Here is a 144,179-nt window from a genome sequence, read left to right as displayed (position 1 = left end):
CTCAGCCGAAGTCTACACGATGGATCACGACAGATTACGATGATGGCGCGATGGCCATACGATGTCTAAAATAGTTCTTAGTTTATTATCCCCTCGCCTACTACATGTAAGTTGCGTGTAGATAAAATTGTTATGGACACTCTAGAACCAAAAATGCTCAAAACTTGGTATGGTGTTTCTCGTTAAAAATATCTTAAGCGCTATTGACTTTAAAGTTCAAAGGTCAAGGTCACAGTGGCAGTTGTAATACAAGGCAATATCACCCTTGTGGACACTCTAAACCCAATATGCTTCAAAAGATTTTAACCACATTTGGTATAGTGTTCCTCTGTGGAGGTTAAAAGTAGGATATTTTCGCTAATATAAACAAATACGTCTGTTCAGCCATAACTTTTAATAACAACTCAAAGAGCCCACGGCGACGTCACTGAAGTCGCCAACGTCGCCAATGGTAATGTACAAAAGATCTACAAACTTAGGAACGTCGTAATCCCGCGGTAATCTCGACATACTGGGGGCCGCAAAAAGTGCAAATTATCTTATATTTCACATTAACTGTCCATATTTGTAAATAAATCAAATTAAAAAAGTCTCTATCTCCATGAATGAACTAAATTGAATTAACTGAGTTCTTGTTCACATAAATGAAAAATTTGAATTAACTTTGAAAGTCCTTTTGAAAATTGTTAATCTTCTTCATCATTTTCGTCTACATTGGTTGTCCACTTTCGTATCCTCTCCCAGGCCTTGATGCTCGCATTTCGTTTCGGTCTAGTACTTCTTTGCGTTGTGTCTTGATGTTGCTCGTCAGTGTGATCGCTTGTAACATCCGAATGTGTCCCCGATACTTCCAACGGAAATAGTTTAACGATCGGTCGGGAAGTCAAAACGCCATTGAATTGTCAAAACTATTACAAAAGTATAAACAAATACGTCTGTTCAGCCATAACTTTTAATAACAACTCAAAGAGCCCACGGCGACGTCAATGAAGTCGCCAACGTCGCCAATGGTAATGTACAAAAGATCTACAAACTTAGGAACGTCGTAATCCCGCGGTAATCTCGACATCCTCCTTGTAATGACATATTTTACATTCAAGGCTAAAGGTCAAGGTCATGCAAATGGACTCGTTTTTTCTCCTTGAAATAGTATAAAACACTGGAAATTGGTTGCTTATTTTTTTACCTGCTGGTTCTAAAGACAATATTAAAGGTGTTTCCAGTTACTGAATGTTTTGATTGATTTCTAAAAAAATAATGTATGTATGCCCATGTTTATTGATCTATCTTAAAGGTAAGGTAATGGGTTCGTTGATCCCATTTGTTCAAAAAAGCTCTTCACCGGAGATTATCATAATAATATAGACAAATGAAAGGATGTGGGGAAAGCAACAAATGCGGCAAAATATGACATATAGAAAACAAAATAGTTATGGAGTAAACATTCGTGTGACAACAACTCAGACGATACATAAAAGATCAGAATAATGAAGAAAAAGTTGGTTTCCCTATATACGTGTACCTGCAGTGTTGGTGTAAGAGCCGCGTTTAAGATTTTCATTATGTTACTTGATATGAAAAATTGACAAAAAATATTATTTAACTTGTAAAAGTAAATCCTGAGCCTGTAATAGCTGCTCTTTTTGTTCCATTTGAATTAATAGAAACAACGCTGTCGCCTTTCTTGTTCTCATAGAATCATATGATATGAGCTCCATGTTTTGTGAACGTCTTTCGAATTCTCAACTGTCGTACTAGACTGACCAGTGCATATCGCGCATGATATGGCACTTTAAATGTATTTTAGCGCGAAAATTAACTTACATTCAGCTGGATTTTTTGCCGCCGTAGTTCCATCTTGTCGCCTTCGTACTTTAATTCGATGGCAACACGCCGGGATTACGAGGTCTTCACGAAGTCGTGTTGCCATCGTAAGTCTTCTGGCTAGCTTCGTGATGCATTCGTGTAGACATCGTAATGTCAAAACTGCCCGATGGAAACGATGGAAACACGAATGCAATACGATGTTCAAAGATGCATTACCGGTGACATTATGATGGTGAACATGGTGATAGGAACTCAATACGAACCCTCAACATCGGACGCTCCTACGTTTTTTTTTAACATGTTAAAAAATTTACAACCCTTCCCGAAGTTGTCCCCGAAGGCTAGAAAAAGTGGCCGATGGTTCTACGATGGTTAAAGATGACACTAAGAATAGCCCGATATGGATACGATCAGTCCCGATTTTGAAAATTTCCATAATTGTGTTGCCATCGGCGTAAAAATCGGGACAGTGTGACGCGGGCATAAATAACGTCAGTTATCAAATATTTTAATAAAATTTAGGACAATAACAGAAAGTGAAAAGTGCAAAGCACTATATGAACGCCAGACAATTAACGCAATAAATGTTCTAAGTCTAATGAAATGTCAAACAGACGCCCTGTAATTTTTCTTTTGTAAGAAGTATAAATCTGACACAAAATCATGATGAGAAATAGAATAAGAATCTGAATCATTATGCAAATTGTAGTAAAGTTGGAAGATAATTCGAAATTTGACCTAGTGCTAAGATGTTTGATTTCAGTCGAGTAACGAGTATCGAGTTGTAATCAATGCACTGACATACTACTACTTCGGATGACGACAAGATCATATGAATGTCAAATTGATAGTACATATTTTCATCTCTGTGTAGAATTACAGAAATAACTTGTAGTTGTTGCATAGCGTTCATTGTCAAATATTTGATAAAAATTCAGAAAATAACAGAAAGTGAAAAGTGTAAGGCACTATATGAACGTCGGACACTTACTTCAATAAATGTTCTCCTTTCGATAAAGTGTCAAACAGATGCCCTACCGTGAATATTATTAGTTACATAGTGTGTTAGTGATCTAATATGATATATACAGGGTCGGTAAATTACATATGGGGTGAGAGCGACGCCTCCCTACTAACCTAATATTGAATATACACGGTCTCCACGAGGTCGCTTTTAACCTATCATATTCCTGGAAATGTATAGGAGGTAAGATAAATGTCTTTCCATTCTTATTCAAACATGTACATATGTACATAAAAGATAGACTTTGACTTTCGAAATGATAGTGAAAGGGTCTGTTCCCCCTGAATCGATTTCACAATTACCGTGAGCGATACATTTCTTAAAAACTGTTCTTAAATAGACAGTATCAGAGCTCCAGAAGTGCACTTACAGGTTCCCAAGATCACATGGCTGATTATAAATCAGATAATTGGACCTAAATGAAGATTGCAATCTGTCAGAATTCGGATTAAATCAAATACGTATCCCCAAAATTTTTAAGTTGGATATTTTCATTGAAGATAAAGAAACATTGCTGTTAAAAGTTAAATTATGTAGCACTAGTAACCCGAATTTAGCTTGAACGGACAAAAACGTGTTAACGCTATTTAAATGAGATTAATTGTTATTTGATAAAGATTGACAAAAATTAAAAAATATTTTCAATTCATTTCAATTCATTTCAATTCATTTTAACGCCAGTCAAATAGATTTCTTTGCGGTGAATCAATTGAAATCAAATTGCTGGTAATGTACGTCAAACTATTAGGCCACGCCCCCGTTAAACTATTTCAAACTGGCATCAATTCGTTTTAAACATCGTTGAGACCCGAGCTTTGTACAGGTAAATCACTCAAGCAAGACAAACTTTATTTATTTATCGTTTTTTTTTTCATCAAATTTTATCGAATTCAGTTAAATGTGTGTATTCTTAGTAAAGTCGCATGCTTCACAATTGTTAACAAATGAATGAACAATAGATGTGACATTTAAGAAATTTAAATAAAAACATTAAAATATTGATGCACGGTTTAAGAAATGTGAATCTGTTGAAAATAAAATAGTAAACTTGCAAACTTTCAATCCATTTGTTCTCATCGAGGTCCGCGTTCATGTTTCAATGCGATACGTAACATGAAAGTCCAATATGTTACAAATGCATAGACTCTACGATGTCCGAGTTCTGTCCGAAATAAATAATTGATAGCACTTATAAGACATAATGTTGGAATATTTGTCTTTTTTTGAAGTCGACACGTCTCCCTTTAGATGGCTTTCGGTTATTTCCGTAGTTCGGTTGCTGTCTCATTACCTCGATAGCACTGCCTGTCACGTTTCTTTTGCATCAAATAGAGCGGTTTGATTTGGATTTGAATGGGTTTTACTAAACGTCTAGTGGCAAATATTGCACCCATAATACAGCCATTATGTCAGTGGCACATCTGACGAAAATTCAAACCACAGATTACAAATGGTGCTGCCTTATACTCTAATATCAGTTACTCATTCGTGAACGTAATGGACGTATGATGAATGAAGTTCCATGTTTTATCTTTTATATAAAATTTAAAAGGTTAAACCGGGTTGAATTATTACATTTACAAAAAACACATTTTATTTTTTAAATAAATTCAACAACAATACAAGTATATTTTAAAAATTTAATTGACAGTTTATATTGACCATTATATACATATAAAGACCGATGTCGATAACTCCATTGATCTTTTTTATCGTTTTATTTTTAGTACGAAATAAATACAGGAGTTAATCATATCATAGAAAAAATATCAAACAACGTTAGTTAAGACACGATTGATAAAATCTAATGGTTTATATTTCAGTTTCGAGTCAGATTTTTTTAGGCACCAGTGTTACTACTCATTTTGATAAACAGTGAGACGCTTACTTGCAATTCGGAATTGACGAAATAACGTAGCGAAATGACCGTACTTATAGATTATACTTTTGTTTTCCATCTTAATTGTATTGTCATTGTAGGGACCGTTATAGCTTGCTGTTCAATGAGGACCAAAGCTCCGTGTTGAGGCCGTACTTTTGACCTCTAATTATACCATGTGACTTGACGGAGAGTTGTTTCATTGGCACACATACCACATCTTCTTATTTATATTAAACGGGAGCAGTTTATTACATTTTCATTTAGATAAAAAAAAATATAAAAATTCAGTGAATCAAATGAATTTGTAGCATATTGTTACATTCAAAAGTATTTAGTTTTGATTGATAGTATACATTATTTTAATTGCATTGGTCCACAAATAATGCCCAGTGTCAAATATTACACATCGATGACCACTTAGATTAGTTACTTTAATTAAACTCATTTCCTTGACTGGTAGTACACGCTTGTATTTTGTCCTTTAAAGTTAGTCTGTCGGTTTATTCATGGAAGTAATATTAAATATTAATAATTACATTAGATGTAAGTTTCATTATAATACGTTATTCTGATTGGCTAACATGTTATTCCGTAAACAATTGCATCAGACAATAACATTTATCATGCATGCTGACACGAGGTCCCACAAAAAAGTGCACAGGTGAATCAAATAAAACTGGATAAAAATCGTGTTTTCATGATTTTAGCTAAAAAAATGTAATTATAAGTATTGAATACTTCTTTTTGAAACTTTATAGGGTTGTAAAAGCGTTGACCGTGCGTACATTTTTAGAATGAAGCGCTTCCGCGCTTCATACAAAATGTACTTCGGTCAACGCTTTTACCACCCAATAAATTTACAAAAAGAAGCATTCAATTCTTAAATGAATCACAATTTAGGGAGAATTCTTCGTCATTTGCAAATAGATAAAAAAAAAGTATGAAAATTTGCTTACGACTGAATTCAGGCCGAGAGAAATATGTTTTGTTTTATTTCAGATTACGATTGAATTCAGGCCGAGAGAAATATGTTTTGTTTTATTTCAGATTATTTAGTACATATACAAAAATATTCTTAATCTTTTACAATTTACAAATAAAATTTGATAGTGCTTTTTATGCACATGGTAGATGAAACCTGTATGATCTATTTTTTTTCAGAGGTCTGTGAAATATTGAAAATAGTACATTCCGGAAAACACAATTCGCTTTATAAAATGCTTGTAAAATTCCGTTACATGTGGTACGCTCATATTTAAATACCTTCCTATAAGAAAGTGAAAAAAACAGTTTTTGAAATTCACCTAAAAAGATTAAACCAATAGTTTAACTTATTTTTCATTTATCGAATACACAAATAAATCTCTAATTTATCCACGCTTGAAATTTGTTTTTACTGACAGGTGTCTGCTGGTATTCGATTGGACATCAGTATCAATGTAGGCGTAACAGCCTATCATATTTATCCAATCAGCTGTCTTGTATGCGATGACATACGGTCCACTTAGTTTAGTTTTCCTTGTAATGAATTATAAATTAATTGCAATAAAAATTATTCAATTCACTATAAAGCAAACAATGTCTAGCCCAAAAATGACTTACACGACGCTACACTATATATATATATACATATTATACTTAATATTTATTTACAAATTAAGACAGCGTAAAAAATAGAATAATAACATTAATAATAATTACTATTTAACGGTAGAGCTGTAGATTTAACGGGGTCTATTGTGCTATTAGTATGATAGTCCCAGCAATTTAAAAAAAAAATGATCATAAAAAAAACGGTTGTGCTATTGTGGGCAAGGGACTTGCCGGTACGTCTAAAACCCACCAGGCCGCTTTGGTGCACTAAGCCCTAAGACATTTATGGAACACTACAGCGAACTTTCTAGACAAATTGGAAATTGTCAGATAAAAAATAGCCAACGCTTATATTGAAGAATAAACAAGTCATGAAAAGAAATATTACTATACATTGTACGGACATTTTGACTAATTCACTAGCTTTGATACAGCGGAAGCAAAAACATCGAGCGTAGCCAAGATAAAAAAAAATAATAATGCTAAAATTATGTATTTTCAAATCAAAGGACAAAGCGTACGCAATGTCACCCGGAATCCGAATCTGACTGACTAGCAAATTACTACAAAATTAAACCAAAAAAAAGGAACAACGTATGTTAGAATCACGAAAAAATTGGATTTAGATTAGATTTGTGATCATTCGAATTTATTAAGACTTTTTAAAATATCTATTTCATATATAAGTATGTGGTACAGCTCACACCGATAAATATATTACGGCATATTCATATAGAATTGCAAATAAACCTTTCAATAATGAATTCTTATAAGCTGATTTTAAAGCTCATAATATAAGAGATATGGGATATAATTCAATTTGACGGCAACCAAACGACAAAAACACTATAGGTAAATCAAGACCGCATGTTTAGTCTTCAACAAGAAACATGTGTCTACACGAAATGCCAAGCTCTAAATCGTCATGAGTTTGTAGATACAATATTCAAAAAACAACAATATTAAAGTCTAAATAATATAAATATTCATTATTCACACATATTCTAGATTTTCTAAATCGTTTGAGACACGTATGCAAAGCTCATGTATTTTCCGTTCACATAATGTTTTGACGGTTTTCCTTTTTTATTTATAACGTCCTACAAACATAACTCAGACTAGACAGCATGAAAGACTAAAACACTTTTATAAGTCAGCGTATAGGTTTATTCCTAGAAATGCCAACATCCTTTGGTCTACCGACAATTTACCTATAAATAATGTTGGCTTTCGAGGAAAAGGTGCGAAAAGTTATCACAACACAAGAGCATGCTTATCAAAAATGGACATTTAGAGGTATAGGGGGAGGGTTGAGATCTCACAAACATGTTAAACCCCGCCGCATTTTTTCGCCTGTCCCAAGTCAGGAGCCTCTGGCTTTTTTAGTCTTGTATTATTTTAATTTTAGTTTCTTGTGTACAATTTGGAAATTAGTATGGCGTTCATTATCACTGAACTAGTATATATTTGTTTAGGAGCCAGCTGAAGGACGCCTCCGGGTGCGGGAATTTCTCGCTACATTGAAGACCTGTTGGTGACCTTTTGCTGTTGTTTTTTTATTTGGTCGGGTTGTTGTCTCTTTGACACATTCCCCATTTCCATTCTCATTTTATTTAATTCGAATTGAATTCGAATCGAATGCGAACCGAATTCGCTAATCGCGTACACACACTCTTCTTTTTTAATTCGAATTAAATGTCCGTGTGAACGAGGCATAATTAAACAGATAGTTAACATCTAATTCATGTTTGTTACGTTGTTGAAATTTTTTTCTGATGATACTACTTGAACGAATATGGATTCTCTTAAAATGAAACTTTGAAAAGTGTTGCATCACATGTGCATATTGTGAGAAATTACAGTTTACACAAATGTGAAGCCTCTTTGGACTTTGAAGGTTTTTTTCAATATTTCTATAGTTGTGTGTCCTGTAACATCCTACCATATTACTTGATTAAATTTCTTGAAACTTTGTATCACGTGTTAGAATACTATTGATGTATTATGTTCAGTTTGTTCAGGATATTTTTCTTGGTAATAATAGTACACACTTTTTTCAAGTGATTCATGAAATGATACTGGTAAGGGGTTTATCGTGTTCGCAAATCATCGGTGTTCTTATAAAACAAAGTAATGTAGTTTGATTGGAATTGAGACAAATTTCCAGAAGAGACCAAATGACACAGAAATTCACAAGTATAGGCCACCGTACAGTCTTCAACTATGAGCAAAGCCCATACCACATAGTGGAACTAACTATACAAATCAGATGAAACCGGTTAAACTCATCAGATGTAAATAAATAAAAATACTTCACAGAATAGACGTGGTCAGGTTCTTGTATATCCAAACAAACAAAAAACACTTGTAAAGTACATCCTCTGAGAAAACTTGCAGTTTACTGACAGCTAAGCCACAAACAACTAAAAAAATCAATCCGCTATAGACTAAATTATTGTTACCCTATTTTATGGTTAATTGTTTAATTAAAATATTCATATAATTCATGTATATATACTTAACAAATAAATATTTATAATAATATGGAACAAAATAAATCTCTAATATCCTCTTTTAGTTTGAAATAATTATATTTAACTAAATATAAATGTTATATTTATATATATGTCTTATGTTAATAAAACTTGTTCATTCCCAAATTTATTTATTTTTTAATAAATAGTAACAAAAATCATTTTCTTTCTATCTTTATATTCATAATTATTTAACCCTTAAATTTTGCTACTTTTCTTATCAAAATGGGATAAAATGTTACAATTTCATCAAGTTCACTAATTATTTTTTAAAGTTAAAAGCGTAAACACGGTGGTTTTTTTTAACAAATCGATAATTTCTTTGCCCAGGGATATGAATTTGACATTAAAAGTCCCTCAAACCTTTACAATACCCGGCCGTGTCATTTCCGTTTTAGCAGATCGAGAACACGACCTTTTAGGATATACATGAATTACCATACATATGTCCGAGCATTTGTTATAATGTATTAACGTGTGACGTAATTTATTTTGAACTCTTTTTTGGGGCGCTTTTTTTACCAATCCACTTAACAAGAAACAATACAACATGTTTACAATCAAACGAAAAGAAGTGTTATTTACTGAAATACAACACATTTATTCATGCTTTGCGGTATTATCAATTTCGCTTAGATTTTTTTTTGTATCCATATTTATAGCTTGTGATATGAAGTATTCTTTCAATGCTCAGATTAACGAAGAATTATTTCTATGCAAAGAACAGAGTATTAAATAACCCGATATAAAGTCATTTCTGTATGATTGCTGCTTGATGACACAGAGATTTCGGGTATTCGTCCGCAAGACAGCAACGTAACGACAGTTTTAACACAAAGCCAATTATCTTTAAGACAAACTTACTAGTGTAAAGGTAACAGTCGGTGCTAACTTTCATAAAGACAGTTAAAAAAATTAGGGATCCTTGAATTTTGTGCTCGTAAACACAGGAAAGATTAAGAGGGGTTCAAATTTATATTGGGGTCACTTAATTTTCATCGCTTTTCACAAAATTGATTTTATGATATTATACCCTTTTTTATGAAGTAAAAAATAATTTAAATCAATAATTTATTTCTCTATAGGAAACAACAACGTATAATCATCAAGCGGGACAATTTAAAGCCGATTATACGTTATGTTTTCTTCTCATTATTGAAGGCATTGCGGTTGCCTATCATTACTTACATCCATGCACTTCATTTGAAACTTTAAAAAAATTATTCACACAGAAATCACAGCTTATTAGTGTGGGTGTAAGGGCAGGGAAGTTATATAAAATACAAAACTATTGAACCGTTGTTTTTCCCGTTTGAATGGGTTTACACTAGTAATTATGGGGCCCTTTATAGCTTGTTGTTCGTTGCGAGCCAAGGCTCCGTGTTGAAGGCTGTACATAAGCCTACAATGGTTTACTTTCATTAATTGTAATTTGGATGGAAAATTGTCTCATTGGCACTCACACCACATCTTCCTATATCTATATTCTATACACCTTAAGGGTGTAAGCCTGAATGTGTGCGTCTTTCTTACGCCAAAATAATGCAGAACGACAAATTGAATTATTAAGGACAGGGATTGATTGAATGATTGCTTGATTGTTTGTTGCTTAACGCCCAGTGGCAAATATTTCATGCATATTCAGGACGAGAACATTGTCAAGTTCACAATATATACACTAGGTATGTTGATACGATAGAGGCCATCTGGGATGATGGTCAGGGAAATTTGGACTGCCACTGGAAGATGAGGATACCTTGTATAGGGACAGAAATTTTGCCTTGCAACAGGCCACCTACGGACCCCTCAAAAGAATTGTTGCAAGGATTCTTAACGTGCAAAGAGCAAAAAGCGTTGCAGTCTCTTTACACGAGGCATCAAATTTCACGTCCCCCTTCTGACCGGACGTGACTGCGAACTTGATACATCCCGCACAGCTAAACGGACGCCCCATTTCGGCAAGCGTTTTACTGCCGGTCGGGAGAAGACTGGCCAAGTGACCATATTTCTATACCCCATTCACCTAAAGGACAGGGGGTTTCAATACTAACAGATTCCCTGTTAAGAAAATGTAGGTGATCTTTCAGCAATTTGATAATATGCTATTGAAATGCATATCCAATTTATTTATCGACAACTTTATGTCAAAAAAGGTAAATCATTTTGACAGAAAACAAAGACACTTTTCCTTGCATAATTTAATCTTAAATATTTGAAAATTGTTATAATAAATGGGTATTTCTTTTTAACTTTCTGATCACAGCCAAATTTTGTACAGTGTGTAGAAATACCACAAAGGACTTATTAGTGCACTGAAGGACTATACAAATCATTGGTGCATTAAGAACAAAGTTTTTGCACTAAGGACATTAAAACGATGTTATTAGACCACAAACATGGATACGAGAAGATATAAGTATATAACTCATAAATATAAATTTGGGTATCAATATATATCATAATTTTGAGATTGACTTTCTTTTTTATCAGCGCATGCCATGTGACCGAAGGTTTATTGCAAATTCCCAAACATCAATGTTCAGTCAACCTTATCCAATAAACAATTGTCATTTGATCGTTTCTAATTGATAAGTTTATGATAGTTGTAGAATAAACTTAATGATTTAGCGTTGTTTATTTTCAACTTGATGAAAGAATAATTTTATTTTATGTCCTTCTTAACAACACAGGAGTTTACATTTGTACATACTTTCATAAAAGATTGATAGACATTAAGATGGGAAAATGTGGCATTCGTGGGGATCTTAAAAACCGATTACATCATTATTATATTGTGTGGGAACGGACCTGTACGGTTTCTACATTTTCGACATTCGAAAATATAACAAGTTGCAACATGGAAAGTTTTCCAATAGTGAAACAAATGATACAATATAACGTTTCTTCTAGACATTCAAAACATTCTATATGTATATATGAACCATTCAAATAATAAACGACGTATGCATACAAACGTTTTTCGTCGAATGGAGGAGCTTTTAATATATCGATCAGAACTGTCACATAACAGCGATAAAAATGTCAATAATCATTGAAATACACATCGTTGAGTCCAGAAATTTTAAAAGTACTATTTTAGATGTATGGTCTTACCTGTCTGAAAGTTTCAAAGCCATTGCATCAGTAGAGATTCACAAATTATAATGTTTTCAATATCGGATAAATTAATTGACTGTACAATCGCTTACGAGTTTACTGTACTATCACTTTGGCCTTTCCTGTACAATCGCTTGTCCAACTTATCAAAGCTTATTTTCAATAATGATGTGATATGATTTGCAATTATACAACTATCCAGCAAATTAATTGGATGTACACATGTAAGCTATATTAGGCGACCATACCTTATAATCGGCTATATATATATAAAAGGTCCAAACAGAAAACAAATTTTGAACAATTAAATTCGAAAACTAACGGCATTATCTAGAAAAAACAACAATTTACAAAAACAAAAATAAAATAATATGCCAGACATTTTTTTCAAAAGACATGTTTTAAATTGTGACTATCTTTAGTTCCGAATCTTTCTATCATTCTAATTAATTTAGTTTGAATGAAAATAAAGAACTTGGAATTAATACACTGTTAAGGAAAAACTACATTTTCGGGTTATATTCACCTTAGTTCGTTTATTCAAGTTTGACATCTAACATCTTAATCCGTAATCCACATTTACCTGACAACCCTGTTTATTGTATTTTATCAATCGAATATCCTCACTCACGAGACTGAGACAAATATGTTATATGTAACAGTATTTATCAAAACTAAATGATTGAAAATATCTTTGTAGAATATGAATATGCCTAATAAGCGAATAATTATAATACATAGATTTCAACATTGGAGAGATTACTGATAAGATGTCCAAAATATATTTTTTTTATGTACATGTATATTGCGATTAGTGCTTTATAATATATCAATGATATTGAATGCCCGCTGACACTGCTGGTTTGAATTTTCTGACGTAAGTATAGATTTAAGAAAAGTTTATAGTTTCTGAATATTTTTAGATTCAATATTGTATTATTATTAACATTTTAAAGTCTCACCACTTACAAACATAAAATGAGAATCACAGAACTAAACAAAACATATTAACATTTGTATTGTATGCATCAATCTTTAAAAGATAAATGAGAGCCGTATAAGACGCAATATATACATATACATTTTTTTTTACTCATTTACATTCAAAATTTACAGTGTCCGTATACTAAATGAAATGAAACATCTTTTTTTCTTTAAGAACAAGTGAAATAAAATGCCGTTTCTTTTCAATTAAATATTGTTGATGTTTTTTGGCACCTATTGCAGCAACATTGTCGTTATTGAATAAGTATAAAAATAAACGCTATTTGACATTTATAAGATATAAATGTAAAGCTTAATGTATCATGATATGTCTATAATGGGCATTTTAAAGGACAAGAATATAAAAGAGAAGATGAGGTATGATTTCCAATTCGACAACAGTGCACAAGAGACCAAAATGACAGAGACATTAACAAAATTTAATATAGGTCACCGTACGGCCTTCAACAATGAGCAAAGCCCAAACCGCATGGTCAGCTATAAAAGGCCCCGATATGACAATGTAAAACAATTCAAACAAGAAAACTAACCGCCTTATTTATATAACAAAAAACAAAATGAACGAAAAATAAATATGTAACACATAAACTAAGGACAACTACTGAATTACAGACTCCTGACTTGGGACAGACACATAAATAATGTGGCGGGGTTAAAATTGTTAGCGGGATTCCTATTCTCTCCCTAGCTAATCTCGGTCAGTGGTATAACAGTACAACATAATAACGAACTATAAAAATCACTTTAAATATGTTTAAGGTTGTACTTAGTTGAGGTTTTGGAATTTGTGTCGAATGTTCGGACTCCTTGGTGTTTTTCCATACAATACAATGTAAAATATTTTGCCCAATAACACCCATTTATTTTTCCATACAAGACTTAATAGCTCATGAAAGGTCATTTACCAAAATTTTAGAAGATTCTTAATTTTCTTTCTTTTGTTTTGAGACCTAATAATAATAATGCAAATATAAAGTAAAAGTCCGAGTTATCCTTTTTCCCGCCATATTTTAAATCTCAAATACCTCGAAAAAGAAGTCCATGACCTATCAATATTTTTAGCTTATTTGTATGATGCTCTACCGGCTTAAAGTATCAATTTTAACTTCTTCATTTATTTATTTTTACCTAACCTCACCTAAGTACATCCTCAACTCTTCAGATGTACAAAAAGATGGAGGGGTAGAGTGTAATATTTGTAACTGGGCGTTAAGCAACCATGAATCATTTAATCTATTCTTTGTATTTTCATCTCTTTATTCTGTAATGTAAAGTGCTTATCCCATTATCGCCTTAATTTCTGTAAATTCTCTTTATTTACTTTCATAACATCATATACATGTATGTACATGTACATGGTATTTGAAACAGGAACTGTTACAATACATCGTCGTATATTACAAAAAATGCGAATGGAAAGGGAAAATGTGCCAAAGAGACAAAAACCCGACTATAGAGCAGACAAAAGAGGAAGGCCTATTTGACGGGTTTTCAATGTAGCGAGAAAATCGTGCGTTATTGTATGCACATGCTTGGACTTATAGATGCATATAATTGTACAAGTCCAAGATTGTGTTATAAAGTATTTCTTTTAAAAATACAGGAACATTTTATTGAAAATTGTGTTCTAGACAATGCCAATCCAATCTTTCTTTCTATTTTGTTGAAGAGGGGGAGAGGGAGAGTGTTGGTTTCTTTTCAACATAAGAGCAAAATGCAACATTCAGTTTTAAAAACATATCTTGTAAGAAAAAATAAGTTTGTTGTTGAATAAAATCACAAAAGGGACAGCTGCGAAATATAAAAAAATGCAAGAAATTGTAATACGATAATTGTATTATGAAGACATGCATATCTGTACTACTTGCCACTTAACATTTATTTTGTACGTATTCATTTAAACAAATAGAGATTTTAATTTGTAATTTATTTCCTGATAAGAAGATTCTATCTGTTACATGTAATCTATACATGCTAATCCAAACACACAGATGTCAATATCTGCAAATCTACCGGTAATTATAAGTTGTCATCAATATAACTTCTGACGAACCATATTACATATTTCAAAAGTTTAAATTGAAAACAACGTCATTTATTCATTTAGGCTTGATGAAGATCTTCATCCAATAACGAATGAATATTAGATGATGTGGTATGCTTGTCAATAATTTAATTCACCGTACATGTGGAATACCGTATGGTAGTTTTTTGGTCTAAAAAATAATACATGTACTAAATGTCTTTGATTTAACAAATGAGAAAAGATCTAGCATAAAAACGTGATTCTCAATATAATTTAAAAATTGAGGAGAAAGCTAGAATAAGACAGTTATACAATTTAAAGAATACCAGTCTTAAAGTCTTAATTAAAGTTTTATTACTTAGAGGTATACTGTTCCCCTTCTCTTAACCTACAAAAAAACTTCACGAGAGCCGTATATATATTAAATGACTGAAGCAGTTAGAATTCTTAAGGATATTCAATTTGTTTCAATATTACCGAAAACTGAGACTACTATAACTGTTATACATGTAGTAGTCTCATCCGAACGCAATACGTAATATTGTTAATATAAGCAAGTGTGACAAACCAATCAAAAATTTGTTGTTTGGGATTATTCATGGTTCACTAGTATTCCTTTCAAGGATTTGGCTATACTTTTTACACCTTTTGGATTATAGCTCTTCGTCTTTTAAATAGGCTTTTGATTTCATATATTTTGTCCTCGAGCATCACTGAAGAGACATGTATTGTCGAAATGCGCATCTGTGCAAGAAAATTGGTACCGTTAATTTTATTCTATATTAACCAGTGACACGTGTCCTATTTTTTAAGAAAAGGGACAGAAAAAGTATGAAACAAAAATAATCGGTTTTTCAAAACTATATTTTCAAAATGCATTGCATAATTTAAACCGCTTTAAAGTGTTTCATTCTATTTTATGTTTGTGTGTAAACAAAAAAATGATAGCAAGTTAAACTTCAATGTTCATGACTTACATGTATTATATTTCTTGTGAAATTGATAGATGAGCGGTTTTAATAAATACCGAACATAAGAATATAGCGTAAACGTCAATTAATGGACCTGCAACCCAACGAGAAAAATATAATTTCATAGTCATCTACATGTACATGTATAACTAGTTTTGAGTTAGAGAAATCATTCAACATATTCAAGGCCATATGATTCTATTCAGATTTGTGCGTTTTTCGATTTACGAATAAGTCAATAAGATAAAAAAAAAAAAAAGGAATTGACGCAAAAGAAAAAAGAGATACATGAAATTTCGAATTAACATAAGTTTACAAATGCATACCTCGGTGCATTAATAAAACAACATTTGAACTTATTAATACATTTTTTTCATATAATTATAAAATTTTATGTTTATGTACCGGATACAGAGTTCTTCTGAAATTAAAAATCTTCTGAATGGGTCTTGCTGGTGTATATACATGTATCACACGTGCTATCTACATGTACAATATACAAAAATGACACGGCTGGGTATTGTATAGTTACTGTAGGTAGATTACTGGCAGGTGTATAATACCGGGCGAAGAATAAAATGATTTGTGAAAACGGTTAGGTGTAATTTGTCATTTTTTAAAGGTTTGAATTGCGCTATCTCTTCTTTTTTATAATATGAATTGCGCCAATAAATGGAACTTGACACATTCCCCATTTCCATTCTCAACTTTATTAAGTGTGTCATATTCATATTTGCCTCGAAACGATTAACCTATTTACACGTACATGTTACATTAGAACACTGTTAAATAACTTTATAATTACTAAAATTCGAAATTATGTACTTCTCCTTCCGTATGCCATGTTTTTTGTGTCAATTATATCTTTCCATCAGGTCCCTAGTGAACTTTTTTGTCAGTCTATGCGTACTAAGGAGGCCTTTTCAGTCTGCAGTATCTGTACCTGCATATAAATACCGAAAAGGACCTCCTCAGTGCACTAATTAAGAAGAAACATTTAAAAACAAGTCTATTATATAATATTTGTGCAATTAAATGATTGTTTTATTGGCGCAAATGAATGCTGCAGTTTTTACAATAAAGTGATGCGAAAAAGAATTGGCGTAATTAACTTGGGCGCAAATTAATTCTATTTTAGCCAAACTGGATATCGGCCTTCAAAACATTGTGTATACACAAACAAAGCAATATTTATCTTTTACGCAGTCTAGCCGGAGAATAAAGGTTTTTGCAATTTGTGTAGGATTTTATTTTAGAATGTAATGAACAAGTAAGAAGATCGTTAGAAACCTTAAGTGAATCGGAAAATGAGCTATGCACGATGAAAGGGAAAAGTTCGGTGCGCCGATAAAAAAATTCATGGATGCATGTGATAATAGTAAAATTTCAAGTCTTTAAATAAAATCCATTTGTAGAACTGATTATTTTGGTCCTTTAATTATGTGTAGAATAATAATTAAAAAAACCAACATATTATAAAGTCTCTTTCATATTAATACTGTAGATTTGTATTTGATCATCGATTGCAAAGTTAACATAACGTTCAGTGAGAAATATTTCATGTATTCGTACAAAGAACAAATCAACTTTTTTCCGAATACAACTAATTGGTTATTTGGGTAAAAGATTTGCGACAGAATAAGTGAAACTTGGCCAGAAGCTTACTTTTAAGATAAAGAAATAAAGAAATATAAAAAAAGGTAGAGTTATTTTTTAAATCTGTATTTAACTCATAATATACTCACGCACTTTTTACAGTCAATATCGAAAATATGAAATACATCGATTTAAATTATGCACACAATAAATATTTTCTGTGTAGTTTTCTGTGTCTACGTTTAAATACGAGTACAATAGTTAACTGTATAATTTGTGTATGTATTTGATCCTATGAGCTCTATATTTTCCTACGGAATAAAGAATTATTACAGTAACAGTAAAACAAAAAAAAAAAGAGAAACGGTAAATATCCAGGAATACATTTATAAGTTTCGTAAATAGTTGCAAAGGACCACACGTTACTTCCATGCAACGAGTTTTCATAACATTTGGCAATTTGAAACGCATATATATATGTATGTGATAAAGATCTAGTGCCTCGTGTTAAGAGAGAGCCAAATCTCTTGCACGTTAAAGACACCCTTGTAGATTTCGAAAAAGAGTAGGCTAATGCCGCTACAAGGCAGCACTCGCAATCTAATTAAAAACCGATCTCTCACGCTCCCGTTTTCTGATATGTCGCCCGCGACATATCAGGACATATCAGAAAAACGGGAGCATGAGAGATCGGTTTTTAATTAGATTGCAGCAATCGCACCCTTAAAGTGGAAAGGGATTAATATAAGTTGCAAAACTTGTTTCCCAACCCACTATAAATAAATATGTTTAAACTAAAGATCAAGTGCATTTGAGCAAATTAATACCATGTTATACATCTAACTATTTTATTTTCAACAGATTCACAAGTTTTGCATTTTTAAACCGCGTGTGCATATATATTTTAATGTTTTTATTTAAATTCCTTATATATGCACATGCCACGTGTATTATTCATTCGTTTGTTTAAATTGTGGAGAATGTGACTTTACTAAGACTACGCATTTAAGTTTGAAACACAAAACGATAGATACATCGAGGTCGTTTTGCTTGAGTGATTTACCTGTAAAAAGCCCGGGTCTCATACATGTTTAAAATGAATTAATGCATGTTTGAAATAGCTTAACAGGGGCGTGGCCTATTAGTTTGACGCAACTAACCACCAACTTGATTTCAATTGATTTACCGCAGAGAAATCTATTTAACTGGCGTTAAAATGAATTGATTTAAATTGAAATGAATTAAATATAATTTTTAATTTTTGTCAATCTTTATCAAATAATGATCAATCTCATTTAAATAGCGTTAACACGTTTTTGTCCGTTCAAGCTAAATTCGGGTTACTAGTGTAGTGTATTCAAATACACATTATTTTGGTGAGTGACATCCGTACAATTTTTAAATCGATATCGCGATAAGGTGTGTTCTAAATATTATCGGCCATTACATATTTGTATCAATCTATTTTTTTGGTTAGATGTTTTTCTCATTATTTTATTTTCTTTTTTCGAAATTAAGTAGAATCTGCCAAAATTTGAATGTTTAGAAATAATACCATGAGAATCTAAATTAGCCCACGTAAAAAATGTCTTTATGTAACTTGTAGTAAAGGTTCGAAGATAATTCGAAATTGGACCTAGTGTGAAGAGGTTGGTTTTCAGTCGAGAAGCAAGTTTTAAATTGTAATCAAAGCACTGACGTAATACTTATTTTGATGACGCCAAGATCAATGTCAAACTAAAAGTCCATACTTCCATCTCTCTGTAGACTGTTAGAAATAACTTGCAGTTGTTTTATAACGATCATTAATTTATCGAATATTTGCATAAAATTTTAGAAAATAGTAGAAAGCGAAAATTGTAAGGCACAATTTGAACGCCAGTTAAATTATTCAATAAATGTTCTCAGTCCGATAAAATGTCAACCAAACGCCCTTTTGCAAATATATGTCTTACTATCCCCATGTTAACACGTATATGTGTACATGCATGTAAATGGTAGTTTTTATTTTAAAGTCAAATGAGTTTGACCAAATCCTCTCTGAATCTATTTTACGATAGAAAAATACTTTAAAACTTTAAGCATATTCACAGTATTAGAGCTCCATGAGTGTACATGTAGGTTTCTATAATAATTGTCTGATTCTAAAGCTGATATGCAGACCAAAGTTTTAAATGCCCGCAATTGTGTCAAAAATTTATATTTATTCCAAAAATGTAAAAGAGAGACATTATCATTGTTGTATTTTGATACACATTATTTTTGTAAGTGACGTCATTACAGTTTTGAATCAAAATGACTGCATTAGCAGCTTGTAGAGTTCACGTTTTCATGTATTATAAAAAATAATAATGTAAACGACAATGTATGTGCTTTTTTTTTTATTCTACATTGGTTAGAGATATAGGGGTGGTTGAGATCTCACACAACATGTTTAGACCCGCCGCATTTTTGCGCATGTCCCAAGTTAGGAGCCTAGGACCTTTGTTAGTCTGGTATGTGTTTTTAATTTTAGTCCATTTATATGCTTTGGGGTTAGTGTGACGTCCATTTTCACTGAACTAGTACAGAATTTTATTTAAGGTCCAGATGAGGACCACCTCCGGGAGCGGGATTTTCTAGCAGCGTTGAAGACCTATTGGAGGCCTTCGGCTGCTGTCTTCTTTTTGGTAGGGTCGTTGTCTTTTTGACTTAATTCCTATTTCCATTCTCAATTTCAATATAAAAGTTTAACTTTACTTCAGTAATGCTTATACCAAAGCACATGGTCATAAGTGGTATATATTTCGTCTAATCATATTTAACAAGCGAGGACTGGATATCCCTTTCTATCAACTCGTGTTATTTAATTACAATATAATAACAAATGAGCCTCTCCGAGTTTATTATTACTATTTGAATTGAATAGCGAGATTTCATATCAAGCGATATCCAATTATCAAGAGTTGTTTAACCTATTTCTCTTATGGTCAACGATCTTTTTGTATTAGATCAACACATCCGCGAATCGTTGATCTTTTCTTTTGTACATACCTGTAGTACGGTACGTTAAATGTCCTCTTCCGGAGTCAAGCTTAAACATCAGACATTTGATAATTTTTTTATACGATTCAGAATTTAATAAGATATTCAATAAGAAGATTTTCAGGTGAAAAGTGTATTTTTTTTCGTATTTAATTAAAATGTAGGCATCAAGTAACATACATTGAGAATCGAGTTCCTAGATCAAGAAACAAAATAGTGTGTTTCGAGGTGAAAAATATAAATATACGTTCATACTGAAACAATATTACTCATACGAGCATTCCGTACAACAAATATAGTTGACATATTGTTGAAGGCCATTCGGTGATCTATAGCTGATAAACTCGAAACTCACAAGAACTGATCGTGACCAATGAACCACGAAAATGAGAGCATTGCAAGGTCAGACGAATCTTGCCGAACATGCAGTCATATATATTTTACAATCATCCCATACCTAAAATATAGTGACCCTCTTGATTATAGTAGCTGAGAAATAGACCTAACCACAAACATAAAGTTGTCCAATGAACCTTGAATATGAGGCCAAGGACAAAAACTGCCAGTCGGACAACACCTTACAAGCATTCCATACATCAAGCACAGTGGAACAATTATTATTGGTTTTTGCGAACATGATCATTTCCAGATGACAAATAGACCAAACCACAAATACTATATATTGTCCAGTGAACGATGTACACCTATCAATCATTCCATACACCAATCAGAATGAACTAATGCTTATAATATTTGACATACAAACTTGAGTGAGTATTTTACATGACATAAACAGTCACCTTACCATAAAAATGAGGCCAAGAACAATGGACACATGACGGACGGAAACTGTGTAATATAAGAAATCTGCACAAAAAGTATGAAGTATCCAGGTCTTTTGATTCTGAAATATAAAGCGCGTTATTTCAACAGTTTATCCCGTAACCACTGGTTTGTAATTCCGATTTCTCGTAGACAATAAAATAAAAATAACGAAATAAGTCAAAATATATATAAAAAAAAATCCAGAAAAAAAAATATTGCCAGGAGGTGAAAAGTTATATAAAAAGTCTACAAATTTGAACTTCACATCAGGTTCACATCGATCCTAGAGAAGGGAGACTTGCGTAGAATGTGTAACCTGTTTTTTTTAATGTTATAGTGGTATATAGTTATTATCAAGAAGAGTAACAAGTCCAAAGCAGATAGAAAACTACATCCATCTTAGGTACAGTAATGACTGACGTGATTTAATATTACCAATTCGCAACTGTATCAGTTTTTGGCCTTTTTTCTTTGATACCATGTCGTGGCTCTGTACTTATACATTCCGTCATTATGTTATTGTGATATTGTAATTTTTTTGTCTTTTGTAATTGATAGTGGGCTTTATATATATGCCTTTTTGTGCTTTCTTTGTTACATATTTTTTTTGGTTTTATAGTTTTATAGATTATAACACAATGTTAGCTGATGTTCCCCTGTTTGACATGTTTACCTATTACGTCTTTTTGTTTTGTTCACACATCGTTGTCAATATAAAGGAATTCTGTGCGATTGTCATATAAGTGCGAGATTAAGCTAGCTATAAAACCAGGTTTAGTTAGCCGCTTTCTACATAAGAAATTGCCTTTACCAGGAATATGACATTTATTATCCATTCGTTTGATGTGTTTGAGCTTTTGATTTTGCCATTTGATTAGAGACTTTCCGTTTTAAATAGTTCAGTATGTTTTTGATTTTATTTGTTGTACTTGTTTCACTTTAAAATTTCTTATTTTTATCTATGTCGAAGTAAAACATATTTTATCAATGTGTGTCTGTTTGTTTTAAGGCAAAACGTATATCAGAATTAAAGTCAAAGAACGACTTATACTGCAAAAGACAAAAGTGAACATGTTTTAACGTTCTACATTGTTATAAAAAACACGATATTTTCTAGTTTTATTATGAATATTCAATGGAGTTGTATTTGTACTAAAATCGTGGTAGCCGATTTGACAGATATATTCGGTTTCTATTGTTTTGTAGAATTATTTTCCATTGAACTTGAAATAATCAAACTTTAAACGGAAATTAATCGTTAATTTTTGTCTATGTTCGTATATCAGAGTTGCCTTATATGTCAGAAAGACTAATCTGTAAAGTAATATCAGATGGTAAATAACGTCATTTCGCAAACAAACACAAATTAAAGAGTCACGGTTTCAAGTAAAATGAAACCACAAAATATTACGTTGCTATTGATGGAGCTATTATATCAATTATTAAATTAGGGTTATTTTTACGCATTAATTATACTTTACGATTCAGTACAATTTTCCTAGAGGTAATTGGTCTAGTAACCCGTAAACTGAATTAATCTTATTTCCTTACAGACGCCAATTAAATATTGCATAACTTCTCTATAAAGATTTATAAAAGAAGAAACAAAGCAAACACAATTTATCAGTCTTCTAGAAAACATAAGTATAATTATACAAATATTATAATTGTACATGTATCATAATAAACTTGTATGCCCATCCCAAAATAGCGATCTACAACGTTAACGGTCAAACCAAAAATTCATCCATTTTAATTTAACACATATAAAACAGGGGAAAATTACCAGAGGGACATTCAAACTCAAAGATCGAAAATAAACTGACGATGCCCTGACTAAAACAGAAAAAGACAAACAGAGAAGTAATAGTACACAAGACACAACATAGAAAACTAAAGACTAAGCAACACGAACCCCACCAAAAACTGGGGGTGATCTCATGTGTAAAAGTAGCCCTTCCCTGAAACAAATAATTGCTTTTAGTGAAATGGTTCACTTCAACAAACAAAAAAAGTTGCAGAAGTGAATATTTTGGTGGAAGAGACCATTTTGAGTCCAAATGTACGAATTTGAGATTTTGCATTAAAAATGGATGATGAATGCGCTCCATATTAAACTTATTTAAGATTTCGAGATATCAAGTAGCCTTGGGTCCTAAATGCTCAACAGTTGACGCTAAAAGATGGTTTGGTTAGGGTGAAAGGCCATATACACTACAAAAGTAAAAAAAAGTCTGAAAAGATCATTTTTTGTCTGAATTTGCTTAAACTTTTACTCGACATTCTTTCTACGTTTGTAATATTAAAAAAAAAAAAAGGTTGACAAAGTCTAATTTGTCTAATAAAGTTCTTGATTTTTTTCTAAACATAGGTCTTGCCACTATTAACATTTTCCAAGAATTTCTAGACACTTTCTTTGTCAACTAATAAGTGTCTTCATTTGACTCAACCAATTCTTGACTGTTTAATATTTGTCTCGATCAGTCTTGATATATTCTTTACATTCTTAATATTGTCTAATTATGTCTTGACTAATCTTGACATTCTTAGTATTGTCTGATTATATCTTTACGTTCATAATAATGTCTGAATATATCTTGACACATTTTTAAATGTCTTAACGCTGTCTGAATATATCTAGACACATTCTTGACGGTCTTAAAGATGATGTTTACACTATCTCAACAGTGAACCTTTCTCCTGAATTGTAAAGAGACACATTCCTAACAGTTTAAACACTTGTTTTGCTGTTTCAGACTCATTTCTGTTATTGCTCAACTAAACTTAGAAGATTTAGGATTCAATAATACATTGCTAATTATAAAAAGCCACATTTAGGCATATCGATTGTTTATTTACCTTATTAACATTTTATATATGTATGGAAAATGAAATACGTTTATAGTATGATTGGTTTCAATAACAGCAATTGTTTATAAGATTTATAAATCAACATCTACAAACCCATTTTTGAATTGGTTTTAATCAGCACACTCGCATTTGCTTTTGTTATTGGTTCAAAATTCATAGCCATAATCAATATTTATGAAAATATTTATATACCCACATTTTTAATTATCAAAATATGTATATGCCCAACTTTTGTTTTTGTTGTAATAAGTGTAACTTATAATAACAGTATATTCTATAAAGAGAAATAAAGATAAATATATATCCTGTACATTGTGCATGAGTTGTAAAACTCAGAATGTTCAAATAAATTCAAGCCATTATTCAAAATGTTAAGTATATGTCAACTGGAAGACATACTGAGAAAAAAAAACTAATGTCGAGAACCTATCGAGAAATTTTAAGACATTCAAATGTCGATAACTTGTCAATAAATGTTAAGACAAAATACATTGAACCGCAAACGCCAAATCATTCAATCGCGTAGTGGAATTAACTATTTGTGGATTCTTATAAATTCTATATAACTTTTGGACTATTTTAAATCTCGGTCTATTTCTGAAATTTATTCTTACATACTTTCGTTTTTTTTTAACCCTATGTGAAATTTTAAAATTGTCTGTATGTACATTGAACGACAAATATATGTGACGTATAAAATGATCTGACGTCAGACACGCTAATCAATGAATGTGTTTTTAGATAGATGTTTTGTGTGTTCTGTTAAATTGTTCCTTTTAAAATTGGTACACGATGATGACTGCTGTACCCATATTTTAACTATTTTATTTATTGTGTCTGTTTAGATAACGCATCATTGTAAATATAACGGAATTTGATGAGACTGTCACCAAAGTGAGCGGGTTAGCGCTACAAAACCAGGTTTAATCCACCATTTTCTACATTTGAAAATGCCTGTACCAAGTCAGGAATATGACAGTTCTTGACCATTTGTTTTATGTGTTTTGTTAGATGATTTTGCCATGTGATTATGGACTTCCCAAATTGATTTTCCTCGGAGTTCAGTATTTTTGTGATTTTACTTTTTTCATAATGTCAAGAATTGGTCTAGCAAATTTCATACAAATACAAATCAGAAACTGTCACGAAAATTAAGACACAAATCATTCTTTTAAAGAATATCTAGTAATTGTTCATGCAAAATTAATGCAACAGTAGAATACAGCTGCTCGAAACTCATTATTCGATAGAGAAAAAATCAAATTCGGGTTACAAACTAAAAATTAGGGAAACGCATCAGTAAAAGAGTGGAACAAAGACACTACAGAAACGAACTATAATATAACAATGGCCATTTTTCTGACTTGGTACAGGAAATTTAAAGAAAAAAAATGGTGGGTTGAATCTGGTTTTGTGGCATGCCAAACCTTCCGCTTTTATTGCAATGTTAAATATAACATTAAAATGACAATATTACATGACAGGACTATAATATAAATAAATGGGAGAACAATTAGATTTTTCTAGGTAAGTTAGATTTTATATTAAAGTTTAAATTCTTATGTTAATCCTCGTTTTTACCTGTTTACATACGAATGAGCTTTTATGGATAAAATCAGTCAATCAAAACATTAACTCTTATTTGATATAATTTTCCTTTTAATAAGTGAACACGCCTAATTCAGGCGTAACCAATCTTTAGCTATGGCAATGAGGTCAAGTTATTAACTTTCAAAACAATAATTCAACAATGTTTTTTTTACCTTACATTGACAAAATTGAACCAAACTTGGGGCTTAAATTCGAATTATTTTTTTCTCTATTTCACTTTTATAAATGATTGAATTTTTAAAAATCTTATTTTATTTTTTCTTATGTCTTTAATAAATCAATTACGTAGGTGTTAAAACTACATCGATTAGTTCAAAATCGTCACATGATCTCCGATCATTTAAACAATTATGGTTTACGATCTTTATTTTGATTCATTTATAGTCTATTGATGGGAGTGCATCGTTATTAATTGTTATTCCTCAAACATTTAAGTCACATTAAATCATAATAATTCCTGCTGAAATATAACACAAAAACTAAATGTAATTCTTAATGACAGTCAATGGGCAATATTTGCTTTTATAACTTCCGTTCACAGGTGCAAGTCTGTCAACATTATCATTTCATTTGTTTTAATGATTTAAAATGTTACATTAGGATGCAAAGAAGACATTGTATTTATTATGAATGGAAAGAAGAACTGGATTAATGTCAATGAAACAGCAACTGCTAAAACACACGCAAGGGTCATCATACGATCGATCATGTAACATCAATTTTACCAATAAACTTCCCTATCCTGTAAAACGGATTTCATAACTAATATTCAAGTACTATTCAGTCTTAATATCTAATACTGGAAATATGGGAATTTCTTGCTGTTGTTTTTTTATTTGGTCGGGTTGTTGTCTCTTTGACACATTCCCCATTTCCATTCTCAATTTTATATTTGGATCTAGTTGTGGTCCTTCATTTCTGATTATTCTGAAAACCGCATTCTACTTCGTCTTGTAATGGATCCGTCTTAATTTGAAATACAAATAATTCAACATGGTTGTAAACATGTGTTATAAACATCCATGTACATAGCGTTATCTCAAACATCGGTGAACATCAGTTGGTGTAACTAGCATCAATATAAATGAGTTTGTATATAAGGCATCACTGAGTGAGTTTGTGTACAAAACATCAGTGTAAATGAGTCTGTGAATAAGGCATCAGTGTAAATGAGTTTGTATATCAGGCATCAGTGTAAATGAGTTTGTGTATGAGGCATCAGTGTAAATGAGTTTGTGAAAGGCATCAGTGTAAATGAGTTTGTGTATAAGGCATCAGTTTTAATGATTTTGTGTATAAGGCATCAGTGTAAATGAGTTTGTATAGCAGGCATCAGTGTAAATGAGTTTGTGTATAAACATCAGTGTAAACGAGTTTGTATATCAGGCGTGTGTGTATCAGGCATTAGTGGAATAAGTTTGTGTATAAGTCATCAGTGTAAATGAGTTTGTGTATAAGGTATCAGTGTGAATGAGTTTGTGTAATCAGGCACTCGTGTAAGTGTAAATAAGTTTGTGTATCAAGCATCAGTGTGAATAAGTTTGTGTATCAAGCATCAGTGTGAATAAGATTGTGTATCAAGCATCAGTGTGAATGAGTTTGTGTATCAAGAATCAGTGTGAATGAGTTTGTGTATCAGGTATCAGTGAATATGAGTTTCTAAATTAGCGAAATGAGTTTGTGTATCAGGCATCAATGTTAATGAGTGTGTGCATCAGGCATCAGTGTGAATGAGTCTGTATCAGGCATCAGTGAAATGAGTTTCTGTATCAGGCATCAGTGTAAATTAGTTTGTGTATAAGGCGTCAGTGTAAATGAATTTGTGTATAAGGCATCACTGAGTGAGTTTGTGTATAAGGTATCAGTTGAAATGAGTGTGTATAGGGCATCGGTTGAAATGAGTTTGTGTATCCGGTATCAGTGAATATGAGTTTGTGTATCAGGTATCAGTGAATATGAGTTTGTGTATCAGGTATCAGTGGAAATAAATTTATGTATCAGGTATCAGTGAAAAAGAGTTTGTGTATCATGCATCAGTGTTAACAAGTATGTGTATCAGGCATTTGTGGAAATGAGTTTGTGTACTAAGCAACAGTGAAAATGAGTTTGTTTACCATGAGTTTGTGTATCAGGCAACGTAAATCTTTGTGAACTAAGCATCAGGGAAAATAAGTTTGTGTATCAGGCATCAGTCTTATGATATTTTTATTTCTTGTTATTGACTTCGAATTAGCTGTCAGTAAAAAGTAAAATCACAAAAATTCTAAATTCAAGAAGAAAAGTCTTTAATCAAATTGCAAAATCCAATGCTCAAACACATTAAACAAATGGAAAATTACTCATAATTTTGACTTGGTACATGCATTTTCTCATGTTGAAATGAAGGATTAAACCTGGTGTTATAGTTAGCCTAATGTCTCATGTGTATGATAGTTCCATGAAATTCCATTATATTGACGACGATGTGTGAGCAAAAGAAAGACATACTAGGTAAAATTGTCAAAAATAGGGGTACAGCAGTCAAACTTGTGTTTTAAGCTAAATCACTGTAATAACAAACATTGTGTATATATTAGACCGTTTGTTTTCCCGTTTGAATGGTTTTACACTAGTAATTTTGGGGCCCTTTATAGCTTGTTGTTCGGTGTGAGCCAAGGCTCCGTGTTGAAGACCGTACTTTAACCTATAATGGTTTACTTTTTAAATTGTTATTTGGATGGAGAGTTGTCTCATTGGCACTCACACCACATCTTCCTATATCTATTGACACAATTACACAATGACGGAATGTTTAAGTACAGAGCCACATCATATGTAAAAAAAAGAAACACAAATAAGAAAAAAGAAAAAAAAATATTAGCAAAAATGGAGGACAAGAATGAAACAATTATAACTGTGAGTACTGTTAGATTTGCACTCTGTTTTTTTTTGTCTCTCTTTGAAGTAATATCAGTTTAGAATTTTCTTTTCATATCTTTCTCCTCTGTTATAAATGCTGTTTTTATTGCGATTTTATTTAGTCTTATAAATTCTTTGAATCAAAAACTTTATTCATATAAGGAATATTTCACAAAATAAAAAAATTTGACAACCTGCAATTAACTGAACATTCAGATTGATATTAAACTATAGTATATATAAAAACCTGGAAAGAATTAATAGAGGGCTAACAAGGCTATTTCCATAAATTTGAAATTTTCAAGGGACATAACTCTTTTAAAAAAGTTGATTGCCCACAATTATAAAACTTATCTGAAATATTGTTGATACTAACCTATTGTATAAGTTTTATATGAATCAGGCAAGAATTGTACCTGTGAGAGTGCTAACAAGAATGGATGGAGGGACAATCACACAGAGGAACAGATGGAGGGATGCCCAGTGTTTCCATGTCCCCTGCAATGCCTTATGCAGGGGACAACAAATAATTTGTCATGTACAGATTAACAAAAAAACAAATTAACTAGTGCCTTCTAATCGTCATTACTTCATAAAAAGTACGCAGATATAAGCTATATGGTGACTTAAAGCTGCTGACATATCTATTGTATGGTCTATGGTAGATAGTTGTCTCATTATTTTTATAAAGGGATTTAAAATGTAATTTCATTCAAGAATTTGTCTTCCATGCAAACAATAGAAAATGATAGATATCTTGGTTACAAGGTTGCATATTTTTTTTTTACAAAACTTCCTAAGAAAATATAACTGACAAGAGTGTAACATGATTTCATCATTTTTATTATCAAATATAAATAAAAACAAAAGATTTTAATCCTTTTTTGGTGCATTAGATTTTCTAAGTCCTTTCTTCCTCGCGCCTTGTAAAATCTTCATACCCGAATTCAGCATGAGACTTTCTGGGATTAAATCAAATAACCATCCCTGAAAAATAAAACATATAAATGTAAGTCACAACCTTGGATTAAATTTGTTAAACTAAACCCTGTATCTTTACAGGATTTTATGTGAAACAATCTGGAACCTAAAATAATTCAGATAGACAGACTGATTGACAGCTAGGTGAATCACTATATACCCTGTCTTTGAGGGTAGGGATGTAAGCAAGGGGCGAATATGTCCATAGGACACAGATGATGCTCCCACATGCTTGTCATATAAAGTTATAAAGGGATCGACATAACTTAAGAACATTAAAAGTGAAGCTACCCAAATTTATACTTGATCTAGTTTTGTTGTAATAAGTATTGTGTACAAGTTTTATTTGGTTGAGGCAAACTTAGGTAAGAGAAGGGAAACAAAAATTCAGCAATTTTTCTTTTTGTAATGGTGATTAACTCGAAAACAGTAAAAATGAGGTAACCAAATATTCAAACTAGATCTCTGTGTTGTGGTTATAGGCTTGTGTATAAGTTTCATAACATTTGATTGAGGCAAACAAAAGATAGAGAACAGAAATCAACTTCGGCCAATTGGGGTGTACAAATGGAGAAAGGCAAAACTAAATGCTGCCTCCTCTATGGCGGGGGCATAAAAAGAAAGATTAGGCAAATGATCAACATCAATGCAATATATAGAACATTTTTACCTTTACTATAACAAGAAGATGTGGTATGATTGCCATGAGACAACTATCCACCAAATCTCCACACAAGAGACCAAATGACACAGAAATTAACATCTATAGGTCACTGTACAGCTTTAAACAATTAGACTAGTACTGGCTTGTATTAAAAGTTTATGTTCTTAAATGAAACTTTAAATATATTACTCTATTAATGAAGACTAAAAAGGGGGAAGATTGATATCTCAAACAACAGTGCACACGCTGAAATGTCTCGCCTTCACTAATAATTGATATTATGTTGGTAGTCCTAAATATAAAGCTTTATTACAACTATCACATAATCTTAACCAAGAAACTAAACATTGACCCATAAACGATGAAAATGAGGTCAAGGTCAAATGAAACATACAAGGCAGTCATGTACAGCTAATAATTCTTCCATACAACAAATATAGTTGACCTATTGCTTATAGTTTAAGAAAAACAGACCAACACGCAAAAACTTAGCATTGAGCAATGAACTGTGAAAATCTAATAAAATATGAGTGTCTGACATATAGATCATAAAATATTTCCATACACCAAATATAGTTGACCTATTGCAATTAGTATTAGAAAAAATAAATGAAAAAAGACCAAAAATCAAAAACTTAACTTTGACCACTGAACCATGAAAATGAGGTCAAGGTCAGATGACACCTGCCAGCTAGACATGTACACCTTTCAATCATTTCATACACCAAATAGAGTAGACCTATTGCAAACAGTACAAGAAAAACAGACCAAAACACAAACACTTAACTATAACCACTGAATGATGAAAATGAGGTCAAGGTCAGATGACACCTGCCAGTTGGACATATACACCTTACAGTCCTTCCATACATCGAATATATAAGACTTATTGCTTATAGCATCTGAGATATGGACTTGACCACTAAAACTTAACCTTTTTCACTGATCAATGAAATGAGGTCGAGGTCAAGTAAAAACTGTCTGACATACATGAGGACCTTGCAAGGTAGGCACATACCAAATATAGTTATCCTTTTACTTATAACAAGAGAGAATTTATCATTACAAAAAAACTTTACTTTTTTTTCAAGTAGTAAATGAACCATGAAAAATGAAGTCAAGGACATTGAACATGTGACTGACAGAAACTTTGAAACATGAGGCATCCATATACAAAGTATGAAGCATTCAGGTCTTCCACCTTCTTAATTATAAAGCTTTTAAGAAGTAAGCTAATGCCGCCGTCGCCTTAGGATCACTACCCCTCTGTCAAGCTCTCTGCAACAAAAGTTGCAAGCTGGACAAAAACTAGTTTAACATGCAACATGATCATGTGACTGTGGGAATTCAGGCCCCTTGTTAGTAGATGATGTATGTCATACCTAATGTTGTCCACTGTTATGAGATTTAAGTGTTGATGGCATATCATTGTTTGTTTCTGTTAAATGACAGACTCCAGATGATTAAGAGCTTTACATATTGTTTAGACTAATGTCTATCATTGAGGACTGTTTATTGCCCTCTTCATGTCTTATGGTTAGGATTGTCTTTGTGTTGTCCTCTCTGTGAACTTAACAATATATCTCCATTTAATTATATATATGATATCTGAGTTAAATTGAAGTAATCTTTTATGTCTTACTGATAAATCATTAGTCTATGCGTCCTTGAGATCGTACATTACCTTTATTTTTTTTTGTACTTCTGAAAACCTGCTTTAAAAGCTTTTTATCCTAAGGGACAGTCTGCAGTAAATAACCCTTATTTTCATTCACGCCTACAACTCACACCTATTCTTTAAAAACACTTAGTTAAAGCTAATAAATGGATGAATGTATATGTAATTAACTTTCAGTTATTCACCAAGGAATCTTTGATATAAAGGCTTTCATGATAGATCATGTTCTTCTTAATTAAAGGTATAAAAGGTCAATATCCCATATTTCAGATATCTTTTTATTTTATTTTAATTTGAAGTAGAATCTTTTACTGTTCGATAGAACCATATCTAAATGTCAACCTTCAGTTAATGAGGGCACTGTTATAAGGAATCTCTGATTTTTTTTTAGGCTAATTGACTTTATATAAAAGACATTTAAGATATAAGAAATGCATTTTTACAGTGAATATTCTGTGTCACGTTTGTATACAGATCATTAGTCATGTTTGAAACTAGACCAAGACACAACCTGATATGGCAAAGAGTAAAATCTATTGAAAGTACAATACCACAAATATTTATAAAATGTTGTATCAGTTTGCAAGAATAACATTTTGCATGAGAGATATGCAAAAGATATCAAAGGCATATTAACAATTTCATATCCAAAAAGTCAAATTTAACAGACAAAGTCATGGCAAAATATAGCTAGAGGCTCTTAAGAGCATCTGTCGCTCACCTTGGTCTATGTGCATATATGTATTTAACAAAGGACACAGATGGATTCATGACAAAATTGTGTTTCGATGATGGTGATGTGTTTGTAGATCTAACTTTACTGAACATTCTTGCTACTTACAATTTTCTCTATCTATAATAAACTTGGCCCTTAAGTTACATGGAGAAAAATATTTTGTAAAAATTTACAAATATTTACTAAATAAATGAAAATTGTTCAAAATTGACTATAAAGGGCAATAACTCCTTAAGGGGTCAACTGACCATTTGGTCATGTTGACTTATTTGTAGATCTTAATTTGCTGAACATTATTGCTGTTTACAGTTTATCTCTGTCTGTAATAATATTCAAGATAATAACCAAAAACAGCAAAATTTCTTTAAAAATTTCCAATTGGGTGGCAGCAACCCAACAACCCTTTGTCCATTTCATTTGAAAATTTCAGGGCAGATAGATCTTGACCTGATGAACAAGTTTTGCTCTAAATGCTTTGGTTTCAGAGTTATAAGCGAAAAACTACATTTTACCCCTATGTTCTATTCTTAGCCATGGCAGACATCTTGTTAGTTTGGCCAGGTCGCAGGACACATTTTAAAAACTAGAGGCTCTAAAGAGCCTGTGTCGCTCACCTTGGTATATGTGAATTAAACAAAGGAAGCAGACAGTTCATGACAAAATTGTGTTTATGTGATTGTGATGTGTTTGTACATCTTACTTTACTGAACATTCTTGCTGCTTACAATTATCTCTATCTATAATGAACTTGTCCGTGTAGTTTCAGTGGACAATGTTAGTAAAAATTTACAAATTTTATGAAAATTGTTAAAAATTGATTATAAAGGACAATAACTTCTTAGGGGGTCAATTGACCATTTTGGTCATTTTTACTTATTTTTGAGTCTTAAATTGCTGTTCATTATTGCTGTTTACAGTTTATCTCTATCTATAATAATATTCAAGATAATAACCCAAAACAGCAAAATATCCTTAAAATTACCAATTTAGGGGCAGAAACCTAACAACGAGTTGTCCGATTCATCTAAAAATTTCAGGGCAGATAGATCTTGACCAGATAAACAATATTACCTCATGTCAGATTTGCTCTAAATGCTTTGGTTTTTGAGTTATAAGCCAAAAACTGCATTTTACCCCTATGTTCTATTTTTAGCCGTAGCAGCCATCTTGGTTGGTTTGCCCGGTCACAAAACACAATTTTTAAACTAGATAGCCTAATAATGATTCTGGCTATGTTTGGTTAAATTTGGCCCAGTAGTGTCAGAGGAGAAGATTTTTGTAAAAGTTAACTAAGATTTACGAATGGTTAAAAATTGACTATAAAGGGCAATAACTCCTAAAGGGGTCAACTGACCATTTTGGTCCTGTTGACTTATTTGTAAATCTAACTATGCTGAACATTTTTGCTGTTTACAGTTTATCTCTATCCATAATAATATTCAAGATAATATCCAAATACAGCAAAATTTCTTTAAAATTGCCAATTCAGGGGCAGCAACCCAACAACGGGTTGTCCCATTTCATTTGAAAATTTCAGGGCAGATAGATCTTAACCTGATAAACAATTTTACTTAGTCAGATTTGCTCTAAATGCTTTGGTTTTTGAGTTAGAAGCCAACTGCATATAACCCCTATGTTCTATTTTTAGCCATGGCGGCCATCTTGGTTGGTTGGCCGGGTAAAAAAACAAAATTTTAAACTAGATACATCAATGATGATTGTGGCCAAGTTTAGTTTAATTTGGCCCAGTAGTTTCAGAGGAGAAGATTTTTGTAAAAGTTAACGACGATGCCCCAAAGGTCCAGGTGAGCTAAAAAAACAGACAAAAATTCACAAGGGTCCCGAGGAACCCAGTATCTTGCCTACTTTTGCTATTAGTTCTGGGTCAACAAAAATGGGAAAAAAATATCAAAATGTTCCTCTAGATACAATCTTTTAATTGTAAGAAGCTTCTGTCCAAGTTTGGTAAAACTCCAGGATGGTTTAAGAATCTAATAAATGTTTTAAAAACTTTAACTACAGACTGTAAGTAGATTAACTCGATGAAAACATTTAATAAGTATATATTATATGGAAAAAGAGTAAATAAAATTTTACAAAATTTACTTCTATATTCTAGCTTTTGATCATAAAAGTTATTTTCATGACCATCAAAATTCATTGGTTCAGGAAAATTTTATTTTAATGGGTACTTGATTTGGTTTTTGTTTAGCCAAAGTTTGCATATATAAACCTTTAAATAATTTGCATTTATATAGTTGAACAATTTGATTGAAATTTTTATATACACATTAAATCCTTGATAATTGGTATAATATTGAATATACAGTACTGAAAAAAAAAATCTGTTTAAATCTGTAAACCCTTTATGGTGAATTAGTATAGCCTAATAGATATACATTATGAGTACATGAGTAATACAAATAATATTTAGCAAACTAAATTGGGAGGAAAGCTCAACATTTTTTTTTATACCATTGTACATGTATCATTTAGTCTGTTTTGGAGCCATTCAATCTCTTTATCAAAGCTCCGTTTTTCTCCTCTAGCAATATTCTGACCAAAATGCTCATCTGTGTCTGCTTGGGTATAATATCCAAAATCCATCCCTTTAAACATTCATTTAAATTAAATGTCCCAAAGTAATGATTGAGTTTTGTTTCAACACAATTAGTTTTTCTCATTAGTATAAGTGTTCACAAGTAATCACGAAAATACAAAACTCGTGCTGAAATTCTCCCTTTGGATCAAATAACCTGCCTGCACTATTTACATTTGAAGACAATATTTGATGAGTGGGCATACATTAAAATTCCCTGAAAGACCATAAATACCATGTTTTTACAGACATTAACATTGTATTTGTACAAAGAGAAGACTTTTTAGCTGACTTATGTAAAATATTATGTATAGTTCTAAATATTATTAATCCACTTTTGTGATTTTTGAAGTACAAACAAAGACAAGTTAATTTTTATAATTAAATTAATGCACTTAAATATAAGCATGATAAGATAAGCAATAAATGCATTCATAAAATATTTGCACTCACAGTTATTATGTTGGACAACGTTCGATATATTGAAAATAGTATACATAAGCATGGAAAGAATTGTATATGATTAAGATAATTAAGAAAGTGAAATATGTAATTGGCTTATTTGGATTAACTTTAAACTTAAATGTGAAACTTTGGTTAAACATATCTATCTATATTAGTTTTTCCATTGGGGTAACACAAGATTGAATAAATTGCTTCACTGAGAGCAGCAGGATACGACCACAGAGGTCCAACCCTAAAAAATTTGGGCAAAAAATAACACATTATTCACACTTGATACAGGTCTGAATTTAAATTGTAATTAAATATTTGACACATAATAGGTTTCTGACACAGAAAAACTTTAGTTAAAGAACTTAAAATTGGTTATATGATTTGAATTTATATATTTTTTTTGCTTTTGTGCTTTATCAAATTGACCACCACCCCCAACCAACCCCTGAAAAAATGTTTAGCCCCTTTTTTGCTTTTGTGCAATACACTATGCTGTTGGATATTGACTCCCGACCCCCCAAAAAAACAAATCCATAAACCAGAAAAACATAGTTTTTCACCTTTTTTTGCCCCTTATTCTTTAATGGTTTGAGCCACAACCCCCAAAGTCAATCCTAATCATCCCTTTGTGGTATGGAAACTCATGGTATAATTTCAGAGAGATCAATACTTAAATTATCTGAGTTACCTTCCATAGATAAACTTACACCTTTGGGTATTTAACTGAATTTTCTGGTGACCCTAGCTATATGCTTCTTCAAATAATCTTTTAATGTCATACAACAATCAAATTCTAGTATGAGGTCAAAGGTTTTAAATTGTAATGCAAAATTTTCTGAGACCTTGTGTGAAATTTTAAATAACAGCAGACAATTTTACATTCAAATTAAATTCCTGACCAGACTAAAAATTTGCCAATTTCATTAAAAACGTAGACCCTAACTATTACTTCCTTAAATTTATACAAAATGTCACAATTAAGCATTACAATATCTAAATAACAGGTAAGGAGTGAAAACAAGGAATCTCCAGTAAATATACTTACAGTAATGCTATGTGACCACCATCCATTTGTTGTCTTCTCAAAACCAACAGTATCCAAGGCACTAGCAGCATACTGATCAGGGTAGGGGATCCAAAAGCTACCTCTTTTTATCTTAGACATTTTGGTGGCAACAAAATATGGCAACACACTCTGAAAAAGAAGATTAGAACTATAATTGATTAAAATTTGACCTATTTTGTATTCTTTGTACCTTTGTTAATTGGCTTGAGAGTAAAGTATCTATCTAGCTATAGTAAACTTAAAATCTGACACATACAAATATGCTATTGTCTATTTTGACAGGCAACTATACACACCTGATTTGAAATATGAATATCAGTTAATTAAGAGTTAGAGTAACTATGTGTTGTAAATTTTACGGACGCCATAACAAGTTGGTTAAACTTAATGTAATAACCGTTTCACAAATGATATTGGATATGTTCCTTACGTCATAACTACAATCCCCTTCCCTTTCATGAATGTAACCTACCGAATTAGACCGGATTCAATATAACATGAGCAACACGACGGGTGCAACATGTGGAGCAGGATCTGCTAACCCTTCCAGAGCACCTGAGATCACCCCTAGTTTTGCAGGAGTTCGTGTTGCTAACTCATTAGTTTTCTATGTTGTATCATGTGTACTGTTGTTTGTCTGTTTGTCTTTTTCATTTTTAGCCATGACGTTGTCAGTTTATTTTTGATTTATGAGTTTGACTGTCCCTCTGGTATCTTTTGTCCCTCTTTTAAGTATGCAAGTTATTAAAACAAAAAAAACCTTAACATACAGTTTTGGAATCAACCAAGGACCATAATCCTGAATGGCACAAGGTAATTCATCAATATCTAATTTTACTTCAAATTTGTTATAAGTGACATTGAATAAATTGCAAAAGCATTATATGTTCTGTTCACTTGTAAATGCACAAAATATGACTTTAACGGTTCCAAACATTTAAGGACAATAATTATCAAAAGGTGTATAAGTGATAATCATCAATATCAAACTTGACCTCCAATTGTCACACAAAGAAACATATAAAGTTAAAAAGTATAGATTAAAAGGTTCATACATTAATGCAGGAAAACAGCTTGAACCCCCCTGTCTTGTTTACCCAAATGCTGTATAACCCTTAATCAATAACCAGATTTCTGTTGGGAAACTTTTCTTTCAAAATTTATGGAAAAGTTTAAGTATACACTACTGTCTTCAAACTGAATTGATCTGTATAAGGAGTGTGTGATTGTCAGACCTTGAGAAGGACTTATGATAATACATGTATTACGCATTTGATATAACATTTCTTAATAAAAAATTTAAAAAGAAGCTAAATTGAAATAAACACGAGACATTTTGTTTAAAGGCATATTACATAACATGATTTAAAATGCTACTAAATTGACATGACATTAAAAATAAACCCTGTAGAATTTAGAAAATTAAAATAAAATAGTTCATTGTTCCCTTCAGCATAGTTCATATTTTATCTATCAAAGGTACAATGGCAATAACAATAAAACACCTTTTTTTTAGCACTAACAATACAATTTTTCCATAAATTTAATACTTCCAAGGGGCATAACTCTTTTAAAAAAAAAGTTAATCACCCACCATTATAGAACTTGTCCAAGTATTGCTGATATAAGCATATAGTATAAGTTTTATAAAAATATGGCAATCTGGGCACTTGATATCATGGCTTTAAAAATAGTCTGCATGCAAGCATAAAAAGAAATCTGTTCTTCATTGAACCCCCAGATTAAACCCTTATATGGTTATTCTATATACCAATCACATCTACAATGTCCTAAAGGAGGCTCGCAGGTATAAATCAAATATTTCTTTTTAATATAGGATTTCACTACATTTTTTTATAAATGATCTTTATCATATTTATCATAAACTTTATAGAAAAATGAAATAAAAAAAATTTGGTCACCCTTCATTTAAGCTTACAATCTGCCTCTGAAAGAAGCATACTTTTTGTTAATGTCCTGTTTTTCTGTTGAACTAAAAGGAGAAATAGAGGTAATATCAAAATAAAAAAAATAATCAAATTACAGAAATCGCTCATATTTTACAATTTTTTAGTTTATGTACAGCTTATTTGAAATTGATAATAAAAAATATAGGTCACTGATGTGTTAAACAAAATATTTCAATTTTAATGCCAAAAAATGGCAATTTTGCACCAAAGGGAGATAATTTGGAGCTTTTTCAAGGATATAAATATTTTGAGTCATCTGGGGCAAAACCAAATTGATTTTTTTGGTTGATTTTTAACCATTTCATAAAGTTATAACATACGTGTAATAAATTAAATTTGTAATGAAAAAACCCCAAATGTTTAATTAATTGCTAAAATTTTGTACCTGAGAGCCATCTTAATAGAGGACTGTGGCTACAACAAACGTAACACATCCATGGTTATCTGTGTACTTTATTTACATATATCATTATGTTGAAATGTAATATTTCTATTTTCAAAGTATAATTTCTTTTCAATTAATTACCTGTACAGTAATACCACGATCCCTATATTCTCGTTCAAGACACAGTGAAAAGTAATGAACAAAAGCCTGCAAGATAAACAAAAAAATTCAGTAAGATAATATTTAAATAGAATAAATTAGCTTTATAATAATCATGATAATAAAATATCACAAACATCTCCCAATACATTGTGTTTTTTTTTACTTTGCAATCATCATCATAAAACAAAAACCTTTTTAAAACTCTAGAATTGAAACTGACAAATGCAAACTTAAACAACTAAAAATCTGATGGTTCATAATTTGTTTTACTCTGCAGAAGTATGAGCTAGATATCTGCCAACAATGTTGATAAAGATAAAGTAAACTACATGTGAAAAGAAACAAACATCAGATAGGCTGCAAGACATGCAAGATGGGCTGGACAATCTTCATATGCGTGACACTGAAGAAATTCGTTTTCTTCTTTTAAGTGTCCTGTTTTAGAAAATAAAAAATCTGAATATATAAATACTTAAACAAGGTTAACAATCAAAGAGCTGATAGCTATGAGGTGGAAGAAGGTGAATAAAAGGTAACTTGAATTACCATAAAAGCAGCCCCACTTACCCAGGCTGCTTTGTTCCAATATCGTTAAAATGTATTTTTTTTCTTCAACCAAGAAAAGGTCATAAGTACATGGATTTCCCATCTGTACAATCATTTTCTATGTTGAGTTGACTATGAAAATTAGGTAAAATCTTTAATTTGGCAGTAAAATTAAGAAGATCATATCATAAGGAACACATGTGTACTAAGTTTCAAGTTGATTGGATTTCAACTTCATCAAAAACTACCTCGACCATAAACTTTATAACCAGAAGCAGGACGGACGGACAGACTAGAAAACATATTGCCCATAAATGGAGCATAAAAATAGTAAGACTTGTTACATAACCACCAACTTTTGAAAGTTCCCATATGGGTTTTTACTGCACAACAACAATTTTGAAGGTTACAATTTTTAGCGACGTATTTTGCACGATTTGGATTGTCTAGAAAAAGTGTCATATTTGTATGATGAACTTACATGCCTTTTCCTCAAGTCTGTTTGCATGATTCTAGTTATTAAAAAGTAAATATACACGAAGCTAGCAGACCAGGGTTGGGAACAACACTCCTAATGAGGGTAACCTAACTGGAAGATCATTACAACCCACTGTAAAAAATGAGCACAAAAAAAAGTCATTTATATTCATATTATTTGATGAAACTTTTCCCAAAGAACTATGCATCTGTCACCAAGGTTCCTCGAGAGCACTGTTAGATAAGGGGGAGCTAACTTGTATGTGCTGGAACCAAGGGACAGGGGGTCAGTCTATCGCTAGACTTAATGTTCTGATAGGCATAGCAAAAACGCAAGGAAGGTTTTCATAATTTAATTACTGTAACAATTTAAACGAATGATGATAACAAATCAATTAGTAAACAATTCCAAATAATAATAATAATCTAATTAAAGTACAAAGTATCAAATCTAAATATCAAATCCCAAGTAAAACTATTTCTCCTTAAAATGTAAGATATGAACTAAATGCCAAAATTACTAAATCATAAAATGTACTTAATCTCTATTTCCAAATATAAAGTCTCAAAATAAAGTTTCTCAAAAGTATTTTCTATTAAAGTTAAATTTATGAGTCAGAGATAAATTTTATCTCACACTACACAGTCAACTGGTAGACTGGTAGACAGTCTTCTAGAGCCAGTATAATGACATGAGTAGTGTGAGGTTACGCTTCCGAAACACTGACTAAGATCTTAAAAATTCTCAAAAATAAAATGTGAGTCAAAAAAATACATTTTTGTCTAAACACTACAAAGTCAACTGGTAGACTGATCGACAGTCCTACAGTACCAGTATAATAGACTTAAGAAGTGAAAGGTTTGGTTTCCGAAAGGTGACTGATTTTCCTAAATTTTACAACGCTATTTATATTAAAACCAAATATAAATCAATATGACTCGACATGTAGATATTACTCTCATTAGTAAAAAGAGACATTGATTAACAAAGCCTAATCCTAGTGACATATGCTAATTACAATTAGTCTTTTACAATTAGTCTTTCACAATAAAGTGCTTTGAGCAAACTGTGACATTTCGAGTACTAATGCCACAGCATAGGTAAAATTAATTAAACAGATTAATAAATACTTTTACAAAATACAAACATTTAATTTTTTTTCATAAAATAAAACATATTTTTATCCAAAATAACACTAACACAAATTTAAGCCAAATAACACACCATGACACATCTATTAAGTACTGAATGGTCAAAACATGTCAAAAGAATTTTCTGTTGTTTCTAAACTTATATCTTTTTTTTTTTTATTAATTTGACCCCTCATTTAGAAAAGTTGTTCCAAATATGAATTTTCCCACTTTTGAGTTTAATAAAAATCTTCAAAATGTTCTTTATTTTTTTTTAAACAGTAAAATGACCCCTTGTTTTAGGGACAGTCCCTCATTTTAAGGTACACCACTCATAATTGGGGGGGGGGGGGGGCGGACCCAACCTGAATACAAAAATAAAATATGTTACAACCAGTATTATGTCAATAAATTGTCAATAAATTAGTGAAAAAAATACTATTTACTATCTTTATCATGTTTTTGGTAGTACAGTAAACTTCGGCCAATGAGATACCCAAATTGTCAGCTAAAAAATCTGATTACCCGATATATTTAATAAGACGATGAATGTTTATTCATTAAATATTCTACAATAATAAGTAGATCTATGTGAAAGGGCTGGAGGATTAATGGAGTGATTTTTATCAATAACATCACCACAATGTTTGTGAAAATTATCAGCTGATTATGTAGCTAATGATTAAATTTGTTTCCACTTGCAGTTTTTAAATCCTATATTTATTAAAATCAATTAAATGTCCTGAAGTATTTATGTAAATTATTATCATCCATCCATCAGAGACATATATACACATATATGTGTATATATGTCTCTGCTTCCATCCATAGTTTGTCTTTACTTGTTTAGTAAACAAATTATTTACATTTTCACACAGGTAAACTAATTTGGCTATAAATAGATTAAAGCATGTCTGTGTAGAATCTCTAATCTAAAATCGTAATTGTTATAATTTTACTTTTTGAAATAATCAAATTTAGATTTATGAAAATATTCATGATTGATAAAATAGTATTGCTTGAAGTTTACGCTTTCAGAGACTATTTATGTTTAGGTCATGGTTCTAGAGGCTTCTTCACATAGTTGTAAACAAACCAATATGGCTGTCACACGTGATTACCTTTGCACATGTGAAAAAAAATATTTCTGACAAAAGTCAGATTTCTCTTGTCAAAAGGAATTTATATTTATATTGCAATACATTCTTCAGAAGGAGGTACATTGAGTTTCAATTAGATTTCTTTTTTTATGAGCATTTAGAGTTTAATCAAATTCTCCAAACAGCAACGTATTGCTCTTGTCAACTGAGTTTTGAATAATTTTATAGATGGATTCAAACCATTTGGAGTAGAAGGGCATCTAATTCACATGACAAAGGAAAACCATGAATAAAGACAACACTTTATATATCCTTTTTATTTATATAAAAACTAAATCTTCTTGTCTGCAGGATTGCAAATTCGTAACTTCAAGGGCGAACTTGTAAACAGGGCGAGTTGTCCTGATACCAAATTCACGCATGCGTAATACAAATATCTACAGTTAAAACATCCTGTTACAAGTAAACAAATAACGTTCATGTGGATGAGATGAAATCTAATAATTTACATAAATAAAAGGGTCATATTTACGATAGTGATTGTTTTTCAATCATAATTTACAAATTAAATGATTCAGATGCCTAATCATGTGTAAAAATCGGTGTCAGGAATCTTAAGTTGTTATGAAATTGTAATACACGAAACGAATGCGGCATTCAGAGGCTCAATGGTCAGCCCTTTAAGTCTTCAGAAGACTTGACGTCTTCTTCCACTAAAAACTTTATAAGTCTTCCAAATAAATCAAAATTAATATGGTTAATGTCATCTGAGGATAATGTTATAATTATAAAAGGTCAGTTTATCATTGTGTACTTTATTTAAAGAGAGAAATTTAATTCTAGATACAGTTAAGTCACTTGTATTTTGTCCATTAATATTGCATTGATAGTCCTAAATATAAAATTTTATCACAACTGTCACATAAACGTAACATAAACCAAGAAAACTTAACATTGACCAATAAACCATGAAAGTGAGGTCAATGTCAGACGAACCATGCCAGGCAGGCATGTACAGCTAAGAATTCTTCCACACAACAAATAGTTGACCTATTGCTCATAGTTTAAGAAAAACAGACCAAAACACAAAAACTTAACACGGAGCAATGAACTGTGAAAATGAGGTCAAGGTCCAATAAAACCTAAGCGACTGACATAAAGATCATATAACACTTCCATACACCATATATAGTTGACCTATTACATATGGTATTAGAAAAAAAGACCAAAACTCAACCAGATGCTCCGCAGGGCACAGCTTTATACCACCGCAGAGGTTGAACCCTGAACAGTTGGGGCCACTATGGACACAACATTCGAGCTGGATTCAGCTCTAAATTTGGATTGTGATTAAATAGTTGACACAGCATAGGTTTCTGACACAGAATGAATGTGGTCTAATGAACTTAAATTTTTTTTTGCCTTTGAGCAATTCACTATGCTATGAATATTAATCCTCTCAAAAAAATGTTTGAAGAAATTTTCTTTTTATTTATGAAATCGGAATTGAAAAAAATTGACCCCCCCCCAATTTTTTTTTCACATCCCCCTTACCCTTATTTCAAAACTGATCTCAATTCAAATTTCTTATGAAGTTTGTAACAATAACTACTCATTTAAATACATCATAAAATATTAAAATGTAAAAAAAGTGATTGTTATCACTGACAATGACTGAATGGTAAAGATTGTTTTAATCTATCAGTTGGTAGTAAAAGTGAATATACATTGTATATTGTATAAAACAATGATTTAAGTTGATTCAACTACTATTCTGGACAAAGAAAGATAACTCCAATTGAAATCCAATTGGAATTTCTTGCTATTGCACAATATTGTGCAACTAGATATTTCTTGCTATTGTGCAATAGAAAATATTTGCTATTGCACAATACTGTGCAATTGAAGATTTCTTGCTATTGCACAATACTGTGCAATTGAAGATTTCTTGCTATTGCTGAATTTATAACTGTGCAATTGAAAATTTCTTGCTATTGCACAATACTTAATATATTAATTTTGGATCCTGATTTGGACCAACTTGAAAACTGGGCCCATAATCAAAAATCTGAGTACATGTTTAGAATAAGCATATCAAAGAGGCCCAAAAATTCATTTTTTGTTAAAATCAAACTTAGTTTAATTTTGGACCTTTTGGACTTTAATGTAGACGATGTAGACCAATTTTAAAACGGGACCAAAAATTAAGAATCTACATACACAGTTAGATTTGGCATATCAAAGAACCCCAATTATTCAATTTTTGATGAAATCAAACAAAGTTTAATTTTGGACCCCGATTTGGACCAACTTGCAAACTGGGCCAATAATCAAAAATCTAAGTACATTTTTAGATTCAACATATCAAAGGACCCCAAGGATTCAATTTTTGTTAAAATCAAACTAAGTTTAATTTTGGACCCTTTGGACCTTAATGTAGACCAATTTGAAAACGGGACCAAATATTAAGAATCTACATACACAGTTAGATTCGGCATATCAAAGAACCCCAATTATTCAACTTTTGATGAAATCAAACAAAGTTTAATTTTTGACCCTTTGGGCCCTTTATTCCTAAACTGTTGGGACCAAAACTCCCAAAATCAATACCAACCTTCCTTTTATGGTCATAAACCTTATGTTTAAATTTCATAGATTTCTATTTATAAATACTAAAGTTATGGTGCAAAAACCAAGAAAAATGCTCATTTGGGTCCCTTTTTGGCCCCTAATTCCTAAACTGTTGGGACCTAAACTCCCAAAATCAATACCAACCTTCCTTTCGTGGTCATAAACCTTGTGTCAACATTTCATAGATTTCTATTAAGGTAAACTAAAGTTATAGTGCAAAAACCAAGAAAATGCTTATTTGGGCCCTTTTTGGCCCCTAATTCCTAAAATGTTGGGACCAAAACTCCCAAAATCAATCCCAACCTTCCTTTAGTGGTCATAAACCTTGTGTTAAAATTTCATAGATTTCTATTTTCTTTTACTAAAGTTAGAGTGCGAAAACTAAAAGTATTCGGACGACGACGACGCCAACGTGATAGCAATATACGACGAAATTTTTTTCAAATTTTGCAGTCGTATAAAAAGTTAACTTTGACCCCTGAACCATGAAAATGAGGTCAAGGTCAGATGACACCTGCCAGCTAGACATGTACACCTTACAATCATTCCATCAATCAAATACAGTAGACCTATTGCATACACATGATACAGTATGGGAAAAACAGACCAAAACACAAAAACTTAACTATAACTTTTGAACCATGAAAATGAGGTCAAGGTCAGATTACACCTGCCAGTTGGACATGTACACCTTACAGTCCTTCCATACACTCAATATACAAGACCTATTGCTTATAGTATCTGAGATATGGACTTGACCACCAAAACTTAAACTTGTTCACTGATCCATGAAATGAGGTCAAGGTCAAGTGAAAAATGTCTGACGGGCATGAAAACCATGCAAGGTACGCACATACCAAATATAGATATCCTTATACTTATAATAAGAGAGAATTAAACATTACAAAAAATCTTAACTTTTTTTTCATGAAGTCACTGAACCATGAAAATGAAGTCAAGGACATTGGACATGTGACTGACGGAAAATTCGTAACATGAGGCATCTATATACAAAGTATGAAGCATCCATGTCTTCCACATTCTAAAATATAAAGTTTTTAAGAAGTTAGCTAACGCTGCCACCGCCGCCAGATCACTATCCCTATGTTGAGCTTTCTGCAACTAAAGTTGCAGGCTCAACAAAAATAAAAAACTCCTCTACTCAGTGACCTACCTTAGAATCTGAATACACAGGTAGAAGAGGACTAGGATTTACACCTGAGGCAGACGCTACATTGATGACCACTCCTCTACTCTGTGACCTACCTTAGAAGCTGAATACACAGTAAGAAGAGGACTAGGATTTACACCTGAGGCAGACACTACATTGATGACCACTCCTCTACTCTGTGACCTACCTTAGAAGCTGAATACACAGTAAGAAGAGGACTAGGATTTACACCTGAAGCAGACACTACATTGATGACCATTCCTCTACTCTGTGACCTACCTTAGAAGCTGAATACACAGTAAGAAGAGGACTAGGATTTACACCTGAGGCAGACGCTACATTGATGACTACACCTCTACTCCGTGACACCATTTCAGGTAAAACAACACTTGTCATCTGTGGAAAAAAGAACATTTTCCTCATTTATATTACCATTAAAACGTGAATTTCTGATACAGTAAATTCAGAAATGATTGTAATGATATTATTAATGCAAAAAAATACTGGCCCTTCTTTTTTAATCATGAGGTTCCCATAATCAAAGCTAACATATGATTAGTAGCACATGCCCATAAAAAAAATTAAACACTAGTAATGAGACTTTCTTTAAATAAACAGCTGCACCATGAGCGCATGATACGCCCAACGTCTTGTCTTGTGCAATAATCCTAAATAGTTTCTGAGAAAGTTTTAAGCAATAACCATATATTGTTTTTGAGACACGGCGGGACATGTGAAACCCCCAACCCTGTTTTTTTTTTACAAAAAAATAAATATCACTAAAATAAAATTTTGAATCAAAACCAAAAAGTATACAGATCTTTAGATTAATATAACAAAAAAGTGTGTAAAGTTTTAAGCAATAATCATAAATTGTTTTTGAGATATGGTGCGACATGTAAAAAAAACCTCCCCTGTTTAACAAAATACTCAATAACTCCAAAATAAAGTTTAAATCATCACCAAAAAGTATACAGATCTTTAGATTAATATAACAAAGAAGTGTGTAAAGTTTTAAGCAATAATCATAAATTGTTTTTGAGATACAGCACAACTTGTAAAAAAAAACCCTCCCCCTTTTTTACAAAATACTCAATAACTCAAAAATGAAATTTTCAATCATCATCAAAAAGTATACAGATCTTCAGATTAATATAAAAAAGACATGTGTAAAGTTTTAAGCAATAACCATAAATCGTTTTTGAGATATGGTGCAACATGTAAAAACCCCTCCCCCTTTTTTACAAAATACTCAATAACTCAAAAATGAAATTTTGAATCATCACCAAAAAGTATACAGATATTAAGATTAATATAACTAAATAGTGTTTAAAGTTTTAAGCCATAATCAAGAATCGTTTTTGAGTAATGGTGCGACATGTGAAAAAAACACACCCCTGTTTTAGTTACAAAGTGCCGTAACTCAAAAAGTTTTAATCTTATTTTCACTAAAAAGTATACAGATCATTTGACCATCATAAGAAACAACTATCTTAAGTTTCATGAAATTTGGATTAGTCTTTCTCAAGTTACGGTGCGACATGTTTATGCCAGACAGACGGGCGGACACTGGACATTTGTATACCATAATACGTCCCGTCAAAACTTTGACTAGCGTATAAAAACTGAGATTTTGTAGTGATTGATATTTCTGAACAGCTATCTATAGAAATTGTGACACTTGCTTCATCAATTTTTTTACTTTCTATGCCTGGTATGAGTTTAGCATATTTGTGCCTGTCCCAAGTAAGGAGCCTCTGGCCTTTGTTAGTCTTGTATTTTTTTTATTTTAGTTTCTTGTGTACAGTTTGGAAATTAGTATGGCGTTCATTATCACTGAACTAATATATTTGTTTAGGGGCCAGCTGAAGGAAGCCTCTGGATGCGGGAAATTCTCGATACATTAAAGACCTGTTTGTTGGTGACCTTCTGCTGTTGTTTTTTCTATGGTCGTGTTGTTGTCTCTTTGACACATTCCCCATTTCTATTCTCAATTTTATAATTTAAATCATAAACAGAGGTACCTTAAAAAATTACCAGAGTAAACTGTCAAACTGAATCATGGATCCTTAGGCCAAATAAAAATATATGTGTGGTTTCAAGTTAAATACTTTTAAAAATAGGGTTTGTAGGTAGGCAAATTTTTTTCTTTTCTTTTTTTCTTCAAAATCCGTAAAAAAAACTATGTGTGTTTACAGAAATTGTTTCAAGTATTATACATGCCCTACTGGCAGTTCACCATTTTACATGTGTTTGGTTGTAAAATAAACAGAATACAATAAACAGTCATGTTACATTTTATTTAATTTTGTTGCATTCGATCTGTTATGAATTCTTGCATTTTAGCCATAACAGATACTACTGATGATTTCTAATAGAAATTTATGAGTTTAATTATTTTAATTCACAATCCTCAAAATTTGACCGTTTGAAAAGTTCTAGGGTCTGTTGGGTAACTGGAACCACACATATAGTTTTATTTGGCCTTATCATGAAATCCTCCATATTTGGTTCAGATATGATTTTTCCCAAAAGTAAAACACAACATTTAAAAATGTTTTTGAGAACAAATTTTTTAACATGTGGGATATTCATTTTTTTAATTTGCATTTATTGCAGAAATGCACTAAAAAATAACAGTGTACTTGGGCCAGAAGTCAGCATTTTTTTTTTAAAAAGAAAGAAATAAAACATCTGTTAAATACTTGGACAACATATAATTGTACAATGAACATATATTATTATTTATAGAGTACTAAATTTCAATGATTTTGTTGGTATATGTGCACCACAACTTGTGTCAAGTCTGATAAAAACAGGATTAACCTTATAGTAAGTGGTAGGCAGCTCATTAAATGTGCAATAATGTTATATAAGAAACAGAATTCTCATTTAATTGGTCATGTTGGTGTTTAATATAGTTTTCTTTTACTTGGCGTCTTCTGAGGACAAAAGCAACACCAAAAAAGGTTCTTTTTACATGGGCTTTTATTTGTTTGATCTTAAACCTATACATGCGAGACCAAAGATAATCTCCAAAAAAACCCCCAAGATATCTTAATTAATCTTTAAATCTCTGCTGTTAATCATACTTGGCAATACATACCATTGTTACAGATGTAATATTGACATGCAGTAAGTCCATTAACTTCTACAAAGAAAACAAAATGTAAATTAAGAACTTGTGGATACACATTTATCAAAATAGCTCCTATACACCAATTAACGCATGATGTCAGGCTCCTTGTATAGTGCAGGGACCAATTGTTTATATATTAGAACTTTACTACATTTTACTCAGCTTTTGTATCAAAGAATAATCTAATATTTGGTTGCATGTCAACAAGATAATGTGAAATTCAAGTGATTTTCATTTTGCCAGACTCCTCTTGAGTATACTTTTGACTTTTTTTAGTTCTTGAGTTTACTTTTGATATTTTTTAGTAGACCCTAAGGCTTTGAGTATAGATTTTGTCTTTATTGTTTATATGATAAGTTGGGCTATATCTGAACAACATCAAATAATTTAGATGCTCTCATATTTGATTAATTCAATGATTGCAATATTCACTTGAATATTGTAAATTCAGATATTTTAGGGTACATTCTTCATAATACTCATTTTAAATGAAGCGTTTTAGTTAAGGCTTTCAAACAATATGGCATTTTTTTTATCTGATTAATAAGCCTCAATAATGCTGAAGGACTATTGAAGTGCCCTTTGCAATATGCCAAAGACTTGTAATGTATTTTAGGAACTATTTCCTATTGTGCATGTACTCAGTGTGTCCTTGTTATTTTAAGGTTGTTTCTATACTGTAAACCAACTTATTTTCAAGAGCGATTTATTTTCTTGGCTTTCCAGAATAGGAAAATAACTTGAATATTAATCGTCATGAATATGTTATACATGGATACTTCCTCATTGAACTTCAGAAAAAAGCGAAATTAAATAGCGGCCAAGTGGTGTAAAAAGGGTAAAACGCGAAATTAAGTATCTGTGAAAATAAGTTGGTTTACAGTAAACATGCAAATGTAATGCCTTCAATAAACCAGTCAGGGGACTTACTTAAATGAGTGATTTTCTAAATCACTGATTCAAGTATAATTATGTTCATAAAGGTTGAAAGTAAGAGTTGTCTTTCTTTAAAAATTACCTTTTTAAGTAGAACAAATTTATCACTAGACTAAGTGATTTAATTTTATTGTAGTTTTAAATATAGATTATTAATGATCCAGGGACTAATTATGTTGCTAAAATTATCAGGGCCAACATTGATGTTGTCTAGCATGTCTAGGATGATCAGGTCATGTCATGTAATGACCTTGTACTGAATCTAGGATAATGACATAAAAATCACTTGTTTAAGTATCATACCTAAATTTCCATCCAAAAAACCCTGCTTTAAGTATCATTATTCTAACAACCCCCACTAATTTCAACACCCCTTGAACAGTGAAATTTTTATCGCATTTTTTCCATTAAAACAGATAAACTGAGAAAAGTATGTTTTTTTCTATATTCTTGCTATCTTTATCTTTTAGAACTGATTTCATTTTGAGTAAATCAAGCGTAAACTATTAACCCGAACATAAATACCCCTTGTAGCAAACCCCTAGTATATTTTGAAATCATTTATATTTACCTTTTCTCGATCAGGGATTTCCAAGAAGTACATAGGGAAATCATATGACATCCCAACATTATTTACTGAAAAGATAAAAAGGTAAAAGATATTATTGCATACTGATATCATATTTCCCATAGAAAGTTCCCAAGAGTTAGCATGCAATAAATTCCACTACTTGAACAATATTCCCCAATATTCATGCAACATATAACCCTATATTATTGTATAGCAATATAATATTTCCAACAGAAAGTAACCAAAAGTTTAAGAGTGCAATAAATTCTATTATTGCACTAGTCAGTATAGTGCAATAAATCTTCAAAATTCATGATGTCATCAACGAAAAAACGTCAGTTTATACCAATTTATACTTTCAAATAATATGAGGCAGGCATTACCTGTAAATGGGGACGAAGTATGTATGAATTATTTTTTTGTAACTTAAAAAAAAGAAACGGAAATACCGTAACGTTTCCGATTTTGGTTCTGTTATTAGGGATTTTTTGTTGTGACGTTATTTAAGTTATGACGTCATATGCAATGTAAACAAATAAACGCTATCATCAGGTAACGTTTTTGATATCAAGGAATTATTTAAAAAAATGAAATTGGTATTGCGTTCCTTCCTATTTATACTAGACTGATAAATATATATTTTACTCAAAGATTCATACAAACGAGACCGGAAAAAGGAAGTATATTTTAGATTTCTGTGCAGGTCCGGGATTTCAAAACACGCAAAGAAAAAATTGAACGATTTTGAGTCCATTAGTACAATGAAAAATTCGGGAAATTTTCCCGAATTTTTTTTTTTATTGAATTTTCTACTGTAATTGGGGACTTTGTCAAATATTATATTGCTATACATTAAAAGGGTTATTGCATGAATATTGGGGAATATTGTCCCTTGTAGAACATATATTACACTCGCAAGTTCGTGCAATATAAAATTCTACTCAGGACAATATTCCCCAATATTCATGCAATAACCCTATATATTGTTATTTGAATTACTGTTTGTTCAATTTTATGCATACCACAGAACATTTTTATACAAGTAAAGGTGCTTTGTGTTGTATTTGTAAATATCATAAGTACTTAATTAATGGAAAAAAAAGCTTAATTCATTTACTGAAATTAAAAAAGACAAAATGCTCCTTCAGCAACATTATCAATAAATGTCTATCAACCTGAAGAAAATACTCAACCTGTTAGTCATAACCTATCATAATCTGCTCCAGATCTGCAGGCATAAATTATAAAAGAATTGTTCATAAGAAAATAAGAAACTCTAACCATAAAGCATCAATATAGACCTGGCCCATAGCCAGGAATTTCGAAAGGGGGGGGGGGGGGGGTTATTTGAACAGAACGTTGAATTTAACAGTGCTTATTTGGTTTCAAAAGGGGGGGGGGGGTCATCTGAACCCCCAAACCCCCCTGGCTATTGGTATGTAGACTACTGTACCAAACATTAGCGCAATGTATATAGCCATTACACAAACCAGTAAGTCAAGTATAATTTTTATAAATTTTGTAATTTCAATATATTCAAAATCCATAATACCCTAAAAGTCAGTTAACTAGAACAAAATGGATCTGTAACAGTGTAAGGCATTATTGTACACTGAAGTAAAAAGAAATCAAATTAATATCTGTACATCTGTAACATTGTAAGTCATTACCATGATTATTATACACTGAAGTACAAAGAAATCAGATTAATATCTGTACATCTGTATTATTGTAAGTCATTACCATGATTATTATACACTGAAGTACAAAGAAATCAGATTAATATCTGCAGGCACAACAATTAAACTTCAAAAGTGATGGTGTATCCCGATAAAGGACAAATCTTCTCTTTAATTTATTGATTAACCCAGTTTATAAGTTCCAATAAATACAATAACTTCTAATATATATACAATAAGACTAGCATTATATTCAAAATATCATATATTAAGGTTATTAAACATAGTAGAAAATTCATTTTTATGTAAAAATACAACAGAATTAAAGGGGCACAGTAGCTGTCAAATTTATATTCACCGATTTGACTCAAATTCTCATTTATGATTTATAACAATGTAAAAAATTTATCTAAATAATAAAAAGTCTAAAATAAACAATTTACCAGGCATGGGCTTGATTATATGTTGCTTCGTTTGTATGTATTTTAGTCTAGATGCAATTTAATTTAATGTTGAGTTGACCCAATGAAGACCTCCAATTGCCATATAAGCCATATAAACATATATATAGAAATAAATAGATATCAGACTCATGCATTTGGATTCAGGGACCTGTCGTTCAGCAGTTATCTTTTGTTGATGTGGTTCATTAATATTTTCCCGTTTGGAAATCTAATTTAGATCGTTGGTTTTCCTGTTCGAATTGTGTACAATACTAGGTTGTGGACCCTCATAGCTTGCTGGTTGGTCTGGACGAAAGCTCTGTGTAAAAGGCTGTACTTTGACCAATGTTTGCTATTATCAGGTTGAGACCAACCCTCCCTCAGACAAGGGCCTTGAAGGGTTCATTTTACCATGTTTACTGAATTGTCAAGGATTTGTATAGTAAGATATTATACAAATCCTTGGAAATACTAAGGATTTGTATAGTGCTTCTATACAAGACCTTTGACAACTTCAAATTTTTTACTCAAAAAGAGGAGAAATACATTATATATTTAACAACTTTTCTAAAAGAGGGATGGGTCCACTTATTTTGAATAATATTAAACTGATAAAGTAAATGTGTTAACATGGTTAAAGTCCAGGAATATTACAAAATTCTTGGACATGTTTTGACCAAATATTATAGTTTTTTGGGAAAATATAAGCTATTTTGTACTTAAAGTGTTTTTACAAAAAAAAATATATTATAAATAATATTGACCCCTCATAAAAGGGATATATTTATAACATAAAGGGGTTGTTCTGAACCTGATTATGACTTGGATGGAGAATTGTCTCATTGTCAGTCACACATACATAGACCAGATTTAATTATTCAATTATTTCTTGTTGATCAGGGAAAAAATACTTCATAAATTAAAGAAATGTCAAGTGATAAATCAAGTTTAAATAAAGTCAAAACCTACTATTTTATGTTTACAAAAAAAAATTATAGTCGCTCTCACCTTTACTTTTTAAGCTTCGCCTCAAAAATTTGCAAATTGAATATTTTTTTATTAATAAAATTTTCAAATCGCTCGATCGCCCCAATTTTTGGAGTCCAAAATCTGTAGAACAAGAAATTAAATTGGTGTGGCCTAAGTTATGATGAACAAAAATGTGAAGAGTTTACAGAGCATAATGAAAGAGAGATCATAAGACACCATTAGATAGCAATACAAACTCAAATTATATTTTTCTGTTTGAATGATTGATTTAAACATTTATTGACTTTGAGATGTCACATTAATTGCAGCTGCAGGTTGCTTGAGGACCATGGGTGCATGTATCAAATTGCAGGAAAAAGACTTATATTCATTTTGTTTAGTGTTGTCAACGATTAACCGGTTAACCGGTTAACCGGTCGAACAACCGAATACCGAATACCAAAAACGCTAACCGGTTAACCGGACTTTTTTCCAATTTTGATAGATTTCATATAAATTTGAGATAAAATTATTAAAAGTTATGTTTGGTCGAAGATTTTTAGTCGTGGTAATTAATTTGACAGATCAATTGTCCAGTATATTGATTGCTATTGTTAATCCTATAATTATATAACTAATTAGAACATGTCTATCAGCTCGGGGCAGAATCTTAAAGAAACATCATTTATTTAGTATACATGTTTTTTTAACAGTAACTCTAAATCAGTAGTCCGATTAAATTTTACGATTTAATTCATTATTTCGTTTCTGATCTAATATTATGTAAACCTACATCGAAATGTGCAACCTCCGTCGTGCAAGGCTTTAGTTAGTCTTACTTGTCACCGAAATACTAATTCAAAAATTGTGAAATGCAAACCAATGTGAATGTAAGCAATGTATACGTGATAGTACGCGTAACATGCAAACAAAGTAAAGAAACAGGCTGCACAGTGACCTATAGATGTTAATTTCTGTGTCATTTTGATCTCTTGTGAAGAATTGTCTTTTTGTCAATCATACCACATCTTCTTAATTATAATTAATCATTCAAATTGAAACATTCCACACTATTTTCAGAGACAACAATTCAAAAGGGAAGAATTATCAGTTTCAGACATATTCAATTTTACGAGATCAAAAAGTTTTTTTTATCGTTTAATCTGAAATTGGTACAAACTCTATAGTTGATACGGTGTAGTTGATTATTAAAAGTCAAACTTCGCCAGGAATCGCCACAGACAAGCCTTATAGTACCAAAGGACAAACTTAAATTCTAAAAGCGTAAATTAATGAATTGGATGAAAGGTTGTCAAATTGACACTCATACAACATCTTATATCTATCTGTAGGGTACTATTGATAAGGCTTTCAAACACCAACGATTATCCGATTAACCGGTTAGGCAAAAGTGTACGATTTGACAACACTAATTTTGTTGGTAGATAAAGACTCAAATTTGAATTTGTCAGAATTTTTGGACCTTCCCATTTTTGAATTTATCTTGGAGTTTGGTATTTTTATTATTCTTTATTTATGAATGAGTTCTATAATTATAATTTTACATAAAAACTATAGGCGAATTTCAAGTACAGGATAACAGTCCATTTCTAAAGATTTTGACAAGAAAAGAATATTGTTTACAAAAAAAATCAATATACAAATGTTTTATAGTGAAATATAGCCGTTCATGGACATAAAACATATTCAACTTATTTTTTAATATTTGAAGAATTATATGACTTTAAAGTCCTGATGTTTGTCACATGGATGTAAATGTGAATTAAGAAATTCAACACAAACATAAAATATTTTTTTTGTACAAAAAAAGTCATGATTTCCATTCAGCATGTTTAGAAAATAAATGTATTATTCCTTGAACCCACCCACTTTATATATTCCAAAGATTAGTATAAATTGTGATACAATATTAAAAGCAAGAATAGTTCATTCACCCGTTCTTTTATTATCATGTATACAGCAGTGCAAAGATATTTAATAAAACGTTTAATTCCACAAGGAAACATTACTTCTTTGCTTTCTAACAATTAATCAAGAATATTGCTTCTAATATGACATATAAAGTGAACACTTCTGGCTTAAAGGATTACAAGTTCTGTTCAGATTTCTTAATATATTACAACAATTAATCCTACACTAAATATTTAATTGCATTGCTAGGAAATTTCATTGATAAATAATAACATGATTTTTAAGATAACAGTTTTATCATGTTTCAGTTGAGATGGTTAACAAGTGCAGTTATTGGCGAAAGCCTTGCTGATTTATACTTTAGGGGACTCAACATTCCTATATTATTAATTCAGAAATTATTGCATGCATTTATTTTTTCCATTATGGACTAAAACACGATTTTAATTTTTGCGATATGGAGAAAAATCCTGTTTAAATCATATGAAAAATTCAAAATGTGAGTTTAAATAATTGCGATTTAACCCTGTTGCTTTTTTAGCAATAATAAAAACATCACAATAATTTCTGAATTCACAGTATTTTACTGTAGGGGACTGTGTTTAATAGGATATGTTTCGTCTTTTTCATATAAAAATTTAATTCAAGCATTGTCCAGTGATTTATTAGGCCAGGATTTTTTAATTTGTTGGTTTATGGATCCGCCGACCTGATTTTGCCGATTTCAAGAATAAAAATAAAATGGACTTTCCAGCCGACCCTAACAAATGCATTATCTCTGAAAAATAATTAAAATATCCTTTTTTTATGAAATGAAATGCATTAATCACTAACAGAACAGTTTGTTCTATATTAAACACCTGGGAACTGGAATCAGAACAGTTTGTGCAATATTTAACAACATACAATGTTGAAGTATGTGCAAGACTTCCAAGGACAAATTAGATTATCATAGATTTTATCAATTGAACTCTGGTGGATTGTTGTCTCATTGGTTATCAAACTACAATTCCTTTTCATATAGGCAGTTTTCAAGACATAGAACAGTTAATGATGTGAAAGGTTGGAGCATGTCAATCAGGGACAACAACAGTAGAAAGATCTAATTCAAGCATTTGATAAATTATGATGTGATGATATGACCCAACCTTTTGTTGCGGGCAAACCTTAATATAAGTAGCCTAAACAGGGCTTTGTTTGCATCTATCCTAAGTAAGGATTCTGATGTACAGTAGTTGTCATCTGTTTATGTAGTTCATACATGCATGTTTCTCACTTCTCCTTTTTATATAGATTAGACTGTTGGTTTTCCCGTTTGAATGGTTTTACACTAGTAATTTTGGGGGCCCTTTATATATAGCTTGCTTTTTGGTGTGAGCCAAGGCTCTGTGTTGAAGGCTGTACCTTGACCTATAATGGTTTACTTTTATGAATGGTTACTTGGATGGAGAGTTGTCTCATTGGCACTTATACCACATCTTCCTATATCTACTTTCAATAGCAAAAAAGAAAAATGTGGTTGAATGGACATGCAAAAGATAATAAAATGTGTAAGGGTTCCGCGGAACCCAGTGTCTCGCCTACTTTTGCTGTAAATCCCAGGCTCAACAAAAATGAGGAAAAAAATCTATAAAAATATTCCTCTTGATACTATCTTATGATTGTAAGAAGCTTCTGTCCAAGTTTGGTAAAAATCTAGGATAGTTAATGAATCTATTAAATGTTTTGAAAACTTTAACTGCAGACTGTATGTAATGTTAACTGGAAGAAAATCTAAGTCCATTTAAAAGTAAAATATAGAAAAAATGGAGTTATCTTTTTACAAAATTTACTTCTGGATACTATCTTATGATCATAAATATGCTTCTATCACAGTTTGGTACAAACCCAGGATATTTTAAGAAAGTTAATTAAATTCTAAAACTTTAACCACAGAGTGAATGTAATGTTTCACCGCAGAAAAATTAAGTCCATTTTAAAGTAAAATATGGAAAAAATGGATTTATTTTTTTACAAAATTTACTTCTGGATACTATCTTATGATCATAAACAAGCTTCTGTCCAAGTTTGGTACAAACCCAGGATAGTTTAAGAAAGTTATTAAAATTCTGAAAACTTTAACCACAGAGTAAAAACTAAGCCCATTTATAAGTTAAATACGGAAAAAATGGAATTTTATTTTTACAAAATTTACTTCTTGATACTATCTTATGATCATAAACAAGCTTCTGTCCAAGTTTGGTAGAAATCCAGTATAGTTTAAGAAAGTAATTAAAATTTCAAAAACTTTAACCACAGAGTGAATATTTGTGGACGCCGCCGCCGACGACACCGACGACGACGGAAAGTAGGATCGTTTAGTCTCGCTTTTTCGACTAAAGTCGAAGGCTCGACAAAAATTAATTTGAAGGGCAAGGTCAAAGGTCAAACTCAGAGGTCATCAACCAAGAACACATGATTAAATTCTTCTGGAATTTTTTTCACTTTGTTCAAAATCCAAATATTAAAATCTTAATATAAATCAAATACCCAAATATAAGCTACTGAAAATAAGAAATCTAGGTTAAAAGTTAAGATATTTTATTAAAAAAAACTTTTATACCAAGAATCTTCATTTAATTGAAAATACATGCTATGAAAGCAAATTCATTCATGATATATGATCAGTCATTAAAATGAAATTAAACCAATCCTACAATTAATGATCTTCAGTTTTTGTGTACTAGATATAAATCTAGACCATCATGGGATATACTTTGGCATTGGTAATATGGTTAAGCCAATTATATTCCCTTAAAGATGCATTACCTAGTCAGGATACTGACAGTTTTATCACTTGTAAGAATTTTCAATGTTACTGTGATTTCTACCATATACCATAAATTCAGATATCATTGGGTGCATTTGTTATTGTGAATTTTGAAGAATCGACAAAATGCGAGGTTACGTAATTATTGCTATTCATGACAATCCACATTCAGATAATAAATTCTATATTAGAATTTCATTTTTTTTTATTATTGCCATAATTTCTGTTAATTTTTATTTTTTATTTGTCACAGTTATATCAAACATCAAAGGGTAATTATCTTAAGCTATTCTTCATAAGCAAATCTTCTTAGCTATAGGAAACATTCAAGTAAATAAAAATCTTAAAATTCATTTTGCTGAATAAACTTGAGAATTGAAATGGGGAATTTTCCAAAGAGACAACAACTTGACCAAAGAGCAGAAACAGCCAATTGCCAACGATGGGTCTTCAACACTGTGAGCAAGAAAATCCCACAACTTGAAAGTGCTTCAGCTGGCCCCTTAACAAAAATGTGTATTAGTTCAGTGATAATGGAATGAATAACATGACAGAGAAGACTAGTCTAATATTGCTAGACTGTCTACTGTCTATGAAGGCATCATCATACAATATATCAAATGTATACTAAAACTAGATGTGTCTAAGCAAGAAGAATAGCCGAGTCTCAAAAAGTTGAAAAATCTGCAATTTCAATAACACATGTGGACACAAACATGATTTTCAAAGTTGTAAACACTTAATTTTGGCAAAAATTAGTGGAGAGGAAAGAAACTTAAACTTAATATGTAACTAATCATGGTAAACTCACATACGGTCCAAGGACACAGTTATCGTCCTTTGGTTTTCGTTGTCTACAAATATAGTCCCTAGTGTAAACAGTGTATAACTTGCATGTTTTAATTGATACACTTTCCCAAGTTATTTCTTGATATTAAATGCATGAAATATTAAGTAGGGGGATGTAACTACATGTTTAAAAAATTTGGGTGCTGAATCTTTATGATAAGTAGTGATTTGGTCCAGTTCCAAAAGGTCAAATTTTATCACGTCTGAAGCTGTCAAACTGAATTTTACACCCCCTTAACACAGAATTGTCAATATTTTGAGTTAGAGCTGGTAGAAGTTTCTATAATTTTGATATTATTTGTCTCACTGGTAGTACACTACACTGTAAAAATCTTTTTGAGAAAGAGCAGGTGCGATTTTTTTAATTTGAATTTATTGTCTAAAAGAAATGCACTACGAAATAACTGTGTTCTCGGGCCTAAGAGATGGATTCCTGAAATCTAGATTCTGTACTTTGGCAACTCTCCTGAATGATTTGCTGGTTTCAATTTGTCAAACTCATTCAAAGTAAAGGATTTACATCTTTGGTTTACAGAAATTCTGTTAAAATGTGCCATTTTGGCATTTTACGGCTATAATAAGCATTTTAAAGCAGTTTACATTTTATGCCTAAGAGGCATGCTGACTTTCTATCTGACAGCTTTTCTGTTCCTGATATTTGTGGTTCTATGATTAAATCAAATTTAATTAACCGTTTGTGAACTCTGGATATAGAGAAAAGTAGATTATCACAGAAAAAAGTGCAGATATTTTGTATTCACGGCCATGGTCGAACGGCCTAATAGATGTATGTAATATGTTGAGAGCTTTGTACATCAAATGTGTATAGTCTATCACAAATATTTCACTAAATCTGTAAAAAAAGCACTTAACTATATTTAGTACACCTTACTCCTTTCATAGGCTACCATTTTTTTTTCTCTCTGTATGATAGATAGATGTTTTCCATTGAAAAGTAAAAAAACTGGCTATCAGACCATATTGTCTTTCAAAAAATTTAAATGCAAGAGTCCTTTTGCAATTACACTTCTTGTATCATAATACCTTAGCATAGAAATGAGCAAAAAGTAACACATTTTCATTTCAGTTATAGCTTCTGTGTGCATTTTTATATGTCAATATTGGTGACCGCCTCTATCGACTCTAAATAATTCTCAGTACTACATGGCCAAATACCATTTTATACTCATGTGGTATGCTTTTTGTAACTTTTCTATACATTTAAAGTACATTTATAGCGAAACCTATTGAACCTTTCCATAGATTCACCTGCAAGTTACCTGTCCATTTAAACTTTTGGCAGTTCTATTGTCCCATTTAACAAATACAAAAGGTATTGTTCTCTGTATACATAGTTTATTCACCAGGACCTTTAAATTTCTTGTAAGAGAAATCTATCACTCATTGATTAATCTACCCGAGTAAAAAAATTATCTGCTAAATTAAGGGGGTAGACCTTGGTCCAGGGAGATAACTCTTTAATTCAGTGATGCGTTTGTAATAGTCAAGTTTTATTAATGTATTTTAAGCATTTACCTGAAACAGATTGAAAATAATCTATGTATTCTAGAAGCTTAGAACGTATTTATGAAAATGGCTGACACAAACATACGGATGATTTTAAGAGTTATTTCCCTTAACCTAGGTCTACCACCTTAAATGGAAATAACATGTGTATTATTTATAAAAAACTGTATATGAGTTTGAATGTATTATATTTTCAATCTGTTGAATGTAAACACTGATTCAAACATTAATAAAAGTTGATTCCTACAAAAAATTAACATTAATCCTATTTCCAAAAACAAAATTGATAAAAAAACCTTAAAAATGTTGATGTTTATATATTAATTAAGGCCTTCTTAAAAGTATTCTATAACTAAACAAAAACGTAAAGATGCAAATTTTCATACGAACAATATTTTTTATTTTAAAAACAAACTGTTTATGATAAAATTATTATTAATGTGAACAGATTGAAAAAAATATTATGAATGTTTAATAAACACGAAATTACAGGTATTTCTTTTTATGTGAAACATGTAATTTCTATCAATTTAGCAGATAATTTTTTACTCAGGTAGATAAATCAATCACAGTGTAGATACTATTCTGTACGCTATCCGGAAGTCGATTTTCGAAGCGAAGATTTCAAACTGGCTAACAGAACGGTTTTGTTTTGGTGCCTCTTCTCATCATTTGTTTACTCCTATATCTATAAAGTGCTTTGCACATCTTAAATGTATGTATAGCATCATAAATATGAGTAACTGTAACAAAAACATGCAGTAGAATATAAAATATACGTGTGCATCACACCAACTTCATAGAAAAAAGTGAAATCGATTGACAATTTTGCTCTCGTAGTACAAAGCAAATAATCTTTTATTGCAAATATTTGCATCAGTTTACAGTTAAATATATACTGTTTCAATATTCCTATCGTATTTAAGTAGAATGTTCGTATTTCAAATAACAAATATGCTTTCCTTGAGGATCCCAAAATAAATTACTGTACGATCAGTCTAAAACTGACTGTATTCTAGTAGCGATTTCAGATTTTTTGTCTGTATGACCAGTCTTGATTTTGAAGAAAAAATTTCTAAGGGTTCCGCGGAACCCAGTGTCTCGCCTACTTTTGATGTAAATCGCAGGCGCAACAAAAATGAGGAAAAAGATCAATAAAAATATTCCTTTTGATACAATCTTTTGATTGTAAGAAGCTACTGTCCAAGTTTGGTAATAATCCAGCATAGTTTATGAATCTAATAAATGATTTAAAAACTTTAACTGTAGACTTTTAATACATGTATGTAAGGTTAACTGAAAGAAAATCTAAGTCCATTTAAAAGTAAAAATCCGAAAAAGTGTTGTTTTTTTTTCTTCAAAATTTACTTCTGGATACTATCTTATGATCATAAACAAGCTTCTGTCCAAGTTTGGTACAAACCCAGGATAGTTTAAGAAAGTTATTAAAATTTTAAAAACTTTAACCACAGAGTGAATGTAATGTTTCCCTGCAGAAAAACTAAGTCCATTTAAAAGTAAAATATGGAAAAAATAGAATTTTATTTTTACAAAATTTACTTCTGGATACTATCTTATGATCATAAACAAGCTTCTGTCAAAGTTTGGTAGAAATCCAGTATAGTTTAAGAAAGTTATTAAAATTTCAAAAACTTTAACCACAGAAGGAATATTTGTGGACGCCGCCGACGACGACGACGGAATGTAGGATCGCTTAGTCTCGCTTTTTCGACTAAAGTCGAAGGCTCGACTAAAAACAACAACAAATGAAAGTTTTTAACGACCTTGACTGAAAAACAACGGCAATTTGAAGGTATATACGTGTCTATGTGAAATTATGATTGTGTCCATCGAACTATAACGTGTAATTTCTTTCATCAGACAATACAAATATATTTCTGATGATTTTTGTAGACGGCAAAATAATTATATTGTTGTTCCGTTAAGTCTTACTTATAATCAAATGCCTAAAAAGCAATACATGATTTGCTTGTGGACTTTGTATTAGTGTGTCGTTGCAGTTATCTGTTTTACTATTACATTTTTAAAGACTATTTACACCGTCTGCCGTTGACCAATTGGTGATAACATACATCAAGCCTGTCTCTTTTAAAATGACAAAAAATAGATAGAGAAAAACTGTAGGTACATGTATTGAGGAAAGAATTAACGAAATTATACCCCGCCACTTCTATAGTCCATGTTTTGGAATAAAATAAACCACCAGAAAAACTAAATTATAGGTGCACAGGGGCATCATTTAATAACGAATATGAGGAAGTTTTATTAATACTAGTATATGGTAAGTTTTTGAAAGTTGCGTATAGTAAACGGGTACCACCCAATAAAAAGTAAAATCACAAAAATACTGAACTCAGAGGAAAATCAATTCGGAAAGTCCATAATCACATGGCAAAATCAAATAACAAAACGCATCAAAAACGAATAGACAATAACTGTCATATTCCTGACTTGGTACAGGCATTTTCAAATGTAGAAAATGGTGGATTAAACCTGGTTCTATAGCGCTAACCCTCTCTCTTTAATAACAGTCTCATCAAATTCCGCCATATTTACATGATGCGTTAAATAAACAGTCACAATTAATAAAACAGCCAAAATATGGGTACATCAGTCATCATCAAGGTAGTGGAAAAGTCCTTATCATGGTAGTAAAAAACTGATGATTTTTCGAAAAACCAAAATAAGAGGTACACAATTGAATTAAATGATAAGGAATCTGAAAAAAGATTCATTAAGTTATGGCACTTGTCTGAAGAAAGTTGTGGATATAAAATAGGTACGACCAATATAAGGTTATGACAAAGTCCGTATTTAAGATATAGAAACATCAAAAATATGTTTACCAAAAATTCAAAATAGAAGCTCCATAATACATTAATTGATTAAAAATGGAGCAATTTTATAAAAGTTTAACAATTGGTTTTGAGGGTCACGGTTGGAAATACCTGATGGGTGCCCCCATATAATGCAATGTTCAAGTCCGTATCTAATATAAAGAAACCCCATAAAAGATTTTTAATAAAATTCGAAATACATTCCTTTTTTTTATATATAAATAAGGCCGTTAATTTTCTCGTTTGAATTGTTTTACATTGTCATTTCGGGGCCTTTTATAGCTGACTTTGTGGTATTGGCTTTGTTTATTGTTGAAGGCCATACGGTGACCTATATTTGTTAATGTCTGTGTCATTTTGATCTCTTGTGGACGGTTGTCTATTTGGCAATCATACCGCATCTTCTTTTTTATATTATAATTTATGATACGGAATCCGAGAAAAAAATAATTAATAGTTATACCAGTGAAGGATTCAAGAAAATTGGGATCCGGCGGTTTGAAACTCTTTTTTAACTTACAATGCATTTGTATGGGAACATATATTTAGAATCCTCTTTTCTCCTGGATTGGACCCCCTCTCCATTTAAAAATGTCTGGAAACCCCAATGTATATTAAGTGGTTTATGAGGAGATGCGTTTGCAAAACCGGCGAAACATGTTGTACCGGTCCAAAGGACGAACAGATAACGGACTTCATTATCACTATAAACCATCGGTTTACAAAGTGGTGTACAAATGAGTGTGAAAGAGACATATCTACACCCAAAACAAAGTAAAGGAACTGTGATCAATTATAGGCTACAGTAAGGCCTCGAATGTTTGTAAATACATGAATTTTTATATAACAATTAAATCTGTGTGTTTGTACAATTTTAAGTATAACGGAGGACATTTCTGAAACTTATATAAACAAACAAACCTTTTTCTTATTTCAGCCACATTCAAACATCCTTATACTTAATGTAGTAAGTCGAGTACACCCTATCAAGCTAAAACATGTTTGAAAAGTTTACAGGATGTGAATTTATTAAAATATATTTGTGTAATTTAGAAAATGCCATCTTCTAATGTATCGTAAATAACTTTGAAATCACTACTAGAATACAGTGAAATAAAGACTGATCATACAGTTTCAAAATATACAAGCGAGACTGATTGTACAGTGCGAAATTCAAACAAGTGTAATTTTCTTATTTCTGGCTTCAAAGATCTGGCTGAAACTTTTACCACCACTTAAAATATACTTTATTTAGTAAATCAAGTCTGGATTTTACGTTAATTTGTACAGTAAGGGTGCAAAAAGATTGTTTTAAGGTTCACCGACTGATTTTCCTTAATGATGCACTTGAAAATCTCTTGATTAAGGCAAAGATACGAATAATGAATGTGCTAAATTTAATTATAAACCATTTGTGAATATCGATGTCAGCTGAATTAATCATTAGGCAATGTACAGATGAACATCTTACCATTTAATATAGTATATCCGACAAATTTAAAATGTGATACAAAAAGTTCTCGCTTCGAAAATCGCGACTTCCGGAAAGCGTACAGAATAGTGTCTACACTGTGTCAATGAGTGATATATTTCTCTTAGAAGAAATTTAAAGGTCTGAGTGAATAAACTATACAGAGAACAATATCTATTGTATTTGTTAGATGGGACAATAGAACTGCCAAAAGTTTAAATGGACAGGTAACTATCAGGTGAATCTATGGAAAGGTTCAATAGGGTTCGCAATAATATATATGAAAGAATAATTTAGGCCTTAAAAACTTCAAAAACTTCAAATTGGCTTAGAAAAATGCATATTTATATAAGGCGTCCCTTAATTGGAAAATCTCTATTTTCAGGCATAGGCTCATATAAATTTAACTTTGGAATAATTAAAATACATCTGGTAAATAAAATGAGTGTTCAGATGCTTTTAAAACTTAATATTTGATATTCAAGAGCATTTAAAAAGCAAATTTTTAAGCAAAAATCTGGACAGTTAAAGATATTTAATTTACACATCAAAAATAAACATCCAAATGTCTATATTAAAATGACCCTAGTTTCTCTAATATATGCCATATGGCCATGACACTTGGCAAGCTATCTCACAATTGCCTAAGCTTAGGTTATGCAAAGTTTTATAAAGATTGGTCAAGTCTTTCTGTCCTAAGAGGTCCAAGGACACAGTTATCGTCCTTTGGTGTTCGTTGTCTACGAATATAGTCCCTAGTGTAAACAGTGTATAACTTGCATGTTTTATTTGATACACTTTCCCCAAGTTATTTCTTGATATTAAATGCATGAAATATTAAGTAGGGGGATGTAATTACATGTTTAAAAAATTTGGGTGCTGAATCTTTATGTTAAGTAGTGATTTGGTCCATTTCGGAAAAGGTCAAATTTTATCACGTCTGAAGCTGTCTACTGAATTTTACACCCCCTTAACACAGAATTGTCAATATTTTGAGTTGAAGCTGGTAGAATTTTCTATGATTTTGATATTATTTGTCTCACTGGCAGTACACTACACTGTAAAATCTTTTTGAGAAAGAGCAGGTGCGATTTTTTTAATTTGAATTTATTGTCTAAAAGAAATGCACTACGAAATAACTGTGTTCTCGGGCCATACCAACAAGAGGCTGTCACAACGACAGCAAACCAGATTTATTATCATTTATTTTTGTCCTGGCAATATCACAATAAAGGGCTGCGCTTTATCGCATGATACGCCCGTTGCTTTTTTAACTTGTCTTTTATGCTTTAAATGTATTCTCCCAAAATTGGAAAATCAGCCCTTTTTTATATAAGCATAAAAATTCATAACACGGAAATGTAAAATCTGAAATTTATAAAAATTGAAAGGGAGCTTACACATATTGATTATAAAATATTAATATCACGGAATTTACCGAAGATGTAATTTCGTTTCCAGCACTTTCATCGCTTCATTGATTTCTGGTGTAAATAAACAAACCCGACGATACTGATTAGAAGAATACAAAAATTACAAGGTGAGCAATATGTGCAAAGAAGCATACACCAAGCATCACAGTATTGTTATTGACAAGGGTTTCAGTGCGCTATATGATACTATAGTGTCAGCTGTTGCAAATTATATAATTTAGCGTTTTACAATGCACAGCTCTATATAATTTGACAATGACCCCAAGGCAATCATTCGATCTTTCGAACCTAAAAAACTTGCAACACAGCGAACTCCCAAAAAGATGTTGCATTTTTTTATAATATTTGATGTACTCGTACAGGATGATTTATTCTTTGGAGATGTCAGGAGGCTGATTTAGAAGGGGGCCAGGGGGCATGCCATCCTTTTCTGTGAAATTTGGTGGGCCTGCACTTATGAAAATTTCTGGATCCGCCACTGGTTGTTGGACCATAATAGTCCCAGTATGGACACAGTGGCAATCAGCAGTCATTATAAAAAAGAAGATGTGGTGTGTCTATGATTGCCAATGAGACAACTGTCTACAAGAGACCAAAATGACACAGACATTAACAACTATAGGTCACCGTACGGCCTTCAACAATCATCAAAGCCTATACAACATAGTCAGCTATAAAAGGCCCTGATATGACATGTAAAACAATTCAAACCAGAAAACCAACGGCCTTATTTATATAAAAAAAATGAACGAAAAACAAATATGTAAGTTGTAACACTAACAAACGACTATCACTGAATTATAGGCTCCTGACTTTGGACAGACACATACATAAATAATGTGGCGGGGTAAAACATGTTAGCGGGATTCCTATCCTCCCCCTAATCTTGGACAGTGGTACATGTACATGTATAACAGTACATCATTAGAACGAACTATAAAAATCAGGCAAAAAAGGCTTTACTCATCAGATTGCCCATTTATATATCAAAAGCACTGAAAAGGTCATTTGATATGTCTGATTTCAATTTATTCACATCAGCAGATCTTACACTTAGTATATTTTTTCATGATGAACATTACTTTTTGGTTGATTATGTAGGGAATCACTGAAGCGTGACTTGAGAAGTCGCCCACCTCCCCCACCCTCACTTATTGTCCCAGCTGACCTGAGAATCTGTCCCTCTATAACCATTAATGTCATACAACAATTACTTTTCCATTGTGGCATCATATATTTTGTATTAAAACATCAAATTTTAAATGGAATATTTGTAATGTACATGTACAGTTTGTAATAGCGGACATACATATACATATTGTAGCAATAAGGTGTATTCAAAGCAAAATAATTAATAATAAATCAACTCTATGGAAAGAAGCATACTGGTATGTCATTTTTTTTTAACACAGCATCTGCATAGAGTGATGAGATGTAAATCAGGAGATCAATCACTGGTTTTAGAAGTCAAGAATTTTTATATTTTACTTATTTGGGTAGATACATGTACATGAACCACAACATTTATCTTGTCATAATACCTGTACGCTCAGTGTTCTTCATGAAAACTATCACACTGATTTTAAATCATTATAGGAAAGCACAGTGTATAAGCAAACATTTCAGAAGGCAAAGAGTCTTTTATAGGCTGACTCCAATAGTCTGTATTATCTGAAAAAGCTTAGTTCTTGTCAACTTTCTTATTATTTCAAACATTTTAATAGATGTCTCCCAAATTTGGTGTATTTCTATTAGATTTTTTCAAAGTCATTTTCATTTATTTTTCAACCCGACCTAGAAATATGTTTAGTATAGCTGATTTAGAGAAAGGCCTAGGTCACCTCTAAAAAAGGCTATATTTATTGTCAATGCAAACATTTTACCTGTTCAACACCAAATGCTGTCAAGTTTAGGGCCCCTGACCATGGCTCTTTTTTTCATAGTTCATCTTACATATCATCTCCTTTGAATTTGTTTGCTTATATATATTTTGTTCTATGGTCTATCTATGCATATCTATCTATATATCACATTTTCATGGTCCCACAAAAATGTTTAAAATGTATACATTTTACTTTTTTCTAGCTTCTCAATGCGATAGCTGTACCTTTTTAGTCACTATTTATGTGTTGCGTTTAAATATAAATTGTAACACTTTACAGTGTCTGAACAGGTAAAACAAATACTTCTCAAGAAACAGAAAAAAAAAGACTACTTGGAACAGCACCAGACTACATGTATGTATGAATAAAAACTCAGATCAGAATAGCATGAAGGATATTATATGTCCTTGAGAATAAGCAAGGAAAGCTTTCAATAATAGTATAATTGTGCGAAAACCAAGAATAATGCTTATTTGTGCCCTTTTTTGGCCCCTAATTCCTAAAATATTGAAACCAAAACTCCCAAAATCAATCTCAACCTTTCTTTTGTCGTCATAAACCTTGTGTCAAAATTTCATAGATTTCTATTAACTTAAACTACAGTTATAGTGCGAAAACCAAGAAAATGCTTATTTGGGCCCTTTTTGGCCCCTAATTCCTAAAATGTTGGGACCAAAACTCCCAAAATCAATACCAACCTTTCTTTTGTGGTCATAAACCTTGTGTTAAAATTTCATGGATTTCTATTCACTTTTACTAAAGTTAAAGTGCGAAAACTAAAAGTATTCGGACGACGACGATGCCAACGTGATAGCAATATACAACGAAAATTTTTCAAATTTTGCGGTCGTATAAAAACTCAATAAGTCATTGAGAAGAAAGCATCAATCAAAACAAATTATGTGATATATATGTGAAATATACTGTTAGTGAAGACTCAAGGTCTATTTTCAATTCACAATAATGTTTTTTTCCCTACCAATAAATAAATTTTTCTCATGATTTCATGTAAATTGTCTTAAAAACAATTTAATTATAAACCTTTGACATTTAATTTAATATTTAAAAAAAAATAGAAATATCATGAGAACATGGAGAATAACATATATAACATGTATAACACCTTATTTTGGTTTTCATATAAAAAATAAAAGATTTGCAAAAAATTTTGTTAAACAGGTGCTGTGACCTTGACCTTTTTTGCTTCAAGGCAAATAGTCCACAAAAGGTAGGTAAAGATATGATTGGGCTGGAGCTCCTATAGGTTATATAGTTCTCCTTACCAAAAGATTCTGTTTTTCACCATGTTTATAACTATGATTGAAATTCCTTAATAAAAACAACAAGAATGTGTCCATAGTACACGGATGCCCCACTCATACTATCATTTTCTATGTTCAGTGGACCGTGAAATTGGGGTCAAAATTATAATTTGGAATTATAATTAGAAAGATCATATCATAGGGAACATGTGTGCTAAGTTTCAAGTTGATGTAACTTTAACTTCATCAAAAATTACCTTGACCAAAAACTTTAACCTGAACTTCGCACTATCATTTTCTATGTTCAGTGGACCATGAAATTGGGGTCAAAAATATAATTCGGCATTAAAATTAGAAAGATCATATCATGGGGAACATGTATACTAAGTTTCAAGTTGATTGGACTTCAACTTCTTCAAAAACTACCTTGACCAAAAACTTTAACCTGAAGCGAACGGACACACAGACGGTACCACAGACGGAAGAACGAACGGAGGCACAGACCAGAAAACATAATGCCCCTCTACTATCGTAGGTGGGGCATAATAAAAAGATGTTGCATTGATTGTCAATGGGATAACTAGCCACCAAAGACAAAATGTTGTATATGCCAAGAACTATAGGTCTCCATACAACATTCAGCAATGAGCAAAACCAATACTGCATAGAAAGCAACATGTTCCCACATAACTAAATATAAAACAATTCAAACGGTCCTACTAAAAAGCACCCGAGAGCGCCCGTGAAAAGAAAAAGCGCCTGGGGAAGGAAAATTAGCGCCCGGGAAAAGGAAATAGCGCCCAGGAGAATACAATGATAATATTTTATAACAATGATTTTGTTCCTAAAAAAAATAACAATTGCTTGTTTTGTCCTATATATAAATGGGGATATGCTACATCTAAAATATTGTTGCATTTTTACATTTTAGATTTCAAAATTGTATATAAGTAAGTCAATAAATATTAATAAGAATATATATAGAAGAATCATGAACGATATTGTCCTCGATTAAAACGTATATTTTGTTATTCAAAAATAAATCTTCCACATAAACTGTGATCCATTATTATCTGTCTTTCGAAATAGTATTTATATATTATTGTTAAAATTGAAACATTTATACTTGTTTTTTTTGTGCTAAAATACAAATGTATAATATCTAAATTTGCAAATTACTTGTCTAAATTTAAGGAAAAAAAACCAATATGCATAACTTATTTTAACGACACAAAACTGTCTCATGCCAATAAATTATCTATACATTTTCCTCGGGCGCCATTTCTTTTCTCCGAGCGCTATTTTTTCTTCTGCGGGAGCTTTTTCTTTTCCCCGGGTGCATTTTAGTAGGACCCAATTCAAAAAAGAAAACTAATGCCTGCTTTTGGTAGAAAACAATAAAAAATATATAAACGCAAAATTTGATAGATAAAAACAATGGACAAAACCAATTTTTCTAATTTCTGTGCTATTTTCACATTTCCTGAACTGAGTGAGAAAAATATTTCTCCTCACTAGTGATAAATAAAGGCAACAGTAGTATACCGCTGTTCAAAACTCATAAATCCATGGACAAAAAACAAAATCGGGGTAACAAACTGTTCTCATCTGTTCATAAATCTGTTCTCATCAAATAATTGGTTGAAATTTCATTTGCGACGTTAAATTTTCTTGTTTTTTCTGAATTTTCTTATTGTGATGTCATGAAAAAAAGCTACCATGTCTGATGACGTCACATTAAAGTACACAACTTTCCTCAAATCTTTGAAAAGGAAGGAAAACACCATAAGAGACACAGATTCAACCATTGTAACTCATGTATTACAATATTTCTCCACTCTTGGCGGTTTGATTTTAATTATTTAGACAGCTTGGCAGGCCTCGTGCTTTAAATAATAAAATTTAACTTTCTCTAGCGGAGAAATATCGTAATACACTTGTTGCAGTGTAGGAATCTATATGAATAACTGGCTCTAGACTTGGGACAGGCAAATAGGGCATTTGGCCGGGACAAACACACTTGCTGGCAAGCAACACTCCCCTAACCTGAAACAGTGGTGTTACAGAACAATTGAGATATTTCAAGGACATAAAAATATGGAGAAAATATAAAAACGTTTAATCTTGCTGCAGTTGTTTGCACCTTTCCGGGATCCTTAATCAGGAATCTGATGTCCAGTGGTTGTCACCAGTTTATGTTGTTCTTAAGTGTTTCTCATTTTTTTATATAGATTAGACCAATGGTTTTCCTGTTTGAATGGTTCAACACTTATAATTTTTGAGGCCCTTTATAGCTTGCTGTTCAGTGTGAGCCTAGGCTCTGTGTTAAAAACTGTACCTTGACCTATAATGGATTACTTTTATAAATTGTTACTTGGACGAAAAGTTGTCTCATTGGCACTTATACCACATCTTCCTATATCTGCTTAGTTAAATTAAGCTACATGTATTTTCAATCCTTTAAATTTATGCTAACAAGGATAGAACTTAAGACTTTGGCAATGGTAGACCACAGCTTTTATTGTGTAGCACCACAAATATAGTCCTATACAAGAAGAAGAGAAATTTCAGTAGCCCACTCCAAATTTTAGGGGCCATTGGCCTGTGGGCCCCTGCTGATTTCATACCCTAGCTAGTTGAAAGCTTCTTTAGATAATAGCCTTTCTCAATCTAATTATAGTAGTTTGTAAGATATTGTAAACAAAATAGGAACAACTGTTAATAAACATAACTGTATAAGGGGAGGTAACTGTTCTTGAAATTTACAGCACATTAATTTCTTTATTGACTTCATTTAAAAAAAAATGTCCCTGGAATTGGACACCATGAACATGATGAATTAGATGTCTAAACTACATTTTCTTCATACTAATAACCTTTTAATTAGGCCATGAGCTAGAATTGCTAATAATCAGTTGACAAGGAGGTGAATTCAAACTGATAAAGCATTTTAGCAATTTGTGAGAGGACACAATCTTTCGTATATCACCTCCAATAAATCTTTAGGGCAAACAAATTCTGTTTTCCTAGATATACCTTAAAAAGGGGGTGGGGTGGGAGGGGTCCTGATCCCGAAATACCGAGCTTAAAAACATGAAATCCTGAGGTCTCGAATTTGAAAAAAAATAAATCCTAACATACTGAAATTCAAAAAAAGGAATCCCAGATCCAGAAAGGGTCAATCCTGAAATCCTGACCTTAAAAACATCAAAAAAAAGTTCCTGTCCCCCTCAAGAAACAAATTCAATTAACAAATTGTGTAGAAAACAAGAAAGTCCTCCTATAATTTTTTTTATAATTGTTGACAAAATAGACTTTTACACATGTTACAAACACCAATGAATTTAAAAGACTGGGGATTGCGCTCAACCTACCCAATCTAGACAAGCGAATAAAGCCAACCAGGTTTTAAGATCATAAATCTGAGTCAAAGATCACATTCAAAGTAAGGCATGTGATAATGTTTTTTTTCTACTGTTCTATAGCCATGATAGCTACAGTCATGATAGTTATATTAATATGATGCATATAAATAATATATTTGAATTTTTACTTTGTGGTAAAATGCAAGAACATGAACTTTTTTACATACCTGTCAAGTTTTCTTTTTTGCGTGTAAGATGGCTGCCCTACTCGTAAAAAACCTTCGAGTGGGCCTTCAAATACAGTGTAATGTTGTTTTTTTGGCTTCTTCATACTTTTATAAGACTCAATTCATTTTTAAATTAATTGTTTTGTTAAATTTGTGGACATAATTGCTTTTTAAAAATTTCAATTTGGGAACCTCCATGGAGGAAATCCCCCCACAAATAGTGACAGTTGGCAGGTAATGTTTTATTCAATTCAAGATGCTCATGATAAATATATAATGCTTTTTCTACTTTTAAAGTAAAAGAAAAGGCAAATTTTTGTGATATTTTAGTGAATACAGTTTTTCTGCCAGTGACAAATAGTCTTACCTAGAACTCCAATGTCAAGTCCAGCTAACTGACTTCTTATTTCATCATATATTGCTATGCCAGCACTAAAATCAGCTACAATTATCTTGGTTTTTACTTTGAACTTTTGTTCTAAATAAAAAAAAAAGCACATTAGAATCAGAAATGATTAAGAAATTTAATATCAATATGTTATGTATGAACAAAATTTGTATAAATTGTTCAACCTTTGTCATAGCTAAATATCAAATTAGTCTGAAAAACTTGGCAACCACCTTTTCAATGAATTTAAAGAGTGAATTGATCAACTGAGTGTTTTTATCTGGTTTTAATGCACATATATGTATAAACCATTGTGACACTAATATAGAATTTTCGAAAAGAATAGTATAAGATAAAAAAAATTCACAAAAAGCAGAAAAAACCCTTTACTCATCTGTTTATGTTATTTAAACAGTTACCTAATGTGGAGCAGGTTCTGCTAAACTTTATGATGAGATCATCCTGGTTTTTCAGTGGGGCTTGTGTTGATAAGTCCTTGGTCAATGTTGGTTGTTGGTTTTTAAATGCTGTGTTTGATGTATGGCTTTGATTTTTTTGTTTTGTTTTAGTCATTGCATTCTCATTAGCCTTGTTTTGTTAGATATTGATATTGATTTTGTTAAGTCAACTAATCAGTTTAAATATCACTTTTCTACAATATTGACTGAAAATCTATTTTTCTTCAAAACCAGCCAGTTTATATATAAAGGATTTTGTTGAATAAATGTTCAATACTTCCTATGCTTTGTGTTCTTTTGATTTAAGATAAAAATAAATTGATCTCAAGCCTTTATGATGATTACATGTAGATATATAACTTGGACTTTGCTCCAGGATACAGGTTCAAAATGACCATTCTATTTCTCTAGGACAATCTTTGTAATTATCTTAAAATAGATGTACCTATTTCTTTGGCACAATCTTCTAACTTTGACTTTGTTCTGCTTATCAAAATAATGTCCATTCCTTTCTTGGCTAGCTGTTAACAATAAAATGTATTCCATAAGTATATGTTGAAATTGGATCTCTTTTTTTGAGTGAAATGTATTACAAAATTTAAAAAAACCAACACAAAATATATTTTTATGAGAAATCTCTTGGTCCTGTGCTAATTTTAAAGTCATTGTGTACATGAAATTTTGAATATAACAACAAATTCTTGAAGTATTCTTGTGCTATATGATCATATGCTTCAATCATTTCAAACTACTTATAACATTAGATTTGAACACATAATCTTAATTTCCTACTTCCTACTTCCTATATTAAGCATGTTAAGTGTCTGGACCTACATAAGCTACATTTTTGTACTAGCGATAGATTGAGGAAACATAAATATTAGACAATAATTTATCATTTCCTTTCAACATGTTCAATGAAGCCAAAACATATTTCCTTGTTTAAAGGGTTGTAAAATTACAAATAATGGCAAACAGGTATAGTCTTGATAGTAGGAGCTTCATGGCAGAAATTAATGTCTTACAGCCTACAACTCAACCTTATCAAGCTGCAGATCAAATTTGAGTAAAATTTTCCTTGAACAATGAGTGATAAAATTTTGTATCTATCTGTAACATGGTAAACAGGATGAAGCTACAAGTACATGACAGATTTAAAAATTTCTACACACTACAATTCAACAGTCTCAAGCTGCAGATCAAATTAAAAAAAGGGGGGGAGGGGGGTTACAGGGGTTGGAACCCCCCTTTTTTTTGACCAATCAATGTATTTGAATTGGAGCATATAGTTGGAACCCCCCCTTTTCTCTGGGTTGGGAAAAAAATATTTTTAAAATGTCTGGATCCGCCCCTGTTCTCTGTATGTAAAGCAGGAAAAACAGCTGTATTTCTTTTTCTTTTTATATGATGTAATCAAAACAGTAACTCTACACTCACTACAACATAAAGAGGGGGGATAGGACCTTTATCGGGACTCCAGGATTTGGTGGTTTTTAAGCTCAGGATTTCGGGATTGACCCTTTCGGGATCCGGGAATTCTTTTTTCGAATTTCAGGACCTCAGGATTTCGTATTTTTAAGCCCATGATTTCGGGATTTCGTGTTACTAAGTCCGGGATTTCGGGATCAGGACCCCTCCTACCCCCATAAACAGGAGGCTGGCAGAGCGAAAGCAAACCAGATTTATTATCAATTATTTAGCCTGGCATTTTTCAATATCACCATGATCACAAGAACCATAACTCATTAACTGCTGAACGGTGAAAGTGAAAATTGTCAATATCAAATTTGACCTCCATTTTGTCATCAAAACAATATGTTAAAATTTGAAAAGCTTTGGTTGAATGGATTTATGAGTAAATGCAACAACATGACTGGAAACATAATTTTTCTATCTTTAAAGAACCATAACTCCTGAATAGAAAAAGTGAAAATGGCCATTATTGAATTTGACCTCAATTTAGTCATCAGTAACAACATATTTAAATTTGAAAAGCTTAGGTTGAACAGTTCATGAGTAAATACATGGACACAACTGAAAACGCCATTTTTCAATATTTCAAGATCCATAACTCTGGAACAGTAGGGTCAAAATCGTCATTATAAAAGTCACAACATATTAAAATTTTGAAAGCTTTGGTTGAACGATTGAGAAAAAAATGCACGGACAACATTTGGTTGCCGCCTGCCCAACCATACATCCTCAGATAAATAACCAACATTTTAGTCACAAAAATCAGGTTAAAAATTGATGATTTTTTATTGAACATGTTAAAAAGTCTAATAACTTAATGTTATAATGTGTAAAGAGAGAACTTACTTGGTGTGTGTATCCTTTTCCAATGCCATCTGTAGCACCAGTAACCACTGCCAAAAAAGAAATATTTTTATATTTATATTCCACATAATCAAAAGTCAGTTTATATATATATATTTATAGATTATCGTTGATCATCTCAATGAGATTGATTTTCTCGCTTGAGCTGGTACAGCGAAAGGGAGAAAAGCAATCGAGTTGAGATGACCGATGATAATCTGTTTATCGCTATTTTACCTATGAAGATGTTGTCAATTTGACATTTTGGCATTTATTTCTCAATATGTACATGTAGTTTGTATTAAGCTTTTTAAAAAATAAAGATAACCAAACTTGTAATGGGAATTTCTCGTTACATTGAAGACCTGTTGGTGACCATCTGCTGTGTTTTTTTTCTATGGTTGGGTTGTTGTCTCTTTGATACATTCCCCATTTCCATTCTCAATTTTAGTTCAATTTGGGAAGAAAATTGACACATGTACTAAAGTTTATAAACAGAAAAAGCAATACATACAGTATATTACATTGTACTATCATGATTATGTGAATAGAAAGAATATGTGAAAAGCAAAATTTTATCTGTCAAAAATTTGTTCACCATTGGCAATGATTTATCTGATTGACCAAAAACCAGTTGGACAAACTTATTTTGTGGAAAATGTTTTATCTGCATCGATTGATCTGTATATGAAATCTGCAAAACATACCACTTTTACCACACAGTTAAAAAAATCCTTTAACACCTAGTACAAGCCAGAAAGCTTATTTCATAAAAATACTTTTAAAACAAGAATGTGTCCATAGTACAGGGATGCCCCACTCCCACTATCATTTTCTATGCTCAGTGGACCCTGAAATTGGGGTCAAAACTCTAATTTAGCATTAAAATTAGAAAGATAATATCATAGGGAACATGTATACTAAGTTTTAACTTTGACTCACTTCAACTTCATCAAAAACTACCTTTACCAAAAACTTAAACCTCAAGTTGGACAGACGGACGAAAGAACGGACTAACAAAAGGATGAAAGAATGGACCGAGGAACGAACAAACAGACGCACAGACCTACGTATTAGCTAGGGGCAAAGTACAATATATAAAAATAAGGAGATGTGGTATGATTGCCTAAGGCTATGAGACATCTATCCACCGGAGTCCAGGGTCAAAGGCTTGTGTTTTTTTAATCAGGGCCAATAGACTATTTTCAAATTACCGACTTTCGACTCCGAGTGGTTTATATAATTTTTTCCACAGGTTACCTACAACATCCTGGTAGGTCAATTAAGAGCAACCTAAAGAAGTAACATTAAACATTTAAAAGGTAGAGTGGGGTGCTCATTTTCGCCTTATCTTTCCATGTTTTCTACAGTTTATGTTCAGGTCTATATGTTTTTGTATTATACTGATATTTCTATATGAAGATAACTTCAAATGCAAAATATTCATATAGCTTAAAAACGTGTTTGTTTGAAAATAATCATCTGAAAAGTTAGATTAAAGGGTGTTTGAAATTGCCTGAAGTTTTGTCTATGGGGGACACATATTCACCGTTTTTATACATCCATTTAAACCCAAATAACTGCAGCTTTAAACAATATTTTCAAATGAATTTCATTATAGATGGTAATAGTAGACATTTTAAAATGTACAAAACTGAAATTTAAGGCACTCAGTCAAATATTTATTAAGAAATACTTCTTTAACATCACGTTTTTTATTCAGGAAATTGGCCGAAAATCAGTATCCGTTTTTTGGTCCTTTGCGGTAAGTGCTGTAATTTTGTTGTAGTTTAAAAAATAATCATATTTGATATAAAAATCTAAGTTACCGACATATTTCTTCCATTTCAGCCATCTTTTGAAGTATTTACACCTCAATATTATAAAACGGCGTAATTGTGACCCCGGCGAATATGCGCACCCGACTCTACAATTCTTGGGGGAAAATATGATAGACTTTAAGTGTAAACAGGAATGGGCGCGAATGTGATTGGGCGAATGGACTCAGATTCAGATTACATATGCGAGACAACCATGACTGACATGACTTCTAGAGGTTTACATACAATGTGCAGGCTTCAACAATACACAGTTGTTGTACATGCAAATCAACCCCTCACATCATGGCTTTTAAAAGTCAAAATTTGCCAGATACTATACCGACTCTTAATTATAAAAGCTAATTATTAGTACAAGTCCATATTTTTTCATGATTTGCACCTACCAGCCCACTGTCCACATTTCTTTAAATTCTTAGTTAAACCAAGCGGTTTTGCTAAAAGAAAGACTTTGATGCCATTAAAAATTGACAGGGCGAGCTTCAGAGCGATATAAGAAACAGACACTACTCCTGCTACTGCAAAAAGGTCTGAATAATTCCCAAGAAAACTTTGGACAGCCATGGTGAGACTACCGGCAAGTGAATCATGTGATGTGTAAAATTTTATATAGAACGGTACTTTATCGTATGTTTAAACACTTCAGTGATCAAAAACGTGTGTCCAAGGTAAACACTGATACACATTTAGAGTTATCTCGCTTTGTGTTCTATTTGGCACATTGGTCTTGCAATAGTTTTTATTCGGTTTTTATTTCTCCATTTAAGGTGGCTCGGGCGTATTCGAAGTTTCTTTCAGAAGTGCCGCCCGTATTTTTGGTTATTTTATTCTTCAAAGAAAATAAATCAAATTGGTCGAAAAAAATAGGGGTCACGGACCATTTAAGCTAAAAAAAAATCTTTTAAACAGGTAGATGTAAAAGGGACCATTTTTCAATGAAATGATAGGGGAAATAGAGGTGTTGACATATCTTTTTTGGAATATATCAAAAAAACGTTCTATGACAATTGGTCCAAAACTGTAAGGCAGCAACATTTGATTTTCTGGGGGGGGGCCCCCAAATAGATTGTTCTCCCCCCCCAGAAAATCAAATGGTTGCTGCCTAATATGAAAAGCTGAAATATAACTTCAAAGTATGAGCCAATAAAAAGCATAGGTCACCGAAAAAAAATAATTTTGGCGGGATAATGGTGAAAATGGGTGAAATGTCATTTTGACCCTTTAAAAAATACCGATAAAAACGAAAATATTCAATTAGTCACATAACTACAATGATCTACAATGATTTAACATTTCTAATCAATCAAAATATTTAAAAAAAATTATATCGAATTTACGACAAATACTTTTGTAATTTAAGCGTGATATTATGCGCAGTCGAATAGTCCCAAGCCACCTTAACTTAAATTGCGGACCTGATAGAAAACATCAGAAAATGCTTTTATTTTGTTAATTTTATCAGCAAATTGAAACCAAACTAAATATATTGTTTAAACATATATATGTACATTCAAGGATCTACAATCTGTTGATACCTGTATCTTGGTACCCTTTATCTTGGTATTGCACAAAGTCATGTTTTTCCCTGACTGTTTATGACGTCTTTAAACTAAATCCCAATGATGATTGGATGTGTACTGATTGATAATTTAGTCTTAGATGGATGATTTTTTTATTATTTGTTAGTGGCTTTGGACCTTTAGCCGTCAGTAACTGCGAGTACTCCCAGACCTGTACTTCGTGTCTTTTTGTTGTTTGGGTGTATTATAAGAACTCGGCCACGTCCACTTGTATTTGCAGTATTTGTATTTTTAATCCCTCTGATGAGTTATGCCTCTATCAGCTGATTTTTATAGTTATAATGTTGTACTGTTACACCACCATCATAGGTTAGAGGAGGGTTGGGACCCCGCTACCATGTTTAACCCCACCCCATTCTGTGTTTGTGTCTGTCCCAAGCCAGGAGGGTATCACATACCCAACTATATCAGTCCTATTCAGGACCGATAACTCTGTCGATAGATATTATCGGGTATACAATATTGTTAAAACCAGGCCAATCGTATTATACGTCTCTGTTGGAATGTATACAATAACTAATTTTTTTTTACATAATTTAAACTTTATATTGATTCATTGCCTGGATTTAGCTTTAAATATTGAATTAAAAAATAAATAACAATAAAATTATATTTAATGATCGAAATTCATTTAAATTTTAAATTAAAATTTGAATCAGATTATTTCTTTGAAATAATTATAGAAACATAAAAATATTTGAATGCTTTTTAAGCAAAACATATCTTTTTAAAGAAATTTTCATAATATTCATATTTTCCTAAAGTTTATTATGAAACATACTTATTCTGATTTGACACGGGAAGGAGAAGATATCTATTTGTACATTTATAATAACTTTTGTATATCACAAAATTTAAACTCTGGTAATACCTGTATACACACTGACAGGATGTTGAATGTCGCCTGGTTGCTTTTGGTTTGCACGTCTACCTGACAATATATTATGATGTAACATTATAACCCAAGTTAGATTTCACCTGTTCGGTCAAGGAATTAAAGGTATAGAATATTTATCTATTTTAATTGGACATTGGTTTTTTTTTCTCTTAGGATGAAAACATTTTTTTGGTTTTAAAAGGAATGTATAAATATAGTTCTAAAGAAAGATAAAATATACAGAAAACTTGAAAATACCTTTAAAAAAAATAAGAGAATTTTTTTTGTTATAGATATTGTAAAAAAATTTCTGGTAACAGTATCTCCTGGATGAATATGTGTCAAAATAAATGTTCCCGTGTCACACTTAAAATAATTTTTTTTTATTAAGAAATTTTGAAATCAATGATATCGAAATATCACTAAAGGAAAATTACAGAAACATTCTTCATAAAAAAATAAATATAATCTAGGAAAGTCTAACTATACAAATCCTTGATTTGATGCAACATTTCCATATGATACATCAGCCGCCATTTTGAAAAATCTCGGAAAATTCCCTTGTTTAAATCGATGTTTGACCGAATTTGCCCTGAAATTAAACTGATTTAAGTAGTATTCTTCGCCAGCTCTATGTTTGAATATACTTAATCGATTTGCAAATTTTGTGTTTTATTTACAGAATTTCTTTATTTGTTGTAAAAGTAGACATGGGTATCGGTAATTTAACATTGAGTCAACGGAGAAATGACGAGAAAAAGTGTATGTTTTACGATTCCGATTTGACCGAATTTAATCAAAAATTAAACTGTAAGGACCAACATTGTTTGATAGAAATATGTTTGAATATCAAGGATTGATTTGCAAAAGTAAGAAAACGGATCAGGTTTATGAGAAAATCAAACTTTATTGAAGCACATATGCATTTTATATGGAGAAATATAATACAAAATGGCGGCTATTATACGTCACAAAAGTCACGTGATGTCTAACTTAGTTGGATATGGGTCCTTTTGCGCCCAATACGTTTTCGTATCCTTCACGTTCGCACCTCGCACGTTCGCACCGTAAGTCCGTTCGCACCCAATTTTAATCAAATTACAGTTGAATAATTAGAAAATCGTGATTGTTGTTTTAAATTGGTTGATGTAAATACTGCATGTATTTAGCTTGGTATAAGTAAAACATGAAAGATATTAAATGAAAAACACACAAGATAATTGTTTTTTTTAGCTTTGCCCCATTGATCCAAAACAATGGAACAAAACATTAGAGCAAAACACTTGCCAAAACATGATCAATTTATTCAACACAAAAAAAAACACCGTCAGAATCTCACTTTATTTTGAAGAAATGAAATAAAGAAATAGTAATATTATACACTTACCGAAATATGATTAAGATTTATTTTGCACAAACACAAAAGTTGTCTTACTTTATTGTGAGACAATGAAAACAAATATACTTATAGGAATACACTTACCAAAACTTGATTACAAAGTTATTATAAACACCAAACCAATAAAAATTGGGTGCGAACGTGTAGAGGGTGCGAAAGTGAATGGGAGCGAACGTGATAGGGTGCGACGTGAATGGGCGCGAACGGACCCGGATTCAGCCAGGGGCCTGACATTCAGTGGTTGTCGTTTGTTTATGTGTTACATATTTGTTTTTCGTTCATTTTTTTGTATATAAATTATGCCGTTAGTTTTCTCGTTTGAACTGTTTTACATTATCGCTTCTGGGCCTTTTATAGCTGACTATGCGGTATGGACTTTGCTCGGCATTGTTGAAGGCCGTACGGTAACCTATAGTTGTTAATTCCTGTGTCATTTGGTCTCTTGTTGAAAGTTGTCACATTGGTGACTTTCTGGGGTCATACACGCTCCCTTGGGCGGTGTTGGGTGGGGATTGTTCTGGTGGTGGGATAATATTGTAAAGGACACAACTCCATTAATCCTTAGGGAGTGTACATTGATCCGATTTACCCTTGCAGTCAATCAAGGGGTGCGTCTAAACTGGCGAAATCTCGAGTAAATACTGTTTACATAGACAATCATAGGACACCATACCACATCTTTTTTTTTAAATTGACTGTGACAATCCTGTGCAGCACTCCCGAATTTTATAACTGGCAAAATGGGAAAAGCACTGGAAAATGGAGTTCAACCCCCCAAAATGCAGCGTTCTCACAGTAACAATAAAGCAAACCCCAATCAAGTGGGACTAGTTACTCCACGGCCATACTCTGGAGAATGAAACATCAACAAAAACCTGGGCTGCACAATTACAAATGATCTAGATTGGAGAAAACACTTAAACAACATCACAGGAAAAGCCATCGAAACCTCCACATCAGCTTAAAATCCACCACAGAGCATGCCTATAAAATATTAGTAAGACCGCAAATGGAAAGACAGTATGGGACCCGTATCAGCTTAACCACATAGAAAAAAATGAAAAAGTACAAAGACGAGCTGCACGATGTGTAACCAGCAAACACAGACATATATCAAGTGTCAGCAATATGATTACGGAATAAGGATGGAAAAGCCTGCAAACATGAAGAAAATAGGCTAGACTCACCATGTGCTACAAAATTACAAACAACCTTGTAGCCGTAGACAACAGTAAATACCTTCACAAACCGACAAGAAGCTCTAGCCGGACAGAACATCATACTTACTTTTAAAAGCTTGCCACTAAAGATTGTAGGAAATTGTCCTTTTTCAACGTCAAGGATCCGGATTGGAACAAACTGCCACCATATATCGCCACAGCAAAGTCTCTTGAGATATTTAAGTCTCAAGTGACTAAAACTTCAAATTAAATCTATGAACAATTTGTTTTTATCCTGACGAGTTTTTAATAATGCGCAACTTGCCAGAATATTCATCATGTTGAATGTGGCCAGTATTTGCAAGAAGAAGAAGACTTTGTCTGAATAATTAAATTAATAAATGCATAAGAAATATGTTCATTTCTAAAACTAAAAGAAAAATTAAACAAAATTCATGGTCCCACAAAGCGTTTTTGCTGTCAAACAAAGCAAACAACACTATCATGTAATCTAAAAAAGATGAGGTATGACTGCCTATGCGACGAGATTCAGAAAACTTTCCACAAAAGCCCACAATGACACAGAAATTAACAAGTATAGGTCATCGTACGGCCTTCAACACATACATACAGAACATGTTAGCTGGATCCCAACCCTCACCTCACCTGGAACAGTTGTGTTACAATACAACACAAGAACGAAAATGGGTTGACGTCGCAATACTGCACGTTCTTATAAGGACTGGTTATTTGCAGCTGAAATGTGGGGAATTAAGGGGATGGTTCCAACTTATACATTTCTGGAAATCTAGCCTCATTCTGTGTCGGTATAGAGTTATTGGTTGAAATAAACGTAGTTTATCATACAATTTAATACATTATGTATGAAGTATAGAATTGTTACTTATAAACTGTCAGGTAAGATGATTGATGCATTAATCCTATGATATCCACGATCATAACCATCAACAGAAGATATTATTATTGACGCAATATATATGACAAAGGCAACTAATACTTTTTATTCTGTTTGATAACCGGAATCAAATTAAAAACAAGAATGTGTCCAAAGTACACGGATGCCCCACTCGCACTATCAGTTTCCATGTTCAATGGAGCGTGAAATTGAATAAAAAATATAATTTGGCATTAAAATTAGAAAGATAATATCATAGGGAACATGTGTACTATGTTTCAAGTTGATTGGACTTCAACTTCATCAAAAACTACCTTGACCAAAAACTTTAACCTGAAACATCCACTTTCATTTTCTATGTCCAGTGACCGTGAAATTGGGGTCAAAAGTTTAATTTGGCTTTAAAATTAGAAAGATCATATCATGAGGAACATGTGTACTAAGTTTCAGGTTGATTGGACTTCAACTTCATCAAAAACTACCTTGACCAAAAGCTTTAACCTGAAGCGGGACAGACGGACGAGCGGACTAACGGACGCACAGACCAGAAAACATAATGCCCCTCTACTATCGTAGGTGGGGCATAAAAATGCACATTTTACTAGAATGCAATTTGATGAAAAAACTACATTTGTACTGCCTACTTTGGACTACAATAAACCCATCATAGATACCAGGATTGAAATTTTGTAGTTGTTCCAGACGCGCGTTTCACTGTCTACAAAAGACTCACCAGTTACGCTCGAATATAAAAATATGAAAAGGTCAAATATAAGGCTTAGTTAATTTCTATTTTATATAGGGACGAACATCAAAGCCTTTACACATACTTCTACATTTTCCTTGGTAAACTCAGAATATGCGTGATCATTTGTATCTTTCTCCGCTTAACAAAAATTTCAACTTAAACATAACTTATGTAATTTGAAATTTACGATACAGTAACATATTTCAACACAACACAAGTATTCTAAATTGACTTTTCTTTGACATGAACTTACACATAAACCTGATTTACCATTTTGATTTTTTTTGCACCCGTAGATTTTGTTTTACATAATGTCAAGCAGGCTTAGAAAACATGCTCACAGAATAAGAAAATTAAACGAACGGGTCTAAGACTTATAACATCTTATTTTCCAAAAGGTGAATGTTTTGCCATCACTTTGACCCTATTACGGTCTATTACGTCTGTAACTTTTCACATTTTCGTCTTCTTTATGAGAAAAACATGGATTTACTTTACAAAGTTTGAGTTTCCGATGTAGATCACAAATACACACTGGCTACCACGAACAAAAATGCGTTTAGATTGCCTGAAATTGAAAAGGTCTTTTAAGGAAGCGCTTGGCGCACTCAATTAAGATTTTGCACGGATAAACCAAAATTTGTCCTTTCCTAATTTTGTGCAAATTGAAGATGGACGACAACGTGAAAAAAACACATGGTGTATTGTCATAGGACGTGCCCTTTTCGCATTTTAAACAAAAGCCTGATTAAACTACACATAGTTCTAACTAGGGTGTTCCTATATTTATGCGTAGTATTTTCGCAACAACGACATAGAAAACGCCCCCTAAACGGTAACATAACTAAACATACGAAAAATACAAAGATAAAGATTAAAAGGATTCATTATACACATAGAAAACCAAAACATGCAGTTGTTGGCATGACGCGGGTTATGTTCTTATATGTTATGATGGTATGATACTAAACCCCTAACGGGAAGGATTGTGCCTGATGTTCATATGATGAAATCATAATCTTTCAGTCAGTTTAATTGAAGTCTGGAGCTGGCATGGTAGTTAACTGCTAGTGGTCTGTTGTTATTTATGTATTAGTGTCATTTTGTTTATTTTCTTTGGTTAAATCTTCTGACATCAGACTCGGACTTCTCTTGAACTGAATTTTAATGTGCGTATTGTTATGCGCTTACTTTTCTACATTACCTAGAGGTATAGGGGAAGGGTGGAGATCTCACAAACATGTTTAGCCCTGCCGCATTTTTGTGCCTGTCCCAAGTCAGGAGCCTTTGGCCTTTTGTATTATTTTAATTTTAGTTTCTTGTGTACAATTTGGAAATTAGTATGGCGTTCATTATCACTGAACTACTATATACTTGTTTAGGGGCCAGCTGAAGGACGCCTCCGGGTGCGGGAATTTCTCGCTACATTGAAGACCTGTTAGTGACCTTCTGCTGTTGTTGTTTTTCTTTGGTCGGGTTGTTCTCTCTTTGACACATTCCCCATTTCCATTCTCAATTTTATGAATGCACTAAGGGTGTCCCTTTATTTATTTCGAGTTTGTTTTGTCAATCTGGAATCCAAGGTGAATGCCAATGTCGAACTCAGTTATATACAGAACCTTCTTACGTTTTACCAAAATTTACTATTCACACTGATCTGTTTCCACAAGATTTGATTAAGCCTGTATATTGATTTCGTCCTTAAGAATAAGTTTATCTTTGTTCTATAAATATTATAAAAAAATGACTATTATCCATCAGAATCAAGACGTATATACTATCATCTTTCAGAAAGAACTATTAAACATTTAATGAAAAGCCATATACTCTGTTTCTTAATCCAGCATTATTCTCATATTACAACATCAATGAACATATCAATCTATTGATCTTAAGTCATATGTCACTAAGTCATCTAAAGACATGATGTCTATCTAGTTTTCATAAAAATCTAAAGCCAAAGCTATATCTTCATGTATAAATTTACGTCTTTCGAATCTGTACTAATTCCAAGATCTCTGATGTTTTTCTCTCAACAAGGATACAAAAATGTGTTCACATTTCATATATAGAAATCGAACTGGATATTAAAGGATTTAAAGCTACACACAAAAGTTGGAACCTTGATGCAATTTCTGCTTCAGATATAAAGAGGGGGCAATACCTTTTTATGTTAACCTGTTTTGGCCCTTTTCAAGGTGCCGTTAACTGTTATCTGAGATGAATTAAAGCTGTTAAATGTTTTCAACCCACTTTGTTAACTGTTATCAGAATTTTTGCATTTTTGTTATCTGTTTTTGCCAAAATCGAGGTATTGGTTAACATGTTAACGGACCCCTCATATAAAGGCTAGCAGAGGCTGATTTCTGCCATTTATAAATCAAGGGTGAAGGGGTTCCAACGATATATACCCATTCAAAAGCATCGATCGTAAAAAAAGGAGGTTTCCAACTCCAGCCCTCATTTGGATACGCCACTGGCTTAATAACCGAAAGCTCAATTTTCGGGATTTTCCTCCGAAAATTTACAGTATAAGATGCCTTCTAAACAAGTAAAAAAGGCAGGTTTCAATACACTATACAAGAACAAAACAATGGTTTGCAAATTGAGTAAAACATTTCACTGAAACAAGTGTAAATGTTGCAAGTATAGATGCCACTATTTACCTGTATTCTTGATACAAGTTGTCAACATGGAACAATTGTTTTTTTAGAAACGTTGATTGCATTATGGGATGAGCTCGAGTATAAACAAAAATAAATTAAACAAAATTATTGTTATAGGTTTTTTAAACTTTGAATGGATAACCGACTCTTTTATCAGTTATTTCATTTGTTGTTGACTTATTTCTTGCGGTTGAAGTTAAATTCAGAGTATAAACACTTAAGACAGGCTTACTACGCGTACGGACGGACGGACGTACAGACCAGAAAACACAATGCCCCTCTACTATCGTAGGTGGTGCATAAAAATGGTTTTGTATGGTTTTTTTTTTAAACAAATGTTTGTTTTGTGGTCTTTGTTTTCAGCACTTGTAAATAAATTTCATTTTGAAACGGTCATCTAAACACCAGTCCGAACAACTGTTCAGTCTTTGAGTTAACTTGTAGACTTATTCCTTGTGATTAATTAAAATCTGTTCAGATTATTAGCTTTTAAGTCACTGCGGTAATTTTCCGTAAGACTTTAAGTTATGACAATACAGTTTCATGTTTGTGTGTATAGGTAAATGTTAACTAATAAACAGTCTGAACAGAAACTGAACAAGTCTTGATTGACTGTAAGCGAATCGTTTGAATAACTGAATTCACCGCAGTATATATGACTGAAAGACTGAAAATGATATAGTAATTTATTATTTAGTCTTATAAGAGGGTTTAGACCAAAAAATGATCAATATTCTGTTACAAGTTCAGTCTTTACTATGTATGTTTAATACTATTACCATTTTACAGTAAACTATGAATAAATAAGTTGATTTGGTAATACGATTGCCAATAAGACATCTATGTATAACAAACAATGGACATCACGAGGATAGAAAGTATAGCTACAGGTCTAGGTTAATGTACAGTTTTGAACAATGAGCGGATACTACTGTACAGCAGAGTAATCGGAGTAAATCGCCCATTTTATGCTGCATTCACATGTAATTCTAATTCGATTTGCTTTAATTAATTCGAATAAGTATAATTCGAATTCTGAACGTTTTACATCGGAACGTAAATTCTAATTCGAATTGCAATGCGCGTCAAATCGCTTTATTGTCCAAACGACGTTAACTTTTAATTCGCATTAACAATTTATTTAAATTTCATTCGAATTACAATTTAAAAGTGTCCACACCACAGTTTAATTCGAATTAATTCTAATTAACTGATTCGTATTGACGAAAATTCATTTCTAATGCGAAAGAAATAATATCAATATGTTTATATATGTTGGTACCTTGTTAAACGTTTAAACCCGCTGCATTTGTTAATACCTGTCCTAAGTCAGGAACCTGATAATCAGTGATTGTCGTTTGTTCATGTAGTTCATAAGTGTTTTTTGTTTCTCGTTTTTTTTATGTAGATTAGACTGTTGATTTTCCTGTTTGAATGGTTTTACATCAGTAATTTATGGGACCCATTATAACTTACTGTTTGATGTGAGCCAAGACTTCGTTGTAAAGACAGTACTTTTACCATTAATGATTTACATTTACAAATTATGACTTGGATAGTGAGTTGTTTCATTGGCTCTCATACCACATATTCTTATATAAATGTAAGTATGACGCCGAATACAAACACTCTTATGGCTATATTGAAATGTGATTGATAAAAGAAATGAAAAGCAAAGCAAGTCATAGATTTGTTTGAAATACTTATTATTTTTTCAACAATTTATTTTGACATTATACATGCTACTAAAAAAGTTTTCATTCATACATAAAGCTAACATAAAGCTATCACATTTTACAATGAAACAGTAAATAATATACTAGTAATACGAAAACATACCGATTTAATGATTGATCACTTGATCTAAGTTCTTAAATTCGGAAAAATAATAGAGCCCTGGACGTAAATTATTATCAATATATTGCACAACAATGTATTAGGCAGTTAAGCTTTTAAGAGTAGATTTCGAATTCCAATCTACAGTTTTCTATTTTGAGATATATTATATTAATCTCAAATCGCTTCAATTGAGTCACTCTTTGATAAATTATAGAAAAATATCGAAACAAAGAGTCCAAACACAATATTCTGTGAGATTGAAAACCTTTACAAGTTTCCAAATTGTATAAACAAATCAACTTACATAAAAAGGAAAAAGCTTTCAATCAGGTAACATACACTATTCTCTTTGATCCACTGTTAAATAAAGGCAACAGTAGTATACCGCTGTTCAAAAGTCGTAAATCTATGGACAAAAAACAAAATTGGGGTAACAAACTAAAACTGAGGGAAACGCATTAAATACAAGAGGAGAACAACGACACAACATTAAAATGTAACAGACACAGAAACGGACTAAGCATTCGACAAAATCCGATGTGAGAATAACAAATATGACATCAAAACCAAATACATGAATTTGGGATAGAAAAGTACCGTGACACGTTAAGGAAATAGGGAAACGATGATAAATATATAATTTTAGTGACCAGAACATTTTATACGTTGACGAAATGATCGAATCCTTAGAACATATACCACTGGATCTAAAAGTGGATTAAGAAAAAGAATTAAATCAGAAATTGCCAATGCTCTGATGAGTTTTTCATTCAAGGGATTCCGGATAACTGCAAAACCAAGAATAATTTTAGGCATCATTGACATGAGCAAAATTGCTATAAGTATCCCTAATGTAATCACTATTTTAAAAAGTCTTCGAGATCCAGTATTTGAGATCGATTTCGGCATTGAAGAAGACTGTACAGAGGTGTTTAATTCAGTATTGACTGGATATGTGTCCAGTTGTACAGTTGTTATCGCTGAGGAATGGTAAGTTCTTTGAATGGCTTGTTGTCTACTAGATACTGTTTGCACCGACAAAGAGAACATATCAACGTGGTTGAATTGAGGTATGACTGAAGCAATGTCTGATTGTGAAGGTGTGAAACGTGTAGAGTGGTTACCTGTTCGATAAGCTTTTTCAATCCGTACTCTATTTTTCCAGATTCTTGGACTTGTTCGCCGCCACGATCTGTATATGCGAACGACAACTCCAATATATATAATAATAATTGCAGAAACCAATATTAAATACATTGACTGAAATATACGTAGCGCGAGTAATCTATTCTGTCCGAAGAATGAATTGAGAGAACATGTTGAGTCTGACCAAACATTTCCGAATACATAATGGAATATAAAACTAAAGACAAAACAGACAACGAAAATTCCTATTGTTATAGCAACGATTGATATCTTCTGACAAGGATTTTGTACTGTTGGAAATGTAGCTATTAAACGTTCAATGCAAATCCAAAGATTTTGAATTATTGAAAAGAGAAATGTCGAATTAAGCATTGATATTCCGATGTAACAGAACGGTGGCGAAATAATCAAGGTCAATCTTGTATAAATAATTCCAGCACTAAATGCAGCAGAAACCAATCCGGTTGCAGAATCACTAACACTCAAACACATTACTAGCATTTCGAATCGTTTTTCTTTAAGTTTCTTATCCTTGCACAGTATCACCAAACAACAAATGTTAAATACCGAAGTGAACAAAGCCACAATAAATAATAATATATGAAATTCAATTTGTCGTGAAGTGCTTGTTGATTCGGATTCGTTCATGGTTGTATTCATGTATATGGTCGTTTGTTCGTTAGTACTAAAAGACATGATACCTGTTACCATATCAATAACAACATTTCTATATCACTTTCATATCACCTAAGCTCTGATAAAACATCCAGCTATTTCATTTTCACTATTGTAAAGTCTTTTAAATGTATACAGCCTACATTGTTGAGTTTTGCATTGTTTTTATAATGTGATGATCTTCCCAGTTATCTTTTAACCTTCTTTGATATAAAAATGATAAGCGGTCGAAGCTTCTATTTGTGGGACAATGAAGATTTTCTATTTGATTATAGATTTTTCTCTTCGCTCTTTTCTATATAGGATTGTAGTGAATAAAAAAAAGATATTTAGTGTCGTATACATACGACATACGATGTGTCTCATGTGTTGAATATGTCAAATAACAATTAAACCGGTCCTCAAGAACTTAAAAGTCTGTAACGAATAAAAGGTGATATTAAGTACATGTTCTGTCATCAACCTTCAAACTCCAAAGCGATAGGTTCCAGAGAAGAGTTTTTGGATTCATTTATTAATGTGTGTACGAATTGTCGTGGATTGAGGAAAACTAACATTTTCGTGGATATATAATTTTATCAAATCGGCATACGTTTATGGAACATTCAAATTCGTGGTTCATCTGTTCCAACGAAATGAACGAAAATTGGTATCAAACGAATAATTATAAATCTACAGAATAAGTTTTAGGCAAGTATTTGGAGGTAAAGCTACAAAAGTAGCTATAAACCAGGTATGATCCATCATTTTCTTCGGAAAATGCTTATTCAAAGACATGGATCTGATAATCGTTCCGTTGGTTAATGTCATGGGATTTTGTCGCTTTTTTATGAATGTCCCCTATTTGAATTTAGATATTGTAGCTTGGTATTTTTGTATTGCACTTTTTAATAAGAATCCACTACTTTAGAACCTAAAATAGCAAAAATAACACAATAAAATAGTCACAACGTTCGAGGTAGATTTTGTTTGGTAGAATGATAACATTAGTTTTTCATTTGATAACACGAATTATGAAATGTAGCTTTTCGATTCTAATCACTTGATAAATTTCATGCTTCCAAAAGTAAGCATGAATCGCGTGTCTAGTATATTTAAACATATTTATCCATAGCGGATTGGGAAACAAGTTATTGCAACTTGTATTAATGCCTTTCCGCTTTGCTGGTGCGAATGCTGCCTTTATTAATCTTCTCTTCTTATAAATCTACAAGGGTGTCTGTTACGATATTGCCCTTTTTAACAAATGTTACCCCTTTATCGTCAACCTTCCGACGTAATATCGTCGTTTCTCAAGACCATACTCGCAAATAATGTGAGGTGAGAGCCGAAAATTCAGTCCCTAAAATTTTCTCTCCGGTACGGGAATCGAACCAGGGACATTTGTGTTTGAAATCCGATACTATAAACACTACACCACGGCTCTCCTCTGTCTAAAAGAGATACAGAAAATCACAAATTCAATTTAACGACGTTTACCGACAGGTATCGTATACACATTTGTAAAGAAGGTGTTGGTAACTTCAGTGTCACTTCTTAGAAACTGAGGGGGAAATAACACGTGATAGTTTTGTGCGTTCCATTTTTTTTTTGTGGATTTAGCTTTACGGCACTTCTATATCCATGAATTTTGTTTGTAAATTTAACTTTTTTCCTTGTTCGTTCTTAATAAAGGTAAATGAAACAAAGTGGTGCGAATGCAAACAATTTATGAAGATTTTTTTTCCTCATTTTTTTGTTAAAGAAATGTACAAATTGTAGTTTCAAAATACAAATGAGTAGCGTTAAAAACAATCTGAATTATATTAGTTTCCTGAAATTATTCAATCTCTTTTCATTTTACTAAATTTCCATAGAATACCAACTTGCTAGGTTAGATAAAAACACTGTTCTACATAAGGGGTAGAGCTGAGAGCTCGAGTCGTCAAACAATTCGAATCCTGAAACATTCTCCATATTATTGTTCCGAAGTAGGATCATATGATATGTTAGTTATTGTAGATTACTGACTTATTCGGTATTCAACCACTTGCAGCTGCTCCTCACACATTGAGCGTCACTACTGTCTGATTAGAAAGTTGTAAAACAAGTGGAATGTCAAAGAACGTCTTGTCTTTTTCTTTTACAGGTCATTGGAAGGCAATGTGATAAATACAAGTATTCTGTATCAACTTCCCAAATGATACACGATAGTCTTGAAGTATAGATTCTAGGTACTGATGTTGTTTATCATCTTAATAACGTGTTATATTATTCTTTTATTTGTCTTTGTGAATTATTAATTTAACTATTTTTGGAAGTATCAATTTGACTGGGCACGGTATTTATACATCCCGTCATTGTGTTATTGTACTATGTTTTCTTGGTTTTCGTCTTTGGTAACGTGATTTGTTTATATGCCCTTTTGTGCTTCAATGTTGACATATTTGATTGTTTTTATAGGGATCGAGTTTACAACAGAAGTGACTGCTGTACTCCTATTTTTGACATTTTCACCTATTATGTTTGTTTGTTTTGTTCACACATCGTATTCTATATAAAGAAATTTGATGCGAATGTCATGCAGGTGAGAGGTTTAACTAGCTTTAACCATGTTTAATTCACCAATTTCTACATACATGACATAAGAGAATGCCTGTACCAAGTCAGCAATAATACCGTTGTTAACACTTCATTAGATGTTGTTGAGCTTTTCATTTTACCATTTGATTAGGGACATCCTTTTTGAATTTTCTGTGGTTATTTTCGTGATTTTGCTTTTTATTTATGGTAACCACGTTTCTGGCTCTTTTCCTCGAATTTATATTAGACTTACATGAGCAGGACACCTGATGTCACATGTGGATCGAGATCTGTTTACTCTTTTTGAGCACCCAAGATCGCCTCAATATTTGGTGGGGTTGTGTTGGTCAGTCTTTAGTTTTTTTATGTTGAGGTATGTGTGTCTTTTTAACGCTTTTCGTTTTTCGCCCATGTCGTTGTCAGTTTGAATATGATCGACTTATAAGTTTAAGCTGGAATTGTATTGGCGCATGACAAATATTTATACATTACTTTTTGAAAATTTATTCTAGATCGTAGTTATAGAGTATACGATTTTTGTTATCAATACTGGATTTTGAACAGTCGTTATTTTTTCTAGTTGATTAGTCACTTATGTTGTATTTCAAAACTTAATGAGAACCAAACGAGAGTAGCTGAAACAATTTACACTATTCGTTTCTGTTTCACAAAATAATAATGTTTCTTTTTCATTTTTTTTTTATGACCGGTGCATTTTAATTCACGATTTGTTATTGATAACTCTTGAGTTGCATGAATTAAATAATAAATCACATAATTTATATAATTCTTGAAACATTGACAGTTCCCCTTAATTTTTGCATTCACATTAACAAAGTCCATATTCCAATCTAAAATCAGTAAAATTTCGGATATTTAAGAAGATACAAATGTGCTTATATGTTTATCGAACGTATCATAGAATCTGTCCTAATACAAATCTTATGACAAGACTTAAAAGGTGGAAAAATCACTGTCCGACGCCATTTTTCTTGGTTTGATATCTTCCTTGTGAGCAACAACCCTCTTTCACAGAAATTATAATAGAAAATACAAGCCGTTGAGTAACGTTTCAATAGACCACTTTCGAGTTCATCCGTCACCGGCAAAAACTCCTCAATTATGCACGCCTTTATGACGTCATTTACCAGATAGAGGGGCTCGCCTGTATCCCTGCACTATTTACGTTCATCAAGCGTCTTAGTGATCGTTTTTGTGCAGGATAAACTGGAAATAATGGTTGCTCTGTAGGTACTTACTGACAATTCCCTAATGACAGCAGTGTTGATTGTCTATTTTCAGAATTCAATTTGCCGAATAATTCGTACAATATAGAATTATAATTTTCCAACCACTCGCTCAACCTTGTAAGGAAGTGACGACGCCCCTAAACGCACAGATGACTGCGATAAAGGCGCGTATAATTGACGAGTTTTTTCCGGTGACGGATGAACTCGAAAGTGGTCTATTGGGAGAAATATGCGCGTATGACGTAAATATAAATTTTAGTCCGGGTATCTATGATGAGTTTATATACTACCTATACCGTTGCTGCTGTAATTTTGCTACATGAAAATGCAATTGGAAAGCTGAAATCATCTCTTTTGTCGTAAAGTATTGTTCGCAATCACCTCTAGATCTTTTAAAACATTGTCAATTTTTAGATATTATAAAGTCGATATTAAGCATATTTAACCTAAATTGCGACACGTTTGAAAAACCCACTGAGGATATGTTCTAGTTCTACGACTACGTTGACAAACAGGACGAACGTTGAAAAGTCTACACATGATCATGAGTAACAACAATTTTTATCTAAAGCTATTTTATTTTTAGCTAAAACAACCCTTTTTGTGACGATGGTATGAATGCTCGGTTCCACTATATATACTTACATGTATGCACTTAAATATTTGCAAATAATGAGAGAGAACCATAATATATCTGGAGTAAAAAAGTATGTCATAGATATAAGAAGATGTGGTATGAATTCCAAAGAGATATTCTCCATCCAAGTCACAATTGATAAAGTAAATCATCATAGATAAAAGTACGGTGTCACTAGGAGCCTTGGCTCACACCAAACAACAAGCTATAAAGGCCACAAAAAATTACTAGTGTAAAAACTTTCAATCAACAAACGACAATTACTAAACAGCAGATTCCGGACTTAGAACAGGTAAAAAGTATTGAAGCGGGTTGACACGTTTTTAAAAGGTATGAAACTCCACCATTATCTGGAACAGCCGTCCTTTTTCACATCCGGAACTCTTGTGTCATGTAAAGATTCAGTGAATATTTCAGGAAATGACAGTTGTTTTTCATTCATTTTCAGTTTGATCCTTTGAATTTGTCTTTTGATGAAGAGCCTTCCGTTTTAAAAATTCTTTGTAGATCCATTGAGGGTAATATTTGGTTATTAAAACAAACAAAACACTGTATTAGTATTTACATTACGAGTAAACATAATAAAATACATATTGTTCACGATCAACAACACCAGCTATTTAGATATAGAAGAATATCTAGACAAAACCCTAACATACTAATATATTTTTAAAGGATTGGAAAGTATAAAGTTTAAATCTTTCTTAACAAAGCTTTAACACAACTTAAATTTAAAGCGTTCTCGGAAAGAGTTTATCCGTATCACATATATTACTGGATCTAACAAAGGGTTGATATAGATAGATATGTCTACAACTTGTATGGCAACTAAATGTTCAGGTGTCAGTATTGGTTCGTTCATGACAAGAAGCCCAACAAAAACCTTAGGTAATGTAGCTATTAGTAAAATTAATATGATTAATCCCAATGTTATCGCTATTTTCACGGTCTTCCGTATTTTGGTTTTTGATTTATCAACGCTTCGTTGATCGGTTGATGAATGACCCTGGCTGTTAGCATCTTGATTGTGTGTGGACAAAGCAGTTTGTGCCGTCGTCATTGAAATCGAAAATACACGAGACTGCCGTCTTCTGAGTGTAGTATTTCCCAGTAGAGGTTGAATTCGCCGCCATGATCTATATACACGGAAGATAACACCAGCGTATGTTAAAATGATGGCAATTACTATTATCAATTTTGTCGATTGGTAGATGCGTAAAAAATGTTTCCTATTTTGTCCCAGTATGCCTTGTATATTGCATGCTGTAGACCAGAAGTTACCATATATCAAGAAGTATATAAGAACCAATACGAAACAAAGCACATACAGAGCCACCGTCATGCCAATAATAGACAACTTTTGACAAGGATTTGTTAAAGTTGGAAAAGTGGCAATGTATCGTTCAATACAAATCCATAATGTCTGAAGTAATGAAAAAAGAAATGTTGCTATCAAAAGGATTTCTATAAAATAGCAAAAATGTGGCACATTATCTCCTGACGATCTGAGATAAAGGCTCCTTGAACGTGAAGTTACGGATATAATACCAATAGCAGCGTCACTTATACTCAAACACATTGTCAACATTTCAAATCTTTTTTGTTTTAATTTTTTGTCCGATGCGAGAATAATTAAGCAGCAAACATTCAAAATAACAATAACAATTGATACTATGAGCATTCCAATTGTCACAGTCAATAATCTAACTCCGTCTGTATCTATCTTATGTGTTGAATTTAAAGTCAAAGTAGAGTTGAACATAGAAGTATTCATTTTGATGAAATTCTTACAGCACAACTTCCTTAATACATAGTAGATGTAGGACTGAAAAATCAAACATTCTAAATGATAGTTTTATACCATCATTATATATATTTGATTAGAAAATATTTGAGGAAAGGATTTTCTGTTTATTTAAGGGACCAATTAAAAGCTAGCACAGTATTAGTCTAACCTTTTGCTCCCGTTGAGAAGGAAACAGTACGGTGAAAAGGAAATATGATTCTTTGTGATATTCGTATCACAAAGAGAAACATTCTTAATTAAACAAACGTATATCCACAAAAAAGCAATTATTATCTTTTAGTAATATTTTCTACGCATTTTCATGAGATATAGTCTGGTAGGCGTGGTGTTCAAGACTTCCCTTTCAAATATTTTCCTTAAATGAGCACCATAATTACAATATACAAAGGAAAACAAGTTGATATCGTTAGAAGTAATAAATAAGAAAAGAATTGGTTACAAAATCATGTGTGTATATCACAAACGTGTGAATTAGTATAACAAGAAAAACAAATCACAGGCAAGTTCAAACTAAATAAAAACGAATAATTTCAAATGATATTAAAGAACGGAGCAATTGAAAAACAACTGTCATATTCTTAACTTTGTACAGACATTTTCTAAATAAAAAAGTGGGTTAATTCTGATTTTATAGCTTAATAAACCTCGCACTAAAACGTTGAATAATGAATGAAATAATTATCAGAATCAAATCATGATAATTAAACTTCTCAATTTTGAAATAAGAAATATTTGCTCAACTTCTTTTTGATAATGAAGTGGAGGACAAAACGATTTTTTTTTATAACATTCTTTTTTCGCCGTTCTATACATACATTGTACATTTTTGGTAAAACTGGTATGCAATGTAAACAAAAGCAACACAGTATATTTTTCATGCGTCCGAAGCATTATTCCGGATTTACCTTTACCAGTCTTAATGATGGGATATTAGTTGATTTTTTTATTCATCAAATATTGCTTGTTACAAAAACTATTAAGATTCAAAGCATCTCATGATGTTCCCTGTAACACTCCACTGACTACCCAGGGAATAATCAGCTGATTAGATATACATTTTATAAATCAACAGTTACTGTAGAATAACATTACTATAAAATTATTCATTTGTTATGGTGTTTTTAATTTTTAATAACATTGGACTTATTGTATTATCTCTATAATGATGTGATATAAGTTGTATATTTATCATTTCCATTAAGCACGATGTTTGGCTAGTCACAAAATCCAGGTTCAACCCACCAGTTCGATTCTATGTGTTTTACAGTGTCGTTTTTTTGCTGTAGCATTCAGTGTTTCTGTTGCTTCGTTGTTTTTCTCTTATAGCTGATGTGTTCTCTTTGGTTTTAGTTTGTAAACTGGATTTGTTTTCTCTCATTCGAGTTATGATTTTTGAACAGCGGTATACTATTATAACAGTTGCCTATATTTAAACTGTTATGATAAGGAATACTAAAGGATTTTTCAAATAAACATGTTTTAAAAGAATACAAGTACTTTCTATAACGTTCGGTTTATTTGTTTGGAACATCCTCCCTTTATCTGTATCTTTGAATATCTGGGTCCTTGTGCAAAGAAGGACAGATACATGTAATATAAGTTCATTTCTCTCATAGTTTAATGCAAATTACAAATATGTACATTAAACACACACATTTATATCCATAACGTCTCAATATAGCAACCATAAGAATTCAATCTATATAGACTTGGATCAGATTCAAAATTAAGTTATAAAAAAAGAAGAAACTTTAAAACGATAATGAGTGTTATAAAAAAGATGTTATATATTTTATTTCCACACAATATTCCGCTAAATAAATTAGCTTCATCAGGCGCGTGTAGACATCTAGGTAAAATCGAATGCTGTTCAGGTATTTGTTCATGTCCGTTATATACCCTTTTAAGGATTGTTGCCCCTGCAAATAATAGATAAACACAAAGAATCGTGCAAGTTATACAGTGCGAATTTGGGTTATATTTCATTTCTTTTACACTCGACTTTTTCTTAGCGGATGCAAAGCACATTTTCTTGATCAATTTAGTTTTGAATCAGGATGACACAGTCATTATTATATAGTGAATACTTGTCTTTATGTTGTAAGACAATGTCATTAAACAATGAAATTGTCATGTACACTGTTCAAGCAGCAGCGTATGTGAAACTTTGTACAATAACGCTGATTGGACATAAGGGACCATATATCACGTCTTCATGAATGAACGTCATATTAAATAAATTCAGAAAGTATTCATAAAAATGAAATTTACACACAAGTAACTTTAGTTTCTAAACAAAACATCAATATGAATTCAATTAATTTTGTATTATAAACGTGTAAAAAAATGTATGTTCGTTACTTGATTTCCTGAGTTTACAATAGAAACCCCTTTAACATTTTTAATATCTTCTCATGACAAGCACGTTAAGTGGCAAAGCAGAATTTCAAACAGCGAGCCTGATTTTTAATCATAAATGCAATGTAAAACTTTACAATTCAGACATGTCTTATCCTATATTACTTCTTTGTTAAAACTATATTGTATTATTTCATGATACACCGACCAGAAAATAAAACAAATTCTAATATGACGTGCTTCATTCGCTTTGTCAATAAACCCATGCTTTTAATCATACAAAGTCTGTTTGCACATGCGTATATTTACTATTGCAGAAAAATGAATTTGATCAAATTGGCATGTATTTCATATATTTGAACTTTAAACAATTCTAACCTCTTAAATGATGCAATTGTTGTTACTTATTCCTTTATTATGACTGTAACGTGTTGTGATTCGAAATTGACATATTTGACCTAGATACGACAACCGTTCATACTGGTCGGTCAAAACCCACCCTTCTGAAAAATCACATAGCCAGTCGTTTGCTTGTTTACAAACAAGAAAGGGAGGTTCATGGAAGAGCATACAAAGACGCTCTACACACATACAGATCGGATATAGAAATCACCTTATTTGTCCAAATTAGAATCTAAATAATTGATGCCAGCTATACTTTATTTTAGTTTCAACATGGGTAGTCATTATATTCGTGTTATTTGTAGCCCTTCGTTCGGGCAAACAAAATCACGAATATAATACCTACCCATGTTAAAAATACAATAAAGTATAGCTTGCATCAACTTTTTCTTCAACATTGCAATTGATTCATGACATATATTTGGTACATCATTTGAGACTTCGATGCTTTTGATCGCTAAAACACTGCACAATAATAAATGATCTTATAATGATCGAGACCGCATTATATAATAAACTTATCATATCATTGGTTACTTTTCTCTTTTATTAATCGATGGGCATACCAACTAGATAAACTCATCATAGATATCAGGACAAAAATTTTGTATATACGCCAGACGCGCGTTTCGTCTACAAAAGACTCATGAGTGACGCTCGAATCCCAAAAAGTTAAAAAGGTCAAATAAAGTACGAAGTTGAAAAGCATTGAGGACCAAAATTCCTAAACGTTTTGCCAAATCTAGCAACTTCCTCAAATATGAAGTAAGCATCGCGAAAATAATTGTCCGACTCTGACGTGAAAATACGTAGTCTTCCGAAAAATATCTCACGGTTTCATTTACACACATTGCACTTATTCTTTATTTATTTTTTCATATAAAACATAATTTTCTTTGAGAAAAATGTGTAAAGGATATCGGCATGCCACTCATTATATGAAGGGTTTTTTAATATAAATTAGACCGTTGGTTTTCCCGTTTGAATGGTTTTACATTCATAATTTTAGGGCACTGTATAGCTGGTTGTTCGGTGTGAGCTAAGGCTCCGTGTTGAAGGCGTTATATTGAGCTATAATTGTCTACTTTTATAAATTGTTATTTTGATGGAGAGTTATCTCATTGACACTCACACCACATCTTTCTATATCTATTGTCAAACTACCACTGTATCGGAAGTCCTAGTATATAATGGACTACTGCTAGTATACAATCAACTTTTTTTATCTCATGTTTGAAACAATGTAATTTAGAATCAAGTACACTGATGTTATCTTTATAAATATCAAAGAGTACTGAAGTTAATTGTTTAAGTTGTGGACTACTGATTTAAAATAATTTAGATTTTGACGACAAGCTTTGTCACCTCTGAGAAAGAGTTGAGTGTAGATCGAACAGTTTTTTTATCTGTCTGATGCAGGCCATCAGGTTTAGTACGTAGCGAATGCATACACAATTTAATTTATCGGGGCCTTTTGTAGCTGACTATGCGGTGTGAGGTTTGCTCATTGTTGAAGACCGTACGTTGACCTATAGTTGTTATGGTCTGTGTCATTTTGGTCTTTTGTGGATAGTTGTCTGATTTGCAATCATATCACATCTTCTGTTTTTATACAACATCTCTTTCTGTTTTCATTTTGTGTGACCCTAATTTTGATGACCTCTATTATTTCAAAAATGAGATTTTCAAAAGTATATTCTCTTCTTCAGTGGTGTTTGGGCAATTTCTTTATTTGGTATTACAGACCTGTGATTATAAAGTCTGATGTTAAATTTTTTTCACGTTCGCCAACAATAATGCAACATGTAAATTCCTTAAGTAAGAATAGAAATAATTATTTCCGTTTTAATATACGATATTACAAAGATGTTGTACCGCTGCTTTGTAATTGAACTGGTAAAAGAGTTTTTAGTGTTGACGACTTTATAGCACTTACAATTGTTTCTTCGAATGTTTTTAACCGGATTTTTGTGACAAAAATGTCGGTTATTGATTTGGGGATGTACTGCGGGCAGCCGGGCGGCAATCAAATGTTGTCCGTGAATTAACTCATGAACCGTTCAACCAAAGCTTTTTAAATTTTAATATGTTGTTACTGATGACAAAATAGAGGTCAAGTTTAATAATGGCGAGTTTGACTTTTACCGTTCAGGAGTTATGGTTCTTGAAAGATTGTAAAATGGCGTTTCCAGTCGTGTCCGTGCATTTACGCATGAACTGTTCTACCAAAGCTTCCCAAATTTTAATATGTTGTTACTGATGACAAAATGGAGGTCAAGTTCAATAATGACGATTTTTACTTTTACCGTTCAGGAGTTATGGTTCTTGAAGGATTGAAAAATGGTGTTTCCAGTCGTGTCCGTGCATTTACGCATGAACTGTTCAACCAAAGATTTTCAAACTTTAATATGTTGTAATTGATGACAAAATAGAGGTCAAGTTCAATGATGACGATTTTGACTTTTACTGTTCAGGAGTTGTGGTTCTTGAAAGATCGTAAAATGGCGTTACCATTCACGTTGTTACATTTACTCATAAACCATTCAATCTAAGCCTTTTAAATTTGTTGATACTGATGACAAAATGGAGGTCAAATTTGATATTGACGATTTTCACTTTCACCAATCATCACTAATGGTTCTTGGGATATTGCCAGGGTACAAATAAATGTTAATAAATCCGGTTTGCTGTCGTTGTGACAGCCTCTTGTTATAGTAATATTTTTTGATCATTTGCAATGAAGTGGATTGCTATTTCAATGTCCCTTCGTATAAAAGCCACTTCTATTGTGTCATATATACCACATATTTACTGTCCCTTTCAAATAGGATTTCTGTATGTAGATATTGTAAAATGAATTTCTAGTCACTAAGTAGTTATAATGTATATGGTATCATTATTAAAGATATACATGTCATCAGACCATATTGAAATACGCTTAAGTAGGCTGAGAAAAAACATATTTCTGATATTGTCCTTTTCTACATGTCGTTGAAGACAATTGTTGTGAATGACTCAGATGAATGAATCGTTTTATATATTCACATGTGAAATTCATTTTTTTTCAGAAAATAATTCAATTATTTAACTTCTTTTAGAAATAGAAATTACCTGCAGGATGCTTCAAATTTTAACCAAATTCGAGATGTTTTAAAAGAGGTAGGACTTTTTTTTGTGCAGTTTAATTTGCGGGAATTTGGGGATTGCCAGTTGTTTTTGTTGTTGGATATAATTATGTTTTGTTTTTAATTATCGCGATGCGGTACCGGACACATTATTTTCACGGAACCTCCGGATTTCAAATTTATCCTATCCCCCTTCGACACTGCCAATTTATTCCCAATTCTTTGCCAGTTTTAATATCTGAGTATATTTTTCCTTATAAATACAATAACATAAAATATTTTGTCATGTTTCTGATCCTTGCTTCAAAAATGACCTTGTATGTTGCATGATGTAGACATTGCATGGAACTGTTCAGTACTTGATCATTAAAACACATTCAACATTACTAACTGAAATTAAATAAATAAACAGGGCCCCTTCTAGTTTAGATTCATATATATGATCGTCAACGTCATGTCGTAATAACGTTTGCCTTTTCAAATGATTTTTTTTTCAAGTGTCACTTATTTGTCTTTTGTAGACGTTTTGCGTACAAACATTTCATTCTTATATTGACTTACATTGTCTTATCGGGGCCTTTTATAGCTGACTATATGCGGTATGGGCTTTGCTCATTGTTGAAGGCCGTACGATGATCTATAATTGTTAATGTTTGTGTCATTTTGGTCTTTTGTGGATATTTGTATCATTGGCAATCATACCACTTCTTTTTTTTTTATATTACAGTTTTGTACAGAAAATCTACTAATCCAAAAATCTACTTTTCCAGTTAAAAAAAAATCATTTTTTGTTGTATAGATGTATGAAGGTACTTTACTGATAGTATTGTATGATTTAGTTAATTATATATTTTTATTATTCAATCTAATGCATTGTCAATATTTATTACCAAATATATTACATGTATAATATAAGTCTAGAATAAATACAACAGTAGAATACCACATTTAAAGTAAAAAATGGATTAAGAGAAACAAATCCGGGTGACAAAACAAAACCGAGGGAAACACACCAACTATAAGCGGAAAACAACGGAACAACAAACATACTGAACAGCAACAAAACCAAACACCAACATACATAAAAACAGACTATTAGATAACAGCTACCATATATCTGACGTTGTAGAGGTCATCTTACGAACGACATGGTGGGTTAAAAATGGTGTTTTGGCTAACCAAACCTCATGATTATATCACAATGTTAAAGAAATATCGATAAAATGAAATTGTTAAAAAAAATACCGATAAATGACAAGTTTTAATAGCAAAATAACAATGAACATTCCCTATTAACGACAGAACAGACCACCACAAACAGTGATGTATTTGTGTGACGTTTATATAAATATAGTCTTGAAATTTATACAATTACTTTGAACGAGAGTAAAAAATTAACAATGATTTTCACAGTACTAGTTCAAATAATTATCATTTATTACGATACGATCATATTACAGAAGTACATGAATACATAGTACGTCAAAACTGACATTATATGCAGAAAAAAATAAACATTGGTATGATATTGATAAAATGGTCCGTAGAAAAAACTTCTTGACATTCATAGTGTGGTCAATCATGTCCAAAATAAACAAGTTTAAAAGAAAAAAGTAAAATCACAAAAATATAGAACTCCGAGGGAAATTCAAACGGAAAGTCCCTAATCAAATTGCAAAATCATAACTCAAACACATTAAACGAATAGACATCAAACAAAAAGACAATGTTAAAGTATAAGCATAATTAGTACAAATATAGTACAGCTTTAAATAATTTCAGTCTGCATTACCACATTTGAATTTCAAACGCTCTCTAAAAGTGTCAATCCGCAAAACATATATAATTGGATCTAATAAAGGATTCAAATAAATAAACAAGTCTGAAATCTGTATACCAACCAAATGTGCAGGGGTTAGTGATGGTTCGTTCATGACGATTAGTCCAATTACAATCTTAGGTAATGCTGCAATTAATAAAACCAGTATAAGTATGCCGAGTGTTATAGCCATTTTCATGGTCTTCATCACTCTTGTTTTAGATTTACCTACGCGTGGTAGTTGTGTTGAAGAATGACCTTGGCTGCTATTGTCATTATTATATGTCGAAAAATCAGTTTGCACCGTCGTCATGGTAACCGAAGATCTTCGAAATGCTTGTCTGACTAGGATGGAATTACCAAGTTGTGGTTGAATTCGCCGCCAAGATTTATATACACGGAAGAGAACCCCAGAATATGTTAAAACTATGACAAATACTATAATCAACTTTGTCGATTGGTATATGCGCAAAAAGGTTTTCCTGTGCTTTCCAAGGATACCTTGAATATTACATGCAGTAGACCAGAAGTCACCATAAATCAAGAAAAAAATAAGGACCAGTCCGACACAGATCACATATAAAGCAACCGTCATGCCAATAATAGACATATTCCGACATGGATTTGTAACTGTTGGAAAAGTAGCGATGAATCTTTCTATACAAATCCATAATGTCTGCAATAATGAGAATAGAAAAGTTGCTATCAACAAAATTGTAAAAAAATAGCAAAAATGTGGTGTATTCTCACCAGTTAATCTAAAATAAATCGTCCTTGAACGTAAAGCAATTGATATGATACCAATAGCAGCGTCACTGATGCTCAAACATATTGTCAACATTTCAAATCTTTTTTCTTTTAATTTCTTGTCCTTTGCGAGAATAATCAAGCAGCATATATTTAATATAGCAATTACGATTGAAATAGACAGCACAATGATAGTCAACTGCAATATTTTAATCCCATCTGTATCTATTTCCTGTGTTGAATTAAAATTCAATGTTGAGTTGTATACTGAAATATTCATTTTGATGAAATGTTAACGACATGCATTAATACAATCTGCATGTAGAACTAAAATTCCAACTACTTTGTTTGATAGTGTTCACCAGCATTACATTGTTTATTATGCATTGAAGATTGAATTGTTGTAATTACGTACTAATCCAATGCGAGGACATAATTTTCACCTGCTACTCCTTTTAAGATGACATATAGTTCAGTGCATACGAAACATGATGCAGGTAATGTTCGTTAGATAAAACAGAAGATTCTTTATTAAATAAAAGTATCAAAAGATTCTTCAAATAAAACGTTAAAATCAATCATTGTCATAACATGTATCATTTCCGTCTCATTTTCAATAACATGGACGTACTATACATAAGCAGCATTATACATGTTATAGCTACAATGATTTCGCAGTGTTATATGATATGAAAAATAAGTTTTCACACTTTTGTTTAGAAAACACATATTATCATATCGATTGCTAAAGCAACAGTTTGAATCACAGTGGAAAAAAACAAATATTTATATTATCACACTGAACAAATAAAGAGAAATAAAGGATTGCATCAATAAAAGATGCAATATTGATCGCCATTATAATAATTATATGTGTGAAGCTCGATGGTAATATATTGTACCATCCTTTATACCGATGATGGCTAGATAAAGACAACAATAGTACATCAGTGCTCAAAAGTCACAAATAGATTGAGAGAAAAAAACAAATACGGGTTAAAAAGTCAAAGTTTGAGAAACACATCAACTATAAAAGTAAACAAAGGATCAAAAGGAACACTAAAGTGCAACAAAAACAAACGCCAACATACATCGATATCATACATTTCATTCGGAAATCCTCGGTAAAATCCGCTTGTCTCCGTCTATCCAGATGAAGGTTCGGAATCGGCCGAGTTGAGACGAATGTCATACATTGATGGCGTTCGATTGTATTATATTGGACCTAGTCGACACAAAAGTAAACAGTTCATGAATAAGTTATACAGTAAATTTTTATTTATAAGATAGTTTATCTTGATACTTTTAGCAATCCACTTATTAATTGTAAATACATTTATCAAAATCTTTGGTTCCAATCTATTTGATTAAGCTGACAGTAGATAGATATGGTTATTTCTGAGTATTCCTGCTGAATGTAAAGATAGAAAATCGCACCAAAAAGCGTCAAACCTTTTAGTTTATTTTTCGTATTCAACGGAATTGAAGGAAGAATACGAAAGGAACTATAAAAATACGTTACAAATTGAGTCTCTATATAAAACTAAACTAGAACTTGAATCCAGAATCTTTTACTTTTAAGGAAATATTCAGGTGTAATAAAAAATCTTGAATGGCGAAAACGTTTAATTTATGTTTGCATTGGTATTATTTTGGTCTCAAATCGAAAGAAATGAAATTTAAAATCTGCTTTTATTTTGTGTAATTACCTTTTATGAGCTATATTGAAAGACAAATACGTGGCATTTGACAAATGATTTACCCTGTTTCGTAAGGGAAAAACAAGGAGTCCGAAAAGAATGTTACTTTTAGATATTTTCTAATGTTGACATATTATATCTTCCTATTTTGATGTTGATAGACTGTACCCGGTTTTACCTGTTTAGTTATACAAATATCTTAAATATAAATTTACTAATGACATTGATTTGAAACCAAACATGAACTTGAAATAGGATGACATTTGGGATTTTCTCTAAAGCAGCCATTCCATTGTAATTACGCGATAGTTTTATCGAAACTACGCGATAATTGTCTCGTAATTTGGCGATAATTTTCTCGATAATTTTCTCGAAATTACACTATAGTTTTCTCGTAATTACGAGATAAATAAAACAAATTTGTGACCCTATCAGGCTTTCGTAATTTAACTGTTTTTTATCTATTTTTTTTTATTATAAATCATTTGATTTTTTATAGCTCATTCAAAATTACAAAAGATAGTTAATACAGGCAATACATATGATGAAGACTTAATCTTTCAATCAGTTTAATTGAAGTCTGGAACTGGCATATCAGTTAACTGCTATTAGTCAGTTGTTATTTATGTATTATTGTCATTTTGTTTATTCTTTGAACTGAATTCTAATGTGCGTATTGTTATGCGTTTACTTTTCTACATTGGCTATATGTATAGGGGAGGGTGGAGATCTCTTTAACATGTTTAACTCAGCCGCATTTTTTGCACTTTTCCCAAGTCAGGAGTCTCTGGCCTTTGTTAGTCTTGTATTATTTTTAATTTTAGTCATGTGTACAATTTGGAGTTTAATATGGCGTTCAGTATCACTGACCTAGTATATATATTTGTTTAGGGGCCAGATGAAGGACGCCTCCGAGTGCGGGAATTTCTCGATACATTGAAGACCTGTTGGTGACTTTCTGCTGTTGTCTGTTCTATGATCGTGTAGTTGTCTCTTCGACACATTCCCAATTTACATTCTCAATTTTGAATGTTCTGATCAAGCAAGAGGAATTTCGAAAATTAAAAATACCCCTAGGGATTATAGTCGATATCATATCGCTAATTATCTAAATGTTTGATGTCTATAGAATAACTCTTGAAACTACCAGGCTTATCAATTTTAAAAACTAAACTTGAAATGATCGATAGCTTACTTGCCTCTTGTTTAATAATGGGACTGAACTGTGTATTTTGATGTTAGGACAATCATAGTTTGACGTGTTTGAAAGGTGAAAGAACAAGAACTTGCTTTTAGTCACTACAAGTATTCGTTATTAATATGTTCCGTTTATCATGAATATGTGTTAATTTGTATATTCTTTGCCACTGTAATCAGATATGTTTTTTTCTGTAACGAATTCGATTATACGTACCTTTTTCAATAGTCAAATATGTACGTGCTAAAACATTATGAGATTAACAAAGATCTGTTTATAGTAATTAAGATTATAATACTATGTTGACTGGTGTAGCCTTATTTTTGACATTTGTACCTTATATTTCTGTTTATTTTGTTCACACATCGTTGTCAATATTATGGTATTTGATACGACTGTCATGCAAGTTTGAGATTTAGCTAGCAATAAAACTAGGTTTGATCCACAATATTCTACATGAAAAAAATGACTGTACCAAGTTTGGAATATGACAGTTGTTATCCATTCGTTTAATTTATTTGAGCTTTTGGTTTTGCCGTTTGATTTAGAACTTTTTGTTTTAGTATCTCTGTAATTTTACTTTTAACCAGCTTAAGATAAATATTTCATTTTCTTCATAGTATTCATATAAATAAGATCACGATTTCTATACACGAACAACTTTGAATGTTATGAAAAAATCAATGAAAAGTAAAGACACGAACCCAGGCATATTGGAAATTGCAAAATTTACATTTGATACCAAAGCAGGTTAATTGTTTAGAATCTACATTAAAATTTGATACCAAAGCAGATTAATTGTTTAAAATCTACATTGTAATTTGATACCAAAGCAGATTAATTGTTAAGACTATACTATTGAAATATTATGCAAGTGCAGATTAATTGTTTAGAATATACTATTAAAATTTGTTTGGATTCTTCAAAGGAATACATTGAATAGAGCAAGAAGAAGTGATAGAATGTCACAATTATAGACTCGTAAGAACACAAACCATTTCCACACTACACAGAGAAGTTAATGTACAAATATTATAACAGTTTGTGAACTCATCAGTGATGAGGAAATTGAAAATATTTTTAAGTTATACAAAGTTTATTATGAAAATAGGGTTAATAAAACTTTTATTTTTAATGTAAATTAAAAAAAACATAAGAGTGGGTTTTCTTGCACTATGTTCCCAATGGCTAGCCACAAAACCAGGTTTAACCCACCATTTTGTCTTAAAATATCCTGTACCAAGCCAAGAAAATGGCTATCTTTATCTTATAGTTCGTTTCTGTGTGTGTTGATTTTAGTGGTTCTGTTGTGACGTTGTTCTCCTCTTATATTTGATGTGTTTCGCTCAGTTTTAGTTTGTAACACTAATTTGATTTTTTTACTCGATTTAAGAATTTCGAACAGCGGTAACTTGTCGTTTTGATAAGCAACACGGATTTATATACGTTCTTCTCATTTCTGAATTCCTGTATTCCTATTAGATATTTAAATTGTGCACTTCTGAAAAATCAAAAAAATCTAAGAATTGGTCAAAAACTGTAATGTATTACATGTACCAATATAATGTTATTGTACATATTGTAGTTTCAAATTGTACATACATTTTTCATTAACCTTTCTCTGCTGCTAATATTCTTATTGTGTCATCGCACAAATAAGCTAAGATTAAAATATCTAATACAAAATATATATTGTCAAACAAAACTAATATTAGCTGAATTTAGTGCGGTCGTGATGATCAATACTTCCAAACTCCAATAATATACAAATAATTTGACACTACCTGCATTACTACATTTTCAATTGCTAATTTTCAATTTCCTGGTAGTATTATGGTTCGAATTATTCATTTTATTATAATATGGTTTCGAGCACTTTTCTAGCTGTACCAAAATATGGTTTTTAGTTGCAATTTATACTTAATATATGATCTTTCATCATTCTAATAGAAAAGTTCTTAATGGGTAGTATATATCATTTAGCGACTTTCTAAAGGTATTTCAATGCTTAATGACGCATTCTTTGCTGGAAATAAAAGTTTGCGTTGATATAAAACTTGAAAATAAAAGTAAGAAAAGAGAACTTCAATCGGAAAAGGAAGAAGCATATATTTTTAGAATTTTAATGCTTATATGAGCAAAATTAATGTATCATTTCTTTGTGTTTTCTTACACGACTGATTGGATTTTAATAACTTTAAGTTTGCATTCACTATAGTGTCTTAAATCGAAAAGTTGTGTTGTGAGTTGATGGTTTTGAAACAATTTATTCGGACCCGGTTAGGAAACGTATATAAAAAAATAGTACACATATCAACGTAACAGATACTAGAAAAAAATTAATAGAAGTGAAACAAGGTTTTTGTTTTTTGTTTTTTAATTTTTACATTTTATGATTCAAAACATAAAACTTAAGCATTGCAATTCATTATGTGGTGTAAATTCAATCATGGTTCTTTAAATGATTGGTTTTTGATTGGTCTGTACGAGAGGGTGACATTAAAAACATTGTCACCCGCTCATTCATGGGATATAATAAATGGTGTCTTCCCGATATTGGTGTCTTCCCGATTGTCCCACTTTTTGAAATTTCAGGTAAAAATGTAATGAAATTTTGTGGGACAATTGGGAATATGTGTGTGGGACAATTGGGAACTGTTTTTATAATGATTAATTTGTTTCTATAGCGTGTTGAAGTTAATCAAAGATTACTAATCAATGTAACTTATAAAATATGAACAAAATAAGAACAAATAATATTTACATATTTTATTTTGCTCATAGGAGTGTCATAAAATATAATATAAAGTCTTTTAAAAAAAATAATTTTTTTTTAGTCTAAGATGCATATTTTTTAAAATTATTTTTTATTGGCTTTGAACTCGCAGACAGTACTGCAAGTACTCTCAGAATTGTACTTAGTGTCTTTGTTGTGGTGATGTCCCAAGCCAGGAGCCTGTAAATCAGTGGTTGTCGTTTGTTGCCGTGTAACATATTTGTTTTTCGTTCATTATTTGTACATGAATTATGCCATTAGTTTTCTCGTTTTACATTAGCCATTTTGGGGCCTTTTGTAGCTATGTGGTATGGAATTTGCTCATTGTTGAAGGCCGTATGGTGACTTATAGGTGTTAATTTCTGCGTCATTTGGTCTCTTTGGGAGAGTTGTCTCATTGACAATCATACCACATCTTCTTATTTCTTATGAAAGTCTGCCTCGTCTTTATAATTGGTGAAGAGTCCTGTTGACTGCAAAAACAATGGGAAAATTGAAAAAAAAACCTTTAATGGTGATTCTTGGAAAGGCTGATCTGGAAAAATTTTAGACAGCAGCAAATTTAGAGAAAATAGATGGGGGTACAAGAAATGATTTTACCAGAAGCATGTGCATCCCATATAAAAAAAAATCTTTCAAATTTCTCAAATATGTATTTTTTTCAATCAATTATAACAAAGAAGTTGAAATAATATGATTTGTGTTCTAAAAAAAGAGAAAAATTCCAAAATTGACAAATTGACAGAATGGTCAATTTGACACAAAAAAAGCAATAAAATTTTATAAAACTTTCTTATATTAACACCTACTTCTATTTTTTTTTTTTTTTTTAGTTAGATCTATTCAGATTGGTCCACTCTATCTTTATTGAAAGTATGAAAAAAAAAGTTTAATTGTAAAACTGTGATTTTTTACATGATAATAGCCCAAAAATGAATAACATTTGATGAAAACTGGCTGTAGCAAAAATAAGTGCACCACCATATGATTTTCGTCACCAATTCAGGTTCAGAAAAAAAAAGTTTAATTCAAGACCTTAAAAGATCTATTTCATAAATCAGAAATATTATATTTTTTTAACCAAAAGTGTATCAATCTAATGATTTAAAACACCCTTTTTATACTTTTATAAAATTATTATTAAATGTGCAATAATTATTTCTTGTTTATTTAGCAAAACAAACAACAGTTACCTTGTTTATCTAAGAACATTTTACTACATAAAATAATGTGGGACAATCAGAACTTTTCATGTGGGACAATCAGAACTCTAAAATTTTAAAAAGTGGGACAATCGGGAATAAACCTAATAAATTGTTCCCCTCGAATTAGTCTATCGAACTCTGGCATGTTTACGTGAAGTATAAGAAAACACATTATTCAACGGAAACCATAACAAGAACATATAAATTAAAACATGAATGTTTGGATGTACAAAATACCAAGAAACGTCTCATATTAATGTAAATAAAAGTATAGTATTTATATTCAGGAATGGGTTAACGTTGGTACTTAGGAGACAGACGACAAAGATATTAAACCACAATCTAAGAAGTAGGAAAAATGTCATTAGTAAGTTTAGACACAACACAATGTATAGATCAACCAAGGCATGATGGTGTTCACAAAATTTACGAAGTGTCATGTTAAATCTTTCTTTCTTATAACCTGTTTGAGTAGTTTCTGCATAAGGAGCACACTCCTTTGTATGAAGTCGGTATAGTGTGAACACGCACGCGCATAACGTATCAATTCAGATATGTACTCACCATACGACGGAGCACAGGGTATGTTACTGTAGAACAATGATAAAAATTTATAATTGAGAAGTTGCAATCATCCCGTTTGGCATAGATTTTAGTGTGAAGTCGTCCATCTGTCAATATTGAGGAAAAGATTAAGGTATGAAGCAGGCCTTTTTGTACCATAGTATCCTTAAGGTTGCTCGCGGGTCTAAATCAATTTTTTTATTTAATATAGGATTTCGCTATATTTTTCTATAAATGAACTTTATCTTATACTTAATAGAAAAATGAAATAAAAAAATGGGGTCACCGTTCATTTAAGTTCACAATGTTCCTACGAAAGAAACATACATTTTTGTTAATGTTCTTTTTTTCTGTTGAACAGATAGGAGAAATAGAGGTAATATCGAAATAAAACAAGAACTAAATTACAGAAATCGCTTAAATTTTACAATTATTTAGTTTATGTACAGCTTATTCGAAAACAACAATAAAAAATATAGGTCACCGATGAGTTAAAAATGATCTTTCAATTTTAATGCCAAAAAATGGCAGTTTTGCACCAAAGGGAGATAATTTGGAGCTTTTTCAATGATATCGACATTTTAAAAGTCACCTGGGGCCAACACGAATTAATTCTTTGCAAAGAATTTTGTACCATATGATAAAGAAACAACTACTAAAGGTAATTAATAAAGTTTGTAATATAAAATAAATGTTTAATTTTTTTCTGAAAATCTTATACCCGCGAGCCTCCTTAAGACGTTTTTATCCAAGTATTGAATGTCTATCTGCGAGACGGAATCAAAATAAAAACAATATATTAAAAAAAAATGCGCCACAGTTTCAGCATTCTTAGGAAACACAGAAAAAAAAGTACAAAAACAATCCAGAATACCAGTCAGAATATGAGAAAAAGTCTGAAAGAAACTTTTTAAGCTGTCCTGGCATGACAAATTTCAAGGTCTTTTGTACTTTGTATATAAATAAAATGATGTGTTAAGAGTGCTTATGAGACAACTCTCCATCCAATTCATAATGTATAAAAAGTAAACAATTATTGATTAAACTACGGTCTTCAACACGGAGTCTTGGCTCTCACCGAACAGCAAGCTACAAATAACTAGTGTAAAGCCATTCATACAGGACAATCGACGGCCTTATCTATCTAAAAAACCGGGAAAACATATAAGCCACATCAACAGATTCTCATGTTTGCAATTAATCTTTGAGTGTAAAAGAAAAATATTTTTTATGTATTATTCTTAATATTGGAATCGGACAAGTAAGTCAAGAGGTCGCACTGAAACTTGTCCGATAGATATGATAAAGTAGAAGCCTGAAATTTCACATCAATCGAGAATAAGCACAAAACGTGTCCAGAAATGAAATTTACAGAAACACTATTGTAAAGCTCTATGTTAATTTTAGCAAATAATTCCTTTTGAGTTTGTTTATCAGTACTACCGACAATTGTCAAATCAAGTTAGTACAAAATATAATTCAGTCATCGCCTTATGGAATTAAAAGAATTAAAAAATGAAAGCTCTGACAAAGAGCTTGAACTATGAGCTACTGGCCTGCAATCAACAGTTGTAATTACGTTTTAAAACTGGCAAACACTTATATAATTCTTCACTATAGATAAGTACAGTTCAAGTTATCACACAGAAAGAATTAATTGAACCAAATATTTGCATATTTGTCAAGTCATGTTGTTTTAGAAGCTTCTCTTTCCTGCTATCTTTCATTTTTAAAGATTCGTTGTAAATCATCAAAGGAAAAAAGCTATCACTTGATTTCAATAACAGTGACGTTGAAATTTGACCTATTTACCTTAATATTTATAGGTTTCTCTCTCTTTCTGACATCTACTATCGGATTTAATGTCTTTAGTGTCGTTCTAAGAGTGCAATGAAAACAGATTTCTACCGGAAAACAATTGTTTGACATTTCTAATTTTAAAAACAGCTTCCTTAAACCTGACCTATTCACCGAAAAAAATAACCTTTCCTGTTTAATTTGATTGTCTATCCATTTAAGAATCATTCACAAAACGTACGTGAGTGCATCTGTTAAGCATTTATTTTTTCGACGCACATAATGACAGGACAAATAAATTCTACCAAATATGTGTGTTCGGCGGGAGGGGGCATAATAAAGCTTTCTTACTTATTACCAGAACTTAAAAATAAAAATAAATTCTTACTTAGGAGATGTGTAAAGTTTTTTTCTTATTTATTTTCATAATATTTACACGTTTCACCCTATGTGTTTGTGTTCAGAAAGACAAGAGTATGTTTGAGCAGTTTAATTATAGGCCACTTAAATTCGGAAGTTGATTTGAAAAGCAAAAAGTATTACAAATCTACTAATAATATTGTTCAGATGTGTAGAAGACACATGTTTAGATGTATCTGTATTTGAATTTTAAACTTGTCTTATGCATCACTTGTTAAATTTATTTAAAACTGCCTAACTGGCAAAATTGTATCATTTGTTTTATCTTGTCATTGTATTTAAGATATAAATAAAGGCCTAACTCCAAAATAAATTGTCGTACAAAATCTTTGTTTTGTAGATGATACATGTAATAGGTGTAAAATATCTGTTAAGTAATGCCTGTACTCGTATCTATTTTATCCCCAAATTACTATGCGTAGTGTAAAATTGCAATTTATGGTCAATATATCAATTTGTTTATGATGCTATCATGTCAACATAAATGACTTTTTTGTAATGAAAGGCTTTAATTTATTACAACCTTTATTTGATTTAAAGTTTTGGAGCAACACAATTTTACCTAGCAAAACTATCTTTGTTTTTGATACCAGTCGCTGTGTACAGTGAACGGTTGCAGGATATTTACAAATCATATTTTTTAATCAGCAAATGCAAAACATAGCAAATAATATTATTTGGTAAATCGATAAACGTTGTTCAATTATATAATCACATTTAAATTTAGCAAAATTCTAGAACAAATCAAACAGTTTCATTCTTTATGATGACAAGATCAAATAGTGGATTCAAATAGTACTTCTGAAATGTGTGTAGCAACGAAAGGAAAGGCCAAATAAAGTACGAAGTTAAAGAGCATTGAGAACCAGATGCAGTCACAGAAAAAAATATGTAAATCCCATAACGGGTGCTAAATGTGGAACATGATCTCATAACTCTTCCCGTGCACCTGTTATCCATACCGGTTTCCGGGGGAGTTCGTGTTGCTCAGTCATGGTATCTATGTTATGTTTGGTTTTTTTTTTCTTTATTCGCCATGGTGTTGTCAATTTGTTTTCTATATATTCTGTTGACTATGATATTGGTATCTTTTTCCATTTTTGTACACGTCCAAATAAAAGGATATGTGAATCAGATGTCACACTTAGCGGTACTCAATGCTCTTCAACTTTGTTTTTGTTTGGTTTATAACTATTTTGATATGAGCGTCACTCATGAGTCTTGTGTAAACGAAACGCGCGTCTGGCGTACTACATTATAATCCTGGTACCTTTGATAACTATTAGCGACAATTTTTCGTATATTGGTTATTTACAGTTGGAAAAGACAAACCGATTAAGTCTAAACAAATTTATAATGCCTAAAATAAGGATATCATATGTATGAACGTGATGATAGTGTTGACTTTAACAACTTCAAATAAACAATTTACAGGCACATCACAAATATTATTATTTCTGCAAATGTTTGGCTCTTAATGTTGTGTTCTTCGATACAATTAGCAAGCAATGATTATTCAGTAAAGCAGTATTATTCATTTTAACAATAATAGATGGTCGGTATAGATTATTTGATGTTTTGATATTACCTGTAACAATAGCTTTTACAATTATAGTTAAACAATTCCATGCGGAATATGCGTTTGATTTATTTTCTACAAAATTGTTAAGCAAAACTAAAATACGACTGCTTAATGTCATTTAAAATTTCATTTAACAAATAATTTAAGTATTGCATACATATCCCAGGGACCGCTTAAAAGCATTTCAATGCTTAATTGATATTTCGTTTGATGAAAATTAAAGAATATAACATAAACGTAAATGCGGTAAAACCAAAGAGGAGAGATCCATTTAACAATCATATTTTAGAAGCAAACGCTTTTAGAAACATCCTTATATTTCTAGAAAAAAATGTTATTTGTTTTATAATTTCGCTCATATAGGATAGTTATCAAAAGTACCAGCATTGTAATTCAATACGCCAGACGCATCTTTCGTGTACATAAAACTCACCAGTGACGCTCAGACCAAATAGTTGTATACCCAAACAAGTACAAAGTTGAAGAGCATTGAAGACCAAAAATCAAAAAAGTTGTGCCAAATACGGCTAAGGTAATCTATTCCTGGGATAAAAAAATCCTCAGTTTTTCGAAAAAAGTTTTTTAACAGGAAATTTATAAAAATTACCATATAATTGATAGTCCACACCGAAGTTCTGACTACTTGGCTGGTGAAACCCTCGAGGACGGAACGTCCACCAGCATTGAATCGATTGATCGATTTCTGTTGGAGCGTAATTAGAAAAAAGGACTAAAACAATTTTTTTGCACACAATGCGACTAATTAATAACAAAAAGTCTTCAAACCGGTTAGAAACAACAAAACTAGCTATTGGCAAGAAATACATATTTATCGCTATATTCGTTGTAATTTTTGTTCGCTTAAGAATGAAAAATAAGCATGACTTCTCTCCCTTTCATTGTTGAAACATACCTGAACCACAATTTGTTCGTGTTTATCAAGTACCAATTTGGATGAGAGAATTTGAATGCAGATTAATACGGATAACATATACCAGTTGTAGGTTGGTATAGTGTTGATGCGATACTTTAGTTTATTTTCCTGAAATAACTGACATTCATATTACTTCAATATATATAAGAAAAATAAAGACAACACTTAATAAATTGCCTGCGTCCAATGCATCTACTGGATATATTTAATAAAAAAAGAAGAAATTAGTGTCTAATCCGTCTAGGGTCAACTTTGCCCAAGGGAATTGAATTCTTAATTTCTTCTCAAATTTATACAACGGACAATTGTAAAAATTTAAATGGGGATTTTGAATCAAGCATAACAGAATTATTTAATCTCAATAACATCTTGATCCCTTATTATAGCACACCAACTTTTAACGTCAAATTTTCAATTTATCATTATTGGTTCAAAAACACATTATGTACTCATAACTGTTGTCCAGTGCTATTACTTGTTTTTGATTCAAGAATAAATCCAGTATATCTACATGTAATATCACGCCAAAATGCATTTGTTTTCTTCATTTTATAAAATAGTTAATGTGTTTTCCTTTGTTTTATTTTTTGAAACCCGGATTTGTTTTCTCTTTATCGATTTCTGACTTTTAAACAGCGGTATATATTCTAGGTACTGACGTTGTTTATCATCTTAATAACGTGTTGTAATACTTTTTAATTTATTTTTGAAGTTATTACTTTTGATTGTTGAGTCTATATTGGCAATATTCATTCGACGTGGCTTGGTACCTATACATTCCATCATTGTGTTATTGTCCTACGGTAAATTTTTGTCTTTTTGTCTTTTTTGTGTGTTTCTTCGTTTAAATAATTGTTTGATGTTATAGACATTAAGACATAACACTATGTTAACTGCTGCCCCCGATTTATGACTTTTTTTTTTTACCTATTATGATTGTTTGTTTTACTCACATTTACAAAAACATTCATGTTTTGCCCTTATGGAAAAATTTCTTAACTAAAGTTTCAATACCACTAAAATACTTTTGTCAAATTTCGGATAAAAGGACAATATAACGTTAAACAGTTTTGTACCTTTTAGACATCAATGTGGACCAATTTGATAAATATCAAAGATTGAAATGTAAATACATGGTTAGATTCAGCATATCAAAGAACCCCATATATTCAATATTTTTTTAATCAAGCAAAGTTTTATTTTGGACCCCGATTGGACCTACTTGAAAACATGGCCCAAAATCAAATTCTTAATTTTGGACCCTTTTGAACCCTATTTTTTAAACTGTTGAAACTAAAACCCCAATAATCAATCCCAACCTTCATTAAGTGGTTATAAATCTTGTGTAAATTTTTGTTTTATTTCTATTTACTTATAATAAAGTTATTATCCGGAAATCATCCGTCTTCGGACGACGCTGACGACGATGTGATTACCAATATATGACCAAACAAATGGTAATTTTAATGTTTGCGGTCGTATAAAAAGCATAGAAAATTGCCCATTGTATTGTTTTAAAATTGTTCACATTTCAATAACTTAAAAGTTTTGTTTAAATGTAAATTAAACAATATTTCTTTTCAATACTATTCACATGACATGATATATTTATAAAGTAAAGTAAAGAAAAGTTAGACTAAAAAAAAAACCACAAGAGGAGTGAAACAAAAATATCTCTGAAAACAATTTAACTGACTTAAAATTTTAGAAATCTTTTGAAGAAGAGGATAAAATTAAATTGTATTCAATTTTATAACTTCAACACCAAGATGATTATACTTATAAACATTTTCCTATGGATACAAAACTTTATTTTGATGAACGTGTTTAAACCAATGAATTGAAATTAATATATTGGGTGTAACAGATCTGGATAGGAATACATTCTCCGTTGTGTCAATCAATTATATCATTTTGATACCGTTGTCATTTTCTAGTTGTCTCCCTTACGCCTTATAATATAATTTCGAAAATGGACAATTATGGTGAGGTATTTGAAGAGTTTCCTCAAGTTCAAAGATGATCGCATAACGAAGTCCGGTTTTAAATGCAGACTATGACCGTTCTACCTACAACTGAGGTAGCGAATTGAATGACAAACTTAATTAAGAACATTATTTTAAATTAAAAACTGCTATTAATCTAAAAAAAAATAATATAGAAATAAACATTCAGTTCCTTTATTTAAACATATGGAATCATAAAAAAACAACATGTGCCCAAATGTCGTACTTATACAGTTTTCAAATCTGCCTTTAATAAGGAACAGTATGTAAAAATCAAAGTCGAAGGATCATATTTAGAACAATTCAGACGTGGAAGTTAACCTCTGAGGGTAGAAACTGGACGAGATATTTGTGTATAATCAGCGAAAGACTCGGTAGATTTTGTACTGAAGTCGACGTGACCGAAACTGAAACTTTTGTTTAGACTGAACATTCTATTCTGGTATACGAGAAAATGTGTTTGTTAAATTTGAATTTTGAATAAAACCTCCTTTATATCTATAGAAAATAATGAAAAGCTTAAATTGTTAATTATTAGTCATACTCGTAACCTAGACAAATACATCAAACCGGTATATCTTAAAAGATGTTATTCTGTTGATAAATAATATAATATACAAATAGTTTTTAAATTGCAATTTTCAACAAAGTTATATAAGTGTTTAAAAATTATTTAATATCATTTGACGTGACTTATGAGATCCACTGGGCTGGGTGTATTACTATTTATCATACATTATTTGTATATTGTTTGTGCATAATTACACATGCTACTATAATAAATAATTTACCCATTTTACTTATGATTAATTTAAAATCAGCGATAATAAAAAAAAAAGTCATCATAGATTCAAGGCATATAATTGTGTACACCAAGAACGAGTTTTGTCTACACAAGTCTCACTAGTGACGTTCGACTCATACAATTGAAAATGTCGAATCAAGTACGATGTTGAAAATCATTTCGGGTCGAAAATTATTTTAAATCAAAAACTGCTATTAATCTAAAAAAAATAATATAGAAATAAACATTCATTTCCTTTATTCAAACATATGGAATCATAAAAAACAACATGTGCCCAAATGTCGTACTTATACAGTTTTCAAATCTGCCTTTAATAAGGAACAGTATGTAAAAATCAAAGTCGAAGGATCATATTTAGAACAATTCAGACGTGGAAGTTAACCTCTGAGGGTAGAAACTGGACGAGATATTTGTGTATAATCAGCGAAAGACTCGGTAGATTTTGTACTGAAGTCGACGTGACCGAAACTGAAACTTTTTTTTAGACTGAACATTCTATTCTGGTAAACGAGAAAATGTGTTTGTTAAATTTGAATTTTGAATAAAACCTCATTTATATCTATAGAAAATAATGAAAAGCTTAAATTGTTAATTATTAGTCATGCTCGTAACCTAGCCAAATACATCAAACCGGTATATCTAAAAAGATGTTATTCTGTTGATAAATAATATAATATACAAATAGTTTTTAAATTACAATTTTCAACAAAGTGATATAAGTGTTTAAAAAATATTTAATATCATTTCACGTGACTCATGGGGTCCACTGGGCTGGGTGTATTACTATTTATCATACATTATTTGTATATTGTTTGTGCATAATTACACATGCCACTATAATGAATAATTTACCCATTTTACTTATGATTTATTTAAAATCAGCGATAATAAAAAAAAAAAAGTCATCATAGATTCAAGGCATATAATTGTGTACACCAAGAACGAGTTTTGTCTACACAAGTCTCACTAGTGACGTTCGACTCATACAATTGAAAATGTCGAATCAAGTACAATGTTGAAAATCATTTCGGGTCGAAAATTTCGATAGTTGTTGCCTTATACGTTTTTTGCGTCGGTTGGAAATTCTTAGTATTTAAAACAATTCAAAGTATTTTAATCAGTGGATTTATAAACATTCCCGATGACCATATCCATGATATCAACACAGAAACTCCAACTACTGAGCTAGTGATACCTTCGGAGAAGGAACCTTTACCATCAGAAGAAAGTAAAATAACAAATGTACCTAGCTCCGGGGAAAATTTAAAACGGAAAGTCCTTAATCAAAGGGCAAAATTTAAAGCTCAAACACATGGATAACAACTGACTTGGTACAGACACTTTCTAATGAAGAAAATGATGTAGTTAACCTGGTTTCATAGCTAGCGTAACTTCTCACTTGTATGACAGTCGCACAAAATTTCATTATATTGGCAACTATGTGTGAAGAAAACAAACTGACATAATAGGTAAATTGGTAAAAAAGTAAAAGAACAAAAGTAACAAAAATAGTATCGACCCAAGTGGTTGTAAATAATTCATCAACGATTTCATAGTATTACTATTAGTTTGAAAGTTGTTGCCAGTTCAAATACAGCCAAAAAAACTATATGATATTTCGAACAAGTTTTGTAAACGTTTCATTTACAAATTGACCAAATGGACTTTATCACTAACATTCAAGCCAACGCAGAAATGTCAACAACTTGCCTAGTGATTCCATCCTGCTTTTACGTAATATTTGCTGTTTTGTGGTTTCGAGTCTCATTATATTCTTTTCCAGTGTCTTTGGTTTTAACTTGCCTTATCAAAATTACTGAACATTGGCCTACTCCTATGAAATCTTCAACTAAACATTGCATAACTTTATTAATGAAAGCAATAAACAAATTGAATCAGCTTATCCCATTGTTGCTGAAAAAATAGCAATAGGGATTTTTAATGCTGCTTGATGAGAACATATGTACATACGGATGCATTTATTGCCCGTACTAACTAAAGAAAGTCCGTAAATAGTCAACATAAATTTTAAAATTAACAGACCACACCAAGGTATGCTTCTATAGACAAATGCTATGGCTAAGTTGATTTGTTTAAAAATGGCTGACACATGTGTGTCATGACGATTATTTTTACAGGTCTGGTTTTGCCTAGATTTGTTGTCAGTTGATAGTTCATTCGATGAAAAGACGTGCCTTTAGATGTAATGTATTTACAAATCAGACGTCCTGTACGTTTATGTAGTCAAAATATGATTAGAATGAAGAAAAAATATGTCAGATGTACATTACATGACCATTCTTTTGGCTATAAATAAACAAATAAAGAGCAGATAACTAAAAATTGTTGCCATTTAATTATTATATTACCACGTATTTATTCTATCTGCAATATCTATGCTATTTTTTATTAGCAGTTCGCAGAAAGATTGTAAACGCTTGCAATAAATATTTTTTTTTTTAATAATGATATATTTATATATAAAGGAAACTCGCAAAAATACTGAACTCCGAGGAAAACTCAAAACGGAACGTCCCTAATCAACGGCAAAATCAAAAGCCATTAAATGAATGGACAACAACTTTCTGACTTGAAAACCAACAGATGATATGTATGATATTATTAAAAAGCTACGGATAAAATATAATCTAATACAAAGTGTTTTTCTTCTTATTTACTCTTTCTTTTGTTTATCTTTTATTATTTTCAAGTCGATTATAACGTGGGTGACCTTTCATTCGGGTTAATATTTAAGAATTGATTTAACATTCTGAAAGTCATTAAGAAGACAGTATGCATTACAAATGCAATTTTTATAATTAAAGATAATAAACTGTTAATACAATAGATGCGACTGAATAGGAAAAACAATATGGATATTTAACTAACACGGTTTTAAAATTATATGGTTCTTGCAACGAGTGGACACCAATGCTAGCAGTTAATGGACACAAAGAAGATGTTGCACCTACGAAATTAATGGATCAATTTACGAGTTCATGCATACGTCGAGTGTGAAAAAGGCTCAAGTGGACATGTTATTTTATTGCTGCGCGGCTATTTGAGGCTATCTAAGGACAAATGACCCATAGACATCTTTTTCATCGTAATTATATGGTATACGGTTTAATACTCGGGCAGATTTACACCTCAACTTGAATGAAATTATCTGTCACACGAGGAAATTCTCGAGTGTCTCCATTATAAAGAACCAATTCGCCATTAAACATCGACCATTGTATATTTCTATTACAAGTCATTAGATCATCTTAAGTCACGGTGGTTAACAAAAGGTGTCATGGGGGTTTCTGACGTTCGGACACACGGATGATGAATAAAAGATGATACATTAGGCTGATCATTCGAACCCACCTGACTATCTAGACACTGTTGCCATGGTGGGTCAAGCTGTGAACTGGACACGTTGATGATGTCGATTTCAGTAGAACTTAGTTATTAAAATCTTCATTTTCTTTTTATTATACTTTTGTAAGACAGTGAAAAATGATTTTTTCATCAATTCATCAGTTGTGGTTGTAAATTGAACAATTATTATATCTTAAAGACGATTATTATTTTCCAATGTACCTTTATTATCTAGTTTAAAGGTTTAATGTATTGTCGCCATATTATATTGTCTGTAATTTTTTATCTGAAAAAGTATTAAATTGACCAAAGTCTTTATAAAGCAAGGTGATATTTATTGACTTTTCGACAACTATATAATTTCTGATTTAGCTGTGTTCTGTTAAAAACCTATAATTTGCAAGTGAAAAATAATAGTACGTTAAAGGTTAAACGCATTTTAAACTCTATTTACAATAGTTGCAGACTTAAATATTGCACTATCTATATTTCTAGGTTTTCCCACGTTCATATACGTTTTGTTTATTTTTGAGAGACAAAAAAAAAATGATCAGCAGATTATATCGATGGCTGAAAACAAAGTTCTGCTTCTTTCTCAGCTTTAAGGATAACACAATACATTACTTTGAAATAAACGTTTATCAGAAATCGTAACAATTAATTTTGAAATTGATGTTTACCCCCTCCCGAAACTAGTTGTTTCCTTGCGATCTGATAACGACTATCAAAGAAATTACTGGAAACATTTTATCGTGACCATTCACTTACCACTGTTTTGAATGTATTGTACAAGCCGTAATGTAGTGCATATTCAGATGTCTCAAATAAGACCGTAATCGGGAACAAGATCTCGAGTGAAAATATTGTTTTAAGAAAGAAACAGATAATTAACAAATCATTATATGTAAAAATTTTAAACTTTTATATATTTAAATTTATCTGATATATATTGCTGCTATTCTAATATCAAATAAACTGTATGATTAATCAGAAACAGGCGAACAGTTGTATACTAATATAAAAGCGAAATTCAAACATTAACAAAGAAAACATAATATATTCAAATCTAATTGATGCAATCCGTAAGTAAAATCCTGCATCAATTATTTGTTTTAATGTATTGTGTCAATGTCGTTAAGTTAACACATAATTAAACTTAAAACCGGAAAAACGAACAAATTCAGTAAATGTTATTTGCCCCTCTTTTTACAATATCATTCATTAAGCCAAAAGACAAATGGAACACATGACACAGAAAAAATATTTCTAGTGCGTTTACAAACGTTGATTCTAAAAATGATCAACCAAATATATTTTTTATATGTGTACTTTTCCCCGTAAAACTGTTGGAATCGGTTAAGGTTAAACAAGTTATTTGTGAGAGAAGCATGCATTTTTGCATGAATCTGTGGTGAGGGTGAAACAATATAAACATTCCCAAATAAAACCTTGTAATTATTTAAAACGTTGCTTATACAGTTATGAACGAATGCATCACAATATTGCAGGGAAATTGATTGGATTAACAAATCAATTCGTAAATTACCTTCGTCTAGTTGTAATTGTATCACAAACATAAAAACTTTGTAAACTCTTAATTTTCATACAAAAAAAAATACATATGGATTTCAATTTAAATGAATATAAACATAAAAAAAGAAGATACGATATGATTGCAAAGAGACAACTGTCCACAAGAGGCCAAAATGACACAAACATTAACAACTATAGGTCACCGTACGGCCTTCAACAATGAACAAAGCCCATACCGCATAGTCAGCTATAAAAGGCTCCGATATGACAATGTAAAACAATTCAAACGAGAAACCTAACGGCCGTATTTACATATTGATTTAAACAAATCAAGTGTATCTTCGTCTACCCTAACAATAAGTGTATATTTCAGTGGCATTAATATGTGAATTTCAAAACTTTTGAATTTTTATTATGTCTGTATAAATATATCACATCGTTGTCAAATTGGTTTATTTTACAGGTTTGCTTTTAACTACAATTGGTTTCAAAGTATAATTTGCCTTAGAGCATACAAGTTTGGGTTCTTATTGACTTCTGAGTCGTACTGTTTGTAGTTTCTGTCTCTATTTGAACACACTATTTCTTTCTTCAAATTCTTAAATTTGTTGAAGAAATGAATGTTTTATTTTTTAAATTAGATTTACAAAGGTGTTGACCAAAGGTCAAATGTAGATTAGATATGGACATACCAGCTGTGAAATGGGCACCTTCATATGCTAAATTCTAGGATTAGTCTCCATAAAATTGACTGATGATATCGCCATTTCCGTTTTTGGACATTTTTAGAGGACAGTGAATAATGTGTTTTGACCAAATATATGCCTATCTCAATGACCACAACTTTTTTGTGTCATCCTAAATCTTCAAACGATAACCAAATGGTATTAAAAATAGCCATCACCTGCTCAGAAACATTATATATTATTCTATGTACATGTACGTGTAAATTTCACGACAATGTAATTGAACAACTATATATTGCTCATTGGTGTTTCTGTCTTATACAAAATTAAAACCACTTTTAATCGATGTACATTGAAAGAAATTTGAAATAACAAAATCATGATATAACTTCAAACACTTTTTTGATATCCAAACTATTATCCGATAAGAGTTTTCATTCAAAATTAATTGCATCTTGGTGAATGTGTTGTAAGTTCACATTCATTTTTTTTCGAAATGAAATAAAATAAAATTATATTCTAGAATATCAAAGGATCATATCCTCTACAGTTAAAGAATATTGCTTGAGGTGTCTGCAATCTCTCCCTATTTAACACTTTCTGTCTTAATAGTTTTCTTCTCTTTATCTGTCTGATGATTTGTTTCTTGTCCGTTTGTAATGATAAAAGGTGGAATCTAAGTTTCAATCAATCAATTTATTGTATTATGGTTAAGAGCTGCATATTTCTTTCATGTTCACAAATACGTTATCAGGGTGGGGTGTGGTGGCTTTGCTTAAAAAAATATAAGACTATTAGGGTATAGATTCAAATTGAAGTTTGAAACACATTAAGTCAGGTTAACATTGGTTGAAATTAAAGAGACATCGAGCTATTGACCTGCAATATATTTTAATATGTATATCAATATATAAAAAAAAAAATAATCATTTTAAATGTGCATGTGGATATAATAATAATAATAATAATAATAATAATAATAATAATAATAATAATAATAATAATAATAATAATAATATAATAATAATAATAATAATAATAATAATAATAATAATAATAATAATAATAATAATAATAATAATAATAATAAATAATAAGTTAATGATAAGATAAGAATAATTACAATTGTTAAATAAGACACTTTTTAATGCTTTTACATAAAGTTCATTATTAAAACAGATTTTAATTTTCTTACAATGTTGCGTATATTATTGCAGCCGTCATTGTCCCTTATATCAATATGCTCAAAACGAAAACAAAATGAAACATTTTAATCACTGAAACAATTTGTGCATTATACCTTATTGAGACAAACTCAATATCTTTTTTCATCCGGATTCCCGTTGACATCTGTACTAATGGTCCGTGTCATATTTTCAAGGATTCAATACTAATATGTTTGTGATAATATTATAATACAATTTTAGTCGATCTAATTTTCCAGACACTTTGGCTCACTATGGTGCGGATAAATTCGCCAGTTGCAGATATCTTTTTTAAAGAAAATAAACTGTGAAATTTTAAGTGCACTTGAACTTTTCCGCTCAAACTACATTTTTGCGAATAAGAAAGTTCGGTGGTCAATAGCCAACTCATGATCCTATTGCAAAATGATGACACTAAATCTGATTTATAGTGACTTTTATGTTATTTGAAAGATTCCACCCATAAGTACACGTGTTTGCCAGTTTCAAAAAAATGTTTAAAGGAATTAAACTCATTTGTTTTATTGCCTTATTTAGGATATTATGATCTGAAATGTTGACCAAGTGATTAAAAGACCAAACATATTTCAGTAATGTCGCGTGGCGAGCTTTAATGAAATGAAGTATTAAATTAATTCTAAGTCTGGTAGGTACTTTATCTAAATATTCATAAAATGTTTTACCACAATGCCGTGAAATTTATTACCTGTTCCAAATTATCGCATGAACTACGTTCGAATAATACGACGCAACGTGGCACGCGTATAGAAAAAATAACCGGTAAACTTTCGCAGCGTAACGGATAATATGAAATAAAACTAAATCAACGATTATGTCGGTTTCCTCTTAATCCTTATAATTAGCTTTAAAGAACACTTTCATCACGTGACGTCAATGCACGTGCACGAGAATTAAACAGATTTATTATGCATGATTTATTCTATGTTGATATTGAGATGTTTTTTTTTCTTTATTTGTGCCAAATTAATAGTATTAATATTCGTAGGAAAATACATATAAACCCCACATCCAATCATTGACATCGCCTGTCATTCACCATGAACCCTAGATGAAATTTATTCATCCAAGAGCAATATTGCGCGATTGTCTTGTAGCCATTGTAGAGTATTCGGAGATAATCAGTCAGCAATATTGGAAATCCGTCACTAATGTGAGCGTATTTAAAAAGTAATAAGGAGCCTAAATTAGCAAAAGAAACACATTCGGATCATTTGAATCGTAATACAAACAAATTAAGAGAAAGCTACTTTCCAATATGAAATATTTAGAAACAAAATTGCTAGCATATTGTCACCCCATTTACATTTTCCTACAATAACTAAGAAAACAATCGTTAATAAAGTGAATTATTACATTTAATAAAGTCATTCCCCATCAGTTTATTTCTAATATTCCATCTTGTACATTTTCTGGAAATTATCGCTTAATTTGCCTAACATTCAGACAACTTGTTACCATATTTATATCATTAAAAACTAATTAGTTACAACCTTCTGATAGAATTACGGATCATTTTAGTGAAAGAAATGTGTTTTTAACTATTTGCTTTACTTCAAGAATATCTTAAGAATGATATTACATTGCCATCTGCAATATTTTCAAATTAATTGACATTGGCTAAAAACATGTTCTCGTTTCTCAAAATAAAAATAAAAAATCATTTCATTGCAATGCCTCAGAATTATAAAATCATTTGTTAATTATTCATTTTAAAAACGAGTTCCAAATTATATTTGATAAATTCTGGAATCAGGCTGTTTAATTATTTTTTTTTGTTGTTGATATCACTTTTTTTTCTGAAAGTGAATGAATGGCGAAAGATACGATAGGGTCAATCAAACGCATTATTCGATAATTGACTAATATTTCTATCGAAACAAAGGACAAAAAAAAAAAAAAATCCGTATACCAAACCAAATATCTGTAGAAAATTCAAAACTGGGCAACACAATTATGCGTGCAGGGTAACTTAGTATAATAACAATAATAAATCAAGACTTCCTTAAAAACAAACTATGACTACTGTCAAAAGAGTGAAGCTGTGACGTCGCGCTACACAAACTGCACCGATTACCCAAATTGCACCTATTTAGTAAATAATAGCTGGGGGAATCTTACAAGTTTTCCAAGAGACGAAACAATTTGGGATTTTTTATCATTTGAAACAAAGCACGTCTTTTTTAACATAGGTAAATATATTTATATAAACACATAACGTTCACTGTATATATAAACAGATGAAGTACTCACTGGAAAAATAAATGCAGAAAACGTCTTCATGCGATGTCAACAAAAAGTTGTCTTTTAAAAATTAGCAAACGAAATGTGTTTCAAGCATTCATTTCTTACAAAATTAATAATAATCATGTACCATATGGGCTAATGCCAAATTGTTCTAAATATTTAAAGAAATAACACAAAAGATTTCTTATTAGACTTTTAAGAATGTAAATTTAACAATGGTAGCAATTTGTATACTACTACTCCTCACTTCAATATCATTGACTGTTTGGAGGTCTGTTCAAATCAATTTTGCTATGATTCAGTTTCGGTTCAAAATTAAATTTGTGGAATCATATATTCAAAATGATACATCTACAAAATGAACAAAAAATAAAAACTTTCGTCTAGATCACAAAAAAAACGTAGGTGAAAAAAGTATCAAAATATGTGCAATTTGGGTAATCTCAGGATAACTACATATTACATCTGTAACCTCAGCTAACAGTTCTTTCATGTTAAGAGAAAAAAATACAGAACTTTGTTTTGACTAATATCATAAAAGTAAATATGAAAAATATGAAATTTTATTAGACCAAAACCTATCACAAGAGGATAGTGAATTTGATAGACTATTAAACTATCCAAATGTGCGTTGTGTTTGTATTTACTTCAAATTAATAACGACTTTTGAAATTCATTATCCCGAATATTAAAAGGGTTGTTGACCAAAGTCAGGAATATGATCCCCTATACCTTACAATTTCAACATGTATTGCAAGACTTGTATATATAAAGAATTTAATATATATCCTGCTTGAAAGTTGAGCTTTTGGTTTTGCCATTTGATTAGGGACTTTCCATTTTGGAATTTTGAGGTTTTGATTTTGCCATTTTATAAGTGACTTTCCTTTTGATTTTTGAGCTTTTGATTTTGCCATTTGATTATTAAATTTCTTTTTTGAGATTTTAATTATTTTAGATGAGGAACTTACCTTTTCCCCTTTCTGCAAACTGTAAATTTTTAGAACATATCTGATTGTACACATAACCATCATTTCAAATATTGGCCAAAAATAACAGAAATTGTGTCATTTTAACGCGCGTCTGGCGTATGTACAAAGTTTAGTCCTGGTATCTATGATGAGTTTATTTACAACCACTGGGTCGAAGCCACTGCTGGTGGAGATTTATTTCCCCGAGGGTATCACAAGCCCAGTAGTCAGCACTTCTTGTGCTGACATGAATTGTCATATACATAATATTATATAGTAAACTTTGTACTTTTACAAATTTTTGAATTTTTTGAAATACTAAGGCATAGATTACCTTAGATGTATTTGGCAAAACTTTTAGGAATTTTGGATTTCAATGCTCTTCAACTTCGTACTTTATTTGACCTTTTTAACTTTTTTTTATTCGAGCGTCACTGATGAGTCTTCTGTAGACCAAACGCGCGTCTGGCGTTTGTGCAAAATTTAGTCCTGGTATATATGATGAGTTTATTTGTCAGTGTTTCATTCTCTGCAGTGTGGTGTTTGATTTGAAAATCTTGAATATTTATCTATAATCTATGGTATTTGTGTTCCTTTTGTGACTCATGATGTTTTAATTATCACCTGATATCAATTTTAATTTTAGTTTATCATTACGATGGAAATGAAAGAAGATGATACTACCATTATTAGAATGAAGATTTAAACATTGGCAAATAAATGGTCAAATCATTATGATATATAAAGATGATACGCGTTCGGTGTATTGCCTATACAAAAACTATTCACAGCTTGAACATGCTAATAACATTGAAACAATTCAAACTCAAACAAGGAAAACAACGGTTGAATTCATTACATAATTATAAAGCAAACAAAACGTATGATACACAGCAAACGACAACAGGGATATCGAAAATGAGACAGGTAAGACAATGTATGTTCGTGTCCAAACCTCAACTTAGCTTTTGGCAGGGGTTTGAAAGAACGATATAAGATCAATTTAAATGAAAAAAAACCCAGTAGGGTATCACAAGACTTACATTGAGCATTCAAAACAACTTCAATTAATACGAACAAACTCAGACCACCAATCTAAGAAAACTTGCATTCACTGAAAGCTACTTCAAACCCAATGACAATTTTATAATAAAAATATGTCCTCTGAGAGCATTAACCAAGTAACCTCCAACAGATTTATTGCTAATAGTAATACACTGTGTATATCTTAAGAAAAAAAATATGTATTTGTATTTATCAAATATTTTATAGCAATTATAGCAAGTCGTCTTGCACACTTATTTACCAGAAACAAGCACTTTATTAAATGGGAAAAAATATTTATTTGACAAGAGGATCAGAACGCCTTTTCTAATACGTAGAAATTACCTTTTTTGTTCCTTTCAGCGATTTATAGCAATATCATGATCGGTTCATTAATAAGTATGCAATTCTAGAATTTCTTACTTTTCTTTATATCATTTTACAATCTAATTGCTTTTAACCTAATTATTTTAGAAAGCAGTTAAAGCAACCTTAATTTTACCATTATTTAGTTTTATTGTAAGATTTGTAAATCTATTTTTTGATACTTTTCACTTTGTATTTATCTTAATTTTAGCAGCATCACATCAGCATAGTATAAACCGTATCAAATAAATTAATGTTTTTATTATTTATAGTATCAGAACGTTAACTTAGAAACTATTGAAGATTACGAATTTAATAGTAAAATGAATAAAGCTACTAACTTCTAATTATCTTTAACTGTCTGTTTCCATTATTCTACATCTGAACATGGAATAATGGAAAACTTGACCAGAATTCAACCACATGACCTTCGTCCATTCAAACTAATTGTTTAAAAAGAAAACAAAAAGAAAGATAATATTGGTGGTTTGCTATACAATTACAAATAATTGTCCACAAATCTCCGCCTACTTGTTTGACCGGATGTTAAGTTCTAACATTACATTCATTGTTAAATGACTGACCATCCTCGGCTTTCAATTCCTTGACTTTAACGTATTATTATGATCTACTTTGTGAACATTATACTTTCACGTCAAAATTTGCAGATGTCTTCTTTTTTTGTGATATCTGACCCTTTGTTCATCTTTTTTGCCATAAATTACAAGATTACTGTACTTATGTCGACGCCATTGCGGACGATTGACCCTCAGTCTTGAATAAGTAGCTATTTGTAGCAATTTAATTTTTGTAACAATTTGCAAGTGGCTGCCTCCCTTTTGAACAGTATGATACAATGTGTCCGTATTGCTTGTCAGGGGATTTGTCAATGGTCTAAGATGAGTAATTGGTTAACAATTGATCTTTAATAATATCAAGAGTCTCATAATATCGAAGACTTTAACATTTCACAATGAGATTCCCGGTCATATTCATAATTAGTAAGCCAAAAGATAGTAAAGATGATGGGCAGGGGCTATGACATCTGTCCAGTAGCGGAAAAATATTAAAAAGTCTCCTAAACACCACCGACCTCCAGTACGCTACATTCATAATCCCATTATCACATATTCTATTTTCTTTATTAAACAACACTTCTTGAAACGATTTCTTAATATGAATTGGTGCCATCTTTGGGTTTTTTGTAAAGGCACACAGGCATAAAATTCTATTAAGCTAACTTGATGAGAACTAATTTGAAACACTCAATAAGCTATTAAGACCAATCAACATGTAATGCTAACAATATTACTGATATTTCTTTCAGCTTGAAAATATATTAACAAAGGTAAGCTTTTTAATGGTGTGATAATGATTATAATTCCGATCCTTAACATAAGATACATTGTAACTATTGTCATATAAGAGATAAAATGAAATATAACTCACGCATGCAATGGCCATCTGTAATGCTTTATATAGTCCCTATGATTTTTTGATTTAATGAATAGCATATCACAAATCTGTAACTAAATTATTTAAGGTATACATTTTATCTGTCATTTAGGAAAAATTAGTTTTGCACTAATAATAATTTTGTCAATGTATGGTCTAAGACTGATGTTGTTTTTTTTAACTTTCAAATAAAAAAAAAGTCAGATGCTGATTTTGTATAGTTTAATTTGTACGTTTATTTTTTTTCTTTCAGTATTTTGGACGCACGAATATCCTTTTATTTGTAGCTGTCATGTATAATTTATTGTGATATGCTTTACAGTTAAATTATAGTATCATAAATAATCCGCATGCCATATATATTTTTCTGAGTTCTACATTATTTCGGTATGTATTGCAATAGTTACAAAGTAGTAGAATATAGTCACCTATCAAACAATAGATAGATGAAAATAATTGATTAATGAGATATATTAGGAAGTGAAAATTAAATCATTTGATAAATTCTTAACGGCAACTGCTTTGTTATCGATTTTAATACCTCCATGCATACGTGAATGACCGTCTAGAAATCCTTGTGACAATTTTTATTAACATAAATGATTGTTAATATCGTCAAAGTTGGAACACCTGTCAGGTAAAACTACCAAGAAAGTTTGTTATTTAAAGAATGCTACTTATAATTGTTAATATAGCAGAAGATAGACAGACCTATCTTACAGAAATCGGATTTGCGACAAGATATAAAAAAGAAGATGTGGTATGATAACCAATGAGACAACTATCCACAAAAGACCAAAATGACACAGACATTAACAACTATAGGTCACCGTACGGCCTTCAACAATGAGCAATGCCCATACCGCATAATCAGTTATAAAAGAGTCTAGTATGTTGCATGCAATATTAGAGGGTGTTACACTGAACCCTTTTTTTCTTTGTAATGACCGTTAATTTCTATTTCTTTTGTCATGGTGCTATTTGTATTTCTTCGAAAATGCCTCCGTCAGAATCTTTCAATTTTAATTCTTTAAGATATTTGTCCTGTTAGGCCTTTTTTCTGTGTGTTAGAATTTTTGACTATGTGTCATGAGTATAGTATATAAATGATCAATATTATTGCCGAAAAGATGATTATGTAGTTCTAATGAGTTATGCTTATTCAATGTAAAACCAGTTTAATACTACTAGTTTCATTTATTTCTCTGTGGTATAAATTTTGTAAAAAAAATTACAAAATTAAAACATAAATTATTTCCGACTAAGATTATCATAATTGATGGTGAGTTAATTTCCTTTAATTTTGTAAATAATACTTAGTTTATTTTCCAGATATATTTAACACAATAAACAGCAGTAAATACATAGCATCTCAATCTCACATACTCTTAAGATAAATAGTGTCAATGATGGAGTAACTGAAAAACATATATATTAAGGGTTGAACAAGAAATATAAGATTTACTTTCAAAGTTTTATTAAGTACGTATTCAGTGGTAACGCCATAAATGTTTATAGATTTATTTTGACTTGAGCTAAAATTATCCAGAAAAATCGTGTTTGTGTTTATTTGTTTTTAATTTATTGAATCGAAATAAATACAATAAAAGACGATTGAACGAAACAATTCGAAGGTAATAAAGACGTTTTAATTTGAAGAGATAGTTTCTAATTATTATCTTTCCTAGATAAAGGGTATTGTTATAATTATCTGTTTAAATGAAAGTTTTGGGATAATTGTGTAATGGTTATTCCAGATGTTCTCCAAGGGATGGATGAATCCCGGGACAAAACCTACAAAAGATAACTACAATTCAAAAAATGATGTTTTGTATAAATGGTTAATATGATTATATTTAAGCTAGAAATTTAAGAAATATGATATTTTTCAGAAAGAGAGTTTGATACAATACTTAACAGTACTTGCCGTTGGGAGAATGCAGATGTGTTAAATTATCTTTTTTGATAAAGATGCGACAAAGAAAACGAACAATAATGAACAGTGTTTACGGGTAATACAATTGTATTGTCACACCTTTAGTTTTGAAATGATTCACATGCTTGTTTATAATTTACACTCAAACATTTAATTCAGATGATTTTAATTACGCTTATTCAAACACATAAAAGTGATTTGGACGCAAGAAATTATAAAGTGTTCACCGAGACAAACAAAAACTATATGCCTTTAATATGCTCTTTTCAATTGAAACGGACGTGCGATAAATTATTATTGTGTATTATGTTCAATCGAGAATCATCCCCAATATATAGAAAGAATACAAATAAATATACAAATTAGCAGATAAATGATAAACATTAAAAAGTGAAAACAATATGACAATTTGTTTACGTTAAAATATTTGTTTATAGAAATACCCTTCTAAAATCTAAATTAAAAAAAAATACATGAAGCCAAAGTAATTAGATAACGCGCTTACTTTTCGATTTTAATTTAGAAATAAAACATGAAGGCAAAAAAATGTAAATAAAATTGTCCATCTTATAGTAGTCAAAGTTCATATTCGTAATTGCATTAGACCCCTCAGTAATTAGAGAATAAATAAAAGTAACCGAATATGTGAGATGAAACTTTTTGTTCACTGACTTTCATTTCATTTTTGTATTTATATAACAAAACGTAACGAAAGTTCTGAAAAAAAGCAGTTTGATAGGAGAAAAAAAAGACACATAAAATAAAGTCATTGTAGTAAAACTCAAAAAAAAAAGTAAAAAAAATTTATAAAAGAGCATTGAAGACAAACAATTCCGAAAGGTGTTGCCAAATACAGCTAAAGTCATATACTCCTTGGGTAGGAAATCTTAACTATTTCAAAATATTTCTTAACAGTTTATAACTGTTGTCATACTAATTATAATTTATGTCAACACCGAGGTCCTGACTCCTATAGCTGGAATGACAGTTATCGTTATAGTAAAAGTGGAACATAGATAAAAAGTGAAATAGCAAAAACACCGAATTTCGAGGAAAATTCAAAACGGTAAGTCCGTATTCAAAGGCAAAATCAGAAGCTCAACGTCTTTTTTCTTTCAAATGTAAGTGTACCAATGAAATGAAACAACCTTGATTCATTCTTGATTGCAGATAAAGATAAAATCAAGTCTAGAAATATCTTTTGGATAACAGCTTAAATATTTAGAGTATAAATTTCATTTACCATGACCCTTAAACATGAGAGTCTGTTAAATTTATGTCAAAAGTAAAATAAAAAAAAATATGTAAAAAATATGAGTGTTTATTTACGTCATGATGTATAACATAATAATCATGAATAATCAAAGACATTAACCTTTTTCCTTCAAGGTAATCATGGTAATTAAGGCAAGAAATGTATTTGTCAATTGTCAATTGTAAAAATTCTTATCATTTACAGTCGTTTATAGATATAGGAAGATGTGGTTTGAGTGCCAACGAGTCATAATATTATTTAATGAACAATTCCACTTGTCTGTTGATAAATTATTCCATGACATTTTACCAACGTTAGAATAAGACAAAATTACTAAAAGTACATATTTATTTATTTCAAGGCAACAGTATTTTTAACGATATTCATATCTCAACAATCCATTTATAATTTCGAACAAAATTACAATCAGAAAACTTAAGGTGGTACCCAACACTTTGACTAAAATTAATTTGGCCCGTTTAATTTTCTTAAAACTCTTACAAAGTATTTACTTTGACCCATTGACAAAAATAGAAAATTTTTAGAAAATTTGAACCAACCGTTTTATCAGAAAAATTAATTACACTGGTTATATAGCAGTTTGACCAAAACTAATTTTGATCATTGAGAAGCTTAATATTCCCTTAACGACACAACGTAATTAAAACGTTTAGCTGATTTTACAGAGTTATCTCCCTGTAGTGTTAGGTACCACCTTAAAGGAGGGTATTGCATGAACTCTAAAATGAGCGACACTGGGAAAAATACAAGGGAAACGCCTCATTCTGTGCATGCATCATCTTCTATGCAAAATGTCACAATCTGAAAGTGACAACAATTGGTAACATTACAGATCAAATGAATCTTCTGGTATTTAAATCTCCTAAACCGAAAAAAATGTCATTAGTGAACTAAGAAACTGACAAGTCGTTTATGTCAGCTAATTCTTGAGGTGACTGCAAACTATATATATATATATAAATATATAAGCCGATTTTAATTGTTCTATCTCGAAACCAATTAAAAGCCAGCAAAAATGAAGAAATGTTGTAAATATATGACCTAAGAGTGCATAGAAAAACAAAATACAGCAAGTACCTCATTTTTTCCTGAAGAAGTTAGTACCTTAGTATCTTAGTACATATCTAGTGTCAATAACGTATTAGTTCAGAGATGTAAAAAAAAATATCACGTTTCCATAGATTCTAGCTTAAAATCGACCATCTATTTCTATATCTAGGAAAACGATTTTATAAGCCGGAAATTAAAACATGTACATGTAAATTTTCAAAACAAAGTGAGAGCATAGCCCGTATTGTATAGATATTGCTTTTTAACCAGCATCAGTCCCTGTTAATTTCAATATCAGAGTACAAAGATGTGTCTTCTACATTCCAGATTTCCATATTTGAAGTAGTTGGCACACATAAGTGATAATACAAAACCACAATTTACCATGAGTTCATAAATGACATCAGTGCCAAGATGACGCTTAAAATATAGACACGGGTGCTCCTAAACTGAGGAACTTACGAAGTTACTAGGCACATGAAGGTTACGATACTTTTCTTGAATTTTTTGAATTAGAAATTCGTGGCATATTTTGATAGGAATAGGCACACATGAGAGTCGTTATGACAGTAAATAACTTAGATGATAACTTACGATGGTCAACAAGGAAGTCCGCCACTAGACGTTACATCTTGTAAGTGCAGCTTGTTCTCAAACCACGCCTCTACTGGGGATATTTATACAGTGGAGATCACTTCTAACCTCTCATCAAATATGTCAGGAGAACTGTTCTAGAACAGTATGTAGAACTGTCATCCTGACACCTTTTAGACAGTTTAAGCTAGAACTAATTTGGTAAGTTTTAGACCAGACCTGCGATTAGAAATGATTTTGTCAGTTTTATAGCTAGAATTGGTTTAGTCGGTTCTATCTATAAAACAGTTTTAAGAACTCTTTGTCTTAGATATAAATATGTCAAAAGAGTCTTAGATATAAATATGTCAAAAGAGTCTTAGATATAAATATGTCAAAAGAATCAAAAAAATATTCTCATCACAGAACTGTTTGAACAGATCTCGAGATGCCATAACTGCAGTGACGTCATTTAAAACTGTTCTTACATCCTTACAGGTTTGATCAGTTCTACAGTTAGAACAGTGTTAGGCCGATTTGCTGACAGTTCTACAGTTAGAACCGTTTTAGACCGTTCTGCTGACAGTTTTAAAGTTAGAACAGTTTTAGACAGTTCAGCTGACAGTTCTACAGTTAGAACAGTTTAAGACCGTTCAGCTGACAGTTCTACAGTTAGAACAGTTTTAGACCGTTCTGCTGACAGTTCTACAGTTAGAACCGATTTGGCCAGTTCTGCTGACATTTCTTCAACTAGAACTGATTTGGACAGTTCTATCTAGAACAGTTTTAGACAGTTTTACTCTAGAAGTAATCCTGACAGTTCCTATTAAAAACTTATCTAGGGTAGACGTGTTCTATGACAGATTATTCCGAAAGTTATAATGAGAGGTTAGAAGTTATTTCCACTGTAATATTCATATATAATTAATTTTGTTTATGTACTGGTTCCCAGTTATGATCTCTAAGTTTCTTCATCTTGAGAATGTTACCAGTAAATATGCATATGCATATGCATATCAGCCATATTGAAATCTGTGGAAATTATAAAGTCAGGGGAGGGGAAGTATAGATTTTTTAGTGCAATTTTTAACACCTTAGAACTTCAAGGCATATAAACGTTGAAAATATGCCATGGTCATTTTTATAAATGTCCTGTTTCAAAACTTTGATTTTTTTCGAGAAATTTAGGATTTTCTTATCTCAGGAATAGATTACATTCGATATATTTGGCACAAATCTTTGGAATGTTTGGTTCTCAATGCTCTTCTCCTTGTTTGGCTTTATTATTATTTTAATCTGAGCGTCACTGTTGAGTGGGGTTCGTGTCGTTTATTCTTTAGTTTTCTATGTTGTGTCATGTGTACTATTGTTTTTCTGTTTGTCTTTTTCATTTTTAGCCATGGCGTTGTCAGTTTGTTTTAGATTTATGAGTTTGACTGTCCCTTTGATATCTTTCGTCCCTCTTTTGAGTCTTATGCAGACGAAACATGCGTCTGGCGTATTAAATTATAATCCTGGTACCTTTGATAACTATTTGTACATATTTACATGTTGTTAGGGTGACACATATAATAAAGTTCTTAAAGTTCCTTTAATGTAAATATTTTGCTTCAAGCAACTTCTTTCGGATATGTTTTTAATTAATTTTTTTGTTTTCTTTTTTTTCGTAAAAAGTCCATTAAAATTTCTTGTTGGTAAGAGAAATGCCAATTTGACTGTTCGATATGTATAAATACGCAGCCAAATTTGCATTTCTAAGACCAATTGCTGACGCAAACGGAGTTTAATAATGAAATGTTATAATTTAAGGATATACCCTCTACTCAATTAAGGGGCCTCGGTGGCTGAGTGGTCTAAGTAGTTACTATAGTTTTCTTATCGAAGGTTGGTGGTTTTCTCCGGGCATTCTGGCTTCCTCCACCAACAAAAACTGACCGCCACAAAAAAGCCTAAATGCGGTGCCTAAAAGTTGCATTAAAACATAACAAAATCGAAAACATTAATTAACTTAATTAATGAGCGTGGTGTAGTGGTAAGTGCATCGGACTACTTACACAAAGGTTCCTGGTTCGATTCCCGTTTGGGATGAAAATTTCAGGAACTCAATTTTCGGCTCTCCCTTGACACCATTTGCGAGTATGGTCTTGAGGAAACGATGATAGTCCGTCGGACGGGGACGATAAATGGCTGGCCCGTGTTAAGAGAGAGCCATATCTCTTGCACGTTAAAGACACCCTTGTAGATTTCGAAAAAGAGTAGGCTAATGCCGCTACAAGGCAGCACTCGCACCCGCAAAGTGGAAAGGGATTAATATAAGTTGTAAAACTTGTTTCCCAATCCACTATAAAATAAATATGTTTAAACTAACTTAATTAATGCTTTGGATTGACGTGGTCTTCTCTATCCGTCGATGCTAGTGAAAAGTACGGTACCGTAACCTGGTTTAACCAACCTTTTGTCTTTTCCTTTTTATGATCATTATAAATTTGAGAATGGAAATGGGGAATGTGTCAAAAAGACAACAACCCGACCATAGAAAAAACAACAGCAGAAGGTCACCAACAGGTCTTCGTTGTAGCGAGATATTCCCGCACCGGAAGTGTCCTTCAACTGGCCCCTAAACAAATATATACTAGTTCAGTGATAATGAACGCCATACTTATTTCCAAATTGTAAACAAGAAACTAACATTAAAATAATACAAGACTAACAAAGGCCAAAGGCTCCTGACTTGGGACAGGCGCAAAAATGCGGCGGGGTTAAACATGTTTATGAGATTTCAACCCTCCCCTATACATATAGCCAATGTAGAAAAGAAAACGCATAACAAAACGCACATGTAAAATTCAATCCAAGAGAAGTCCGAGTCTGATGTAAGAAGATGTAACCAAAGAAAATAAACAAAATGACAATTATACATAAATAACAACAGACTACTAGCAGTTAACTGACATGCCATCTCCAGACTTCAATTAAACTGATTGAAAGATTATGATTTTATCATATGAATATCAGGCACAATCCTTCCCGTTAGGGGTTTAGTATCATACCATCATAACATATATGAGAAGAACATAACCCGTGTCATTATGTTCATTTTGTCTATAAATACTTTTCTCATGCTTAGACTATTTGCATGATAAACTTTTATCTAAAGTTATGTACATTCACCATCAGCCAAATCGGGTGTACTCACGTTCGGGTTTTCTGTAATGTGTGTTGAAAAGAAACTTTATCATAAAGCTGTTTAAAAGAAAAAAAAACACTTTATTGCATAGTAGCGTTTTGTGTCTGTACTTGCGACCCAAACGGTAGCAGTATGACTTTAAGAATGAGGAATTATATGATATAATATTTTTAAGAACATAAGCTTCATTGAGACTTGAATAGAAGACAATTACACATTACAGCCTTTTTCGAACATTTAAAAGTCCCAAATGCATATTGACTACACAAGCAAGGCGGCAAAAATATCACTAGTGAATGAATTTTAATTTTAAACAGTCATTCTGATCTTAACATCATCTGAAAAGTATGAATCTAAAAACGTTCAGTCATGCTTAGCATTTAAGGAATTGTTCGGATATTATCTTGTTGTTACTCAGTACGGCTCAGACCTTTTTCTTCTTTTAATCCAGTACTGTTCGGAAGCTCGGAAGCTTGTAAAAACATTAATATAGTGTCGTCTTGTGCAGTTATATAGCATCTGCTCAACCATCTGAATAGATCTCCATTGACCACAAACAAATTGTCGGACGAAACAAAATGTACCGCAGTGAATAAGTTTGAAATTATAGCAATTGCATCTCAGTATCTTTCTAAATAACATATCGGTGTGTTAAACAAGTTTTCTTGCTAAAATAAAATACAATAATATCCTATCTTATATAATAAAGCACATGAACGTGATGGAATTACACGTAATTTATTTCAGAGCGTTTAAAGTCTACTTTTGTTTTAGATAATAAAAAAAATTACAATACGTATGTTTACAGTCCTTTTGAATCGGTTGAAAGTTACGACTTTTACAATCCTATCAAAATAAAATTGAGAATGGAAAGAGGGCAGAAATTTAAAATACAATTTGTTGACCAACGATTTAGAAAATTATTTTAAAGTAAAATTTTCTGCCGTTTTTTATGATTCTCCCTATATATCCTTTGTATTTCTGGCGTATCATGCTGTTAGTTTTCAACAGCTTGTATCTGGAAAACGAAAACGGTGACCTCCTTTTTTTTATTTTATATTCTGATGTATTTTCATAAGTAGAATCCGCAAGTAAAAATTGTAAAATTTAAAAAAAAAATCTGTTGATATTACGTACACTTCGCCTTAACTGACATGACAGCTCCAGTCTTCAATTAAATATAGTGAAATATTATGTCTTCATCATATAAATATCAGGCACAATCCTTCCCATTAGGGGTTTATTATCATATCATCATAACATATATGAGAAGAACATAACCCGTGTCATACCAACAACTAGTTTTTAAATAAGTGTGTTTAGTTCCGATGTAAAGACCCTATAAGTGAATCTATACTAGCGCTAAAATATACAATATTTAATACGTCTGGTGTACTAAATTATAATCCTAGTACCTTTGATAACCACTGAGGGTATCACCAGCCCAGTAGTCAGCACTTCAGTGTTGACCTGAATATCAATTTAATATGTGGTCATTTTTATAAATTTACTGTTTACAAAACTTTGAATTAATCGAAAAACTAAGGATTTGTCTTTTCCCAGGAATGATTACCTTAGCCGAGTTTGGCACGACTTTTAGGAATTTTGGATCCTCAATGCTCTTCAACTTCGTACTTGTTTGGCTTGATAAATATT

General features: G+C 31.5%; 2 protein-coding genes across 3 annotated transcripts; both read right to left on the bottom strand.

Moving 5' to 3' along the window:
* Window positions 1-29,628: 29,628 nt before the first annotated feature.
* LOC134685681 (very-long-chain 3-oxoacyl-CoA reductase-B-like) lies at window positions 29,629-79,560 on the bottom strand. Of its 2 annotated transcripts, none has more exons than XM_063545654.1 (10): window positions 79,297-79,555; window positions 77,076-77,122; window positions 75,202-75,277; window positions 74,278-74,388; window positions 51,204-51,268; window positions 49,664-49,708; window positions 46,837-46,953; window positions 39,481-39,546; window positions 36,964-37,113; window positions 29,629-29,791 (listed from the first exon to the last, which is right to left on the bottom strand). In XM_063545654.1, exons 1-10 carry the CDS (start codon window positions 79,472-79,474, stop codon window positions 29,678-29,680), a joined length of 969 nt encoding a protein of 322 aa, XP_063401724.1. In that variant the 5' UTR covers window positions 79,475-79,555; the 3' UTR covers window positions 29,629-29,677. The 2 variants fall into 2 exon arrangements, with proteins under 2 accessions (XP_063401724.1, XP_063401723.1); XM_063545653.1 differs by lacking the exon at window positions 29,629-29,791 and adding an exon at window positions 35,322-35,472 and having other exon boundaries at window positions 79,297-79,560.
* Window positions 79,561-105,835: 26,275 nt separating this feature from the next.
* Window positions 105,836-107,260, bottom strand: LOC134684604 (5-hydroxytryptamine receptor 1B-like). The gene has a single exon (XM_063543903.1). The coding sequence runs from the start codon at window positions 106,901-106,903 to the stop codon at window positions 105,836-105,838; it is 1,068 nt and encodes a 355-aa protein (XP_063399973.1). The 5' UTR covers window positions 106,904-107,260.
* Between the last annotated feature and the right edge of the window lie 36,919 nt (window positions 107,261-144,179).

Source organism: Mytilus trossulus, chromosome 9, assembly GCF_036588685.1.
Source record: "Mytilus trossulus isolate FHL-02 chromosome 9, PNRI_Mtr1.1.1.hap1, whole genome shotgun sequence".
In the NCBI taxonomy this organism is placed as follows: Eukaryota; Metazoa; Mollusca; class Bivalvia; order Mytilida; family Mytilidae; genus Mytilus; species Mytilus trossulus.
The sequence above is the reverse complement of the archived record's forward strand: the minus strand, read 5'-3'. Positions and strand labels throughout refer to the sequence as shown.

Bases quoted from the DNA above. Each gene is read 5' to 3' on its own strand.
- LOC134685681 (XM_063545653.1), bottom strand. From the start codon at position 79,474: ATGGCTGTCCAAAGTTTTCTTGGGAATTATTCAGACCTTTTTGCAGTA. The intron at 77,123-79,296 runs GTAGGTGCAAAT...CTTTTTTGGCAG, and splicing joins GAAATGTGGACAGTGGGCTG to TGGTTACTGGTGCTACAGAT. The intron at 51,269-74,277 runs GTAAGACTATTT...TTATCTTTTCAG, and splicing joins ACTTGACATTGGAGTTCTAG to TAAATAATGTTGGGATGTCA.
- LOC134684604 (XM_063543903.1), bottom strand. From the start codon at position 106,903: ATGAATATTTCAGTATACAACTCAACATTGAATTTTAATTCAACACAG.